The 121,018-nt window shown below is 56.7% G+C and overlaps 3 protein-coding genes across 4 annotated transcripts; 2 read left to right on the forward strand and 1 right to left on the reverse strand.

Moving 5' to 3' along the window:
• Positions 1-22,971: 22,971 nt before the first annotated feature.
• Positions 22,972-28,255, reverse strand: DLX3 (distal-less homeobox 3). The gene is made up of 3 exons (XM_044999924.1): positions 27,934-28,255; positions 26,119-26,309; positions 22,972-23,313 (listed from the first exon to the last, which is right to left on the reverse strand). Exons 1-3 carry the CDS (start codon positions 28,253-28,255, stop codon positions 22,972-22,974), a joined length of 855 nt encoding a protein of 284 aa, XP_044855859.1.
• A 23,747-nt stretch (positions 28,256-52,002) lies between these two features.
• On the forward strand, positions 52,003-95,185 carry ITGA3 (integrin subunit alpha 3). Of its 2 annotated transcripts, XM_044999617.1 has the most exons (26): positions 52,004-52,416; positions 70,595-70,722; positions 71,325-71,407; positions 76,431-76,674; positions 77,238-77,321; positions 78,321-78,528; positions 79,206-79,399; positions 80,132-80,220; positions 80,613-80,749; positions 81,537-81,623; positions 81,863-81,930; positions 82,538-82,674; positions 83,006-83,152; positions 83,719-83,816; positions 84,089-84,254; positions 84,940-85,008; positions 85,368-85,447; positions 86,071-86,148; positions 86,651-86,753; positions 86,828-87,004; positions 87,413-87,526; positions 88,097-88,210; positions 88,912-89,010; positions 89,449-89,574; positions 91,243-91,397; positions 92,651-92,788. In XM_044999617.1, exons 1-25 carry the CDS (start codon positions 52,196-52,198, stop codon positions 91,351-91,353), a joined length of 3,162 nt encoding a protein of 1,053 aa, XP_044855552.1. In that variant the 5' UTR covers positions 52,004-52,195; the 3' UTR covers positions 91,354-91,397; positions 92,651-92,788. The 2 variants fall into 2 exon arrangements, with proteins under 2 accessions (XP_044855551.1, XP_044855552.1); XM_044999616.1 differs by lacking the exon at positions 91,243-91,397 and having other exon boundaries at positions 52,003-52,416; positions 92,651-95,185.
• A 3,419-nt stretch (positions 95,186-98,604) lies between these two features.
• PDK2 (pyruvate dehydrogenase kinase 2) lies at positions 98,605-117,135 on the forward strand. Its single transcript, XM_044999491.1, has 11 exons — positions 98,605-98,759; positions 102,789-102,930; positions 106,371-106,442; positions 109,031-109,215; positions 109,983-110,072; positions 110,637-110,714; positions 111,239-111,315; positions 111,872-111,970; positions 112,530-112,637; positions 112,985-113,098; positions 115,541-117,135. The coding sequence occupies exons 1-11, from the start codon at positions 98,639-98,641 to the stop codon at positions 115,679-115,681; spliced, it is 1,227 nt and encodes a 408-aa protein (XP_044855426.1). The 5' UTR covers positions 98,605-98,638; the 3' UTR covers positions 115,682-117,135.
• Positions 117,136-121,018: the final 3,883 nt, after the last annotated feature.

Genomic DNA, 121,018 nt, shown 5'->3' on the forward strand with positions numbered 1-121,018 from the left:
ATGAGCTCAGTCATAAGGCTGGCGCGGAGGAAGAAATATCTGACGTCATTTCAGCGAGAGGAAAATCCGAATTACGTTGATTAATACCAATACGGATCATACCTACCGCGAGCGGCTCTTCAGAACGCCCGGAGCCGCATCCTGCCGCGTTATTAGGCGGGACCAGATTTCGCTCTGAGGCGTAAATCCGGAGTAACCCCACCGCAGTGGCTCCGGATTTACCGCGGTGGCACTCGGCGCAGCTGCGGGCCCCGGGCGCCCTTTCCGCTGGGAGAGGAGCCGGGGGAGGGGGGTTGTCTCCGCGCCGAGGGTCCTGCCGTGGAAAGGGGCGCGCGGTGGCGGCTGAAGCTGTCGGCGCGACCCCGCATCCCCTTGGAGGGAACCTCCCAGCAGAATAAGGGAGCAGGGGTGGAGCTGGGGGGTGGGGCGCGATTTTGCCAGCTGTCCTTGGAGGGGGAGGCTGACCTAGGTCTCTGCTCCCTTCCCCATTCAGGGGTCGGTGTAAACACCCCCAAATTATCGCCGGGGTGTAATTAGCGCCCATTAAATCGCGCCCTGGTCATTAGCACCCCTCCCCCTCTTTGTTATAGTCTCCGGGAATAAAAAGAACCTTTATCCACCCGGCTCGGTGTGGATTTCCCTTTCATTCCCCTCGGCCTCTGCAATTACCGAGTCGGTCCCATTCACAGGGAATCCAAGTCTTTATATTAAAGAAGGAGAAGCTTTGACTCGAGCAGCTCATAGACACGCACAAAGACACTGTCGATTTTATACATAGTTTGAAGGTATTATTTGTACTTTAGATAGATACGAGAGAGAGAGAGAGAGAGAGTGGATGTATGGGGGTGGATATATCGATAGATAGAGGGGTGGATGGGGATAGATAGATAGAGGGGATGGCTGGAGATAGGCAGGCAGGGCTACATGGGGATAGATAGATTAGATAGTGGGGTGTGTATGGAGATGGATAGATAGATAGAGTGGGTGTATGGGGATGGATATATCGATAGATAGAGGGGTGTGTATGGGCATAGATAGATAGATAGATAGATGTGTAAGGGGATGGATAGATAGATTAGATAGTGGGGTGTGTATGGGGATGGATAGATAGATAGATTAGATAGTGTGGTGTGTATGGGGATGGATATATCGATAGATAGAGGGGTGTGTATGGGCATAGATAGATAGATAGATGTGTAAGGGGATGGATAGATAGATTAGATAGTGGAGTGTGTATGGGGATGGATATATCGATAGATAGATGGGTGTGTATGGGCATAGATAGATGTGTAAGGGGATGGATAGATAGATAGATAGATAGATAGATAGATAGATAGATGTGTAAGGGGATGGATAGATAGATTAGATAGTGTGGTGTGTATGGGGATGGATATATCGATAGATAGATGGGTGTGTATGGGCATAGATAGATAGATAATGCCTTCACGACGCAGACAGATGCCAGGGGAGGGGGAGCTTCGGGTACCCCTCTTTTTTACTTTCACAGGCTCATGAAAAACGTCCTTGTTTTAAAACAGCCCAGGCCACCGACCCGTTGTCAGCCCCCTGTACAGCCCTTGGAGACAAGCTGAGAAACAAAAGCGCAGGTTAGAAATAGGGCTGTCTCTACCTGTGTTGCTGAGAACTTCGTAGGGAAAAGGAGAACCCGGGAAAAGGCCGGGGGCCCGATTCTCGTTGGTTCTGCACCTGGCGGGGTCATGGATACAGTTTCAGGCCAGAGGAGAGCATTGAATCTGGCCTCCTGCACGTGTACACACCGGCTCAAAACGGAGGTAAAATGCGACCCACGCCCATTTGGTAGCTTTTAAACCGCGCTGCACCGGGTGTAAATAATAGAGAATCCGACCCCTGTAGAACCGTTCGCTATTATGTATTATGACTACGAGCCCGAGACGTGGACCAGGGCCCATGGTGCTCGGTGCTGTACCAACCCGCACAGATTTTCATTCCTCACAGCGCGAACAGACGAGTCAATTTCACTGGACTCGAGAGTCATTGCTGGTTAGTTTCACACAGTAGTTCCCAGGCGCGGTTCGAGCTGCAAAGAGGGCAGGTGCGAGCTGGTTTTAACGCTGATGTCACTGACCTTTTTAATGGACCCATTTTATTGATTCTAAAATTTGCAAAATGCCTGGCCCTCTCCTCACCTCCCCCCCCCCCAACATTTTGAGGGTCTACTTAGAAGAATCAAACCCACGGAAGGAATTTGATTGTCAGCTGAATTCTAGCTTCTGTCAATGTCCGGATTGGTGCCAGCGGAGACAGGCTTATCGCTGGATTGTCCGTGGGGTCCCTGGAGGTGTAGGTGTGTGTGTGTGGGGGGGGGGGGGATGAAACACTGTCCTGGTAAAAGCAGCCCTCCTCCCGCAGCGGCACTGATGTATTTGTTCCTGTGCTGGGGAAGCCGCACAAGGATCCTGGAAGCCTCCGGCGACTGGTGGGTCCTCAGATTTGACTGCAAATGATCATGCAAAAATAGACAGAGGGAATGCATTCCTTGGTCGGGCTGCTAAGCGGTTAGAGCAAGGATTAGCTGCGTGGGGGGCGGGGGAGGATTTCGCTGGTTCTTCCACTCCCCGAAAAATAAAACCCAACACGTTCCCTAAGCTCGCGCCCAGCGCAGCGCCCGCAACAAAGAAGACGCGCCCAGGTGTAATATTGGAAGCGGTGTTCGGGTCCTGGGCCGATCTGCAGCGGGGCGCTTGGCAAATGCGTGAGGAAAGGCTGCCTGGAGGAAATGCGTGACAGGAGCAATGCTCCAGACCCTGGAGAGACAGAGGCAAATAGGGTCCAGCATATAGATACATTTGATTAACAGCCAAAAATCTCCCTATCCCAGCCCAGCGTCCTTTAGCAAACGCACCTGCGTCCCACCTGCGTGACAGTCCCACCTGCGTGGGGCTTCCAATTAGCGAGCCTCGCGTACTCCCACCGATTTCCCCTTTTCTCACATGTCAAGGCCTTTGCACGGCAACATCATTTACTCATTTAAAACACCGCAGGTAAAGCCAGAGCTGTGCACACGGGGAGAGACAATCTAGGCTGGGAATGTCTCCGGAGCGGAGATTAATTGGACATCCGAGCGCGAGTCAGTTCATTAAAACAACAGAGCGGGTTGTAAAGTTAAATAGCAAGTCGGTTGCAACCTCTGGGGTCGGGCTGGGCTTGTGTTTTTTTCATGTGGCGAAGTGGGTTTGTTAGGACAAGTTGATGGGTTTTTAGGATTTGATTCAAGAGATCTTGAACCCCGCGTTCGCTTAATGGGAAAGCCGAGAGATTAGCCGCGTTGTTTGTTTAAAGCGGTGTCTGCTTCTGTAGAAACGTTGATCCTTATCTCCTCGCCCCGGAAAAATCGGGTTCTGAAGCCACTTTCTCTCTTTCGCATTAGGAGGGGCGAGGACGTGAAAACACGTTCGTTTGGTCGCACGTTGTTTGAGAAGCAACAAAATCCAGACGTGACTTCCTCCCGATCCAACGATCGGCTGCAGGGAGAGGGAAATACACCGCGGCGCATTGCACCCTTGCGTAACTAAAGAGCAGCAAAATACACCGCGGCGCATTCGCACCTTTGCGTAATTAAGGAGCAACAAAATACACCGCAAAATACACCTCTGTGCCTTGCACCTTTGCGTAACTAAAGAGCAGCAAAAACAGCGTGTTACCAGGACCCAACAACGTGAACACCCAGATTTTATTTGTAGTTTTGTTTTTTTTTTGGTTCAGGAGAAACGTGGGGCGAAGGGGTCTAAATCTCCCAACCCCCTTAACATCTGCACAAACAAACCTCGCGGCTGTTTTAAGATACTCGACTGTTCGTATGAAATGGAGGAGCAATTATAGTAATTTTGGACAGAGGCTGCTAAATTAAGGCTTCCCCCCCCCTTCAATTGGGGGTAATTGCGAGCAATTTGCAGCCGTTGAAAATGTCTCGGTTAATAAGCGAAGAAAAAAGGGGGGTGGGGGTTAAAGAGGAGGGAGACGGAGGAGGGGAAAATCCATCTGAGGGGCAGATGCTTCCACTGAGGACCTGGAGCTGTGACCCGCCTGGCCATTTCGGTAAATGACTCGCAGGTGGCAGGAGAGTCCAACAGGGGGGGAAGCCAACGGCGGGGCTCAGAGATCGCGGAAAGTGGGTGAGGGGGGAAATATAAAAATACCCCCCCAGGGAGGGGGCTCTGCCCTGCCCCCAAGGCAGGGGAGAAACTCTCGGAGCCCAGCGAGGCGCCCGCAGAGGAGGCAGATTGTCTAAAGCGCTCAGCGCCCGTTGAGACGAGCCGGATTGGCAAATCCGGCTTCCTTTCGGTGCCTCCGTGGGAACTGAGCTCCCGTGTAAACCGAATCCCAAGGCCGGGTGCCGAGGATTTGAAAGCCGGCCCCTGGAAACGGAGGGAACTGGTTCTTTTTAAGCAGTGATCTTTAAGAAGGGTTCAGCTCTTAAATCGGTTCCCTTCTCCCCCGAAGGGCGGCTTCACGCGGGCAGCAGCTCAACACATGAAAAGAGTTTAGAAGGTTTTTTATTTTTATTTTATTTTTTTGCACTGACAAGGGCGCTTTAAAATCCCGTGGGTCTTTGTCACGATGTTGCTGTGATGTCTAATCGCTTCTCCGCTCCTTCTTCTGACCGGCTCCGCACTAAAGAGACGAACCGAGGTACTGGAAGGGGTGTCTCCACATAGACATCGCTTCGGAATCTCATTTAAAAAACGAATCGTAAGCCCCCACTTTTAAAGCCGGGGGGTTACTGGGGAACAAAGAGGATACGGCGTAGAATAAATACTTCTTGGCGCGGCTGGCTGTAAAGGACCCGTTTAAAATAGTGGCCGCCGACTCAAAATTACGAGAGCCTGAGGGATCGAATTTACAGCGCAGAGCTAAAGCGGGTTCCTCCTGCCCTCTCCCCCCCCCCGCAAAAAAACCTCCTGGCTATGTTACCCCCCCCCCCAGGAGTTCAAACCAGGCCAACTTAACCGGCTTTTCTTTTGAAGATGACGTGGGACTTTTTAAATATTACAGCGGCTTGGCTCGGATCACCCGCTCCGAGACGGCGGCTTGCGTGTGTAAACGCGAATCGATCCCGTTCCAACCAGACATCACAGCCCTCGCCCCGGCCCCTGGGGGTGTCCTGCGCCAGAGGGACTTTTCCCCAGAGCTCGTCCCAACAGCGTGGAAACGGAGCAACGCGTCGCTTTCGGTCGGCGCTCTGCTCTCAAGCGGGCAAAGTTTAACCCTCAAACTCCCGGCCCTTGCGCAAAGCGGTTCCGCTCTCCGTTTACATGCTAAAAGCCCGAGCCAGCTGGCAGAAGAACCTGACATGGGTCCCCCTCCCCTTCCAAGGAAGCAGCTCGCCTGTAACCATCCACGCTCGCCCCAAACGGGGCAAAGGTCCCCCCCCTTCCCTGCCCCCAGGCTGGCAGATCGCCTCCTGCCATCTTGCAAGAGATGTTTTAAAATCCGGCGCAGGGCAAATCATCAGTTTATGAAATGGTCTCCGGTCCTCCGGATTAGTAGCTACTAAACATCAGGAGGCAGCCGTGTTAGTCTGTATCCACAACAACAACCAGAAGGGGGTGGCACCTTAAAGACGAACAGATTTATTTGGGCATAAGCTTTCGTGGGTAAAAAAACCCTCATTTCTTCTGCATCTGAAGAAGTGAGGTTTTTTTTTTAACCCATGAAAGCTTATGCCCAAATAAATCTGTTCGTCTTTAAGGTGCCACCGGACTCCTCGTTGTTTTTATCTCACACACACACGACACGACACGCGTGGCTTTTTAGAGTGTCTCCTTCTGTCCGGCGATCGAAGGGTTAACAGGCCCAGGCTGCCCTGCCCAGCTGGGAAAGGGTTAAGGGAGAGGTTCTGCCTTCACTTACCTCCGGCAGCTTGGAGGCGTGGGGAGAGGGGAGAGAGCAAAGGGAGCGGGGAGGGGAACCGGCTTGACCCGGCGTCGTGTTTAGGTAGGGCCGCCGAAAAACAGAAGCGTGGCTGCGGGGCCGGCGGGTCTCCCACCAGGCGGCCCTAGCTCCGCGCCGCGGCCCGGGTTCACGCGCGGCGTTTGGCTGGAGAACGAGCTCGTCCTTAAGTGAACGGCGCGTAGTTTCGCAGCGCGGAGAAAGCGGCTCATGCTCATAGCCACCCAGTCTGGGCAGGCGACGTCCCTGTCGCCTAACGGCGTAATTCCCTGCGGGGGGGGGGGTGGGGTCTGACGAGTGGGAAAGGCGGGAGGGGGGGGCTCTGTTGCGCCTGTATTGAGGCAGCGCTTGCTGGGGGCGGGGGGGGGGCATTTTAAAATCGTGGGATCAGTTCCAAGCTGGGGTGTTTGTTCTAAGGAGCCCCCCCCCCAATCTCCGAGTACGAAACCCCCCCCCCCGGGTGTCTCAGTCTCTCCTCAGCTGGGCGGGGTGGGTGGAAATCCGACCCGGAGACAAGAGGTCCCTGCGCTGGTCCCTTCCTCTCCTTTGTTCGGGTATTAAGCGGCATCTCAAGGGGGGAGGGGGTGAAGGTGACGCAGAGCAGGGCGCGGGAGCTCCCTGGAAAACGCCCCCCCTTCCCCCAGCGTTAAGTTTCCTCGCGCCTGCCAAGCTTTAGGCAGGTGCTGAATTCTCCCTGGGGGCGGCTGATCCGACTGACGTTTAAAAACGTGTCAGTTCTCACGTGCCAGGTGAGAAACTTGCCTCGTGTCCCTAGTCTGGACAGGGCCGGCTGGAAAACGTGCTTCCGGCTAAACGGGTAGATCGGTCTTTGCCGGATCCGGGACTCCCTGAGAAAATCCACATGTCTCTTTTGGAATCATCCCCCCGGGGTTTTTCCTTATTTCCCCTTGGACATGCCCAGAGCTTTGATCTCTCGGGGGACTGGCCAAGAGAGCTGCTAAGAATAAAACAAAACGCAAACGGGTAAAACAAAGTCTATTGAAAATATTGCTTAACCTTTGTAATTGCCAAGGACTAGGTCAACGTGAACAGGGCTCGCTAGTCTGCCCTTAAGCCCAGGAGCCACTGGCTCTCTTTGCAAACAGGCCCAGGGGGACAATTAACCTGGGTCCCTCCCCTCCCCCTGTGACTCAGCGTGTTATTTGCTGACTATTTATCTGAGAGGTTTAGAGGGGGAGGGGAAATTTCTCAGCTAATTAATTTGATCTCTTTCCCCCCCCCTTGCTTGCTGGAAATTAATTTTCTCCCTGAGAAGGGGGTTGGGGAATTGTTTACTGGCCCCATCCTGAGATTAATTGGAAGTAAATCCCCAGGGTTTCTCTTTAACGTGGCAATTCAAAAGCCAACTTCAAGCACAAACTCGGGTTTTTACTGTGAGGAGAAAAGTGAAACCCCACATTTTCCTTCCCTTGGATCCCCCCCCCCTCCTTTTTTAACCCTTTCAAACTACCCTGATCCCAGGACATGTTGAGCTGCGAGTGGTTTTCTCGACACATCAAACAATCTCTTTATTTTGCCTTCTACATCCAGAAATCCCTGCAGTGGTCCCTGGCTCGAATTCTTTGCCAGTCAGAGGCTCCCCCTGCATAGAGCCCAACAACAACGTGGGAGCCTAAACCAGGGAGCAGGTTTCTTTTTTCATGATCCCCCAAATTCTTTCACGGCCCCCATGTACATTTCCCACGAACACTTCCCTGAGGCCTGGCCTGTACCCAGTTTCTGTACTGGTAGAACCACCTCAATCAGGGGTGTGAGGTTTTTAAAGTGAAAATAGCTGTACCCATATAATCCCAATTGGGGATGCACTTAACTCTGTATAAAGGTGCTTTAAGGCTTATTTACTTTTGAAAGTTAATTTGGATGAAGGGAAGGTGTGAATGTAAAGTGCAGGGCTAGTCCTGAAAAACTCCATGCATAGATCCTCTTACTCAGGAAGACGAATACCTTGTTCCCGATTGCATTAAGGCCTGGTTTACTGGCATTGCTGAATCAACCAGGGGTTTGAAAAAACCACACCCCCCCCAGTGGCATAGTTAGTCTGAAAGAAAACCCAGTGTAGACACAGCTATGTGGATGGAAGAGTGCTTCTGTCATTCCGGGGGGTAGAATCCTTACACCAACAAACACGTGTGTTGCTGCAGGGTGTGTCTATACTAGCAGGCAATGCCAGCATAGACTCTGTAGGCCTGATCTATACTTATACAATGGCTACGTTGCGGAGGGCAGTGAAAAAATTCACACCCTGGGCAATGGAGTTAGATGGACCTAAACAGAAGAATTCTTCCATCATAAGAACCTAAGAACGGCTATAAGGAGTCAGATCAAAGGTCCATCTAGCCCAGTATCCTGTCTTCTGACAGCGGCCAATGCCAGGTGCCCCAGAGGGAATGAACAGAACAGGTAACCATCAAGTGATCATTGACCTAAGCACCACCTTTCTGAGAGGTGGATTAACTATCTTGATGAAAAAGCTCCGTCTGTCCATGTAGTAAGTGTCTGTGCTATGGACTACACTGGCACAGCTGTGCGGCTGTCGTGTAGGCATAGCTAAACCGGAACAAGGCACTCTTCTGGAATAAGAGTGTCCACACATGGCGTTGTTCAGGAACAGCGCAGCACTGTAAATTGGGGCCAGATCCTGAAATCATAATCCTCCCATGAGTAAGATTAATCACTAGTCTAAATGTCTGTAAAATACAGGCCTCTGTTTCTGTGGGTCTTTCACCGGGCAACAGGGGAGAGGCAAATGGGAGTTTTTAAAACAGGAAAATGTAAAACCATAAATACTGGCAGAGGCACCGGGGGCAGCTGTCAAAACCTGAAACTACATTTAACTTAAGTTTAAAAACAAAAAACAACCCGACTAAATAGTTGTTCCTAGAATGCTCCTAGTGTTAAGGGGATCCAGTAGCTTCCTAGGGGTGAAAAAAATAAGGATCTCCTCACTCAGGTTCACCTCTCGCATTGTGTTTTCACAACCACAACCGTTCTGCAATTTGGCATCAGATTTTTCTTCTGTTTACAGGAGATACGGATCTGGCTCTAGATGTGTGTTACTGAGGCACATTCTCTCGCACACAAAGATGGATCTAATCATGGAGTTGAATATGATCTTATTTAAATGATGATATAGTGTTGTAAATGTACAGCACAAGATTTAGGCCCATGCCTTCAGTAGGATCTGTGGCAAATGTAAGCATGCGCCTCAGCCTGAATCTCTGTGGGATCAAAGTCATGGAGGAAGACTCATTTCCTGCCCCTGCTAAAAGCCTGTCTGAGGAAGAAAGCCAAAATCTGCCCTCTTACACCTAGGTATATCCAGAATATTTCTGCTAAGGGCAATGGCATTACTGCAGATTTACACTGATGTAAATGAGAATTTGTTCTACAGAGTCTCTAGCATAGAGCTTGGTAAGAATTTCTCCTCATCCCTGTGCAGAGGGCTTTTGAGGTTGTAAGTGGGGCTTCCCATCATGCCAGCTCTCCACATTATTTGGTGTTTGTCTTAAAGCCCCAGCTCCTGGAGTCCTGGGATTACATTGTTCATTTAAAAAAATAACGTCAGTTTCTCACCCTCGTGGGTTCAGAGAAAAGCTTGACAAGGTGACTTGAGTGCACCCTAAAGGATCAAGAATCCAGAAGACAAAGAAAAAGACCCTACAGTGTATTTTTAAAAACCTCATTCTTTTTAAAATAATCTCATGGGTTTTTTTGGGTGGGGTGGGAGGAATGGGGTCATAATTTTTGAACACTCAGCAACCCTCACTTCAGTACTGCGGAGCCCTCACACTGCCTGTCTGTTCACAGAGGTGAATTTTTCCCTCCTCGCTGTAAGGCTGCTAGTTTTCCTCCAGTTTCTGCTCTTCAGGAACATCATGACTGAAAGCAGAGAAAAGGGACACGGCCCAGGAACCATCTTTCTTGGCTTTAGGGATGGATCTGGTGCTAGGTGCCAGGGATCTGGTGCCAAGGCGCTAGCTGCCCGGTTGAAGGTCCCATCTTGCAGCCAGAGGAAGAAGTTATTTCTCCAAGGAGCTTGGATTCTGCACTGGTGGAAGTTCAAGGTAAGAAATCCTTCAATCTGGGGTGGGGCAAGGCGGGTTGGCTATTGAATTATATTTATGCAAAACACTTCCTGTCTTCGTCTTCCTGTCTCTTCCTCTGGCTTTGCAGAGTTTGGCAAACGGCTTTTGCGCACAGAAATCCTCAAATAAATTTCTGTTTAAATAGAGACCGGACCAAACTGAAACCCATTTGGATTCCAGTTTCAGGCACCACAGTGTTCAGGTCTGTCTAGATCCAGGGTTCTGGTTTGGTCCATATCTAGGATACACATGAGTGGGGTGTCTTGTATTTATAAGAGATTCTAACACCCTGTCTAGGGCCCTGATCCCAAACCCTCTGAATGCAGTCTGAGGCCACCCGTTGAACTCAATGGGCTTGAGAATCAGGCCCCAGAGCCCATAACCTCAATGGCAGGGCTTAATTTGTGCCAGAGTTTGCCAGCGCTGAGTCCTGGCACCTCTGGGCTTGGCAATTCACAGCCCCAGCACCTCTGGGTGTGCTGCCTCAGTTATTAATGTAAAAAAAAATTGCTTGAGTCCCGGCACCTTTTTCATTCCAAATTAAGCCCTGCTCAGAGATGCCTAAATACCTGTGAGGATTTGGGCCCAAGTCTCTAAACTCATCTTGGAAAACAACCCCACGCAGCACCCCAGGAAGCTGTTTTGATTAGTGCTTTAATATCTTTGCTGTCCACCCTCCCCCCAGTGCCCTTGGGTGTATGAATTTAGTACATGCAGAAGATGATGCCTGGATGCCTATAGAGACTCACAGACCAGACCCAGCATGGTCAGTGATTGGGCCAACTTGTGCCTGGAAAATGCCGCTTCTCATGCTGGGGATGGACCATCTCAGAGTGTCCATCTCTATGGCCCAGTTAGCCTCTGAGCTCTGTTGTGACTACCAGTAAGCTGCGCCGTTGGTTAGCTGCATTCGTACGAGCAGATGCTGATTCGTATTATGGTAGCGCCCGAAGGCTGCAGTCAGGGTTGGGGCTTCTGTACAAAAGTGCAGCCAGACACAGAAATCTCACCCCCGCCCGCCCGCCCCGCCTCACGGAGGTGCTTCCGCTCTGGCGCCGATAGCGCGTAAGTCGGGCTGTCTGGAAACCGTTGCATTTTGTTTTGCAAAAAGCAGTGCTGGGGTTTTGTTTTTGTTCCTTCTTGGAACAGAATAGCCTTGTGGAAGTAAAGGAAGAACTGACAGGAATTTGTAGCTCCTCCAAGGGATTTAGGCACCTACCTACATGTATCAAATCTAAATTATTTCAGTGGGTTAGACCAAGGGATTTAGGCGCCTAAGTGATTCACCCAGGGCCTCTGTGGCATTGCAGGGACTTGAAATGAGGCCTCCCAGTTTAGCCCCAGAACCACTGCCCCAGCCTCCCACCCCGGTGCAGTCGGGATTCCAAACGTCACTTGCTGCTCACTGCGGTTGAACTTTGCCACCCCATGAGGGGATTTAGACCCATCACTCCCCCGCACTTTAATGGGAACTGTCTGTCTCAGTCCCCCTCCACGGCTTTGGGAAAGCTCTGCCTTCAAGCCACAGCTTGGCTTTAACTCGCTAAACCCATGAATCTTCCCCTTAGCGACTTGCCTACACATTGTTCCCATTTGGATGAAATGCTGTGGTTTGAGGCCTGTAACATTGTCCCCGGCGCTGAACTCTGTAAGGCCTGAAGTGCTGCTTGTACGCTCCAGGCGAGGCTGGCGCTCCGGGCCGGCTGCGATGCTCTGCAGGTTCAGCTCACTCCGGAGGGTTTGAGACGCTCCGTTGCTTGTTCAGTTTGGTTGAACCCTGATGCTCCTCGGCCTGGAGCTGCCTGGTGCGCGTTACGGGATCCCTTCCAGGGGCCGGGCTACGGGTGCCTGGCAGAATCTTCGTTATTTGGTGCAACACAGATGAGTTTTCCCTGAAGGGGTGGGATCTATCTGCAGGGTTCCCCTTTATCTTCCGAAAACCTATCCAGCCGTCCGGAGCATGTTGCAAGGGGTTCGGCCTTGATGCTCCCCTCTGCCTGGAAAAACCCAGGGGAGGGGGAAACCAAGTTGGGGGAAGGCTGAAGATCGCCTTCTGGGGTTCTTGACTCACGTCTCCTCTCCCTTCTCCCCCCACGGCAGAAGGGTCTGTGGCCACAGTGAAGGGACCACGGCCTGGGAGATCTGCAGAGCTCAAGGAGTTACAGGTGTATTTGGTTTGCAGCTTAATGGATCACAGGGGGCCCATCCATAATGCCTCCCTCTGGGACTGGGGTGTCTGTCTGTCTGTCTCTCTCTCCGTCTCAGTGCCAGGGGATCGCTGCGGTCCATGCAGAGCAGATAGGATCTCAGGGGCGTGAGCTCATCTGCCAGAGGTGCAGAGAGCTGAATGGCCCCGGCGTTCTGTTAGTTGCCTTGAAAAGAGGCACCGGGGTGTTGACCCGAGCTGGGATCTGAATCGGGGGTGGGCGGGAGGCTGAGTGCTCTGGGATCGTTTAGGACACGTGTCCTCAGCCCGTTTGATCTTGCCGGAAGCACGTCTTTGTGGACACTGGTTCCACATTCATCCCATTACTCTTAGCTGTCCCCACTCAGCCCTGTGCGATTCCTTTCATGCTGCAAATCCCGCCGGGGTGGGGTAATGTCCATGCTCCGAAGCCGTCCCCGGATTTCCAGCATGGCGAGCAGCTGGGTCCCCGACAACCGTAGTAAACAGCTTGTTAGGCTGATTGAGACATTGCAATTAACTAGGAAAACACAGGGGATGGGTAGGCCACACACATTGCCCCTGGCAGCATGACACAAGCAGCTGGCTTTGGCGTGATCCGAGGGTGCAGGAAATGCACGGTCTCCGAGCAGAGTCACTCCTCGGAGGAATGTCGTATGATGTGACACACACGGGGCACCTGCTTCACTCCAAACAAACTGGAGCGTCCCCGCGTCCGTGGCTTTGGCCAGGCGTCACCTGCCTCCTGGTAACAGCAGGACCTCTGTCAATGGTAGGAGAGGGGCTCGGTTTCTCCCCTCTCTGGGTATGGGGGCATTGACCCAACTCGTGTCCAGCCAGGGCTCTGTGATGTATTGGAAGCAGCACAGGGAGCCGGAAGACCCCGGTTCTCTTCCTGGGCCTACCACTGAGCTCGGGCAAGTCACTTCCCCTCTGTGCCTCTTCCCTCCCTGGGTCTGTCTGGACAATATGCTCTGTGGGGGCCGGGCACAATAGGGCTCGGAGCCCGGCAGGAGCGCCCAGCAGCTATTCGAACACAAATCGGGATGAACACCTACCTCTTCTAATGAAAAGTGACCGAGTCGCTCTCAAAGGACTTTACAAGGAGATCACTCTCGCCCTTGTACAGATGGGGAAACTGAGGCACAGGGTGTGCTGTGACTTGTCCAACGTCACCCAGCAGAGCAGGAAATTGAACTCAGGTCTCCTGATTCCCAGCTCAGTGCCCTACCCACTAGACCATGCTGCCTGCAAGAACAAATAGGCAAGAGACCAAAGGCTGCCTTTAACCGGTATGACTTGGCGATCTTTATTTCTGAGCTGGGTCCCTTGAGACAGCAGGATAAGCAGCCCCAAAATACGGGGCTCCACTAGGCAGGTGGCGATTGCTGATGGAATAGTTATGGGGCAGTGCATGTCTTGCTGGCTGGAGGTGGGGTGAAACCAGGGACACAGAAAAGCCCCATCTCCTCTCAATACCACAGAGAGTCTGAGTTCTGCCATCAACGCGATTAGAAGAGGTGGAATCCAGGGTGGGCCCTATCTTGTCCCCGGTGCTAGAGATAACGGGTGTCCCCCAGCCTCTTGCTGATGAATAGCTTGGCTCAGATAAGGGGGGAGGGGTTTGTCCTGTCTTCTCACAAGTGTCTCTCTTGGGTTAAGAATGAAATAGCCCTGTGGCTGCAGGGCAGGCGTGAGGGGCCTGGGCAGAGCGGTGGTGGCGAGCCCAGGACTAGAACCGGTTCCATTGTGGATCAGGATTGCGGTGGATCATCTGGTTGGGAAATCTCATGCAGGCCCCGTCTGTACAGTCCGGTTTCTAGCCTTGCTGCTTTGCGGGGCTCCTTGCTCAATAGCCGACGCTCGCCCGGTCTGCCCGTATCTGTCACCATCCCTGGGATGTGCCCAAACTGCAACCACGAGGTCCTAGGAAGAGCTGAGAGCTCAGCGCTCCCGGTCAGCGGAGGTGCAGGCCATGTCCATCCGTCCTCCGCTCTCCCGCTTGTGTCAGAGGCCACGTTCCCATGCATGGCTCCTGGGTTTTTCTCCCCCTCTTCCGGCTTCTGCATGGGGAGCCCTCAGAGCCTTAGACACTCCCCCTGCCCCGTTGTGACCCACCTATGAAGAGGGCTGAACACAGAGCAGGGGTGGGGGAAGTAAGAAGCCAGGGGTGAGAGGCTGGAGGATCCGGAGGGAGGAGGCATTGGGTTGTGGTAGCAGATGGATGGGCTCCCACTTCTAGGCTTGAGGGAGGAGATCCGGCGTTGGCGAGCTGGGCCTTGGAGTGGCCTGAGATGAGAGCAGGGCAGGGCTGAGTAGGGGGCGGCGCTGACAGACCCCGGGGGACGTGGCTGGCGGTGGAGGCGAGTGTGAGCTGGAGGTGGTTATGGCCGTGTAGGCCGAACGGGCTTTCCAACCAATTCAAGGGCTTGTCAGATGACATCGTGTCCACCCGGGGATGGGGGGTGGGGAGAAAAAGGGGTGCAGCAGAGCTGAGAAGGGAGGAACCGTCCTGAAGAGCTGCTGGCCCCACCCTCTGGCTTGGGGACTCCAGGATCGCAGCCACCACCCTCTGCGGGACAGGCCCTGTGTCCGTCCTAGGCAGTGGAACCAGTTGGGGAGCTTTTCTTGACACGTGGCTGAGCTGAGCAACCAGCCGGGTTAGCTGGGACTCATTGGTGGCCCAGACACCCCGGAACAATCCCCAGCCCTGGGCTTGGCCGGAGCAGCAGGGGGTTGTGGGCGGGTGGGTGGCAGGAGTCACTTCGGCCCCATTCTGTTCAGGGTCCTGTCCCGTGCCCGTCCCCGTGACGTCTGGGCCCGTGGGCTGAGGCAGGAGCAGTGCGCTGAGAAGGGAAGCCGCCGAACCCCGGCGGCTCTGCAGAACTGTCAGCTAAGCAGGTCTGTGGCAGGAGCAGCCCTGCCCTTTCCACACGCCGCCCTGCACCCAGGGTTGTGGGGTTTTGCTGCTGTTGTGCGCTTGCGACATGCTTTTCACTCCAGGCAATGCTGCCTGGGCTCCCTCCTCGCTCGCCCCTCCCTCCCTGCCTCTCTCTCTTTTGCTGGCAGCCGAGCCCTAATAAAACGCAGTGTCTCCACTCTGTCTGCCCGCCTGCCAGTGCACGGATCCCATTTGCACGCAGCCCTCAAACCATGCTGCTCCAGAGAACCCAAGGGGCTAGCGTCTCGGCGTAACCCTTTGTAGCCCGCACCTCCCCGGGCCAGGGCAGGTGCTGGGCCTCTGCAGAAAGGCGGGAGGTTTGTTGTTTTTGGCACTGGAAAGACAGATCTAAGCTCATGTGGCTCTGCCATGAGAGGGCCAGGGTTTTTTTTTTGTTTTTTTTTTTTAAAGAAGTGGCTATTGCAGTGTCTGCATGTCCCATGTGCTTCTGATTTTCTTACTCCTAGAATAGGCTCCTTCTCTAGGTCAGATTGGCCTGTTTGCAGTAATGAAAGACGGCCTGGGAAATAGATGCGAGGCAGACACGCCATCTGAATGTCCCATCGGATCTCTGATCAGCCCCCAGTGGGTGTGGTTTTGAGTGGGGGGGGTGGGCCCTTTATTAAGGAAGTGGTGAGGCTTGTCCCAAATGCTGGGGAAATCCCCTTCATTATAATTCCAACAGGCACCAGGTTACTCATCGTCGTCTTCGCCATCATTTTGGATGGCAAAGGCAGCTGATGGTATCACACGCGCAGACAGTACGAGCATGAGTGAGCCCTAAACCCCATCAGAGGGACTCAGGCAAGGGGCTACAGGCCGCGGACTTGGGCAGACAAGTGTGCGTCAAAGCTGTGCGACGGCATGTATTGCAAACAGATCCTTGCCTATAAAGTCTGCAGCGCGCCAGAGGGGCTTGTCCGCCCGGCAGGGGTTCCCTCCCGGTTGTGTTTCCAGCTCCGGTGCAAGGCAGGGTCAGCAAGGCAGCGGCTGCAAGAGACGTCCAGCTTGCTGGGGAGAGATGGAGCAGGCCCGGACGCAGCACTCACCAGCGGGGGAGCGGTGCTCTGACTCAGACAGGTTCCCGGCAGATGCAGGTGGCTTGGGGGATGCACGAGGCTTTTCAGAAGCGCTGAGAATTTCCAGAAATGCCAAGGGAATGGGGAGCTGGCCTAAAACGAATGAGCCGGGGAGCAGTAGCGCAGCAAAGCAAACGGTGCTCTTACTCAAGCCAAGCAACGTGTCGGTCAGGAAGGGGCAAAAGCAGAGGGGTCGGCTCTGTCAGGGCCGGAAGGAAGCGCAAAGCCTGCGAGGCAGCGCGGCCTAGTGGGTCGGGAGGTGGCCTGGGAGCCCGAGTTACAGGACGCTCTTGAGCAAGTCACCCCCCCGTCTCTGTCCCCCTGCTTCCCTTCCCGCCCAACCCTAGCGAGCTTGCAAGCTCCCTGCTTCCCAGCACGAAGGGGCCCCGAGCTCCGGCCGGCCGCTGAACGATGAACGGGGAGGAGGTGACTGACACCCTAAGCACCGCGGTCGCCTGGCGATCTCTGTGTGTCTCTCGTTTTACAGGGCGTCTCCCCCCCCGCTGTGCCCCTCTCCTTGGTCTTCCCCTCCCTGAGCTGCTCCAGGGCCTGACTCTCTGCCAGGAGCGGCGGCAGGCTGGGGGGAGCGGCGCTCCGTCCCATGGGGCGAGGTGCTTGCCCCAGCCGTGAGTCATGGCCCCAGCCCTCCTCCGGCTTGGAGGACAAACACCAGGCCGTGTCCACCTCTAGACATTATGTAGCTTGTTTGTGTCACGTCAGTCACACGGCCATCAAGCTGCCTTGGCCTGGCGCGGCCTCAGAGGCAGAGAGGCCCGATCCTGCTCACAGGTGCTGGGCAAGCTCCCGCTGGCTTAAGCCGGAGCAGGCTGGGGCCTGAAATGGGCCCATAACTCAGCATTGCCGCTAAAGCAACGTGTGTGGCAATCTGGGGACACGGGAGAGAGGAGGCGGGGTCTGTCTTCCATGCAATTTAAAGAAAAAAGCAAAAAAGAAAAGCTTAATCGCATGCTCCAGGCACAATCAGCAGCTCATCAGGGGGATTTCGGAGCTCCCTGGCGTGCTGGCCCATAGCTGTACCATTGGCAAGTTCATTTAATGTCTGCACTGTACTAGTTCTGACTCCTGCTTGAGGTCTGCTGCTTTAAGAGGGGGTCGGAGTATGCCGGGAAACCAGTGGGAGTGGGGTTAGAGGGAGCCAGCATCAAGGATGCCTGCACCATTTGGGCGGATGAGGAGGTTAGAGCAGCACCTCCTCGGAAATCAAGCCCCACGGTAGGAGGCTCTGTGCAAACATGCCACAAAACACCTGGGTGTTCTTCAAAGCAGTGGGGCCGACTGGTTCAAGGGCTGGACTGGGACTCTGGGGACCTGGGTTCTGTTCCTGGCCGGCTGGGTGATGTTGCACAAGTGACTTCCCTGCTCCGTGCCTCAGTTTCCCCATTCGCAAAAGGCCTTTGGAAAGTGCTTTGCGATCCGCTGGTGAAAAGCGCTAGATTATAATGCTAATTATAAAGAGCTTAGTTGTTACAAACACCTTAGAGGGGAAGGGCGACGCATCACGGCTTTCCACTCTGCCAATGGCTCAGGCCACCTCTCGGTGGGACTCGTAGCATCTAATTTCAGGCACGCCCACCTCGGGAGATGAAACCCTCTTTGATCAGCAGAAGCTCCAGCCGCCTGCCCTGCACGCCAGCAACTCGTGCACCAGGCTAACGTCCAGAGCTGCCGGAGGTTTTGGCAGTACACTTGCGTGGCCCTAAAGGGACACAGCACGACAAGACTCCAAGCCACAAAATATGGCTAGTATGTGACACATGGGTTTGGGGGAAGAGACGCAAGCCAAACAGAATCTCTGCATTATGGCTGATTTCCCACCCCCCCAGGGAAGCTGGAGCCGTAGTCAAACCCAGACGTAACATTTTAATCAAGGAATATAACTTTTAAAATGTCTTTTGCTCGTTAAAAGGTGGCGGTGGAGGGAATAAAAACCCTTCTGATTGGCCAGAATGGCTGTGCATGTCCTCCAAGGCCTCAAGGAAACTCAAGATGTCCAGATCCCTCTGGGTAGAAGGACACCAATTAATCCCGCTAGTGTCCCATATGGATCAGCATTAGGTTTAACTCCCCAACGCAATGACTCTTAGCAATGCAGCCAGCTGGGAAAAGAAATCAAATAATGAAGCCGTACTGCCAACCGCAAACATTCAGAAATCACACGTTAGGTCTCCCAAATAGCATGAGATTTTAAAATTGAATGCGGGGGTGTGTGTTGTGTTTTCCTTTATTGGCCATCTGCTGTGGGAGTCTTCAGGGATCAGGGGGGGTCCCAGTTTTTCTCTGCCGCCATAAGGGCTAGAAACGTTGCCATTGTTATTTCATGAAAGTCGAGATTGTCATGTCATCACATGAATCCGGCAGCTGGGGCTTTAAGACAAACACTGAACAGTGTGCTAAAAATCACACGGTTTGGTGACACATTGCGGAAGGCTCTGGCCTTTCCAGATAGGCTGAGCAAAGCAGCCGGAGCACCCACTGACGTCAAGGGTGCTCAGCACTCTGAGAATCAGGCTGTAGGTGGCTTGGGGTGGGGACGTGAAAAGTGGAGTGCTTCCAAAACCGAAAACTGCTTTTGAATATTTGGACCTCCAGCTCTGCAAATCGGAGATCATCTCTTGCAAAGCGCTTCAGTGTCTTTGGAAGCAAGGCATTGTAGGTACAGCAGCGTAATAGTGAAAGCACAATGATGAAGTGTTATTTACTCCTTCTCATAACACAAGAACTAGGGGGCACCCAATGAAATGAATAAGCAGCAGGTTTAAAACAAACAAAAAGGAAGTATTTCTTCACACAACGCACAGTCAACCTGTGGAACTCCTTGCCAGAGGATGTTGTGAAGGCCAAGACTATAACAGGGTTGAAAAAAGAACTAGATAAGTTCCTGGAGGACAGGTCCATCAATGGCTGTTAGCCAGGATGGGCAGGGATGGTGTCCCTAGCCTCTGTTTGCCAGAAGCTGGGAATGAGCGACAGGGGATGGATCACTTGATGATTCCCTGTTCTGTTCATTCCTTCTTGGGCACCTGGCATTGGCCACTGTTGGAAGACAGGATACTGGGCTAGATGGACCTTTGGTCTGACCCAGTGTGGCCATTCTTATGACGCCCTTTTGTTTGCCTTTTGCTGGGGCTCTGCAGCTCGGTGCCGCTGACGGTATTATTAAATTGTTGGGGGCCTTTTTGAAATGCAGCTCTCTCTGCATGATACCGTCCCAGGTCCGTTAACCACTCTTTCTGGGCTTTACACCCTAAAGCCTTGATTCTGCAAACACTTCTGCGCCGTTAAACACATGAGCATCCCCACTGAACTCGTGGGACTTCTGACACGTCTGACGTTATGCACACGTGCAGGGTCCCAGGCGAATGTTCCCCGGTGTCGCCCACCTGCCCATTTTACAGATGTGAGGACTGATGCGCAGAGAGGTGTAATGCCTTACCCAAGGTCGCAGCGAGTCGATGTCAGAGCGGTGATTCCCAGACTCCTCGTCTAACCACTGGAACCACAGCTCCCGCCAGAGTTGTTGCTTGCCAGCCACAGATATTATCTACAACTTCCTTTAATGTGGCAGGATTTCTCCCTGCATGATTCCAGCCGTACGCACTGCTGCTGCTTAGGATCTACCGTCTCTCCTGGCTGGAATTAGTGAGAAGGAAATACAGGGTGAACCAAGCAATTCCGAGCACACGCGAATGTAGCTGCCTTTTGCAGAGTCTCTATTGAATGGAATCTGCTTTGGATTACTTTACAGGCGCCCCCGACCCCCCAAAAAAATGGTTTGAGAGAAACTTAAGGAGTTGCTGCCAGGACACAATGGGCCAAACTTTCAGAAGAGCTCAGGGCCATGTTTTCAAGGGCTCCTTCCCCACCGCCGGAGCCAGACTTTTAGAAGAGCTCCGCTCCCATTGGGACTCTTATTTGCCAGTTTCCCAAAGAGTCCAGCACGTCGGGGTGCTGAGGGCATGGGAAATCCACAGGTGCCGGAATCGTTTGAAACTCCTGGCCAGCACGAGCAGCAGAAGGTCCCAAATCACCCTGAGTTCATTTAGCGACCGATCGATCCTTCCCTTGGCCAAACGAGGCCGTGAGCTCCTCAGGGAAGAAGCAACTGAATTCAGGTTGGCTTGGAACAATCTGTGCAAGAAGTTCACCAAGGAAACACCCATCTCCGGCCTAGGGAGAGAGGGTTCTGGGCCTGATCCTTCACTGGTTTGCATCTTGTGCAGTCACGTACACCTGTGCGACGTGGGAGCTCGGATAACACACGTTGCAAGGCCAGGGAGTCTCAGGTTCATTGTCAGCCAGGCCAAATTCAGGCCTGGTGCAGCTCCATCAGCCTGCTCTCAGTTTGTTTACATATGATTATTCAGGCCTGGCTTTCACCCACTGTTACCAATGGGTGCTCAGATCTGCCTGCAGGGATAGCGAGAGAGTGTGTGTGTTCAATGACCATTCACTCCTGAACACTTTCCCGTTCTTGCTGACTTTTTGACTGATTGCATCCATGCCCTGAAGAGGTCACCTTCTCCAGGAGAGGGGCCGAGAGGGGACATCAGCTTCAGTTTTTTAGAACCCTGCTCCAACTTTGTTAAAGGTCCCGATCCGGCACAGATGCTTCACTTTAAACACAGGAGAAGCTCATCAAAGTCAATGAGGGGACCAGGCACACGTGTAAAGTTAAGCACATATTTCTGTGTTTGCAGGATCGGGGCCAAATTCAATAGATTTATAAGTTTTACAAGCCAGAAGGGGACCATTAAATCAGCTGGTCTGACCTCCTGTGTAACATGGGCCGTAGACGTCGCTCCTGTATTGAGCTTAATAACTGGTGATAGATTTTCAGCAGCACTTGGGCTGGACTCCTGACCTCATCCTCTTCCAAATCAAATTATATTACGGGTCCCCTAAGGAGCGTGTTATCCAAAACTAGACTTCTCAGCTATGAGAAGTCGTGTTTTTCTAGCTCCTTTTCACAGAGGTTAAAATAACCAAATCGGACCATCTTAAATTCAAAGTATTTTTATTAACACGATATATACAGTTTTGTCCACTAACAAAGCAGAAAGGACGTTGGAACAAAGCCCTGACTCTCGAGGGAGCTCTCGCCCCCCTCCCTCCCAGCCAGGTTAAAGAAAACTCGTTTTGGTCAACTTTATACATATGAACCTTCTGTACACGTTCTTTTCCTCTCATCTGCCTTTATATGAACAAGGCAACATAAATAGAAATCCTGGGACTGTACAACACATGAGAACGCTTCTTAAAACGGCAGCTTTTTAAAAAAAAAATACGATTATTTTTAAAAAAAATATCCAAGATTTTTTTTTTTCCTTTTTGGTGGTTGTTTTTGTCAAAAAAATAGGCATTCTACTTTGACGTTAGCTTAACTGACGTGTGAAGAGCACTGTTAGAAAACTTAAACCATTAACAGGATCAGTTTCTGTTTCAAAAATAACTTAGATCATTCGTGAAACACTTTAAATATTTTTTTTTAAATAACCTCTATTTATTTGCTGCAAATCCTCACAGAAGGTCAGATTCTCAACTCGCGTAAGTCAGTGTGACTTCCATTGAGACCAATGCAGATTTACACCGGTTGGGAATCTGACCCGGAGGGGCAAAATTCTCCTCTAACCTTGGAGTAACTCTGGATTTACACTGGTGTTACTGAGCTCAGAATCTGGCCCTCATCCAGTACCGAGAATTTGGAAAGCCAGTTTGCGCCAGCTGATGAGCTAACACAGAGAGCCAAACTGCTGCTCTGGAAACCTGGAGTAACACTGGAGTAAACCTGGAGTAGAGCTAGATTTACACTGATGTAAATGAGATCAGAATTTAGCCCTTCCCCACTGCTAGGCTTTTGGGCCTCTCTAACAATGGTCCCTTCAATAATGTTATTAAATGTTTATATAGTGTCCAGTTCTGTACAATAGACATAGCTAAGAATTGACTTTATTTATTTAGAATATAGAGAATTTTTTTTTAAAGACTATAAAGTGTGGCACCTCTTACTGCATTTTTTTTATTATTTTTTTTAGCTTAAATTGTGCTTTCATCTCCAGTCTGACCCTTGCAAGGGTGGATGAGAGGGAAGACGCAGAGACAATTATGTCTCCTTCTCTATCATCTGGGCATGTAGAAAAATCCAACCCTGATGTGGATGAAGCCAAGTGGTTTTTTTTGAAGTCCTGCCAGCTGAGATGTTCTTCCAGAGTCCTCAAGGAGACACCCCACAAACAGCTCGCCCGGGAAGGTAAAAAAACCAGTTGTGCTGTTCTTGGACGCTTGGAGATGAGTCGTGTCTCTTGGCCTCTGTCCAGACGGGAGGTGAGTCTCTGGCAGAGAGCTCCAGATGGAAGAATCTTCCCATTCACCGTGCCTGGCGGTGGTGGGTGGGATGGTGGTGCAGGGGGGCCGGGGACCCTGTGGAAAGTCAGGGTGGGGTGAAAAGGAATTGGCAATGCTGAAGCTTTCCCGAGAAATAAAAATCCAAAACCTCGTCCCCAAGCCTGCCCCACACCCGCTGCCACTCCTGCCTGGCTCGTGGGTCGTCCTCTGATCCTTTTAACCCTTTGCAGCTCTGCTGGTCCTGAGACGGGCTGGAATGTTTGTGTGTGTCTGTCTTTGTCCTGGAAACAAACCCACGGTTCAAGCAAGGTCTGGCCACGGCCGTGATGATTTCCTCTTGCTCCCCTGGTCCGAGGAGGCCGGAGGTTAGTACACGGCCCCCGGATTGGGAGGCCCGGAAGATGTATGATGCATGGTGTTAGTGGGCAAAGCTTGATGCGGTAAGTGAGGTCCGCTGAGGTTCTGGTGGTGGTACCAGGGGTTGTGCTGCTCCTCCAGGTAGCTTGGGGAAGAGCTGTAGGGGAGCTGCGGGGGGAGCTGGTTCCTGGTGGAGGGGTTGCTGTGAGAGTTACTGTCCCAGAGGGCAGGAGAAGGCGGAGAATTGCAGGCCATGGAGTCGCTGTTATTGGGGCTGTGTTCCGAGGGCACTTCCCCGTTTTTGTAGAGCTTCTTGAACTTGGATCTCCGGTTCTGGAACCAGATTTTCACCTAGAGACAGAAGGAAGGGAGGGAAGTGTGACTTTCTGGGTCCCTTTGACGTACACGGGCAATACACCACCGAAGGGAGGCGGGGGGGGGGACAAATGGAGTGGCGCGTGAACAGAAATGTCGCCGTGTGGGCGGATTGGCTTCTCTGTTTTGCCTAAGGGGCAGGGAGGGGTTTGTCCCCAAAACAGGTTGACGCTTTGACAGCTAATGACAAGTTCCTTCGGACATTTATAAGTGGCCCCGTTGCTACAGAAGTCACCAGGGCAGTGACGAAACTAGGACGGGGACAAACCTGCTGTGGTTCATTTCAAATACTTGAGTGGGTTCCTGTTCCACTTAACGAGCTGCTGGGGGAAGGAGGGGAGAGGAGGAGACAGAGAGAGAAATTGAGGGGGTGGCGAGGAAGAAGGCGGGTGAGATGGAGAAGGCAGATGTGTCCAATGTGACAGGGAGAACCAGGAAGGAGAAGATAGAACACCCTACAAAGAGCCAAACAAACATTCGGTGTTGCCAAATCCTCGCAATGGCGCGTGTTTTGCTAAAGCCCCAGCGCCTCGCATCCTGTGATTAAGTGAGAAGCTCCGCTCTCATTTCAAAATAAAGTTTCTAGCCCTCAAGGTGGCAGAGAAGAGCCTGCCAACACGGCCTGGCTGTTCCCGACAGGCTCAAAACACCCCAAAATAATAATGCTTACAAGAAATCTCGTGAGTTTTAAGAGGAGCTTGTGATTTTGGGGGGAGGCCTGACTCATGGTTTCTGAACACTTGGGGTTGGCACTACCGTAGTATTTATCTGTATATGGAGCACCCACACCTTATGCCATATATGGGGCACTCATCTTCCATTTAAGGGGATCTTTCACGCACGATACACACCCCACTAGAAAAGGACAGAAATCATAAATCCCCCCTGGTGACCCAAGGGAATACATGAGAGTGAAAACACAGGGTCGTAGTTTAACGCCCCTGAAAAGCACTGCTTTCCACGTCCAGAGACCCTCCAGCTCCCATCAGGGGCTCGGGCGTGCCTCGTTAAAGCTTTCCTGGCATGTCCTTTGTTTCCAGAGACAAAAAGCAGCGTGCAGTGCGGAATCCCTAACCACGTTCAAACAAACAAACCAACAACAACAACAAAACCCCCCTAACAAATCAACCCACTTTTAAAGAAGGGAGTCAAAAAGAAACAGCTCCCCATCATGTCGCAATCCCTCAGCGGGTGGAAGGCCCTTATGGTACAGAACATCTGCTCTTGGGCTAGCAGCCTATGGAAACACGCTGACCTGGAACTTTATTTAGATCTGGGCAATTAAAATCAGCCTCTTGTCACCGTCTCTGACCAGCCCCGCATTCCTAACGCCAGCGATGCTCCTGTTGACATGAGAGGAAGCCTGGCCCGTAAGGGACAGCAGAAGCAGCCCTTTACGTCACTTGTTATGGGCGGGGCTGGATGCGACCCTCCTCAGCGTTTGGAGGTGTTCCAATTTTCGGGTGAGGGATGAGGGGGGTTCACTCATCTCAGATCTGGAGGTGGAGGGAAGCTGTTCAGACCCCTTTCTACTGATCTTTCCCTTTACAAAGAGAAGTCACTAGTGTCACAAGAGCCACCCACCCACCCGTAGATACTGTAGCATTCTAATGTGACGCTCACGTATGGAGAGAGGAGTTGGGTATAATCTCTTTTGGACTCCACCATTTCAGGCTTTAACTTTCTATCAATGGAACTGAGGATCCGAAATACCTTTGAGGTTCTGGGCCTAACGTATTAAAAGACGCTTTAAAAAACACAGACACCTGTAAGAGCTTGAGCATATTCACAAGCGCAACACGCATACCGAGAAATGAGGTCTGGAACCCCTGACTCTGGGGTCTACACTAGATTACCCCTAACTAAAACCCCACTGACCCAAGCGCTGTTAGCATCTATGGATATGGTCCTACCCATTCCAGCCCAAAGGCTGCTCTGGTATAAATTAGTGGTTGAATTCTGATGAGACAATTAAAAAAAAAAATCCAGCCAGGACCCAAAGGTCCGTCACTGCCCAGAGAGAGGAAGGGATACTTCTTCCTGGTTTTCTAGGTCAACTAGACCAGGGCTTCTCAACCTGATGTCCGCAGATGTCTAGGGGGTCCACGGAAGGTTCTTGCTATGACCCCTGGGGAAATCTAAGATTTCCAAAGTGGGCCTGCACCTCCACTTGAAATTGTGTAGGGGTCTGCAAATGAAAAACGGTGGAGAACCGCTGAACTGGCCTCTTTGACCCACCAGAGCCAAACTGTGCCAGGAATCCAGTGAGTAGCCGCAAAGGGGAAAGAACTGCGAATTGAAGTTGGTTCAATGGACCTGATCCAAATCAGTGAGCTATAGATTGGGCCCTGAACCTTTGAGAACGGCTCATCTTGGGGGAGGGGGAGAGATCTCCCCCATCGGGGCGGGAAGAAGAAACAAAACCAATCTGTTTATCCACATTTATCTGGTCCCAATGGGGATGGCTGGCCTAAATCAGGAGTAACCCTAAAGTCAATGCATTGACACTGGGGAGCGTAAAGAGGATTGGGCCTCTCTTTTCCCTCCCCGTGGCTGAGCACGGCAGTAGGAAATGTGTCCAAAGGCCTACAGAAAACCCCCCTTTTTGTTCCCACTGTCTCAGACAGCCGGCTCGTCCACAATGGGTCCCTGTCTGATTATGGAAGTGCTTGAATCTAAGCCCACTAAACCCAGGGGCTGTTTGGAATTGGCAGCAGGTGCAGCTCCCTCGCTCCCCCGCGCGCACAGAGGGGAAAGGTTGGTGATTCTTTTTGAAGTTACCTGCGTCTGAGTCAGCCCCAGCTGAGCTGCCAGCTCGGCTCTCTCGGGCAGAGCCAGGTACTGAGCTTTCTGAAACCTCCTCTGCAGAGCCGCCAGCTGGTAGCTGGAGTAAATGGTTCTGGGCTTTCGGATCTTTTTGGGTTTCCCGTTGACCATCCTCACCTCCGGTTCCGGTTCTTCCTTCACTGAGACTGGAAGTGAAAAGGGAACACGTCAGAATCTCAGCAGCTGGACGACCCCCTCCCTCCCCCCGAATGTTGTAAAAAACAACCCAAGTCTACTGGGGAGAGAGAAGGGGGGGGGATTTAAGCCTCCATTTAGAAAACTTCACCTCCTAGATAAATAGGGTGACCGGATGTCCCGATTTTATAGGAACAGTCCCGATTTTGGGGTCTTTTTCTTATATATTCCTCCCCACATCCCGCTTTGTCACATTTGCTCTCCGGTCCCGCTCCACGCACACCCATGGAGCTAGAAGTGACAGGGCCGGGCCGGCCTGGGCGGAAGGACTCCAGAATCGTATGTCCCTTGTGGAGGAGTTAAGGGCCGATTACTTGGAGAAGTCGCTGAACAGACTCCAGGTATAAAAGATTTCAGGAACGCAGCAAGACCGGGGTGTTTGGGGGGTTGTTCTTTGGCACGTGAGGTCTTTCATTTCTCTCTCTCCCGCTCTGGGTTTCCTTCTCGCTCTCTCTGGTGTGTTTTTCTCTTCCTTTAGCTCTCTCTCTCTCCCTTTGGTACACTCCGGCTTGCCTTTTCCCTTGCCTGTCCCCGGCCACTTCTTCCTCTGGTCCATTTCGCTAACTCCCCGAACTCCCCTCTCCCCCCAGCCTGCCTGTTTCTCTGCCCAGGGGCTCCCCACCTGGTTCTGATCTGCTGAAAACCGACTGGTTCTCAGAGTCGGCCCCTCTCTCCCTCTCCCAGCCCGTAGGGTGGGTTGTGACAAGCCCGTCTCTGAAGCAGCCTCAGGTCCCAGCTGCCTGGGTGTTTCCCAGGCTTTATTTGGGGGGGAAGGGGCGGGAGAATTGTTCAGTAAGTGGAAATCAGAGGAGGATCGATTTCTCCCTCTCCCTGCATCCCTTTCTTTTAGGGCAGCAGATTCTAGGCTTCTCTGAGCTTCCTGCTTTCCTATAATCTCCCAGCACCTCAGACTCACTTTAAAAACCACAAGATTATTCACAAATAAAACACCGTCCCACCCCTATTTCCCTCCCCCAGAGCTGCAACCTAACCATCATCTTCCTGTCCAGTCATGACATGGGTCATTCTCGCTGCCCCAGAGAGACACCCTATTCCCCCCGCCCCCTCCATGGTTCTCCTTTTTTATCAACTAACCTGAGTTGTCCTGAAGTTTCTTAAGATTTCAGGGGCAAAAGTGAGTGGGAGAGAGCTGGGGGGGGGATTGGGAGGGGTAAATAGCCACCCTGACTGGTGGCACAGAAAATAAAGGTCAGGAATTTGCCAGAGACAAGAGGGAGAGTGTGTGGGTGGGTGAGAAAAGCAGTCGTTTAAATCGGAGCCGGAGTTCAGAAAGTTTTGTGTGGAAACCTAGATCTAGCAAACAAGCCCCCGCAACACCCTCAGCAACTCCCACCACCCCACTTTTGTGCGATCCAAGAGGCAGTCGTGTGTGTGTGTGTGTGTGTGTGTTATTGACAAGAACTTTCCTCTCATTCGAATACACGGGCATGGGGGAAGGAAGAACTGTGGCTGACTCCAAGAAGTGACTCCTTTCCACACCAGCCCCCCGCCATCTCCAGACATCCACCCCCCACCCCTGTCCCCCTGGATCACTAGGGTGGGAGGGCTCCTTACCTGCTTCCTGGGCCGGCAGCTGCTGCTCCCTGAAATGCCCATACTGCCTGTAGGAGGGGCTGTAGGGGTACTCGGCCTTGGGGGGGTAAGTCCCAGCCCCCGCGAGCCCGTTGAGGCCGAACTGGTGGTGGTAGGAGTAGTGGTTGACGGGCTGGCTGTAGGGCTGGCTGGGGTAGTAGTCGTGCTGGCTGTGGGGGGCGCTGTAGTAGCCCAGGTCGGTGACCGAGGACTCGGGCAAGGTGGGGGAATCCTTGGAGCAGCTCAGGGAGCTGGAGAGGTCGGTCAGGATGCTGGTGATCTTCTTGTCAAAAGAGCCACTCATGGTGCAGCAGGAGGCAGGGGCAGGTGGGATCCAGTCCTCTCCCCTGGCCGGAGCCTCTGGAAAAGCAAGCGAGCCGCTGGGGTGCACGTGTGGGTCTCTGTCACTCCCCAGAGGGGTCAGGCGAGCATTCCTCCTCCAGGCCAGCTGAGAGCTCCACGGGTGGTGGCTGCTACGAGGCGACTAAGCAAAACTCTCCAGCCCAGCCAGCCTGCTTCAAGCCTTTAATTAGGGTGCAGGGCAGGGTGGATGCTGCGTGCCGATTGGCTCCAGAAATATTGCCTGGGAGGCAAAACAGACTTTTTTTTTTCTTGTCTTTTCCTTTTTTTTTTTTTTTTGGAACAACAAAGAGTGGGTGAAAAAAAAAATTAAAGCTGCCAGCCGCCCTGTCTGCCGAACCCCTGCAGGGAGCCAGGGGGCAGCTGCTGGCCCACAGCCTCAGATCTTGGGCTATGGGGGTCCAGAGGATACATGGAGATGGGTGTGGGTGGGTGGGAGTCCTTTGGGTGTCCATAAGAGCCTGTGTGCGTAAGTGCCAATCTGGGGGGTGTTTTTAGGGGTGAGGGTGTTTGTGGCTAGGACTCAGGGTAGGTCTGTGGGGGGCAGGGGAGTATGTCTAAAACCATCTGGGTAAATCTATGGGGGGTGTCCACAGGGTGGGGGTGTCTGTCTGTGAAGGACTCTGGGGAGCATCTAGAGAGGTCTGTGTAGTCTGTGGGCTGTACATATGTCTATAGGGGTCTGTGTAGATTGGGGAGGTGTGTGTCTGTAGGGGGTCTGTGTAATTTTGTAGAGGCAGAGACTGTAGGGGTTTGTGTAGATCTGAGTATGTCTATAGGGGTCTGTGTAGGTCTGTGAGATGCCTGCATAGGTCAGTGCGGGGGTGTCTATAGGAGTCTGGGGGGTGTCTGCATAAGTCAATAGGGGTGTGTGTAGGTCTTTGGGGTGTCTGTGTAGATCTGTGGGGGTGTCTATAGGGGTCTGCGTAGGTCTGCGGGGGGTGACTGTGTAGGTCTGTTGGGATGTCTATAGGGGTCTGTGTAGATCTGTGGGGGTGTCTATAGGGGTCTGCGTAGGTCTGCGGGGGGGTGACTGTGTAGGTCTGTGGGGTGTCTGTGTAGGGCTGTGGGGGTGTCTATAGGGGTCTGTGTAGATCTGTGGGTGACTGTGTAGGTCTGTGGGGTGTCTGTGTAGGGCTGTGGGGGTGTCTATAGGGGTCTGTGTAGATCTGTGGGGGTGTCTATAGGGGTCTGTGTAGGTCTGTGGGGGGTGACTGTGTAGGTCTGTTGGGATATCTATAGGGGTTTGTGTAGATCTGTGGTGGTGTCTATATGGGTCTGTGTAGGTCTGTGGGGTGTCTGTGGGGGTGTCTATAGAGGTCTGTGGAGGTCTGTGGAGGTGAGATCCTATAGGAGACTGTGGGGGTGTCTACAGGGCTATGTATAGGTCTGGCGGGGGTTTTGTGGGAGGGTGTGTGCTGGGCTGGATGAGGGTAACCACGTCCATGGGGTGCTCATTAGTTAAAGCTCTAGGAGGCTTTGTCCCTACCCTTAACCCATACCCTCAAAACGCACCCGAGTTTCCAAAAGCAGCAACCCGGGCAGGTGGCCTCTTGCTGTCCTGGCCGCTGCGCTTCTGGGCCCGGCTATGGGTTTGCTCCTAGCTCCCGTTTGCGCCTCTCGTGAGATCATCTGCTGCCGGAGTCCTTTCGCCCGGGCCGGCCTGGCCCTGCCCCTGCCCCAAGCCCTGCAGCATCCTTCAAGGGCAAACCTCCTGTGCTGAGCTCCAGGGGCTGCCTCCCCTGTCCTGCCGCTCCCAGGACTGGGGGTCCTTTCACCTCTCCCCACCACCGTGGGGCCTAATCTGGCATCCGAACATTCATTTTCCCTCCAAAATCAGGTAAATGAGAGCTAGTGGGTTCACTCCAGCCTTCCATGTGCCCTGCTTTGAATGGGCCCTACTCCTCCTATAATGCCCTGGCCTGCCAGGGGCACATGCGTTTTGCAGTCAGAACTCTTGGGGAAATCCTCGCCTTCCCCCTTCTCTTCAAAAGGGGACGGGGCATAATTAATGTGTTGCCCTGTTAATTCACGACCTTGTTTCGTCATGTGCTTCTCCTCTCTGAATGGTCCGGGGGGAGGCCGGTTCGGAAAGTCACTCGTGGCCCATTTTATTCCTCTTTCCAGAGGGATCTCCCCGTTTTTCCTTCTCTCTTTTCCCATCGGGTCACACACAGACCTTCAGTCTCTACCTGTGTTTCCCTTCCCTAAACCTCAGATACAAACTCTTCTCTTGAGTGTTGGCCCTGCAAAATACAGCCTGCCTGGGATGCACAGGGCAAGTCCGCCGCCTGCTGGGAAGTCTGAGGCACTGCAGCACCTGTGTTCTCAACAGCTCGCATCCTCCTGGGGAGCAGGGCAGTATTTGAAAACTTTTATTAAAGCTAATGTTTAAAATCAAACTTTTACACAAGTTAAGAAGGAAGGTACTGGACATCTGGGGTCAGGCGTGAGTTAGGAGAGATTACAAGTATCGGTTACAAGATACAGACATAGTACAGAACCAGCACAGACCCAGACTGGGGTGCGGGAGTTTTTAAAGCATCAGTGAATATTACACTCGATTCAGAACCCATCCATGGCTTGGCCTGGCTTTTTAAAAACCAAATGTGTGGCCCAGGCTCCAGATGAGGAGCACACCCAGAAAAACCAGCAGCGGAAGAAGCTTGCCGGGAGGTAGGATTTTTGGTCTCTCTCATCACACAATAAATATTTATCATCCCAGTTGCAAGTCTGCACGTTGGTATTGAAGTAAACTGAGCGATGGGAATAAATAGGAGCTTCAAATGAGCATGGAAACCTGGGGTTGGCGTATTTAGTTGATCGAAGAGAAAGTTAAGAAGTGACGTGATTGTGGTCTATAGCGGGGGTCCTCAAACTTTTTCTCCCCCCCGCCACATGCTATAAAAATTCCATGGCCCACCTGTGCCACAACAACTGTTGTTCTGCGTATCCAGTAGATTAAAAGCCGCCGGCATTAGGGGGTAGCAGGCAGGGCAGTTGCCCAGGGCCCCATGCACAGGGGGCCCCACGAACCTACATTGCTCAGGCTTCAGCTTCAGCCCTGGGTGGCGGGACTCAGGTTTTGACTTTCTTCCCTGGGCCGCAGTGAGTCTAAGGCCGGCCCCTCTCTGGTTGGCGGACACCCCCCCCAAAACCTGCTCCTGGCCCCCCTGGGGGCCCCGGCAATGCATTGAGAACCCCTGATCTCCAGCTAACTCCCTGGGGAAGAGATTACAGAGAATAGCAGCAAAAGGCGTAAGGAGAGCCTATGGCTGGACGATGAAGCTAGACAAATGCCAGCTAGAAATAAAATGCCTGTTTTTAACGGCGTGATTAACCTTTGGAACAACATGGGGGATTCTCCATCTTTAACTAAAGCCGGGAGCTGTTTCTCAAGAATATGGAGGCTTGGCAGAACTCGATTTTTATTTTTGTATAACTTGGACGGCCAATACCAATGTTTATTTTTAAGCCCTTTTTAATTTTGATCTATTTACATTTTCGCAGCTGTGAGAAATTTAAGCATTTTTCTGGCCAATCTAAGTGTTCACAGTCGCAGGTAATTACCAAAGGGGGAGGAGATCAGACAGTGAGGGAGGGGACAATCATTATTTAGTAGCGGAGATTCAGAAAGTTAAAGCTTTGTAACCGTTAAAACAGCATCAAAATATACAAAGTCAATATCCTTTCATCCCTAATAACTTCTTAGGAAGCATTTTGCCTGTCTGTACTTTTAAATTATGACTGATGGGGAAAAAAATTCATCAGTTTGTGTGTGTGTACAAATCGAATCACCTCCAAGCCTAGCAACATGCTATCGGTCAAACGGAAGTTAGGGCCTTGATGCGGGAATTACTGGGTGAGATTCTCCGGCTTGTTATGCAGAAGGTGAGACTAGACAATGGCCCCATCGATAAATAGCTCTAGCTGGGATCAGAAGCACTTTCCCCTGCTTTGCAGTCCAGTTTTGACTATCCGTATGGCAGTAACACCCAGGAGCCCGAGTCATGGCCCAGGCGCTCCCTGCGCTTGGCGCTGTACAACCACAGAGCAAAGACGTGCTCCCTGCTCCAGCGCGCGAACGATCCAAGTATGAGACAAGAGACAGCAGGTGGATACAGACAGACGGGGGAGTACAAGGAGGGACAGTTCAGAAAGTCAGAAATTCTCAGGGGACAGCAGGAATTCTGTTTGCTAGCCCAGGGGCTGTCATGATGTGTGTGGCCAGTAGTTACAAGACTGCGGCATGTGTAGCCACATGTGTGCACAGCAAAAAAAACACCATCCAGCACATTACATCTTTTGACCAGCAAGGCAGTAAAAAAAAAAATCATCCAGCCAGGCCAGTTAAAAATTGGCCAAGTGGCAACCCTATAGGTAACAACAGGGGGTGGGATAGCTCAGTGGTTTGAGCATTGGTTTGCTAAACCCAGGGCTGTAAGTTCAATCCTTGAGGGGGCCAGTTAGGGATCTGGGGGAAAATCAGAACTTAGTCCTGCTAGTGAAGGCAGGAGGTTGGACTCAATGACTTTTCAGGGTCCCTTCCAGCTCTATGAGCTAGGTGTATCTCTCCATATATTTATTTATATGATATACAGATGCCAAGGGGGCAGCTCATTGTAATGCCAGACGCCAAGCTGGTGGGACTAAGACACAATCCATTCAAAGGGATCCACTCTCAGAACGAGGGGTCTGCTATAGGGAATGCTCAGTGCAGGGAACTGGCCTTCCCAGTTTGGTCTGGGGTTGGGGGAGGGGAGTAGGGCCCCACCCCCCAGCTAAACCACCTGACAGGGGTTCTGAAGCTGACCAGTGACGTCACATGACAGAGGGGAGTGAAACTTTATTTAAGGGCAGGTTCTGCTTCCCTGCCTCTCAATGACCAACCATCAGCCAAGGAGAGAAGCAGGACTGCAGGAAAGGCTTCCCGTGACCTGAACTCCTCTGCAGAAGGGGTGAGTAGTTTCTCCCTTAGGGGCCTTTGGTGTTTTACCTAAAGCTCTGTAACTCCTGGGTACGCTCTGAGGGGCAACGTGCCTGTGGGTTTAGGGACCTGGTGTTCCTTACCTGGCTTGCCGTGGGGTCACCAAAGAGTTCAGCTGTTACCCAGGGCAGCAATGCTGGGGGGAGCATGCAGAAGTGACTGGGGGGCTTGGGAAGTCAGAACACTGGTTTCAGGGCCTACGGCAGTCGGTCAAGGAAAGGGGGCAGACAGGTGATCTGCCCCCCAGAAATGTGCTGTAGAGGCCCCCAGTTACAATGTTTGGAGCTGCTCAGACCCAGCTGGCTTGGAGGCACCTGAGCTCCAAGGTGGATCCAATTTCAACAGGCTGGTGACTGTCCACTCGGGGAGCTCAGCCCGGTCTGTAACACACGGCCCGGGCGCACAGCGCCGAGAGGGGGTGGGGAGCTGAGAACGTGCATGGTCACTGCCTGGCACAGACCTGCAATGCAGAGACCGGGATGGGGAGCTGAGAACGGGCATGCTCGTTGCATGGCACAGACCTACAATGCGGATCAGAGTAAGGGGCTGGGAATGGGCATGATCACTGCCTGGCACAGACCTACAATGTAGAGACCGGGGTGGGGAGCTGAGAATGTACATGCTCATTGCCTGGCACAGACCTACAATGTAGAGACCGGGGTGGGGAGCTGAGAATGGGCATGCTCGTTGCATGGCACAGACCTACAATGCAGAGACCAGGGTGGGGAGCTGAGAACGGGCATGCTCGCTGCCTGGCACAGAGCTACAATGCAGAGACCGGGGTGGGGAGCTGAGAACGGGCATGCTCGTTGCATGGCACACACCTACAGTGCAGAGACCGGGGTGGGGAGCTGAGAACGGGCATGCTCACTGCCTGGCACACACCTACAATGCAGAGACCAGGGTGGGGAGCTGAGAACGGGCATGCTCATTGCCTGGCACAGACCTACAGTGCAGAGACCGGGGTGGGGAGCTGAGAACGGGCATGCTCACTGCCTGGCACACACCTACAATGCAAAGACCGGGGTGGGGAGTTGAGAACGGGCATGCTCGTTGCATGGCACACACCTACAGTGCAGAGACCAGGGTGGGGAGCTGAGAACGGGCATGCTCGTTGCATGGCACACACCTACAGTGCAGAGACCGGGGTGGAGCACAGTACACAGCACTCGGATCGTAGCTGGCAGCTGAGAACAGGTACGTTACCAGCATGCACCAAGCGCACGGTGGTGAGACAAGAGGAAGGAGAGGAGCCTGGGCAAACTCAGTGCATGGCACAAGCCCACAGGGGCTGTACTCATGGCTGGGGGAGGGGGGAACGAGTCCACCCCCTGAGACGGCCAGAGAGGTCCAAGCTTCTCGGAACTATCATCAGCCACACCAAGTGTCAGGGGACAATCTCTCCTGGAGATGAACGGGCCACTTCACGCCGTTGAGCCTCCAACCATGCGTAGAGTCTTTCCCCTGTGCAACAGGCACGGAGCTGGGATTGGGTCTCTGCATCTCCCCTCTCCTGCCACTGCCTGCTGCCGGTTGAGACCTGCCTCCTCTGCGCTGTGGCCGGGGGGAGCCCGGGAGGGGAGCAACCCAGGACCGGAACAGCAGTGGGGTTGCAGGTATTGTCCAGCATAGGCGTGAACTAAGACTGGCTTTCGCTGCTGCTTCCGCTTCCCCACTCGCGTGAGCTCCAACGTCAAGCCGGAGCTTAAAGGGAAATAAACTGGGGGTGGAGCCGCGAATCCATGTGCCGAGGCGTGTCCTGAAACCCCGGTTTGAAAGCAGCACAGGATGGATCCAGTGGCCCTGGAACACACGCCTGACTCCCCGTAGGGCAGAACGCGGGTACCTGTGTCGTTTATAAAACGGGACCATAATGCCGCTTACCCTGGTGTCGTGATTGGGGTGGTCAAAGCAAGAACAACCCTACCGGAGCCCTGTGCGAAGGACCAGCAGCCAGATCCTCAGCTAATGGAAACCAGCAGAGCTCTACGATGTCATTGGTAATATGGCTGATTTCTACCAGCTGGGCTCCAGCCCCATTGACTTCAATGGAGCGATGGTGATTTCACCAGCTGGGGATCTGGCCCAAGATTTCCCCCTGAATCCCTCTGTCCAAGCAGCTGCTGCTCTGTTTGTTTCTCTGTCCCTGCTGTGGAAAGGGATTTCTCAGCTCAGTAACTCTCCCACCAGCGACCCAGCTGCCAGACGCCCAGGAGCAAGTCCCCATGGGCCAGAGCGGACAGGATGCCAGCAGGAATCCCAGGCACTCAGCTGCTTTTCTTTGGGATCCTGCCTTCTGGCAAGTTTTGTGCCTGTGGCTCATGGGGAATCCCTGGAGGATGGGGCAGGCCCTGGCAGGTTCGGGGCCAGTGGGACTGCATCCCTCTGCCTGACTTTTGTGTGTTGCTTGAGGAACCAGCTCCATCTAGCGTCCTCTTTGGTGCCAAACAAGCCACGAGGCCAGGGGTGGCCAACCTGAGCCCGAGAAGGAGCCAGAATTTACCAATGTACCTTGCCAAAGAGCCACAGTAACACATCAGCAGCCCCCCCACCCCCGTTCCCAGCGCCTCCCGCCCACCGGCAGCCCCACCGATCAGCGCCTCCCCCTCCCTCCCCGCCGATCAGCTGTGCCGGGGGGAGGCCCAAGGACACGGAAGGCTCAGGAGGGGGCGGGAAGGGGTGGGGAGGGGGCCGGGCCTGTGGCAGAGCCAGGGGCTGAGCGGTGAGCACCCCCCGGCACATTGGAAAGTTGGCACCTGTAGCTCCGGAGTCGGTGCCTGTCCAAGGAGCCGCGTATTAACTTCTGAAGAGCCGCACGTGGCTCCGGAGCCACAGATTGGCCACCCCTGGACTAGACGAAAGGGACGGCTCAGCATCAGCCCCCTTCGCTGAGAGCTGCCCACTTGCGGGAGCGACGAGAGAGGCGGGGGGGGGGGGGTGCCTCTCGGGACTAGCAGGAAAATCAAACCAGAACCTCACCTCCTAGCTCTGGGGCTTGGGTCCATCCCTGCTCCGGGCCCCCGGGGCCTGCAAAATCAGCCCGGGATTGTCCCACAGGCAGGCTGTTCTCATGGTCTGCGGCATCCCCTGCTGGGGATGGGCTGGAAATAGCCTTTCTCGGCGTGTCTCGCTGCTCCAGACCTAGGGCGGGGGCTGGGGGCTCAGAAGCAGCTTGAGGAATTGATTGTCAAGAGGACGGGGGGGAGAGAGGGTGTTTTAAACCCATCAGGGCGCCCAGGGAGTTGAGTTTTTTCCTTTATGGCAGTCGTGCCCCAATGGCCCCAGCCGTTCTGTTCCCTCCTGCTCTAGGCACATTCTTACAGCTGCGCCCATCACTGTGGTATCCGAGTACCAGGATACTACCCTAATGGGTGTCGCTCCAAAAACCTGGATGAGAGAGACAGGGGCCCCATCGTGCTAGGCTGGGGAAAGAGGCAGCCCCTACCTCAAAGAGCTCCCGGTCTAAACAGACAAAGGGTGTGTGTGTGTGTGGCAGTTCCAGGCACCAGCGCACCAAGTGTGTGCCTGGGATGGCAAGCCGCTGGGGGAGGGGGGGCAGCCTGCCAGTCGCCGTGAGGGTGGCAGTCAGGCAGCCTTCGGCAGCGCGCCTGCGGGAGGTCCGCCGGTCCTGCGGTTTCGGCAGCAATTCGGCGGCGGGTACACTGAAGGCGCGGAACGGTGGGACCTCCCACAGGCGCGCCGCCGAAAGGCACCTGACTGCTGTGCTTGGGGCGGCAAAATACATAGAGCCGCCCTTGGGGGTGTGTGTGTGTGTGTGAGAGAGAATACAACATACAAGCAAAGGGCTGATCCTGCAGGGTGCTGAGTGCCCTCTAGGCGCATAGCGATCAGTGGAATAGAGGCTACTCGTGCATCATAGGCTAAGGCCCAAGGTAGTCAAGGGGCTGCCGGGCTGCCGACATGTTAGCCCCAGCTCCCGCTCTCTCTGGATTTGCTTTATCGAAATCGCAAACACTTCGTTTGAGGGGTTTTGTGTGTCTTTAGAGGGGCAGTTTGGGGTAAAGGAAAAAGGAAACCGACAGGGAAAGAGGCAGGAAAACAAGAGTGAGACACACTGGGTGACGGAAATGACTGATGCAAACAGACGAGGGAGAGAGTTCAGGGGTTGGAGGAATATAATGGGTAGAGCTCGTTTTAATTAAAAAAACCAATAGGATTTTTTTTGGAGGGGAGGCAGGAACTTTTAAAAAAAACCATGAAAAATAGTCCATTCACAAAACATCTTGTGATTTTTTTTTAAAAAAAGATAATTTTCCATTCCTTGTTTTTCTTTTCTCTTAGTCATTCTTATGCAATCATTTTTTCTTCTAAAATTAAAAGAGGAGTCGGGGGGGGGTGAAGCCCAAGAAAAGACGGGGAAAAAATAACTGAGAATTGTCTTGGAGGGAGACGAACTATCGGCCACTTTCAAACTCTACAAAAGGAACATGGCAACATCTCAAAACTTGCCCCAGAGTTTTTTTACCCATTTTCCCATGAGCTCTAAGAGTGGGACAGTGACAACTCAAAGTTCACATACCCCATCTGACGTCCCCACAGAGAGCTTCAGGCTGCCTGGGATTTCATTTGTTTGCCAGAAGCTGGGAATGAACAACAAGGGATGGATCACTCCATGGTTGCCTGTTCTGTTCATTCCCTCTGGGGCATCCGGCATTGGCCGCAGTCGGAAGACAGGATACTGGGCTAGATGGACCATTGGTCTGACCCAAGAGGGCCATTTTTATGTTCTTAAATTAATCCACTACTGTACTGTCCTTGGGAAGTTATGGTGTATTTATCTGTAGGAAGCCACAGCAGCCACTAGGTGACGGTAAGAAGAACGCTTTGCACTTCAATAAATCATCTAAGGATCTGAAAGACTGTATTGGAGACACAAATCCTCCAGCTGTCCCCAGGCAGTGAGTTAGGATTTTACAGATGGGGCCGCACAGAGAGAGGAAGTGGCTTGCTCAGGGTAGCACTGCAAGTTAGCAGCAAAGCAGGGATTAGAAGCCTGGAGTCCTGACTCCTGGTTCAGTGATTTAATCCCAAAATCAGTCTTCCTCAACTGCAGAGAGCAAAGGGGAGAGGATTAAAAAGGCGAGGAAGGATGGGGGCGATAACAAAGGGTCAAGAAAAGTCTCTTAGTGGCAGTGTTGGAGGGGAGAGAAAGTTAAAGGGAAATTGTCAGGTTGATGTGTTATTTAATCGAGGCAGCGTGGCCTAGTGAATAAAGCAGGAGACTGACCATCCGTGTTCTAATCCTGGCTCTGCCACTAGTCTACCGGGTGACCTTTGGCAAGTCACTTCACCTCCCTGTGCGTCAGTTTCCCCATCTGTAAACCTGGGATAAGGATACCGCCCACCTTCGTAAAGCACATTGATATCTACTGAGGCAAAGCACTCCATAAAAGGCAGGTGGTATTCTCGTTAATTACGTTTATTTGTATTGCAGTAGCACATCCTGGTCTTACAGGATCAGGGATCCCTTTGTATCAGGTGCAACACAAACACACAGGGAGACGCAGTCCCTACCTTGAGGATCACCCCATTTAATTTTAAGGGATGTTTGGTAAAAAACCATCCTTAAGAACAGCTCGAAATGTTTCCATTATTCTAGTAAAATCCGTTTGGATCTAAACATCCCCCTCCTTCCTCCACCCCCCACCCTTGACAGTGCAGGGAGACAGACCACCTTGAGTCCAAGCAGGAGAAGTGGGAAATGAAACTGACCAGAAATGGAAAGTGAAACTGATCATCCTGCTTTATATTCCTCAGGGCAACCAAGTGACAACCAGAAAACAAACAAGCCTCAATATTGTAACTGACGCTGAAACCCACCGCCAAGTGTCACTTGATAACTGTGCAACGAAGGGCCCTTCTGCTCAGACTAGATTTATATCTTGACTCGGTTTCTCCCTTTTCCACATTCATTCAGATCAGAGGCCCGGGTCACCTGTAAGAGCTACCAGGAGCCACTTCCAGGTGAGATTGGCCAAGCCAGTGGGAAACTTTCTGTGGTCCTGGTTGTCTTGGAGGAAATGACTCAAGCTGAGCCCGGCTCAGCGCTGCTCTGGATGGCTTGGCCAGAGTGGGGAAGAGCTCTATGGGGACCAGCTAACACCTTCCTCCTTGGCCAGGGGGCGGCTCCTTCCTGACTTGGCATGGGAGAGCTGCAAGGATCGGCTGTGGGAACACTTAGGACGAACGTGCCGTGTAGACCAGGTCAGGTTGCCTCTGCCAACTCTTTGATCTTCTTTGATCAACAGAGATCTCCGAGCCGGTGACTGTCCCAGTTGCTCACGCGGTTTGTCCCATGAAGTTATTGTCTCCAGCCGTGCCAAAAGGCTGCATTGTTGTAAATGCTTCTTGCTAAGACTTCCTGCCTCTGGGATGCAGCCTCCTTCGCTGAGGGACGCCTCGGCCAAGAGGTGACGTCAGTGGGGAAGGAGAGCAGGATGTGCTCTGGGGATTTGCTGTGCAGTTAATAGATCCTCAGCATGGACTGGGGCACAGAATGTCCCGCGTTGCGGGATAGGCTTCCTGGAGCCAGCTGGGGTCACAAGGAGGTAGAGGATGCTGTGAACAGCCAGTTCTCTAGCGACCCAGAGCAGGGAATCGGACCTGAAATCTTTGGGGCGAGGAGCTGTTTCAGCCTGGCTTGTGAGCCCTGCAGCTCGCAGGACATTGAGTTTATTCCAGGTATCTTCACAAAACCAGGATGCAAATATGATTGTGGTTGGGACTGGATCCCAGGCCAGGTCCCTTTCTAGTTGCAACATAACTTTGTCGCCTGGATCAGCTGCTGTGCAGAGCGATGGCAATTTTCAGCTTAGCCGACCCTCCCCCCTGGGAAGGGGCTGTCTCTGGGCTTCCCCTCTGCCCGTCACAGACCCCTCCTCTGCCCCTCCTGCCCCAGGATCCAGGATGCCCGGGGAACAATAGTGTATGTGTGGTGAGCCTGCCGTGTGCTGGGTCCCCGCGCTGCAGCTCTCAGTGTTCCGGAGCTGGTGGATGTACAAGGCTTTCCCGACGCTCGGTAGTTACAATAATGTAACTACCCCTGCAGGTGGGATCCCAGCCATTGTCTCTAGGCTTCTGCAGCCAGCCTCAGCCTCAGCCTTGGAGCTGCGAGTTCCTGGGCCAGGTGCCGCGCAGAAATCACAGCCTGGGAGGAGGGGGAAGGGTAAAGGTGGCTTTAAATCACCTGAGTGCCCCCTGGATGCTGAGCTGCTCCAAAGTTGGCCGTAGATTTGGAGGCCGGAAGAGACCACCAGATAGTCTAGTCTGACCTGCATCGCACAGGCCTAGGGTGACCAGACAGCAAGTGTGAAAAATCAGGACAGGGGGTGGGGGGCACTAGGGGCCTATAAAAGAAAAAGACCCCAAAATCAGGACTGTCCCTATAAAATCGGGACATCTGGTTACCCTACACAGGCCACCCCTGCATACCAAATCCAACAACCCTGGGTGTAAGTTAGACCCGCCCCAAGGCTGCTCTACTTTACAAAGGTCTTGGCCAGCTCTGCGGCCCAGGGCGCTCCTGCCATCCCCCCTCTCACCAAGGGCAGCAGTGCAGGGCTGAGTATCTGATGCCAGGGCTGCTCTGCACAGGGGAGTTCCCCTGAGAGCCGCTCCACCCCCGCGGTGCCCTCTGTCTGCCGCAGAAGCAGCACCCGCTCTCCGGCAGCCGGCAGGGAGCTCCTCTGGCAGCATTTGGGCCTGATCCTGCAGCCTTCACCCGTACGAGTAGCGTCACTGGATTTGATAGCTTCCGGGGGGTCGGGGCTGCAGGATTGGGTCTGCCCCAGCTTGTCACACCAGGCTCGTCAGTAAGAAGCCGGCAGCTACAGGGCATGGCTGGGTCTCTGCTTAAACAAAGCTGGGGCCAAACAGGCACGGAGAGGCTGGACATCGCAAAGGCAAGTGCCTTCAGGCCGGGCCTGGGTCCCTTTCTGCCCCTAGGGGGCTGAATGCCCCTTCCTCATCCCTGCCCTGTCCCTCGAGCTCCATCCCACCAGAGCTAAGAGGGGGGAGAGGGCATCATTACCTTGCCCCGTACCAGGTGGCATCAGGTGGGAGGGGCAGTTGCACGGCCTCCTACCGGGTGGGATGGGAGTGGGCCTTCTTATCAACCCATCGCATTCCTGACGGGCCTCCCTGGGCCGGGGAAGGGAGGCTCCAGCTTCGGGTGTTTTTTTAAAGGCACTTTAATATCCTGTGGTGTCTGGCGGTGGCTCCCCCGCCCCGTAAGGCCGTGCCCACAGCCCTCCCCAGGGCACAAGCGCCGCTCTGGAGGGCAAGCCCTGCGGCCAAGGCCTGTAATGATTTGGCCTGGGGGGAGGGGAGCTGGAGAGGGGTCTCGTCTTTGGGGGCTCGTAAAGGGGGCTGATGCTTAGAAAGCTCCAGCGACGAGGAGTCCTTGGGGCACCTCACAGACTAACAAATCTAAGTGGGTCTTAGCCCACGAAAGCTTATGCCCCAATAAACGGGTTAGTCTCTAAGGTGCCCCAAGGACTCCGCGTTGTTTCTGCTGAGACAGACGAACGCGGCTGCCCCTCTGGAACCCGTTAGAAAGCTCGGCGTGCCTGCTGCCCGAAAAGCAGGGCCCTCTGACGGCAGTGCCGGTTGGGCCCCCGGAGTCATTACTGGCCTCCGCCAGAGAGCCGGGTGTGAACAGCATCCTGGGTCTTATTTTGGGCAGCGTCAAAAGCTGGGAGCCTCGTCGGGCAGGCACTTAAACCCGGGGGCCTGGGGCAAAGCTATTTCGGGGGCCCCTTCCATTAAAAAAAGTTACAATCCTATAGAATACGATATTCTCGTGGGGGCCCCTGCGGGGCCCGGGGCAAATTGCCCCATTTGCCCCCCCCATCCCCGGGTGGCCCTGACTTAAACCCCCCTTCCCCTGCACTGGCTGGGGCTGCCTCTCTTCTGCCTTCCAGGCTGCTGGAAATGCCTCCCGAAGTGGAGTTAAAATCAGTGTTTATTCATTTGCACACTCAGTTAATATTTAGCATCCCGGGCCTTTGGGGGCTTTGCTGGCATCTCCGCCGCGTCGCTGGCTGGGAAGGGTGCGCGGAGCAGGGGACTCGGCGGCCGGACTCCGGGGTTTGATTTTCTTAGTTGCATCGTGGTGACGCCTCGAGGCCCCAGTCGGGGGTCAGGTGCCAGACGCTGTGCACAGGTGCAGCGAAAAGCCGGTCTCTCTGCTGTATGTCCTGCCCCGCACCGCCGACTGGGGTGACCAGATCTCCCGATTTTACAGGGACAGGCCCGATTTTGGGGTCTTTTTCTTCTATCAGCACCTATTCCCCCCCACACAACCCCTAGCCTGATTTTTCACACTTGCTGTCTGGCCACCCTACCGCTGACTTGCCATGCGGCCTTCAGGGCTCTGGGGCGTTGGCGGCGCTGGGCACGGGGCAGCTGGTGCAAGAAACCCAGGGCCGTGCCCCACTCTGAGCACTGCAGCCCGCCCTGGGCCGATCCCTCCAGCCCCCTTGTTGTTCTGCAGGACGGGGCCTGCCGGCTTGTTCTGCAGGACGGGGCCTGCCAGCTCCTCCCCTGCCCCGACGCGTCTGGAGTGGGGGAGAGAGGAGCTATTTCCCGGGGGGGTCGCAGAGGGAGGGGAGAACAAACTGCCAGTAACTAGCTGAGTCGGGCTGCGCGGGCCTGATTCTGCTCTCCCTGGGGTCGGTCTCCAGAGCTGGCTCCAAAGCCCATTGAAGCCAGTGCACAGATTCCCACGGAGTCCCGCGGGCTCGGGTCCCAAATCAGAGCAGCTGCAGGGGATGGCAGTGCCGTCACCTCAAACAGCATCGGGCCCGAGGCCTCTGTGTAAGGGACGGAAGCCAACCAGAGCCTCGGCTCCGAACCCCCCCAGCCTGGGGCCTGTGCATTTATACAAGGCCAGGGAGGGGCGTTTCTGGGCCCTGGCACAGAGGGATTTGTTTGATCCTTCAGCGCACAGGAAAGAAATCAAGCGAGCGGGTCAGAGCGGAGGTGGCTGGCTGCATCCTGGTTCTGATGGCTGCTGTTTCCCTTCCTGTCCTGGCTGAGAAATGCCCCCCGCCCCCCCCCCCAGCTCTGACTCACTTTGGGACTGGTCCCAGCCCTGGCAGCAGGTAAAAACAAAAGCAGCCTCTGGGTGACTCAATAGCCCAGGGTCGTTGGATGCCTTGTTGACACAGCCTCGGCCTAGCTAATCAGTAGCCAGGGCTCCGGTTCCTTCCTTGGGGGGGTAGGAGAGATGAGCCAGGCATCCCGCAGCACTGCAATCTCCCACTTCCACGCCAGCCTGGGGCTCCCCGGGCGAGCGGTCCCCCTCCCCGGGCGGTACCATCTCAGGGATCCCCTCCGTCCCCCCGGCTTTGCAGTCTCAAGGGCCTCCAGCCAATTGTTATTGGTGTGGTCGGTGGGGTTGGGGACAGGCCTCCACGGGCGTCGAAAGTGAAGACCAGCGCTGGAGAGGGGGGAGCCGGGGGGGGGGGGGGGATGCACAGAGGCGACGGGCTGGTTGATCTCTGCAGCACGCAAGGATGCTTTTGTCAAGACCGGGCCGGGGGCGGGGGGAGAGATGTGGCAGTAATCTGTCCCCGCTGTGCTGTTTTGGGGACCCTTGTGTCTCCCCATTTCAGAAGGGAGGACCCCCCCCCCCAAGCGCTCCCTTCTACCTCTTGCCTCCTCTCCCTGTGCCTCCTCCAGGTAACATCCATCCTCCTTCCCCCACCCCTGTGTGACATGTCCCAGCCCTGGTTTTCCAGGCGGCCCAGATGAATCAGGACAGGCTCAGCTCAGCTTGCTTTCTCGTGAGGTTGCGATGGAGGTAGGGTGACCAGACAGCAAATGTGAAAAATCAGGACGGGGTGGGGGGTAATAGGAGCCTATATAAGAAAAAGACCCCAAGATCAGGACTCTCTCTCTCTAAAATCAGGACACCTGGTCACCCTAGGTGGTGGCCCCCCCAGGCGAGCAGGGGCACAGGGGCTGTCTTCTAGCACAGGGCGTGAGCATGAGCACGTGGCATGGAGGTGACAGACAACCCGAGTTCGAGTTCTGCGGGCTCCCTTGCAGGCCTAACAAGCCCGACCAGTTCAGCAGCACGAAGCAGGTGAGAGGCTTTCATTGGCCTCTGGTGCCCGTCTCCCAGCCGGGGGCTCTGCGCTCTTTGAGTGGCGGGCGATCCGGAGGCTGGGGATGAGCTATTCCATCCCTGGGGTGGGGAGGAACAGGATCTGGTTTGAAATCACCCCCACCCCATTCTGTTCCTCTCAGCCCCTTTTCATGCACTCTGGCCGCACAACGCGGGGTTGAAGGGGACGGAGACGGCCCGCTGGGCCTGGGGCTCCCCAGGCTGGAGGGAGGGCTCTGCGTTGGCCCTGCTGGAAGCCAGGGGTGTGTCTGGGGTGCACTGAACGATGGCTGTTCTCTGCAGGGCCCTGACCTGCCTTGGAAGGCAGGGAGCACAACGTTGGCTGAAAGCCGCCTTCACCGCCCCTTCCAGCAGAGCGCAGGTGAGACTCTGGCCCAGGGCCGCCTGGGGGGGGGGCAAGTGGGGCAATTTGCCCCGGGCCCCACAGGGGCCCCAATGAGAGTTTTTCGGGGCCCCTGGAGCGGGGTCCTTCACTTGCTCCGGGGGCCCCGGAAAACTGTCGCTGGGCCCGGGCCCCTGGAGCTTCTTCCGCTCCGGGTCTTCGGTGGCGGGGGGTCCTTCCGTCCCGGGGCAGAAGGACCCCCCCGCCGCCGAAGTGTCGGGTCTCCAGGGCACTTTGGTGGCGGGTCCCGGAGCGGAAGGACCCCCCACTGCCGAATTACCGCCGAAGCAGGGGCCCCCCACTGCCGAAGACCCCAGACCCCCTGACTCCTCTGGGCGGCCCTGATCTGGCCCAGAATTTCAGCAAGCTCTCCCTTAGCTTACTCCAAATGTGCACGAACCGTCCCAGCCACCGCGGGATCCAGTCCTGGGAATTTCCCAGTGGGAGGGTCTTTCTTTCCTTTCCTCCCTCTCTGCTCTTACAGCAGGGATCAAAATCTGCCTCATGGCAGAATCTTGGTGCAACCTCAACTCTGCCGGGAATTATACGCCAGCGGAGCTGGGGCTCGAACCATTGTCCCTCCGCTCTGCAGCCCCAGGCCTCGCCCACTGAGCTAAAGGAGAACTGCCGCACGTGAGCATGGACACAACGCTCACAGGAGTGCATTTGGGCATTCCCTAAATGCAGGTCTGGCAGGTAGCTATTTAATGCTACAGCAACATTGTGGTGCTGGTTTCAATGCCTCGTCCCCTTGGTGTTTCCTACAGCCCCTCCCCGTCTTCCTCGCATCCGGCACCCCCACGGAAACAAGCTCATCTTTTCCATCGCCAGCCTGTCCCATGCCCTCCTGTCATTCTCAGTAACATTCAGGAACCCTCGATAAACACAGCCCGGAGAGACTGCTACTGTAAATATCCTCTGCAGATGAGCCCAGGATAAATAACAGGAGCTGGGAGCGATGCCAGGACCGGGCACTGGGCGATGCGTCCCAATAGGCTGGGAAGATCTGTCAACTCCCAGCTCCCGTGCCGTGGAAGTGAGTGGGTTCCAGGAAGCCTGGTTTATCCCGGTTGAATTGCAGCCTGGTTGCTGGCTATTCTGCGGTCCCACCGGGCTGCTGAAAAACTCTGTGCAAAGGTTGATCCCACCAGATATAAAGCTGCCCAGGGCGATGCATCTCTCTACCCCGCAGATGGGGCTTCTCCAGAGCTTTGGGGCAGATGAGATTCTGCTTCCAGGCTGCTTGGAGTTAGGGTGACCAGACAGCAAGTGTGAAAAATCAGGATGGGGGTGGGGGTAATAGGAGCCTATATAAGAAAAAGACCCCAAAATCGGGACTGTCCCTATAAAACCGGGACATCTGGTCACCCTAGCTGGAGTGGTGGGGTGGCTGGGGTCTCCACTAGCACCAGGTGGGTCTTGCTGAATAGCAGGACATTCGTGGTCCATGGACACAGGAGGGGGAGGGGAACTCAAAGGGTACAACCTGCTTTCTTTACCATTCACGGCCAAGAAGACAATGATGGTCCTAAAAGGCATTTCCGGGGCTGCTGGAGTTGGACGCTTGGGGTGCTAGCACAGGGGTGGGCAAATTTTTGGCCTGAGGGCCACATCAAGGTATGGAAATTGTATGGCGGGCCATGAATGCTCATGAAATTGGGGGTTGGGGTGTGTGAGGGGGTGAGGGCTCCGGCTAGGGGTGCAGGCCCTGGGGTGGGGCCAGAACAACATGGCAAATCCTGCAGGGTGTGGGCTGCGTTCACCCAAGGGAAACCAGGACTGTCCCTTCCCTCCCACGCCACTCGGGTCCCCATTGACTGCAGGACCAGGCCCCCACCCACCTGCTTCCACGGAGGTCCCCTTGTTCCCCGCCAGTCTCAGCACCCCACCGCAGCTGCACCCCTTTCCAGCCCCGGCCTTGGTGCACGGTGCTCATGCATCTCAGGAAGCGTGTCTCTTTCCTGGGGCATGCGGTCATCCAGGAGTTTGCTATGGGGGTGGAGGGGGAGGCACTGCCAGGCAATTCCAGGCCTGTCCTTTCCAAAGGGGGTGCGTAGATGGAGTGGTGCTGGATTCATCAGCGGGGGAAGTGAGTCACTTTGTTACAGGCCCGGGAATGCTGGGGATCGTCACTTTCCTTTTCTAGGCAGCCGGAGAGGAAATGGCTTCGTGGCCGGGATGAGGCGCAGGGTGGGGCACCGAGGTAGCTGGCAGGATATTAACGAGGCAGTGCACCTATTTGTATTGGCACGTCGCGGCATACCTGCCATAGCGGGCAAGCCGGCTTTGATTGGCTATTAAGCCTCCTGCTAGAGCCCTGGAAGGATCCCAAGTCCAAAGGCTTTATGAGGCATCTTTACCTGCCTGTGATTTTTTCGCTGTGTGGGGCTCGCGGGGGCCACTGTCTTGTTAACACGCTCTGCGGCCATTCCCACAGCGGCTGAGCTTGGGACGGCAGAGAGCTGCTGCATGCAGGCCGGAGCAGAGGCTGCCTTGCCCAGGTCCAGTTCAGAGTGAGTTCACGGCCAGGTGCGCTTGGCACAGGTGTAGATGACTGAGCCAGGCGCAGGGCGCTGGGGAATCATGCCAGGGACCTGCTGCCCAGCCGGGCCGAGTCCTAAGTCCAGCTGAGTTGCAGGAGCTTGGAGTCAGGCCACACCCCACTTCCTTGGGGCTCGACCGCCTTCCCCTTCACACATTTCCTTCCTTCTTTGCTCCCTCATTCAAGCAAGGGCAGTGCTCTAAATCCACAAAGGTGGCGCCGGCCAGCCAGCCCGCCACACCCAATGGCATGAACAAATATTGGGAAAAGCGTGGCAGAGATAATGCAGACATAGCCCTAAAGGGCCCTCGCAGGTGGGGCTGGCAATGCAAAGTCTCCATCCGTCCCTTAATGAGGAAACGTTCGGCGTTGGGCCAGGTGTGTGAAAACCATGAGGTGGCTAGAAAGCGAAGGAGGGATGAAAGAATGGGGCTTGGAGCCTGCAGCTCCTGAGTTCTGTACTACCTCTGTCACCAGTGGCGTCAGGCATGTTAGTTAACTTCCGTGCCTCCGTTTTCCCACCTGCAACACAGGACGTTGCAAAGTGTGACTGGGAGCTGCAAAATGCTTTAAAATCCCAGGATGAGATGGGCTAGAGAGGTTAGCCAAAGCCCTGGACATCTAAGACTTGACACATCACTGCACAACATTCTGAGCCCATTCAGAGCTATAGTGGAAGTAGAGCTCAGCTCCGAATCGCTGGAGCTAAAGGAGAATCTCCATCAACGCCTATCAGTATAGGGCATATGACACACAGTCAAGCAATTCTGATTCCATCCAGTGGAGGGCAGTGGAAGCATATACACCATAGCCAGTGTTACTGTTATTAGAGATTGGCCTTGATTGCAAAGTTCAGCTCCAAACTTGCCCAGTTTCTGTTTCAGGCCTAGCTTACTATTAAGGATCCACCAGCTGTGCCCATGTGGCTCCCTTTTCCTAGCAAAATATTCTTATGTATTATTTATATTAACATTGTGCTAGATGCGGTACAAACCCAATCTCAGGTCCTTCCAGGGCACAGCAAAGCTGCCTTGCAGCAGTGATTTGAGGGAGGCTGAGACTGAAATGGCCAGGGCAAAGGTCCAGGAAGGATTCTTGTGAGCACCAGCCCCTCCTAGGTCTCGTTCCATGCAGCTGCTGCTGTTGTGGTTATCTGATGCTTACAAGAGACAGGCCACAGGGCGAGGGCAGGAAGAAGAAGAGGGTGACAAACTTAACACGACTTACCCTTTTATCCCTCTCACTGAAACAATACGCATCGGCTTGTACAATCAAACTGCCCGCTTCGGTGGAGCCAGGTGCTCTGCCCGTGCTAGTCTGGAGCAGAGCAGAAGCAGTGCAATTGTACCTTAGCGCCAGATATTCAAGGATGCTGCACGCTAATGTACTAGAGGTAACGTAGTCATGTCTGAATGCCAGCGACTCAAAGAAGCTGTGTTGTAGCGGAGGAGCTGCTGTCACGGCTCAGAGCTAAAGAGGGTGCTGTGGTGATGCCTCCCATCGCAGTGTGCAGTTACAGTCTCTAGGCAAACACCCAAACACAATTTTTTCCCCGTGTGCTGCCCCTAACCTGGCAAAACTACACACCACCCTTTCCTCAGGGCTTGATGTTAAACACACTCTTGCCCTAAAGCAGCATGGTGAACCGTTCAAAAGCCAGGGCATGCTGCCTGTTTACCCTTAACTCTGCCCCTTGTGTGTGCAAGTTTCTAACTACATGCCGGACTGTTAGATTTCACCTCCCCTGGTGCTTTGAATGAGGCAGGGGTGTGAATGAGGTAGAGCAGCAGGGAGGAAGGCAGATGCCCGCAGTGTGATTGCTGTCTCGCTACCCACCATGTACGACAGAATCTCTTCTGTGGAAATAAAATTCCCTCCTGAGGACTTTTCATAAATAGAAATGATTGTTTGCGTATCGTTCTTTTGGTCCACGCTGGGCTATTCGTGCACCCGCGGTGACCGTTTGGGAATCTGTGCAACCTCAGAGGTCTGTGTGAGATGGTGAACTCTCTGTCTGTGTCTTTCTCAAGCTGCAAACTTCGTTTGCCTTCTCTGTCGTCCATGTGGCTGTGTTGGACTGGAATTCTGAAAGTGGGCGGCCAGGGGCTAACAAGAAAGGGTCGTTGTGTTTAAGTGCTCAACCATTGGAATGTAATCGCTTTCGAAAAAAGACGGGCCCCTGCTCAGAGGCACTTGTTGGTCATCTTACAACCACATCAGCTGGTAAAACTGTGGTCCCCCTGTTGAGGCTGACAGAGGAACTGGGAGACTAGAAAGGGCGGAAGCTGCTGCACCTCTCTTTTGGCCTTTTTTCGACAGCACAGAATGAGCTGCTGCAGGAGCTGGACTGGGGCAGGGAGGCAGCCCTACCCACCTGCCTGAACACAGAGGGTCCCCCAAGGACCGGGTGAGGTCGAGTGAAAGGCAACGCGTGTAGGGTTTATTATTTTTATTTGGATCTGTGTACTTCTTGTGTGATGAAATAAAGAGCCCCAATGTCAGAATTCGGTGTGCCACGTCCCAGTGTGTTACATGCTGTGCCTACCACATGCCGTGCGAGAAAGTTAAACAGTAACCCAGAACGCTCATGCCTTTGGGTGGTGGTCAAAGAGGGTGTATCTAAGTTACTGGGGCATCTTGGGGTTCAGTGCTGGTCCCGGGGGCCCAGGCAGATGGGCTGAGGAGGAGCTCCATTTCCACCTACCCTTTGCTTCATTCACTACACACCCTCCCACCCGGATACTGGAGGAGGCGGGGCTCCTGTGGAAATAATTATGTGTGATCATTTAATTAAAGACTGTAGTATAACACATACACACGGGGGGGGGGGGGGGCTGTTAAGGTTATGTGAGCAACCTTAGCTTTGGTGTTTTCTGGCTTTTTTGAGCAATTACCTTTGCACACTTAATGGTCTCCCAAAATCGGTGGACAGAGGTGCTACTTTTGTATGCAATTTTGCATGAATTTGCCTTGCTTAATATTTATTAATCATCTTTCAAGGCAGCACTGTAGATGTATAGGGTATATTGCAAACCTAGCTGCGTGGCTTGGCAGACTGGTCAAGGAACTCAGGGCCTGATTTTCAAAGATCTTCGCTGCCCGGGGAGATTTTCAAAAACGCCGAAGCTGTAGAATAGGTTGGGAATTGTTTGATGAGATGTTTCTCATCCAGAAACACGGATTCATTAGAACTGAGACTTTTTGCGGGAAAGTGTTGGGTTTGACACATTTTGCAACTAAGAAAAAAAGTGAAAATAAAAAACCCGTCAAAACGGCCCGTGGCTACATTTTCTGGTTTGAAATGTTTCTTTTTTTACTTAGAAATGGAAGCTAATTTTAGAACAATTTTTAAAAGGGGGTCAAAATCGAAATGAAATGTTTAGAAATTATCTGAATGAAACATTGATTGACACAAACCAACCCCCCCGCCCAAGATTTTTGGTTTGCAAATGGTTTTGAGATTTTTGACTTTTCATCTTGAGTTGGGATGGGAAACTTTTTCTGAAATCTTAAACTTTTTCCAGGACTGGAAAACTGCTTCCCACCCAGCTCAGCAGGGTAGGAGATGAACTTGGGGGGGCTTTCCCTGATAGGTTGCCAGTTTGAATTCAGCCCCAGGTCAGTACGGATGGAACATTATTAACATAAGAACGGCCAGACTGGGTCAGACCAAAGGTCCATCTGGCCCAGTATCCTGTCTTCCAACAGTGACCAGTGCCTCAGAGGGAATGAACAGAACAGGGAATCATCAAGTGATCCAGCCCCTGTCGCTCATTCCCAGCTTCCGGCAAACAGAGGTTAGGGACACCATCCGTGGCCACCCTGGCTAATAGCCACTGATGGACCTATCCTACATGAACTTATCTAGTTCTTTTTTTAAAAACTTTTTTTGCCATCTGAGGGCATGGTGTAGGGGAGAGGGACTTGGTGGGTTTCAGTTCAATCCTCAGCACAGCAGCGTCCTTCTCATGAAGACCAGTACATCTGGCTCTGATTCGCCCACCCCATAGCGGCCTGCACCAGGCCGAGGACTGAATGATACCAACCCCCCCTTCCTGCCCCAGGGGCTATCCTGTTAAGCCAGGCGTGGGTGCATGTTGTTGGAAATGGTGTGTGGATCGCTTGTTCTCTGAGCTCTCTTTATTCTGAGCCATCAGTGTCTCCAGGGCTGCGAACCTGACCCCAAGGTCGCCAGGGCGAGATAAAACTTCCCGCGTTCAAATAATTCTGCATCATCCGGCTCTCGCCACGTGCCACTCGCCACAAAGCCCAGCCACAGCAGAGCTGAACTAACCGCACGGGCGACTTCCTTTTTTCCGTGGCTGGTGGCCGAGGGCCGGATCCGGCGAGCCCTGACTCCGGCTGAGAGTTGGCACTGGCGCCTGAGGGCTCTGCTCCCTGGGCCAGGCGTCCCTCCAGGTGGTGGGATGGAGCTGGAGGCGCTCGCGAGGACCACCCAGGGCTGGAAGTTTGTGTCCAACTTCTTTAAACGCGGCAAATCCGCCTGCAAAGCATGGCCGGGTGGTGGGGGGGGGAGGACCAGCCCCCCCCGAATAGGAACCAGCGCCCCTCCCCCAAGTGACACGGCCCCTTTAAGAATGAAACTCTTTGCACGCTGCGATTGTTTCTGTTCCCCGGAAGAAAAGGGCCGAGCCGCCCCGCGCAAGGTGGGGAGGAGGCAGCTCGCTCGCTCGCTCCTCCCCCGCTCGTGCAGGCTGGAGCCCGGGGAAATCGCGCATCCCCCAGCGCAGCGCAGCGCAGCGCAGGGGCTTTGCTGGGGAGACCAGACCTTGCCCCGGGCCTGGCCGGGACCAGCCCATCATGGCTCCTGGGGGATTCCAGCTTCGCCGCAGCAACAGGGCCGGCCCCGGGCCCCGGCTGGTGCGGCTCTGCCTGCTCTGGGGCGCGCTCTGCAGCCCGGGCGGCGCCGGCTTCAACCTGGACACCAGATTCCTGGTCCTGAAGCGGGGTGGGACCGACGGCAGCTTCTTCGGCTTCTCGGTGGCGCTGCACCACCAGACGGACGGGCAGGAGCGATACCTGTGAGTGCCGGGGCGGCAAAGCGGCCCCGATCCCAGCTCCTGGGGGGACCCCCCCGCCCCGCGCAAAGCTGCGCTTAGGGGAGAGGCGGGAGGTTGGGGGGCGCCCCCCCCTTCGCCGCCAGGGATCAGTGCGGAGGGTTTGCATTCGAGCCGCTGCCGTGGTGGGTGCAGCCCAGCTCTGGCTTTGCTTTGGGGCGGGGGGGGGGAGGGGGGACTGTGAACTTGAAATCTCTGCTGAAAGGGGATCCGATGCTTTTCTGCGGGGGAGGGGGGAGAGTGAGGGGATGCCAACGTTGTAACTGGAGCAATAATCACACACACACACACACACACACACACGCCATTGACACCCCCCCCCCTTCTCCAGCCTGTGGTGCAAATCCTGCAAATAGGGATGGGAGGTGGGGGCTAACTGGACTCACTCCTCCTTGAAATCCCTGGGTCATCCTACATAAAGTTTTCACACCTGGGTAAGGTTTGCAGGATCAGCTGTAGCTAGCTGGCGAGGGGGGGGGGGGCTGCAGGGGCTCCCTGGCGACCAGCTGCAGATGCTGACTGTGTTCTTGTGGGGTGCAGTCAGTTCTGCCCCCCCAAAAGCTTTCCCAGGCATCAGGCAATGAGCGGGAGCGGAGGTTCAGCGTGCACCCAGAAGGGGGTGAATCAGAGCTCTCCGGCTAATCTTGGCACGTTACCCTTCTAAGCCAGGCTGCCATAGGAGCAGCCCTGGGCCTTTAGCGTCTTCATCCCTGATCCCTGGGAAGAGGGAGGGTGGATACAGCTTTTGAATGGTTTCCTCTGTGGTCCTTGCGCTGGAGTGCGACTGCGGAGCCAGGAACCCTGAAAGATCCCCGCCAGCGCCTCTGGAGATGTTTGAATGGGTGAGAGGCTGGTGGCGAGGGGAGGAAAATTCCCAGGGACCTGTTGAACATTCCTGCGATTCTTTACTAAACCCTTGCAAAAGAGCTTTTCAGTCAGTGGATTCTCTCTTGATTAACTAGCTTCCTCCCTCGCCCTGGACCCCCCAGCTCTCTCCGAGAGCTGTTTCATGCTCTCAAAGGCCCGATTCCCTTATCCACCCCTGTGTAAATCAGGGCTGGCGCCTTTAGAAGCTGAGAGCCGAGGGAGAATCCAACGGTGGTGTTTTTGTCCAGTCGTGGCAGCTTGATTGCCCTGCACCCATAGGTGCTGGAACTGGGGGTGCTAGTGATGTGGCTTCCGTTATATACAGGGTTTACAGTTTGGTTCCATGGCTCGAGGACACCCCCCCTCCCCCCGTACAAACTGTTCCAGCGCCCCGGCCTGCACCTTGGGGGTGGGTTTCACCTTCCTCTGCAGTGTGTGGGCGAGGGTCGCTTGGGGTAGACCTCACCTCATCAGTTCCCCGCCGTTGCGGGGGCCTCGGGCGCTGGTGCCCCTCGGACCTTCCTAATCTCTGCCTGTGGCACATACTGCTCTAGGCTCCTGTGTGCTGCAGTACTTTGGTCTAACTTCAGTTGTTGGGTTCGGGGCGTGGGTGCTGGGTGGTGGGGGCCTGTGATGGGTTAGGCTAGATGATCCGGTCAGGTCCCCTCTGCCCTTGAACTCTCCTGGTGGCCTTATGCTGTCATCGACACCGGTGCAAAACGCGCCCCTGATTCCGTAGCGTCGCCGGCTCATTTTGCACCAGTGTCGATGTCCGCAGGAGATGCGGGGCAGCGAGGCATCGGGTTCCCCCGGCTTTTGAAGTTGGGAGCCAGCTGAAGGGTCTCTTTTCCCTTGCACCGAGCGAGGATCGGGTGCCCCGCAGAGACCTCTCACTGCAACAGCTGCATGGGCTGCAGGCATCTGCTGCGCATTCCAAAGATTCATTGGAAATGCTCTTGATGAAGTGTGGGATTTTTTTTAAATTTTTTTAAAAGGGGGAGTGAAATGGTTCTGTCTCTCTCCAGAACAGCTGCTAGGGAGGAGGAGTGCAGGCACTGGGGGCTCTGTGCTGGGAAACAGTGACTGACAAAGTGTGTTGGGGAAGCCTGGTGATCGCTGGGATCTACCCCGCTTGGGAGGGGTTGTTAGAGAGGAAGGATGGCCCAGTGGTTAGGGCCCTCGCCTATGCCTTGGGAGAGGCGGATTCAATTCCCTGCTCCACCACAGACTTGTCCGGGTGGCGCTGGGTGAGTCAGTGTGGTCTAGATCCTCAAAGGTATTTAGTCACCTCGCGAAGGCCAAGATCCACAACAGAGCCTCTCTGTTCTCGGGACACTATCCCTGCCCTGCCTCACCAGGGTGCTGGGAGAAGAACTCCATTAAGGACTGTGAGGGGGGCCAGGTGAGTACGGATAAACAGCTAAAAGCCCAGGGGGATCGAGGCCGGAGCTAAAATAAAGACTCTCTCGCGAGGTTCTTCTCTGCCTCTGTCCTCCTAGGCGTCCATGTGCTGACCTCGATTCCAACACCCCACGCTTGAAAATCCTCAGCCACACCCAAACCTTGGCGACTCGGGCCTTTGGGAGGATAAAGTGATGCTCTGAAGCCGGCTTCGGAAGCAGCCCCCTTTACGTGTGAGGATTTGGAAGCCTTCTCCATGGTCTGCTCCTGGAAGGTCCCCCGGGAGTGGGTGCTGAGGGCTTTACAAGGACGGAGTTGTCGTAACTGGGGCTCTCCGGAGAAAGGCAGCAAAGAAAAGTCCGAAGGGCAACAACTGCTTTTGCAAGCCTGACCCTGGGGCTGAGCTTTTCTGTCTCACCTGTGTTAGCTTTGGGATAACAAGACTGAGCACGCTGAGGGCTAAAGGTCCTGCTGGGGCTGCAGAAGGGGCCAGGGGTGGCTCTTTGCACCCCATCTGCTGCACTGCACAACTGGCGAGGTGTTTGTGGGTTTGTGTGAGTGCAGGCTGCTTTCCTGTGGCGCATCCTGTGTCGACCACGCTCTACTGGCCTAGACGTGCTGGTTGTCTGACAGGAGCACGCTTCCCCTTTTATGTGAAGAAGAGAATTGACTACCTGGGTCCTCTTCCCTGGTGCTTGGATACAGACAGACCCTGGGGGTCTCTCTGGCTCCCAGCCTGCACTGCCCAGTGGCACCACAGAGGGTCTTCTGAAATCCTGGCTTGGATTCAGCGGTCATGGAAAGGACAGCTGGTTCTGCTGCTGTTGGTGCTGGGCTGCCAGGAGAGCAGCGTGACAAAGATGAGAGAGGATGGCTCAGTGGGGAGGGCGCACTGGCTATCTGAACCATTAAGGAGTTGGATTTTCAAGTCAGCTCATCATGTGCATACCAGGAATATGCAATCACTATGCCAGATCAGACCAGTGGTCCACCTAGTCCAGTAACCTGTCTCTGACCATGGTTAGCACCTGCTGCTTCAGAGGATGAAACAGTATAATGGATAATGATGGAACAACCTGTCCATAGGGGAAGTTTCTTCCTGACCCCTGTCAATTTGCAGCCAACTTATGCCTTGAAGCATGAGTATTATGGCTCTGATCCAGCAAAACACTTAAACACATGTATGCTTCTTAGCTCAATTCATGTCAACGAGACAACTCGCGTTACTTAACGTTTCACATGTGTTTTAAGTGGCTTGCTGGACTGGGGCCTATACCAAGATGTGCTTTCATCCACTTTCATTTTATCTTTTAAATTTCATCTGCTGTCCTCTTTTCCTTTTGTTGGGGAAGAGGGAAAGTAGAACTGACAGGCGTTATCTGCACCAGTCGTTATTTTCGACACTGCTGTCGTGTCTATTCTGTTCCCACATTAAATAGCTCTCAGGGAAAATTTTCCAAAGCACCCAAGTAGCTTGGGAGCTAATTTGAACAGTGGCATTGGTGTTTAGGAGTCTGATTTTCACTGACCGTGTAAATGCAGCAGTAAGCTCCCTTTTGAAAGGGACTTTCATAGGTTCCAAGGCCAGTACAGACCATTGTGATTATTGGCTGACCTCCTCTGTAGCGCAGGTCAGAGAACTTCCCAAAATAATTCCTACAGCAGGTCTTTGAGAAAAACATCCAATCTGGAGAATCTACCATGGCCGACCCTTGGTAAGTTGTTCCAATGGCTAATTGCTCTCACTTAAATTCAGACTGGAAAGAAGGCTACATTTTTATCTATTTCAGCTTCCAGCCACTGGGTGTGTGGTACCTTTCTCTGTGGGAGTGCAGAGCCCGTTATTAAACGTTTGTTCCCCAAGGGCCGAAGTCACTGCAGGCACTCTGGAAAATGTTACCTTTCACCTTGTCAGTCTTTTCTTTGATCAGTTCAGCTGCCCATCGCTGGACCTCTTTGGTTTCTAAGTGGTCTTGTGGTTAAAGCCCTGGGCTGGCATCCAGGACTCCTCGGCAGCTGGGTGACCCTAGGTAACTCCCTTCTGCCCGTGTTTTCAAGCGTGTTCACCAAGTCTGGTTGCGTCCACTTCTGGGCACCCGCTCTGAGGCATTTAAGGGCTCGATTTCCAGAGGTGCTGAGCAGTCCCCATTGCAGCTGAAGCCAACGGGAGCTCCAGGAGCTGAGCCGCTCTGGAGATCAGGCCTTAAGCATCCCAAGCTGAGTGCCCAGAGGTAAGAGGCCCTTGTTTCCCCAGCTGTGAGATGCGTCAAGTTTTAAACAAGAGGCAGTTCAGATAGAGTCGATGACAGGAGCATCAGAGGGAGCCCGGTGTCTCTGGCCCCGTGCCGGATTGCAACCTCGCCATCTGCCTTGAGGAAGGGGTGCCAGGTAGCTGCCCGCAGCAGAGAGCCCATTGGGACTCCAAGGGTGTCTCTAGGCTGCCCCAAAGGGGGCGTTCGGAACTTGGGTTAGTTAACTCGGGTTCACGTTGCCGTGAAGACGCAGCAGCTCGGGTTCAACCCCAGCCTCCCCTTGAGGCTTGAACTTGAGCCGCTAACCTGAGTTAAGAGCTGAGTTGCCCTGCCGTCTTCTCTGCTGTTTAAACCCCATTTAAGAACACGGTGCCAATGCAGCCTGAAAGTCTCCATCCCTCCCCGGCTCAGGATGGGCGGTAAATTCCTCTGCCCCTTTCTATACAGCTGCTTATGCCCACCAAGGGCCTGGCCAGCTACGCTGGCCAATGAGTAGAAGTGGGTGGCGCCTGGGCCCTTCCAACCCTTCCCCGGTGGATAGTCTTCTCCCACGGTTGAGGTCATGATCTGACCGGCGAGTTGGCGTCCTTGGGCTTTGCAGAGCTGATCTAGGCGTTCGGTATCAGGGAACTGCTGTGAGAGATTCCACTTTCTCCACAGCTGGACTGGAAATGCACATCTGGATCCCACCTCGAGAGCAGAGTGAGGACACCTCGTTTGCAGGTGCCCTCCCTGTGCCTGCCCAGAGCGGGGGGTGGCTCAGTGACCCTGAACACGCCTCAGGCCCTGCCCTGAAATACTAGATTGGGCGGCAGCCAGGGTAGGTCCCTCCCTGTGCCCAACTGCATCAGGCAGCGGGGGGGTTGCTCCTGTGAGAGCTAGAGGCCAGTAATGTGCTGGGGAGGGCCTGTCTCTCAGGGAATGCACATCTGGGAATGCTCTCTTGGCATTCCTGGTGCTCAAGGCAATGACAGCCTATGCAGGGGAGAGACTCCCTGTCTGTGGCGGACGCTTGGCTGGTATTCGGAAGGTGCATTGGCTCCGTTACTCCAAAGATGTGAGAAATTAGGCCTATGGATTTGGGGGAGGGGGGGAATCCAGGAATAGCCCAATTGATCCATCCCAGCCTCTCCAACACCGGAGGCTACACAGGAAGGTGCCCCAAAGAAACCACAAAGCCTAGCATGCCTGGCCTGTGCAAAGCTAGACAGTGCGTGGGGGTGGGGAATTCCTGCCTGACTCCATGCCCGGAAGCATGAGGATTGACACCCAATTTAATAGTAGCTGTGGAGTTCTTTGGTCCGGTCCGTCTAGAGAGACAATGTAGCCCAGTGGGTAAGAGGGTGGGGTGGAGGAGACCTGGCTCTGCTGAGAGACATGAGACAACCCATTTGTCCTCTCTGTGCCTCTGCCCTCCCCCCTCTGTCCTTGACCATGGGGTGTCTCAGAATGGCCACCCAGAAGTGGAAGCAACCAGGTGGTGAGCTCTTTGAGGCCATCTCGCTCTCTCTGGCTCTGTATGGCACCTGGTACGCTGGGGCCCCGCTGTCTGCTGGATACTGTCATGTAAATAATAAAAATGAGCACGGGGACGCAGTGTCTGGTCGTCGCAGAGATGTTCTTTTTTTGTATCTGCAGTAGCAGCAATTGTTTAATTTTTCCGGAACTGCCTCCCTCCCCCCCCCTCACTCCTCCAAAGAGACTTTTGCTAATTCAGGAAATGCTTTTACAAGCCTTTTGCAAATAGCCAGTATTCGTGCAGCTGTCAGTCAGGAACTGCCATTTCTCACTCTCCTTCTGCCCCCGCCCATCTGTTCTTGGGCTGGAGCCCTTCCTAAAATCACCAGGTGCTTAAAAAGCTGCCCAGCGCCTGCCTTCCAGCCATCTCCTGGCTCGCTGGCAGGCCAGTAATGCGTCCTTTCCAGTAATTACAAAGCCTATAAACTGATCCATTCTCTTTATCGTTGCTCTGGGATAGTGACAGGGGATTGTGAGCTTCAAGGAAGATGCTTTTCCTTTTAAAGGCGCGTGGATCCATTTGTTTCTTTAACGGGATCAATGGTAAAAAGCCCCACGTAAAGCTCTGCAATATAGGGACGGGTCTGCTCCAGCGTTCAGGGAGGAGGAAGAGAGTGCGTGTTGGGGATGAGGGGGTTGGTCTGGACTTACTATCTGGACAGTGGATAAGGGAGGAAAATAATTGAGGAGCTAAAATGCCAACTCTGAGTAACGCAGCCCTGGACTGCTCAGGGTGCTGTGATGACGGGGGTCAGAAGGGTGATAGCTACAGAGTCCTAATGCACACGGATGGTGAGACTAAGGCCCGGTCTACGCTAGGAAAATTAGGTGGTCTTAACTACAGCGCTCAGGGGTGTGAACAATCCACAGCCCTGAGCGGTGTAGTTAAGCCAACCTAAGTCGCTGTGTAGACATCGCTAGGTTAGAACATAGGAATGGCCCTACTGGGTCAGACTTCTGGCCCAATGTCCTGTCCTCCAACAGTGGCCAATGCCAGGTGCCCCAGAGGGAATGAACAGAACAGGGGATCATCAAGTGATCCATTCCCTGTCGCTCATTCCCAGCTACTGGCAAACAGAGGCTAGGGACACCATCCCTGCCCATCCTGGCTAATAGCCACTGATGGACCTGTCCTCCAGGAACTTCTCTACGTTGATGGAAGTGGGCCACTGTGGCATTTTTAAGTGTAGACAAGCCCTTAGAAAGTGACAGGAGGGCAGACGCGAAGCGGAGAAAACGAACCAGGATGCAGGTGAATCACGCAAGGTTCTGGCTGGGTTCCGCTAAGCAACATTCATCCCAGCCGTGGGGGTGGGGATCGTGGGAGAGCGGCCGGGATGGATCTGGAAGGACTGCGGCTGCTTGTAAATCCAAACGGAAGGAAAAACTTGTGTGCGCGCGTGAAGTTTTGTGTTGGTTTGGCAGCTCTGCGGGGCAGAGCCCCCCTGCATATTTGCTCAGCAAGGCCCCGATCCTGACGGGGTGCTGGGCCCAAGTCAAGACCCCTGGATCTGAACCCAGGCAAAATTTGGGGGACGTCTGTATCCAAGCTGATGTAGGGCCTTGTCACTCTCATTTTAGATAACCGCGTTTTCTCCCTCTCTCCCTCCTGTCCGTCACTCTCCTTCCCACTCCCTCTGGCCTTCGGCGCAAACTGGCAAGTGAGGCTCTCCCGGGTGACGGATGAGCTGCTGCTCTGGGGTCTGGCAGCCGCGGAGCAGCTGCTGCGTGGGAGCCTGGCTCTCCAGCCTGCCCCTTGGGGATACATGGCGCAGCCGACCCCTCTGCCTCCTGGCCCTGCGCGGGCAGGTCTGTCGCGTCCTGGGAGTCTAAGGGCAGCTGAGCGCCGTTTGATGGACAGGCACTAAAGATAAAGGAGCTCGGCGTGGGGCTGCCTCCCGTTCCTGCTCTGTGTCCTTGGCAAAGGGGAGCTGTTGAGACGCGCCGCGTGGGTCTGTCGTCGCCTGGACCCGGGAGGGCAGAGTCCAGAATAGCTGGAGGCCCCTTGGAATCAGGACTGAAAATAGCCCAGGTGGCTGCTAGGGCAGCGGCATCGGGGCCTCTTGCCTGGGGCTGGCAGGGATTCTTGGGCCCCCTGCCCCGTTGTGCACTCAGCCCCGTGGTTTCCTGCCGGTCGGCTTGCACGGAGCTGAGGCTGTGCGAGGTGCTTCCTGGCACCGGTCTGCCCAGGACACCAGGGTTTGCTTTGCTCTGGCTTGTGCGTGGAGGGTGACAGCGGCACAGTGCCGGGACTGTGTCACGGTCTCCACTTCCTCTTCCCCCGCCAGGCCTGGGCTCTTGGCAGGTGGGAAGATGCTGGGCTAGCACCCCAGAGGAGCTGGAGCCGATAAGGGGAGAGAGAGCAAGACCAGTTAAAGCACAGATCAGGCCAAATCCCAGCTGGGTCCCCAGTCATTCTGAGTGAATACAGCACTGGCCCCAAATGTAGTGCGGCATAGCACCATGCTGGCTAAAGAAGCTGCCAGGTCCCACCCCAGAGATGGCTGCATCTTGGTGGCGGGATTGCTGTTTGGGGTGAAAGGTGCTCTAGGGCTATAAGATCTGCGCATTAGCAGGGAGGGCTCGGTCCCTTGGGTGGAGGTGGCTTGCTTTGCTGAGAGCCCACAGCCGTCTGGCCGCGGAGAGCCGGGCCCCGTGTCCAGCCCATTGTCCGCTGGCACAGCCGGCACGATCCACCCCCCTTTGGCTTCTCCGATGCTCACGTGCTCCTGGCTCGTCTGGCGCTCCCGCCGCTGTCAGGTATTTGGGATTTTTTTTTTGTAGCCAGGAGCTATGGGGAACGTCAGCGGTTGAAGCGTGTGCTGGCCTGCCAGGCAGGCAGGGACAGCACCCAGCCCGTGCCTTGAGCGAGAGATGGGAGAGGATTCCAGGGGCTGGGGCCAGATGGGAGCCTCTCTGCCTGCTTCCCCTCCCCACCGGGCTCCCCTCCCCCAGCCAGGGCCCGTGGGGGAGTCACCGTACCAGCCGACACTGGATCCAGGGCAGGGAGTGGCAGGGGGGCTGGGGTGGGGGCCAACTTCTGGCATTCCTGCCTGCTCCCTTCCCCTTGCTTCCAGCCTGCTGAAGCCCTGCCTGCTTCAGGGTGTGGGCAACTCCCCATCTCCCCTCTCCACAGGTCGGCAAATCCTTCTGCAGCCTCCTCCAATGGGGGCCTTCCCCCTGGAGGATTATCCCCCGCCTGAGGGATCTGTGTTTACCCTGACAAAACCACCAGCTCCGTCTGCCCTGACGTCCCTGCGCCCCTCGGCGCTGGAGGGATTCCCAGCCGTGTCACTCCCCCGGGAAAGCAGCTCACGCAGGAATCCTGCCCGCTTTAGGTGGGCTGTTAATTCCTGGGGAGCAGGGATCCGGGGGCGGGGGTCCATAACCGAAACACACTTTCCTTCCCCTTCCCACCCCAAATATCGGAGGCTTTTTGGAACGGTTGGATCTGTCTCCAAACTCTTCAGTGAGTCCCGCACCTCACCGCCCTGGAATAGAACCCAGGCGTCCTGGCTCTGTCCCGACTGCTCCGGCCACTAGACCCCCCTCCCCTCCCACAGCCAGGAACAGAACCCAGCTCTCCTGGCTCGTAGTCAAACGAAACCCCGAACTCTGACCGTGGGGCCCAGAGGTTGAAGGGGGCTCTCTCCTCTCTCCTACATCAGGGCGCGTCACCTGCGTACGTTTCCCCACCGTCCCCTTCCTCTGCACCCCCGCGCTGCAGCTGAGGCGTCCCCGTTCCCGGAAGGAGACCTACAAACTTCTGGGGCCGGGGCAGGTGGGAAGGCAAAGCTTTAACCACCCGGCCTAAGGAAAGGCGGCTGGATTTTCCCCGAACGTCCTCACCAGCGACCCTGCCGGGGCCAGAGGGGAAGACCATCTCCAGGCCTCCCTTGGCAGGGAGCAGGCTGAGGCTGGAAGGGGTAGTGGGGGCGTACTGTCCGCCTCCACCCCCAAAGTGCGCTCTGAGGGGTGCGAGTGCGGCTGAGGAAACCTCCCCTTCCTCCCAACGCTGGTGAGCATCGCAGAACCCAGCCTCTGTCGTCCAGGGCTCAGCCCCTTGTCCTGCGTCTGGGCTGCAGCGCTGCGGCGGCAGGTGGCCTAGCAGGAGGGGAAGCCGGCCTCTGAGCGGCAAGGGGCTATTTCTCTCTCCTGAAGGCCGTGCAGCAGTGGCAAGGATCAGGCGGTTCCTCCCACTGCCAGCGTCCCGGTGGGCCGGGGGATGTGTTTATAATGGGGAGAGGAGTGAGCGATGGCCCTGCCGCGGGGAGGAATGTGCTCGCTCCACGCCGGGCGATTCACGTGGCTTTAATGCTAGATTCTCCCCCCCCCCCCGCCCGAGCCAGGACCACCCACTTCGGGGTACGAGGGGAAGTCAGTCCCTGCCTTTGCGCAGCCTGGAGATTCCTCCTCACTCGCTTCCCCCGCCCCCCCTTCTGTGGGGGGCGGGATTTGTTCTCTGTGACCTTTTGCGGTTTATGCGGGAGCCTCCGTCCTGGGCCAGGCCCCCCCCGTGCTAGGTGCTGTACAAAAAGCCAGCCTGTCCCCCGAGGAGCCAACGCCAGAGGTGGCTGAAGCCAGATCGAGGAGCACAAGGAAACAATGGGTCAGTTGCAGTCAGTGGTCTCGGATCACCCTGCTGCCTAGGTTACCTCTGCCTTGCTCCACGAATGGACCCCCCCAGCTCCACCCTGGCCCCCTGCTCCTGGGGCTGGGAGGCGGTCCGCGGGCATTCAGTTGCGTCTTCCTCTGGGAGAAGATGAAGAGGCTCTTCTGAGGTAGGGTGACCAGACAGCAAGTGTGAGAAATCGGGACGTGTGTGTGTGTGTGGGGTGGGGGTAATAGGCACCTATATAAGACAAAGCCCCAAATATCAGGGTTGTCCCTATAAAATTGGGACATGTGGTCACCCTATTCTGAGATATTTCTAGGGCCTCCATCAAATTATCCAGCTTTCCCAGAATATCAGGGTTGGAGGGGACCTCAGGAGTTCATCTAGTCCAACCCCCTGCTCAAAGCAGGACCAACCCCAACTAAATCAGGAGCAGGGCAGGGCAAAGCCGGTATCATCCCCCCATTTCACAGATGGGAGCTGAGGACAGAGAGACCGAGTAACTTGCCCAAGGTCAAACTGGGTGTCTGTGCACGAGCAGGGAATTGACGCCAGGCCTCCTGAGTCCCAGGCTAGTGCTCTAACCACTGGACCACCCTTCCCTCTTCAGTCGCTTTCGGTTGAGGGTTAGTTTAATCCCTATTTCTGCAGCTCACCTCATCCCCCCAACTCCACCCTTGCCACCTTCTCCTGGGCACGGGCTCAATTGGCATTGGATCTAGTCCCTGCTCTGGAGACCCTGTCTTCTCTGCTCCCCCCGCATCCTGGGGATCCTACACCACCTCCTTCTTGGTCTCAGCTGCCTGGGAGTCGTTGTTGTCCTTTGCCATGTGCGGGTGGATGAGCCCGGGGAGGAAGGGATTTGCTTTATCTTGCCCTGCCAGATGTGCGCCTGCAAGTTCCTGCACGGATGGTGCCCATCCCCTCTGACATCACGGCCGCTGCTTTCTAAGCCCTGCGGCTCCTCCTGCTGCTGAACGCCCCGCCATCTGCATGTGGTGATGATGTTAATGTCTTCGGTGCCCCGGCGTGGGGCTAGTGGTTAGGACCCTGCACTCTTGGGTTCTGCTTTTGCCTCTGGGAGGGGCCGTTGTCTAGTGGTTAGAGCGGGGGACTCCAGGACCCTGGGATCTAGTCCCAGCTCCGCCACTGACTGGTTGTGCGGCCTTGGGTGAGTCCTTTCCCCCTCTCTGTGCCTCTGTTTCCCTTTCGGTAAAATGAGGATAATAGTGGTTTACCTCCCACGGAGGAGGGGCGTGTGTGAAGCTGGCGGCAAAGGAGATCCTGGCCTGGAAGGAGCTGGAGATGGACAAAGGGCCCTGTCACCTCCCCTGCGTGCTCAGCTGCCACCTCCCATCTCGCCTCTTGCCCAGCGGCTGAGGGGCCGATCTCCAAGCAGATGTGCTGTTAACTAATGATGAGGCTGCGGCCCGGCTCCTCTCTCCGTGCCGAGGGCTTGGCCCGGCTCCAGGGCTTTATTTGAACCGCTCGCTCCTGGCTTAGCTGGCACCCGGCAGCCTCTTCGGCCCGGCTCCGCCGAGCAGCTGCCTCGGAGCCGGCAGGAGGGGCCCCCTGACTCCTGCAGGCTGAGTCCCGCTCTAGGGGGCAGCTGGCATGTGAGATGGCTCCCCCCAGGCCTCGGGGGATGAAGGTTCTGCCTGGGCCCCTGGCCCAGGTACTTTGGCCCAGTCACTTTCCAAGACTGCCGCCTGCCTTCCCGGAAACCCCACCCCTCCGCCTCCCACGGGCAAAGCCTCACGCAGGGCAGGGTCCAGGCTAGGGCGACCAGATGTCCCAATTTTGGGGTCTTTTTTTCTTATATAGGCTCCTATTACCCCCCCCCCCATCCCGATTTTTTTCACATTTGCTGTCTGGTCACCCTAGTCCAGGCTGGGGGGGCGGAGAAGAAGCAGAGGGACCTAGTTCAAACCAGTTAGACCTTGAGTATGCGGGTGAGACCCAACAGCCTGACCCCCGGGGACGAATTCGCGGTAGTAACTCAGAACCCGCCCCGTCGAGTCTTTCCAATGGCCAGTGATGGCACATTGGCTGCTAGCGGTCGTGGATGGCCTGGATACCATTGTAAGCAACTTCAGCACACCGTCCCCGCCGTAAACGTATCCAGCTCGGCCTCGAAACAAGTTAGGTTGTTTTTGCTCCCACGGTTCCCCTTGAAAGGCTGTTCCAGAGCTTCACTCCTCTGATCCTCAGAAACCTTGGTCTAATTTTAAGCCTAAACTTATTGATGGCCGGTTTGTATCCATTTGTTCTTGTGCCAGCCGTGGCCCTTAACTTAAATAACTCCTCTCTCTCCCTGGTGTTTATCCCTCTGATGTATTTATAGAGAGCGATCGGATCCCTTGCAGCCCGTGTGTTATGCCAAGCTCCGTAAGTCTCCTCTCGTAAGGCCGGTTCTCCGCTCCTCCAATGGCCCTAGTAGCCGTTCTCTGCAGCTGTTCACCTTTCGTGCCCGAGTGGTTTCTCGGGAAATCTGTCCTCAATGCTTGTTTCCCCAGCATGTCTCACCCCAACCCGCCTGTTCAGCCCTCTCCCCTGAGCCTGACTCCCCGGGAGCCATTAATCCCAGCTGCAGTGTGGGCGGGTTCATATGGACACTGGCCCAGCTCGGGTTGGACTGAGAACCCCCAAACTCCTCTCACCCAAGAGCCGTCTGACGGGAGCAGCCGGCAGTCGCTACCAATGCGGGCTCTGTGGGAAGTGGGGGCGGAGAGAGGTTCCAGGGGCCGCTCCCCTGGTCTGAAGCCCCCTGCCATGCCATCGCTAATGTTTCCATCTCTCGGTGCTCTCTCCCTGCTGTGGTGTTTGGCTGGGGCCAGGAAGCCACCAGGCCAGGTCGCTAGAAAGGTCTCTGATGACACACGCTGACTTGTCTTGCTCTCAAACCTGGGCGCCTCTGTGCTCTCAGCTGCTCGTAGGCGAGGCTCCCGGGCACGCGATGGCATCGGGCAGCAGCCCAGGCTGTGAGAGCGGCAGGAACACGGCTGGCTGGCATGTGGACGTGCATCTGCTGGGGGAAGCGATGGGTCGTTTAACCCTTTGTAGCTGGGGCTAGAGCTCTTCGCCCTGAATGGCTGCGTGTTTCCTGTAATCGCCAAGAGCATAGGGCATATGGACTCTTGTCCTGCCGGGAGGGATGATCTCTGCTTGCCCGCCGCTGGCCGGTGGCACGGTCCGCGTTCCCTGCCTGAGATAGATGCATCGTGGGCCTGCCTCATGGCTGTTGATTCAGAATCACCCTGCTCTGCCTGAGCTTGCAAAGTTTAGTTCTGGGTCTGAAATTCACCTTTGGCAGGGGTGGGTGATTCAGGCCCATCCCGAATTCCTCCCACGGTACCTCGCTCTCGTGGGGGAGCCACCTCAGCACCCTGCCAGCCCCTTCCCAGGCGCAGGTACTAAATATTTGCGCTAAAGTACCCGGCATGGGGAAAATCAAGCAAGATCCGCTCTAAGAGCCTGTGCCCAGGTGCATCTTGGAACAAATTTATTATGGACTCAGAACTGGTCAATTTCCCCTGCAGCTGGTGTGCTGGGCACATTCCTTAAATGGCTCTGTGCTGCTGAGCTGAAAAGATGCCGTTGCCCCTGCCCCCCCCTTGCCTTTGCACTCCGGTTGGCATGAGGCCCTGGCACAGGGAAGCTGACTCACTCCCCTCTGACCCTGGCATCCTGTGTGTGTGAAGCTGGAAGTGGAGTGACTTGTCAGGAAAGCATTTCCCCTCCTGAGCCGTGGGCACCTGAGTCACTCGATAAGCAGGCCGCTGCTATCTGCCTGCGCCTTCCGGCGAGTCCGCGGCCCCGTACATGCCGGGACTCGTGCAGGAGAGGGATCGGCAGGTGGGTGAGCAGGGGAAGATCTCACCTCTTCCATCTCAGGCGGCCGGCTCGGCTGCACCCCCTGCTGCTCCAGTGCAGAGTCCGACTCGGCCTGGCTGCTTTCCACCCTTGCCGTCCCAGCGCTCTGGGAAGGTTTAAATTTATCCCGCAGATGTGGGGGTCTAATCCGGACTCTGCCGCAGCCTCCCTGTGGGACCGTGGACAAGTCACTTAATCTCTCTGGCTTCTTTCCCATTCCTCCAGCAGGGTGGGTCTGAGACCCTTCTCGGCCGTGTCCCAATATCTCCCAGCCCCCTTGGCTCCCAGCCCCCTTCCTCTCTTGTGTTCCCCTCCCCCACCAGCAGCTCTTTCTCCGTCTGTCTCTCATTTGGCTCAGGCTGGTATGAGGTAGAGCTCGCCGGGTAGATGCTGGCGAAATCGCAGCTGTGGGGTAAGGAGAGACAGATCTACCTGGGGCAGCACCGGTGGTGCAGAGCCAGGGTGTAACTGAAAGACACACGCACACGTATCTGGGATATAAAGGGCCGTACGTCGCCAGCACCCGTGCAAATAGAACTGAACGGAGAGGAAGATCAGGGCCCTAGCCTAGGACTTGGGAGACCCACATTCCTGCTCCATCACAGACTTGGGCCCAGATCCTCAAAGGCATTTCAGCTCCTAACATCCGTTAGCCTCCCCAGGCCTCAGTTCTCACCTGAAAAACAACAGCGGTGCCCGGCCTCCCTGGAGTGTCATGAGGGTACATACAGAGACGATGGTGAAGTGCAGATGCTGTGGTACCGGGACCCATCTAAGTACCTTAGACAGACAGGTAGAATTTTAATAACTACCCTCCCTCCACCCCCAGGCTGCCATCCCTGGCATGGGGTTGGAGTAGATGAGTGTGCTGTGACAGGCGGGCGACGGGCGAGGCCTGTGGGCCACTTCCTTATAGCAGTACAATACTCGCCACCATGGTCCAGGGAGTTGTTCTTGGTTTACTGGTTGTGGGTTGACCAGGCCATGTGTGAACGGGGTCCCTACCACCGAAGTGTCAAGGTAGCGGCTTGTTGAGCTTCTTGAGGGCGGCTCCTGCTGTTTGATCCTAACAGCTGTTACGTCCCCAGATGCTACGGTGATGGGCACAGAGCACACATTTAAACACAATGGCGGCTCGACTCCCAAACGTTGCTGGCTGGAGACCCCTTCTCTGCTATGGCCAGGGCAGGGGGCACTGCTGTGTTCCCACAATCCTTATTCCCTGTCAACTGGAGTTTGCGATCAGAAGAGGAGTCTGTCCCCGTTTATACAGCAGACACGGGTTCTACTCCAGATTCTGCCACAGACTCCCGGGGAGACCGAAGGCAAGTCACTTAATCGCGCTGTGCCTCAGTTTCCCCATATCTGCGTCGGTCTAGTAATATTTCCCTACCTTGCAGAGGGGGCTGTGAGGATAGATCCATCTGGATTTGGGCAATGCTCCCATTCCACTGATATGGAGTTAGCTGGACAGAGAGAGAGAAATTCCCCTGGTCTTGGCTGGACCGGAGAAGATGGGAGTCGGATCTAATCCCCACTTGGTTTTGGGCTTGCAAACGCAGAGTGAGATTCTGCAGAAGCCAAGCCACCGTGGGATTCTTTGCATAGCCTTTTGCTCTCCATCCAGCTTCCGGGCCAGGCTGTGTGGTCTTCCCACCTTCCTCCGAGGTGGTGGAACGTTGCTGGACCCTCTGGAGAAGCGAACTGTAGAAGGAGCCTACTTCTGCGGAAGAATGTAAATAAAGCCGCAGCTGAAGTGGTTGAACATTGAGGGGTCTGTAAATTTCCTAGCAGTGCGGTCTCTCCCTGCCCTAAACGGGGCCAGATTAACCTTTTGTGGGCCCGGTGCCAAATATATTTGTGGGCCCCCATGGGGGCAATGGAGCATGGCGTGGGGGGGTCGGTCCCTGGAGCGAGGGGCCGGCCAGGGGCCTGGTATGGCAGGGGCGGCCCCGCTCCACCCAGCCCAGTGCGAGGGCACTGGTTTTTGCCAGACGGACAATGTGCTGCCCGCCCCTGTGCTGCCAGCATGCCCCTTCCTGTCAGGGTGGGCCTGTCCCGCACCACACAGCTGCCCCATCCAACACCCCCCCAACTCCCTATGGCCAGAGCCCCCCCAAACCCTCCCACACCTGCCCAGCGCCCCCCTGCCCACAGCCCCACATCCCAGCCTGGTGGGATGAGATGTGTGCTTTGGCTTCTGGTGGCTGGATGCCACCTGCCGTCTCACTCCTCGGGGGGGGGGGCAGGAATCCAAATGGGACCAAATCTCGGCATCTTCCCTCCCTGATGCCTCGTCCCTCTAAATCACATGCAGTCTCCTAATGGGGAGACATTGAGTGGTGGGGGGCAGATAATTTTGTAATGGTGACACCCAGCAGCCTCCCCTAGTGGAGCTGCTAGGAACCGCTTGCCCCGATCTGCTCCTTGAGGAGGAGGATGGTGCGAGGAAGGTTGGCGTTTTGGGGCGTAGCTCCCTGTCCTGCATGAAGACATCTCGGTGAGGCGACGAGGGGCCGGCCGAAGTGTTGTCAGGTGCACAGCCGGCGGGAAGGGAGGCATTAGCTGCAGTGAATTAATATTGAGATGGGCTCTTCAGCACCCTCCCCCCCACGCGCGCACACGTAAATAATATGTATCCATGGCAATATAGCTGCCTGCTGCTGCTCCCGCCGAAACAGGGAACGAGTGAAATTATGTAAACGGATCTCGAGTGTAATAGTAATCTCAGCGCTCAGTGACAGACAGTCCGACTGACACTGGAGCAGTGGGATTCGGGGGATGAACCCTCGGTGATAGACAGTCTGACACTAGAGCAATGTGGTCAAGGAACAAGCCCTCGGTGACATACAGTCTGACTGGCAATGAGGTTTGGGGAGCGAGACCTCGATGACGGACAGTCCGACTGACAGTGGGACAATCGGGCTCGGGGGGTGAACACTCAGTGGCAGACGGTCTGACTGACACAGAGATGAGCTGTTGACAGGAGAATGCCCAGCTGATCCTGGGGCAGAGCAGGCTGGTTGGCCCGTTGCCGCTCCGGCTGCATTCAGGAATAGCTCCTGCGGTGCTGGTCCCGGGGGGAAAGGCCAGCGCGGGCTTTGGCCTGGATTGCTTTGGGGCCTGCCTGCAGAGACTCCAGTCTGCCTGCTGCAGCCACTGCCAGCACGGCCTTGTGACAAACCGCTCTCCCGTTGGTGAGCAGCTGCGTTCCCTCCAGGCCTGTCTCTAGCTAGGTGTTTGTACAGGCCGCGCCCAATCTCGGTTAGGGCCTTCTGGCGCTACCGTAACAAGAGTGACAGGGGTCCGAGCCCCCTTGTAAGCTTCTTGCCCGTTATGCGGCATTGCTGTGTGCTGTTCAGCAGCAGCTACGTTCCACCCCAGAGGTGGCTGCATTTTGCTGATGAGTGAAGTTGATTCTCGTTTTGCTGCCTCTGTGTGTGTGTGGGGGGGGAGAGGGGTTGAAAGGAAGAATTTAATGCTTCCAAAGTACTGTGAGATCTCAGTGGGGGGGACGGCCGCTCCAGGGAGGGTGCAGAGCACCAGGCTCACAAGCGTAAATGCTGAGTAGATTCCCAGGCCCCTGAGCTCCTTTGCTGCCTTGTGTCTTTGGCAGGCTGCTGACCGGCGCGCCCCAGGACGTGGCGCCTGGGACGGAGAATGCCACGCGGACGGGGGCCGTGTACTCCTGCCCCCTGAGTGTCTCCACGAATGACTGCGAGCGAGTGGACATCGAGGAGAAGAGTATGCGAGCGCTTCTCAGCTCCCTGTGCCCCACCCAGGGAAACCCACCCCCAGCCGGCCTAGCAGCTTGGGAAGTGGGGGTTAAATACCACCCGTCTGGGGTGATGCTCCCGCTCCAGGGACGTTGCTGTCTTCAGACTTCTGTCTCTCTGCTGGCTGATGGGGGAGCCACAGGGTGCAGGGAGGGTCCTGTTAACCATCTAAGAGCTGAACCCAAGCTGGAAGGGAGGAAAGAACGACCCCTTTCTCACTGCATACATGCCCCCTTCTCCACCCCACTGCTCTGCCAGTGCTCCCCCAGCCCTGCCCCATGGTAGCATGCTCTCCTGGGCAGGCAGCCCCATCCTTTCCCAGTCCTGGGCTTCTCCTATGCACTGTCCCATGCTCTCTATGAAGTTCAGCCCCTGCGGTGACTCACTCATGGCAATGACATGCTGCAGAGGGCTGGGGGACTCCAGCCCTGCCCGGGAGGGTCTCTTGCTGGAGGGGTCCATGCCCTGGTTGCATTATTCGAGGGCTGGTGCATGAGCGGGGCAGGTGGCTACACATTCTCGTGTGGTCACTGCTCTTGCGTCATTGTCTCCTTTGCTTCGTGTGCCCAGGTGAACCACGGAAGAACATCATTGAGGACATGTGGCTGGGGGTGACCATCGCTAGCCAGAGACAGCCCTCGGGGAGAGTGCTGGTGAGTGCGGCCTGCTGGGATGCCTTGAGGGGTTTGGTGGGGAGAGCTTTCGAGAGCTTGAGCATCACACCTAGGACATGATTCACCATTGCACGTGCCTTGCACAGCCTTTACATCAATGCAGAGCAAATACAAAATGAGAGGGAGGGGAGCGTAGCCTAGTGTTTAGAGCAGGGGACCCCAGGCCTGTTTCTCCACTTCTGGCCTCGGTGTCAGACTTGACACCCATGCAAAGTGGGTGGGAAATGCCCCCAGGTCACTCCCTTGTGGTACTTTGCATGGGTGTGTAACCAGCAAGACGTGGTGCACAGCGGTGGGGAGTCCTGGATTCTATTCCTGACCCGATCTTGACTATGGGCAAATCATTTACCTCAGTTTGCCCATCTGTAAAATGGGACTAATGATACTGACTGCCCCTCACGGGTTGAATTAATGAATGGATGAGGAGGGGCTGCAGAAGAGCAATATAATGGAGCAGGTCACAGCTGCAATTAAACTTAGTATAGAGGTGCAGCCTGTGGAGACTACAAGTCCCAGCATGCAAGGCTCCAACTTGCTCTGGAGGGCCTTCTGCATGGAGCATTGCATGCTGGGATTTGTAGGCTCTGTGGGCAGCGCCCCTGAATTAAAGATGAAGGCAGTTACCCTTTAGTTGCAGAGGTGTAGCTCTCGCTAGGGTTTGAAACCATGCAACTGCTTCCCTTTCTCTGCACCACTCTGTCCACCCCTCCCTCGCCATCTCGTCGGCTTCACCCCGAAAAGACCCCGTCGTGGCGCATGGTCTCCAGTCGTTCCTTTTCGCTGGGCTTCCGCCGAGCGAGGGTCTGGTTTCCAGATTGCAGTGGCAGCCTGGAGAAAACCAAACCAGTGCAACAGCCTTGGTGCCAGCAGCTCAGCCCGTGGCCGCCGGCTGAGGCTGCGTGGGAAAGAACGTGAAACAATCCAGAACTGAAAGGGGAAGGCAGCCCCCGGGGGATTCAGCAGAGCCGAGCAGGGCTTAACCGTTGCCTGCTGCAGTTCTGCCGAGTTCTCTCTGGTCTGTCTCTGTGAGATCCATGGCCCATCACGGGGATAACTGGGCTCTGCGGGAATCTGTGGGTCTGGCTCTCCGTTGCCCAGTTGTTTATACCAGGCAGAGGGTTTCACAGTCCGATCTGTGGTAACATCTGCCCTGTGTAGTTAGCGTTTGAGGCGCAGGGCGATGGAGAATCAACCCCATAGGTGCCTATAGAGCCCAGTTACCTCGGCGATGGATCACTCACTTGCTCTCCGATGCCTTTGCTGGCAGGGGTCCCAGGCCGCTCCTGAGCTCGCGCTTCCGGTTCGAAACGCCATCTCAGTGGCTCAGGCAGGGGGGCCAGACCTGGAGAGGTCAGGGGAGGCTAGCGACCCCGCAATGGAAATATTGTGGGGGCTCCCCCTGACTCCTCCTATCCCTCTGCCCCTAGCCTATTTGCCGGAAGCTCCCCACCACCACCTCTGCGCCCCCTTTCCCCAGGGATTCTAGTTCCAGACCCATCTGCCTTTTCTAAAGCACATTTGCGGCTGGCGTCACCATCCTGGGGGCTGATGTCTGTGCCGTATCCACAGGGGGCCAAGTTCACCCCTGGCGTAATTCCGTGCGCTCCCCTGAAGGGAACTGAGCCTCGGGAGGGATCTGACCCAGAGCAGAGAGAGTGGAGCGTGGGCTTCACCCGCAGGCTCTGTGCCAACCCCTCCCTCGCCCCCCAGCAGGTGTGTAACTGGCAAGACATGGTGCACGACGGTGGGGAATCAGACCCCTGCAGTGGAGTGCATCAGGACTCCTGGGTTCTATTCCTGCCCTGATCTTGACGATGGTCAAATCACTTGCCTCAGTTTGCCCATCTGTAAAATAGGACTAATGATGTTCCGCATGTTCAGACTCCATGGTCCTTCCGTCCTTGGCTTTCCTGCTGCGGCTGCCATCCTCACAACTACACAGCCAATGCCCCCCCATGCTTGTCTTCATGCACATGAGCATGCCTAGGTACGCATGTACCCCAAGCTTTGCACGGTCATTAGCACCTATGCCATGCCCACTGGCATCCAACCCATTCCCCCTTGTACATGCACCCTTCGATACGCATGCATCCACTGGCATTGCTTCTAAGCAGTGGGCTGTCAGGGGCTATATGGACTGCTGCTCTGACCTGGAGTGGTAGGAGTGGGATATCGGGGGTATATGCACTGAGCACCCCAGCTTACATGCAAACACCCCTGCTCATGCCCACGTCTGTCCTTGCCCCCGGCGCCTCACCAGGCAGATCTTTGTCTGGTTCGTGGAGCTGCAGTTTCCATCTTCCCCCTCATCTGCAAATCCTAAAATTGGTTCAAAAGGCCTCAATTAAATTAGCTGGAAGGCAAGGCGGCACTTTGGGTAACAGGAGCTACATCCCCACAACTGTGATTGGGAGGGCCGGTCCCCGAGGGGCAGAACGGGGACGTCTGCGACTACTGGCGCTGAGCGAACAGCAGACAGTTCCACCCAGAATGTCCCCCAACCCCGCTGGCTCCTAGGGGGCTACGGCCAGGGAACAATCTCACGAGGTAGGAGAGGAAAGGAAGACTGGCCAGTGGTTAGGGCTTGGGAGACCAGGGGTCATGACCCTTCTCTGCCACAGACTGTTTGTGTGACCTTGGGCAAATCACTTAGCTTCTCAGGTCCTCATCTGGTTTGCTAATAGCGCTGCCCTAAGGATAAATAGACCAAAGGTGCTCAGATAACGCACTAATTGGGTCGTGTAAATAGGATCTCTGGAGACTGGTCCTGGCTGGATCTCTCACTCTGTGTAACAGTGCTTAGCTTAGCTCTGCCTTGAGTGCAGGGGACTGGACTAGAATCATAGAATCATAGAATTCAAGATCAGAAGGGACCATTATGATCATCTAGTCTTACCTCCTGCAAGATGCAGGCCACATAAGCCGATCCACCCACTCCTTAAGCAAGCGACCCCTGCCCCATGCTTCGGAGGAAGGCGAAAAACCTCCAGGGTCACTGCCAATCTACCCTGGAGGAAAATTCCTTCCCGACCCCAAATATGGCGGTCAGCTGAACCCCGAGCATGCGGGCAAGACTCTCCAGCCATACCCTCTGGAAAAAGGCTAACAATATCCTATCATTGACCCATTGTACTAATTACCAGTGTGGCACTTAATTGACCTATTGACTAAGCCCGTTATCCTATCATACCATCTCCTCCATAAACTTATCTAGCTTAATCTTAAAGTCATGGAGGTCCTTCGCCCCCACTGTTTCCTTCGGTAGGCTGTTCCAGAATTGCACTCCTCTGATGGTTAGAAACCTTCGTCTAATTTCAAGCCTAAATTTCCTGACTGACAATTTATATCCGTTTGTCCTCGTGTCCACATTAGCACTGAGCTGAAATAATTCCTCTCCTTCCCTGGTATTTATCCCTCTGATATATTTAAAGAGTGCAATCATATCTCCTCTTCTCCTTCTTTTGGTTAAGGAAAACAAACCGAGCTCCTCAAGTCTCCTTTCATACGACAGGCCTTCCATTCCTCGGATCATTCTAGTGGCCCTTCTTTGTACCCGTTCCAGTTTGAATTCATCCTTCTTAAACATGGGAGACCAAAACTGCACACAGTACTCCAAATGAGGTCTTACCAACGCCTTATATAACGGGACTAGCACCTCCTTATCTCTCCTAGAAATACCTCGCCTAATGCATCCCAAGACCGCATTAGCTTTTTTAACGGCCACATCACATTGCCTACTCATAGTCATCCTGCGATCAACCAGGACTCCGAGGTCCTTCTCCTCCTCCGTTACTTCCAACTGGTGCGTCCCCAGCTTATAACTAAAGTTCTTCTTAGTCATCCCTAAATGCATAACCTTACACTTCTCACTATTGAATTTCATCCTGTTACTAATACTCCAGTTTAGAAGACGGCTCAAGGTCCCTTCTGGGCCTACGAGTCTATGTCTTCGTCCGGCTGCGTGCAGGGCTTGAACCTGGAATCTAAACGGATGAGCCGGCACTGCTTGAGCACAACGGGCCACGCGGGGTTAGCACGGCTTCCCCTTCCCAGCCCAACGGAGAGGGGCAGAAGGGTAACGCAGCTTTTGCTTCTCCCCAGGATGCACTGGGCTGAATGAGGATAACGTCTGCCATTGCACTTCTTGTTCTGCTGCAGACCAGGCGCGACCGGGTCCCTGGCTGGGACCGTGGGAATACAAATAATAATAATAATAATACATTCATTAATTCCAAGGGCCTGGTGATTGCCATGCTCCAGGGCGCGTGCTGGTCGCCAGCGGGGATCAGGAAGGGATCCCACCTTGCCCCATGGTACAGCATTCCCGAGTCTCATGACTCAGGCCTTCTTCTGAGGTACTGGCCATTTGAAGAGATGGTGGCCTTGACCAGAGCGTCTGATTGGATATGGCAGGAGACAGGAGGAACCGTGGGTCTGATTTCTGGGGGCAGGACGCTGGAATAGGTGGGCCAGGGCTTTGGTTTGATTGGAGGCAGGGTATCAGGTTAGCCGTGCTGTTGGTTTGATCTGGTATAGTACAAAGTACGACACAGCAGAGGATGGACAAGTGCTCCAATCTGGTAGGGCAAGAGGTGGGGAACTGGAGAAGATGGACCTGGAGGGGCAAGAGGTGGGATATGGGGGTATATGGACTGCTGCTCTGACCAGGAGTGGCAGGACTGGGATACCGAGGTATATGGACTGCTGCTCTGCCGTGATCTGGTAGGAGGTGGGATATCAGGAGTATATGGACTGTCGCTCTCACCTGAAGTGGTTGGAAGTGGGATATCGGGAGTATACAGACCGGGAGTAGCAGGAATGGGATATCAGGGTACATGGACTGCTGCTCTCCCCTGATCTGGCAGGAGGTGGAATATCTGGGTATATGGACTAGTGTAGCTGGAGGTGGCTAGCTCTGGCCCATTGGCCTGACCCAGGATACCAAGCCCTGTGCGGGAGCCCCAGTGCTCGGCACTCACCCAGTTTGCTCCTGGCTCCCCAGGCCTGCGCTCACCGATACGCCAGGGTCCTGATGTCTGGCAACGAAGAGCAGCATCGCATGGTGGGGAAATGCTACGTCCGCGGCAATGACCTGCAGCTGGAGCTGGCTGATGACTGGCAGACCTACCACAACGAGATGTGCAACTCCAACACCGAGGAGACGGGCATGTGCCAGATGGGCACCAGCGGCGGCTTCACCGCCAACACCGTCTACTTTGGGGCGCCTGGCGCCTACAACTGGCAAGGTCCGTGCTGCCGCCGGCTGCTTTGGGTCCCCCGCCCCCACCCCGGCACTGCCCTTCCCCCAGCCCATCTGCCTGGACCAACACGGCCTCTCTGGGTACATCTACACCGCAAGGAAGACCCACGGCACGGCCGCGGCTGGCCCGGATCAACTGACTGGGGCCGCGGGGCTGTAAAATTGCAGTGGAGACGTGGACTCGGAGAGCCCGCAAGTGGGGAGGATCCCAGAGCCCTGGCTCCAGCCTGAGCTCAAACGTCTCCACTGCAGTTTCCCGCAGCCTGAGCCCGAGCTAGCTGATCCAGACTGAGACTCGGGTTTTTATCAGTGTAGACGTACCCTTGGTGTGGCCGCAGCTGCCCGAGGGATGCTCAGCTGGCCGCCCCACGAGTGTCGAGTGGCTCTGCTAGGGGCGGAGGGCTGGTGGGGAGGGAAAGGGGCAGGGATTGTGCCTGGGAGGCGGCACAGGTATACAGAGCGGGTGATGCTGGGGAGGGGGATGGAGAGAGATTCCTGCGCCACCTTCCTCTGGCTTGAACTATTCCGTGTTTCCCTCCCCGGCTGCAGGGACGAACTACGTGCTCCAGCGAGAAAGCTGGGACCTGGTCGACTTCTCCTACCCCAACCATAAGAACGGCAACATCTACATAGGTACCTTCCGCTGCGTCTGGAAGGGACGTTCCCCCCCTTGCCCTCCCCAAGTAACAACGCAGCGGGCGGGGATAGCGAAGGGCAGCCCTGCCACTGTCTCCCTACCGGACTCCATGGCAAGTCAGACAGCCGCTCTGTGCCTCAGTTTCCCCAGGTGTAAACTGGCTGTCTGGTTCCCTCCTTGTGCCTACGAGGGAGTTCCCATGCGTCTGTGAGTCACGCTGCTCAGGTCCAGCCTAGCGGGGTGCTTCGCCCATCGCTGTTAGCAGGTTGGGAGCCAAAGGGAATCCCAGTCCGATGCCCCTTTCCCCACAGACAGATGCTGAAATGGGAACTGGAACGGGGAAGGACCTTTAAAGCGTCCCTGACCCTCTGGGGCTGGCAGTGAAATCTCCCCCTGGGCCGGGAGGATGCTGGCGACGGTCTCTCTTGTGAGGGCATTTGCAGCCTCCGTGTCATGAGCTTGCTGGGCCTCAGTCCACTTCCCAGCATCCTCAGCGCCAAACCCACTGCTGCTAATTGTCCCCTTGGCTGTCAGCCTCAGGAGGGAGACCCAGGGCTGCCTGGACCAGAGACAGCTCATGCCTAGGGTGGGTCCCTCTGGGTCAGGGCTGGGGGGGCAGCTTGCCCTGCTGCTAAGCAGCTTACAAGTGCACTGGTGCATCAGCTGGCGGGGATCAGTCTGGTGCCTCTGACAAGCATGAAGAGCCTGATCTGAAGCCTGTTTAAGACTCAGGGGAATTTGGTGGCTCACACGACCGTGTCCCCACATGGCCCCATTCAGGTTTGGGGCCAGGGTTGGCATCAGTTCTTTGTCCATGCAAAGACTCACGCCCTGGGCAATGCAGCGGTCTGTAGCTGCTAGCTAGGGTCCGTCCCAGCTGTGCGTTTGCCTGGGATCCCCCCAACCCCCCCCACAGGTTGTGATTTCCCCCCTGCCCCCCAAGCGAGGGGCCCTGCAGCTCCCAAGGCCTGACGCCTGTCCCCACCACTCTCCAGGCTACACGGTCCAAGCCGCCAGCGCCGTCCTGCACCGGAACCAGGTGACCCTTGTCACTGGAGCTCCCCGCCACCAGCACGCGGGCGCCGTGTACCTGCTGACGAACGTCTCCCGCAACACCCTGGAGAGGAGCCTGGTGCTGCCTGGGGAGCAGGTGGGCTCCTACTTCGGGAGCGCCATCGCCCTGGCGGACCTCGATAACGATGGGTGAGCTCTGCAGGCCCGGGGAGAGGGGCGCCCCTGCGTGACGGAGACCTGCCTGGCGTTGAGATTCCATGGGCAGACCCTGGATCTCTGTAGCTTGGGGGGTGTCTCCATAGCTCATAGCTTGGGGGATCTCCATAGCTTTGAGGTGGGTCTCTGCAGCCCATAGCTGGGGGGGTTCTTCATAGCTTTGAGGGGGGCCCATAGCTTTGAGAAGGTCTCTGTAGCCCTTAGCTTGGGGGGGTGTCTCTGAAGCCTGTAGCTTTGAGGTGGGTCTCTGTAGCCCATAGCTGGTGGGGATCTCCATAGCTTTGAGGGGGGTGTCTGTAGCCCTTAGCTTTGAGGGATCTCCATAGCTTTGAGGTGGGTCTCTGTAGCCCTTAGCTTTGAGGTGGGTCTCTGTAGCCCTTAGCTTTGAAGGGGGCCCATAGCTTTGGGGGATCTCCATGGTCCATAGCTTTGAGGGGGTGTCTCTGAAGCCCATAGCTTTGAGGTGGGTCTCTGTAGCCCTTAGCTTGGGGGCATCTCCATAGCTTTGAGGAGGACCCATAGCTTTTGGGGGATCTCCATGGTCCATAGCTTTGTGGGAGGGTCTCCAGAGCACTGATCGGGTCTGACCCACCATCGTCGTTGTCCTTGGCCCCTGGCCCTGACCCTGCCCTTCCTGTCCCCGCCGGCAGGTGGCAGGACCTGGTGATTGGGGCCCCGTACTATTTTGAGCGGAAACATGAGGTGGGCGGCGCTGTCTACGTGTACATGAATGAGGCCGGCAGCTTCCAGATCCGGCCCAGCCTGGTTCTGAAGGGACCCAGCAACTCGGCCTTCGGCTTCGCCGTGGCCAGCATCGGGGACGTCAACCAGGACGGCTTCCAGGGTGCGTGGGGCTGCCCCTCCCACTCGGGGGGGCTTGTGATGGGAGACCTCGGGGCATACTGAGTATCCGGGGGGCACTGCAGTGCCATGGGGCCAGGGAGTTAAAAGGGTGGCCCTTGGAAGGGGTAGCTGGGAGGGTGTGTGTGTGGGGGAGGTGTGGTTGCGGGGCTTGGGGTGTGCTTGGGATATGGGGTGGCTCTGGGGTGGGATTGAGGGGCTCTGGTGTGTGTTGAGGAGGTTGTGTGGGTATGGGGGAGCTCAGGATGGTGTGAGGTTTGGGAGCTATGGGGTGGCTCGGGGTGGGGTGGGGTTTGGGGGATTGAGGAGGTGGTTTGGGGGTATGGGGTGGCTCTGGGGTGGGATCAGGGGGCTCTGGGGTTTAGTCTGGGTGTGGGGTGGGACTGGGAGGCTGTGGGGGCTGTGTAGGGTTTAGTCAGGGTATGGGGGGTGGGTGTGGGGGTTGCGGGAATGGGGTGGCTCAGGGGGTCGTGTGGGGTTTGGGGGACCCATGGGGGCGGTGTGGAGGTATGGGGCGGCACTGGGGCTGGTGTGGAGGTTGGGGGGCTGGGGTGGTGTGTGGGGTTGGGGGAATGGGTGGCTCTGGGGTGAACTGAGTTTGGGGGGGACTCATGAGTGGTGAGGATTTAGTGAGGGGGCTGGAGATGGCTTCTGTGGGGCTGGAGGAGCTGGGGTCTCTGGTGGAGCTTGTGTGACCCTTCGCCTCTCCCCACAGATATCGCCATCGGGGCTCCCTTCGAGGGCCCGGGCAAGGTCTACATCTACCACAGCAGCTCAGGGGGGCTGGTGGCCAAGCCCCGGCAGGTAAAGGCACCTTGCGCACCCCTTGCTCCCCCTAGGGGGCGCTGTGCAAAGGGAGAATTCCATTGGGCGGAGCCAAGTCCTGGCCAGGGAGAGAGATGCGGGGGGGGTCCCCTCCGGCATAGTCCCTCCCCCACCAGGGAAGCTTTAGCATCAGGAACAGGCTAGAAAATGCTCCCCTGCCTAATCTATGGGTCGATGATGGATATGGGATAATCCTAGAAGGGTGCGGAGGAGGGGGAGATCCATGGGGAAAAGGCAGTTGGGATTCCCAGGATCTTCCCAGGGTCCTGCCCCAAACCCCACTGAACTGCTGGCCCGGGGGACAGGAGGGAGGGATGATCCTGGAGCGGCCGTGGGTGACTCCCTTTCCTCCTCCATCCCCCGCCCTGCAGGTGATCAGCGGGGCAGAGCTGGGCCCATCCGGCATCCAGACCTTCGGGTACTCCCTGAGTGGGGGGCTGGACGTAGACGGAAATTCCTACCCCGATCTGCTGGTGGGGAGCTTGTCAGAGCAGATAGCTCTGCTCAGGTAAGGGGCTTTGGGGTTGGGACGGGGCATGCTGGCAGAGCAACCTTTCCCCGGCAGGGGCGGGTGCTATTCTGCGGCTGCTCTCTGGACCCACAAGTATAGGAGGATTGTGTGGGGCTCAGCACGGGGGGGAGGGGCTGTGGTGGCATCAGTGGGGATTGAACCTGGGAGCTTCAGCAGAGGCACCAGCTGCTCCGTTTGAACAGGAGCAGGTACGGGGTGGGATTGGGGGGCTCTGGGGGTGGCGAGAGAGGGAGACTCATGGTATTGCACGACTGCCCCCTACAGGCGCCAGTGGGGAGTTCGCTCTCCGTGGCCCATTCAGCCCTTGGCCAACCATCAGTCCTGACAGGGACAGGGCTGGTGCCCCAAATCCCTCCGTGCTCGTGTCACCCAGGCCCCCTGACCAGACAGGGGGCCTCTTGCAGCCACTCCTGTCTTGGGCTGCACTGAAACCAGGGGAAAGGCTCTGTATCCTGCTGCCAGCTCCCTGAGCTGTCTAGCCCTGTACCCCAAGATTTTGGGTCCCCTGAGCTGCAGAAGGAGCCATGAATGGTGTGATGAAAAAGGAGAATCCCAGCCTCTGTGGGACAGAAACTGCCCTCACCACCCCTCAAAACCCTCCACTGTGTCCCCCAAAGCCCACCCCCTGCTGGGGAGGTGGGAGCACTGACTCCTGCAGAGCAGGGTGGCGTCCGGCAGCTCCTGGCGCTGGTGGGCAGCGCTGGCGGCGGTTCCTGCTGGGAGGGAGGCTCGGCTGATCTCTTCCCTTTCTCTGCCTGCCCAGAGCTCGACCTGTGATCAACATCCTGAACAAAACCTTCACGGTGATCCCCAGCGTGGTGGACCCGGCCAAGTGCACCCCAAACTCCTGGTAAGGGTCCCCCCAAAAACATCATCCATGCCCCCTGATTGGCAGGGCCCCTGGATGGCGCCCCGGGGCTCATGGGGCTAGCTCTGTGTGGCAAGGAAGAGCCCTGCAGTCCCTGTGCCCGTAGCATCCGTGTGGACTGTGTCTGCGGCCAGAGCGAATGGGACGTGTCTGGGACCCTGCCAGCTGGCCCCGCCCCATCCTGCTGGCACTGACCAGGGCCTCCTCTCTCGCCCCTGCAGCATCCAGGTGCAGATCTGCTTCTCCTACAACCAGAGTGCTGGGGACCCCAAGTACAAGGAGCAAATCAGTGAGTGGGCTGGAGAGGGAGGGGGTGTGAGACGCACTGGTGGGTGTGCGCTGCAGAGTGAACAGCGGGTTGTGTGTGCACGTGCCCAGTGTGAGCAATGGTGTATGTGTGTGTGAACAGCAAGATGCACAGGGAAACGGCAATTGGGGGAGGGGTTCCTGGGATCCAGGGGGCTGCCCCTATAACCATTGAACTGTAGGCATGGGGGGAATGCAGCAGCAGTGGGTGTCTCCCCTGCATGCAATGGCAGGTGTGTTCATACAGGAGCACTAGTGTGTGGATGCATGCAGTGGTGTATATGTGTGTGCACACGGGCAGGTCATGCAAGGGTGAGTGGGTTTGCACATGGGCACTGGTGTGTGTGTTCAGTGGTGCATGTGCATGTTTGTGTACTCGTGTAATGGGTGTGCACTTGTAATGGTGCATGCAGTGGTGTGTGCATGTGCACGTGTAATGGTGCATGTACAATGGTGTGTTTATGTGTGCGCCCGTGTGCAATGTGAGCATCAGTGTGTGTGTGTGTGTGGCCAGCGTTTGCCCTATGTCTCCATGGGGTGTGGCTGCCCTGAATGAGCCCGTTCTCCCCCCCGCCCCCTGTTCTCACCAGACTTGCTGTACACCCTGGAGGCTGACAAAGACCGGCGCCCGGCCCGGGTGAGGTTTGCTGGGACGCACTCCGCTCTTTACAAGGGCGTCTTCGCCATGCCAGCCACCAAGTGCCATGACCTGCAGCTCCTCCTGCTGGTGAGCAGAGGGCAGCGCAGCCCGAGCTTAGCACAGGGCAGCGCGGGGAGGGTGTGACCCTGTGGCAGCAGGTGATAGACAGCTGGGGCTAGCTATCCCGTGGGGCTGGGGTGTGGAGGGGCCTTGCAGGATCTGGAAATAAAGAGCCAAGGGAGGGCAGGGTCTGGCAGCAGAAAAGCCAAGGACCCCCTGATTAAATCAGGACTCAGCGTGCATGGGGGGGCCTGGAGGATCCGGCCCCCAGGGAGCCCCAGTTGCTGGGTCTGATCTGCGCCGGCCGGGGCAGGATCGTCGTTATCGCCGGCAATGAAACCCGCCGTCCTTCCTGCAGGAGAACATCCGGGACAAGATGCATCCCATAGCGCTGCACATGAACTACGCCCTGGAGGAGAAGACCAGGCGCTTCCAGCTGGGGCCCCGCTCCCTCAACGCCTTCCCCGTCCTGAATGAGGATCAGCCCCGGGAGAACCACACCGAGGTGGGCCGGACCTGCCGAGCGACAGGGAAGGGAGGGAGCTGGGCCGGGCCGAGGGGAATGGCGCCTGTGCAGCGCCTGCTTTTAGGGCTTTGAACCTGTTTCTGCTGTAGGGTGTGGGGTGGAGAGGCTTGTGGGGATGGGGTCTGAGCAAAGGGGAGCCAGGACTCCTGGGTTCCATTCCCAGCTGTGGCCCTGCCTCTGTGTGGATGGGGTCTGAGCAGGGGACTGGGAGCCAGGACTCCTGGGTTCCATTCCTGGCTCTGACACTGGCTCCATGTGAATAGGAGGCAGGCGTCAGCTGCTTGGTTATAACCGGCCTGCCTCCAAGTCTCTGAGGCCCTGCCCTGCTGTAGGGCGGTTTCTAATGGAAACACGTTTCTATAATCCACACTAGCACTGGGGTGTGCCGCATCCCGGCTACAGGATAACAGCCTACTGCTGCCGCTGGGTGGTGGAGTGCCTCCCTCAGCTCAAGCGGCGGAGGCCCCGTGCTTTAATGCCGAGCGGGGTGGGTTGCCCTGTGCTGGTTCGGGGCAGCGCGAGTGAATGACCAATGCCGTTGTCAGATTAACTTCCAGAAAGAATGCGGCCTGGACAACAAGTGTAACAGCAACCTGCAGCTGCAGTGCGCCTTCGTCAACGAGCAGAACCAGCCGCTGCCCCGGTGAGAGAAGGGCAGAGCCTGCCCTGGCACCATGCCCCCTTCCCGGGCACACGGAGCCAGCTCAAGGGGGGAGCTGCCTCTGCCTAAACGGCCCCTTACCTGCGCACTGGGGGAAAGCATCCCTGCCTGGGCCCTGCCTGCTGCGGGTGGGGGGAGAGCCTCTCTTTCCAGGTGGGACCCAGAGAAGTTCCCCTCATGTAGGGGGATTGTCGCCCCCTGCCCGTTTGGCGGCCGGTGCCCCCGTGCTGAGCATGGTCCCTTCTCTGGCGCAGGCTGAACGGGACCCAGGTGCTGCAGTACAGCCGGGACGTCAGGAAGCTGCACCTGAGCGTCAACGTCACCAACGCCCCCTCGACGAGCACCAACGGCGAGGACGCCCACGAGGCCCTGCTCAACATCACCGTGCCCCCTGCCCTGCTGCCCTCCTCCGTCCGGCCCGTAAGGAACCCCCTTCCCCTGCTGCCCGCCCCGCCTGGTCCGCACTCTGAGGGACACTCCCTGGCCGCCATGGCATCCTCCATCCAGCCCCCGTCCTCTGTGCCAACCCCCCCCCCGCTTCCTTCTCCGCCCGTACCTCCCATTGGCAGCCGTCCACCCGGCCCTGCAGGTGGAGGAGCCTCTGTCTGTCCGGCTGAGCCCCGGGTCGCTAATCTCTCCTGGTTTAAAGCCCGTGGGGAGGGCAGGAGGGACGCGGCTTGTGCCCACCGCTGAGAGGTGCCATGCTCCATCAGGGCTGGCGAGGGGCACCCGGTCGACGTGCAGCCAGTTACTGCGGTGGGGGGGGCAGGCAGACAGCCTGGAGGCCAAAGCCCTGGCTATGGGCTGGGGGGTGGGATATGGGGCTGGCTGTCCCTTCTCTCAGTGCCCTGCTCCCAGGATGGGGAAGGGGGCACCCTCGGGGGTGGTGGGTATCAAGGTCCGGGGACGGCCCCCAGGTGCATCCTGCTCCCAGATGGGGCAGCTGCTTCTCAGGTAGAGGTGGGTGGCTGGGGGCGGGGGTGTCTTTCTGGGCTGGGGGGGAGTGGCAGGGGGCAGGAGGCGCTCGGATGGGGAGGTGTCTCTGTGGCGGGGCTGGGCTCATGGGCCGAGCTGATGGTGACGCCCCCTTCCCCCCCCCCCACAGAGTGGCGCCTGCACCTTTGAGGAGACGGTGCTGTGTGACCTGGGAAACCCCTTCAAGAAGAACCAGAGGGTGAGCGCCGTCCGGCCCCACACGCCCCGGCTCAGAGGGCAGGGTCCCGTGGGGGTGGGGAAGGGGCACCGCCCAGTGGGGCAGCCTATGGGGCTAGGACAAGAAGCCTCGGGGGGGGGGCATGGCAGCCTTTGGGCACCCACCACCTTGGGACTCTTGCAGCGTGGGTGGGGGTGGGTGCCAGGTGTCCACGGCCCCCATGGTGGGTGTTTCAATGAGATCTGAGCTTCCCCCACCCCAGGGGTCTGTGGCAGGGGGGTGGGGGTGCCCGCCGACGGGGCCAGCCTGGTTGGTAAAGCCTGTGCCAGGCACAGCTCCATGGGGACCTGGCCTTGAGCGCTGTGGCTCCTCTGTTGCAGGCAGAGCTGATCATCACCTTCGAAGCCATCAACATCACCCTGGACACCCGCGAGGTCATGGCCCAGCTCCAGCTCTCCACGTGAGTCCCCTGGAGGGGCGCGGAGGGTGGGGGTCCATCTGCAAGGGGGAGGGGTGCTGGATGAGTGAGTTGAAGCAGCTCGGCTGGCAGGAGAGAAAACAGGAAGCAAGGCCAGGCTTTTCCATAGTGCCCCCCCAACCCTGCAGCACTTTGCCATGGAAAGGCAGCCACCTCTGGGGGGGAACGGGGCAGCTAATTAACAGCGCGTAGCAACGTTACGCAGCAGTCTCGGAAAGGAAACGAACGCGAGTGCTGTAGCCAGGTGACACCGCGGGCCAGGTGGACTGCAGCTCCCTGAGTTATGCCGGGACACCGGGGCATCCAGAATGCCACGGGGCCTTTAATGAGCACCGGAAATCAGGACCAACTTGGAAAAATAGCCCCTGCTGCGCCCCCTATCCCTGTGCTGGGGAGTTGGAGTCACCCACACCATTCCCTGCACGGCCGCGCCCCCTAGCGCCGCTCTGGGGTCAGCATGGGCTCAGGGCAGAGAGCGCCCCCTACAGACTCTGAGGCTCATGGGGTCTGGCTGAAGAACCTCGTGTGTGTCTGGATCTCTGCTCCGGGGCAGGGAGCGAGGTACCGAGGGCCCCTGTAATGTTATTTCGGCCCTGTCTCGGCAGGCTGAGTTACCAGGAGGATCTGCAGCCAGTGTGGGCCGAGCTGCTCGTGGACTACACCGTCCAGGCGTCTCTCACCATGTGCGTATCTCGGGGGCTCACGCCGCCCTCGGTTCAGCGGGTTCCTGGGTCCCCGAATTCCAGCCCCCGGGAGGCGCCTCTGTCTCCAGCGAGAACTGGAGTGTGAATTGGGGTTCTGGGCCCCACAGCTCACCCTGCTCAGGGACTGGCGCCCCATAAGGAGGCTGGGCAGGGGTTGGCTGCATCCCACTGATGAAGAGACCCTGACTGCATGTGTCTCCCCAGACTGTGCTTCCATCTGCCCAGCCTGGGATGCTCCTGGGTCTAAGCCCTCCGTGCCCAGCTTGGGCCCACCCAGGGCCTCCCCCAAGCCCAGCCCTGGGCCCCCCAAGCCCAGCCCCGGGCCCCCCAAGCCCAGCCTGCCACTTCCAGCTCTGAGCCTAGTCCGTGCTGATCCCAGCAACTCCCCACTGCCCATCGTGTGCCCGTTTCTCCGGCCCGGTCTCCCCGTCTGCCCCACGGCCCCTGCCCCGCTGACCCCAGCCGCTCTCCTCCCTGGCAGGACGTCCCGGCCCCTCCAGACGTCCTTCAGCGGGAAGGTGATGGGGGAGTCGGCCATGAAGAGCGAGCTGGATGTGGGGAGCCCGGTCAGGTTCGATTTCCAGGTACGGAGGCTCCCGATGGGGCGGGGCCGGGGGTGACGGCGGCGGCCATGTCCCAACTGGGCTTTGCATTGCAGGTGAGCACCAAGGGGGAGTCTCTGGGCTCGCTGGGCACCATCGTCCTGGGCTTCGAGTGGCCCTACGAAATCCACAACGGCAAATGGCTGCTGTACCCCACGGAGATCCTCGTGAGCGGCAAGGGGAGCTGGCGCTGCCGGCCACCGGGGGGCGTCATCAACCCCCTCAACCTCACCGTGAGTCAGGCTCTGCAGCCCGGCGGCCCCTGCTCCCCGCCCGCCAGTGCGCCCTCTCCCTCGCCTGTCATTCCTCTTCTCTGGCTCGCCCTGCCCTGCCCTGCCTCTCCCCACCCCGCAGCTGCACTTGGCAGCACTGCGACGGCACCCACCGCCCCCCGGGGAGCAGCGCCATCCCAAAGCCCTGATTCTGCCCTGGAGACCTCTGGGGAGGGAGTCAGGCCGGTGGTTCCTGTGTCCTCTGCCCCGGAGAGGTGGGGGACCAGGTAGGTGGACTCTGAGCCCTGGCAAGGGGTCACCAGCCCATGCACCCTCTGCCCTGCCCTGCGTCCTCAGGTACGGGAGAGTGCTCAGCCCCCCATGAGGTGCAGACCCCGGAGGAGTGTAACCGGCTCGCTTCCTTTCCAGCTCCTGGATGGTGGCGCCTCCGCCCGGCAGAAGCGCGACCTGGAGGCGGCGCTGCAGACCCACCCCCCCGTCACCCTCGCTGCCTCCAAGAAAGCCAAGTCGGAAACGCTGCTGGTGAGTGCTGGTCTCGTGGCGGCTTCAGCCCGGCCCCGGAGGAGAGCCGGGGTCCCTGGTAGAGTCTCACTATTCACACACCCAGCGCGATCCGTATCCTGTCCTTCACGCACCCCAACTCCAGAGACAATGACTGTGGGATAGACCCCAACTGTGCCCGCTCAGGAGCCCAAGAGCTCAGGGGGAATCTCCGCTAGCTGGTGGCGGTGCGAGGCCTATGACACGTGGTTGAGGAGTTCTGATTGTGCCCACTAGAGGGCAGTTGTCTCCCACAGCCTGTTGCATGGGGTACAGCGGTGTGGTGTCCAAGAATGTCAGCTGATCAGGCCTGTAACTGACCGATGTTCTGCCTGTGGTGTTGGGGTGTAACCATCCAGCATTGATGATTCATTTCAGAAACTCTCCCACCCCGATGTCTCTTCACAAGCTCCTAGCCCAGCCTTGAGAGGGCGTTACTGGCTGGGTGGGCTGCTCTGGCACAGAGACGCTTCCCCTTGGGAAGACCCTCTTATGTACATCCACCTGGACCCGCCCACTAACACGCCAGCGTCTTTTGTTTCCTGCCCCCAGAGCTGCTCCAAGGGGACGTCCCACTGCATCTGGTTCCAGTGCCCCATCCGGGACGCCAGGCACGTAACGAACGTCAGCGTCCGAGCACGGGTGTGGAACAGCACCTTCATCGAGGTCAGCACCAAACTGCCCGGGGTGCTCTGGGAGGGTGGAGTTTATCAACGGGGGCAGGAATCGGTGATGAGATATTTAAAATTCATGACAGACGTAGTCACACTAACTAAGCACAATTAGTCGGCGGAACTCACTGCCCCAAGATAAAATTGGATCTTGCACTATCAGGATGAGACCATGGTGGCGGGCAGATGCCTCCACCTCTGCCCACTGCAGGGGTTTCTTGGTGCTGGCTGCTGTCAGAGACGGGGTGCTGGGATGGATGGTTGGTCCGGCACTGCCTGGGTTCCTGTGGAGCCAGACCCCTCTAGGCTGCTGGCCGGGATCTGATGGAGGGCAGGCAGTGACCAGACATTGCATGCAATGAGTTGGGAGGTCTCAGCTGGGTTCCCGGCAATGGCCACCCCTCCATCCCGTCCTCCAGCGGGCATCGCGCGTCCCCATTCCCAGCAATCTCTGCAGCGAGGCCAAGGGCCGTCTCGCCTGGGGTTGGCCCCTGGGGGAAGCTTGGCCAGGCAGTACCTGCTCCAAGGATGACGCTGGGCCTGCAGGGCCGTCGGGGTTATCGGCACCAAGGTGTGGGGGAGGGATGGGTGCGGGGGGGTGGCTGTGTTAAAGCGGAGATACACACTCCTGGCCCAGGTTACAAGCCGCCCCATTTCCCCCTCCCCCTCCCCCTCTTGTCTCCCCGGGCTGCGCAGGAGTTCAGTGACTTCGACCGTGTCAAGGTGACGGGGCTGGCGACGCTGTTCCTCAAGACGAACGTTCCCACCGTCAACATGAAGAACCACACGGTGCAGGTGAGTCAGCCCGGATTGCTCCCTTCTCTGGGGGCAGGGCGTGTGTTTGCCTGCTCTTCCCTCCGGCACCTCCGGCTGGACGTGGCTGGCACCGGAATACCTGGGAGCTCCCCCCTCTCCATAGCCAGGTCTCCTGCACCATCCTCCACAGTGCCTCCTGGTGGGAGAGGCTGGGACTGCAGTAGCTGGGAGCTTCCCCCGCCCATAGCCAGCGCTTCTGGGCCACCCCCCACAGTGCCTCCTGCTGGGAGAGGCTGGGACTGCAGTAGCTGGGAGTCCCCCCCGCCTCCATAGCCAGGTCTCCTGCACCATCCCCGACAGCGCCTCCTGCTGGGAGAGGCTGGGACTACAATAGTCGGGAGCTCCCGCGCCGCCAGCCCAGTGCACAGTTGTGCAGCTGCCGTCCCATCCTGTCTGTTCATTGCGTTTGGCCCCCAGTTCTTCGTGGACATCGACTCGGAGCTGGTCGAGGAGCAGCCGGCGGAGATCGAGCTGTGGCTGGTGCTTGTGGCGGTAGGGGCAGGGCTGCTGCTGCTGGGGCTGATCATCCTGCTGCTGTGGAAGGTGAGAGGGGCTGCGGTTCCCTTCGGAGCAGAGGGTGGGGGTGAGGGACTCCTGCTCTCCGTCTAGGCTGATACGGGAGCCGCTGGGAGTGAGTGATGGAGCTGTGGGAACCGTGCTGAGGCCTGGCATGCTCAAGACACTGGTGGACCGTGAGCCCTGCAACCCGGTGACTGCATCTGTAACGCATTCCAGTGCCCCCAATTGCAGCACCGCGCGGGTCCTTTAGAAAGCTGCTTCTCAAGAGATTCTCAGCCTAGAGACCGTCAGGCTGGGCTGGTGACCCCGCAGCCTTTCATCGTGAAGGGTCCCGAAGTCCTTTGCAGATGACACACCGAGATCTCTTCGCCCGCCACTGAGATGCAGCCACCTCTGGGGTGGAGCATGGCCGCTGTTTAACAGCACACGGCTAGGATGCGGAAGAGCATCAGAAGGGGATTTAGGGGAGACTGACTAACTGTAATTACCCCAGGTGGAATGGGGTTAACGCCCCACTTATCTGAGGCATCATGGAATGATTGATAGTCGGGAGCCTTGGGCTTATGCCTGGGCGTGGCTGAGTGAGAACAGCGCCCCCTATTGAATCATCAGCATCACTCCCTGCAGCAGCATCTGAGCTCTTCCTCGGAGCTGGCCGGGCCACCCCTGCTTAGCCTGACTGGGTTCTAGCAAATGGGGATAAACTGCCATTTTTGGGGGAGGGGCTGAGGAAGTTTTGGGCTGCTGTCTCTGGGGCTTGTCCATCAGTCGTTTGGAGCAGGGATCGACACGAGCCTCCCCTGGGACCTGGTGAGCTGTGTAAATACCCCCGTGGGATTGCACGTCTGGTGTTCCGGCTGTATTGTGTAAATACCGTTCCGCTCTGGAAAGTGACTTCTCCTCTCTCGGGGATCGCCGCTGACTGCTTCGCAAGATAGCAGCCCTGATTCTGGGCGGCAGAGAGGAGCTGGAAACCCCAGAGATCACCCCAACTTGGGGAATCCCCCAACACTGCTGCCCTGCGCTCCTCCCAGCACTAGAATATGCTAGGTACATGCTCCAGGAATGGTCGGGGTGTGGCTGCATTGCTCTGAGTTCCAGCTGTTCTCGACTACACGATGGTCCCTTGGGGTGTAAATTAGAGCTGTCCCCTAGGCGGCTGTACCTTATCCCACCAGCCCCAGAATCCTGGAGGTTAAAATGTGGTGTAAAGCCACCTTTGTTTCCATTCCCACCCCACTGGACTGCTCCACCTGGGGATCTGAGAGTCAAGCTGGTTTTTTTCTCTTCAGTTCCACAGTAGGGACTTAATTGATGATGCATGATCCGGAATAGACTCCGGATTGCTGCTTCCGCTCCACTAGGCTAGCAGGAGCGAACGGGTATTTCGGGCATTATGGGGGAGCGGATCAGGTGAGTCAGAAGGGGCCGTCTCTCAGAGCAGGGATCAGTTGAGCTTGGTCAGTAGGAAGCCGAAAAGACCCTGCTGATTAGGAATTACATCCATATCCCTAACCTGCCTCCCCCATCCGGCCCTGCTCCGCAGGGCTCCCAAAGCCCTTTATAAATCGATACCCACAGAGATCAGCCCGTCTGCCACTGAGAAGCAGCCACTTCTGGGCAGGAGCATTTCCTCCCAAGGGATTTCTCGCCGCCCGCTGCCCCTGACCGGTGTCACCTGCTTCCTCGTAGTGCGGCTTCTTCCGGAGGGCGAGCACCCGCGCCATGTACGAGGCCAAGGGCCAGAAAGCGGAGATGAAGATCCAGCCGTCTGAAACGGAGCGGCTGACTGACGACTACTAGCTCAGGGCTGCCCCTTTGCCCTGAGAGCCCACTCCATCCTCTTGGTAATGAGCGGGGGGCGGGGCAACATGCAAAGGGGAGGGGCCTATGGGATATTGACGTCTCACTTCCTCCCTGTCTGTCCTGCCTTCTCCTATTAACCCCCCTGTCTGGGATGTCTCATGTCTCCGTTGAGGGGCCCACTGACTTTCCACTGAGTCTCTGTGTGTGGTCTGGTCTGATACAGTCGCAGCCAGGGAGCAAATCGTCTGACTGCACTTTCGCTGGCACTCCCCCACCCCTAATCCCCCTCTGCTTTTCCGTGGCTCCCCTCCACCTGCAGCTGGGTTCTGCACAGGCTCCATAGGGGGTGTGTGTGTGTGTGTGTGTGTGTGTGTGTGTGTATGTGTGTGTGTGTGTAGGGGGAGAATACAGCACCAAACCTGGAGAGGGGAGGAGGGAGAGGATGCTGCCCCTTTGTGGCACCACGTGACCATTTGCACTCTTTGCACGGCTGGATTAGTGATGCCGAAAGGGCATCGCCACCCTCGTGCCTGACGCGTCACTATTCCTCACCTGCTCGGTGGCGCGGGCTGAGCCCTGTGCCTGGGACAGCTTCCCCAGTGGGCAGAGTCAGAAGAAACCCTAATAAAGAGAAGGGTAGAACAATGGCCCAGGATGCTGCTGTGAGGGGGCGCTGATGCAGAATGGGGGAGTCCGGATCTTCCCATGAAGGACCAAACGGCTGCAAACTGCCCAGGGGATAGAACTGCGGACAGGAAAGAGAACCAGCGATTCCACGCACGCCGTCCAGCTGTGTCCATCTGTCCAACTGTGCTGCGGTTTAACTAACGCTAATGTCTGTCTCCCCTGTTCCAGTGTCACTGTTTCTCAGAGCAGCCTCTGGATTCTGTTGTGTCTCCTGCCAGGGAAAGAGTCAAAATCTGTCTGTCTCCCTTTTCTCGTTTGCTGTTGTTTCTATTTTTCGGATCTTTTTCTTTCCCTCTTTTCTTTGGTCTTTTTCTCCCTTTCATCTCTCTGATTTCACGCTCATTTTTCTCTCTGATCTCACGTGCTCTATCTGATTTCTTTCTGATGTTTCTCTGATTTCTGTCCCTGATTTCTCTTTCTAGTTCTGATTTCTCTCTCCCACTCTGATTTTTGTCCCTGGTTTCTCTTCCCTCTCTGATTTCTGTCCCTGATTTCTCTCTCCACTGATTTCTGTCCCTGATTTCTCTTCCTCTTTCTGATTTCTCTCTTTCTCTACCCACTGAAGTTTGATGCTAACCTCCGTCCCCTTCCTCTCCCCTCTGTGCAGTGCGACTTCTTCAAGCGGACCCGCTATTACCGGGTCATGCCCAAGTACCACGCGGTGCGGATCCGCCAGGAGGAGCGCTACCGGCCTGCTGACGGCTTCCTGCCCCGGAAGCACAAGAAACACTGGGTAACAAACTGGCAGGAGTCGGAGAAGTACTACTGACCCCTCCCTCCCCGTCCCGCCACCCCGTCTGCTCGGCTTGCTCCTGTGACCACGTCGCTGCTGGGTGTAAATAGCCCAGGGACCAGCCCCCTGCCAGCGAGGGACATGTTATTTATGCTACGTTATACAACCGCATAGAACGGCAACCCCAACGCTTTCTCGAGGGGCTGGGAGAAAGCTACACATCCTGGGGAGCAGCCGTGCAACACGAGACCCGGCAGTGGGAACACGAGGGGCTTTTTGTTTTGCACAAATGGATTATTTCACACATATAGACACACTCTTCTACCTGGGCACAATTGCTGTGTGTTCTGTCTGGGCCCCAGCCCTCACCCAGCTCTCGCGCTCTCTGTCACGCTCACCTGTACGGCAAAGTGCCTCCTTACGCACAGACAGCGTGTGGTCTCGCACAACCCCGCTGCATCTCGGCTGTGCCCTTGTGCACGCACGGGTGGGTCTTACCCGATGCTCTTGGGTGCACAGAGCAATGTTTTGCCTGCCCTTTCCACACACCCCCCGTGCGCGCACACGTGCGGAGATGATCTCTTGTGCAATCAAGTCCCCGCACACACTTGGAAGCTTACGGCATTTTGCTGTGGGTTGTGCCAAGACCCCGAGCCGCCCACGAGCCACATGGCTTCCCCTCCACCCCCGTCCCACGCTTGCACGCAGATGACTAGTGTACGGTGCCCAGCCTCCCGCTTCAACTCTTTGCACACGGACGCTCCTCCTCCTCCTGGATCCGTCTGCACGCACGGCCACTCGTGCACGAACTCACTTGCACCGATTCACGCGTGTGGTGGCGGACGCAGCACACAGACGCTCACCCTGACCCGGGCGCTCCTTGGTGCACATTCATGGTCGCCGCTGCTTCCCGGCACACGCCCGCGCTCAGCCTCTGGCAGGTTGCTCCCTGTTAAGCCCTGACCCTGGCATTCTGCACCTGGACAGAAGAGGGGAAGTGGCTCCAATACTCGGAACCCCCTGCCCCTGCCAAGGCAACGCCTCTCAGCCTCATCACGGCCCCCTCTGTGCGCCGCACTGGACACTGGATGTTTTGCCACTGGAGTTTCTTCTGTGAGTGCTACTGGTACCTTTCCCTGCTTGTCCCCTGGCCGTTCTTTGGTGGAGCGGGGAGCAGCTGTTCTCCGGGGGAGCCGCTTGTTCCTGGGGTGCGGCTCACGGAGAGCCATGCTTTTGGTCTGGGAAGGGTGGACGTTGTGGGGGGAGGCAGGGGCAGGTTTTGTCATCGCCGCGGGATGGTCCCTCCCCATCGCCTTGCAAGCAGCAGGTCTCGGCTCCCCTTCAAGGATGGGACAGGTAAGGGCTCTTTTCGCCCGGGGCTTTGCTGTGTAACCAGCCTGATCCTTACTGAATCCTCTGAAGGAACAGACTCTGGGCCCCGTGAGCCCCAACTCTCACCCCCCACCCCCACCCCGAGGCTGCAGGCTGGGATCTCGCTTTGAGCCTTAAAACGCAGGGGCTGATTTGAATCTACCGCAGCCTTGATCCCTGTGGGGCGTTATGCCTCACCCGCTGCCCTACCCCTCCCGTTAGCCCTGCTGGAGCCGATGCAGCGACAGGAGAATCGGCTCGGAGTCCTGCTGAACCTGCCCGTGGCTAGGGAGGTGCTAAGTGGGGGGAGCCTCCCGGCTCTTTGTAGCTGCAGCACCAGCCTCCGCCCCTTCGTGCTCCCCACTTTCTGGTGGCTGGATCTGCTTAAGCCTAGAGCCGGTGGTCCCCTCTCCAGCTTCTCCTAGGGAGCAGCACAGGGCCTGACCCCAAGGGTCCTACAACAGGAAAGGCCTGGCCTGGGATGCTGTCCCAGAGTTAACGCTGATCCTGCCACTGCGTCGCTGTTTAGCTGCGAGACGCCACCTGGGTCCTGCCCCGGTCAGCGCGCTGCTGCCCCCACGTGGCACCCTCGGCTTGCTGCAGGCATCACCGGGCCTCCCTTTCCCATCCCAGCCGTGCAGCTGAGTTTTCGTGCTATAGCTCCGTCGGCTGGAACGTTCCATTCCCAGCACGCCCTAGCCGCTGGCCACGGTCCGCTGCCGCGCTCTTGCTGGGGGACATTCTTGCAGGCATCACACAATGCTTTAATGGGGGGGTGTCACCCTGGTTTACAATAATGGAGCCTGCAAGACTGACGGTTTCCTACGCTGACCACTCTCTGACACTCCCTCGGTGCCCTCGGCTGGGGGTATTAAATTATTAAGCGTGTATTTGGGGTTGGGTTGTTGTTTTTTTTGCTGTTGATCACTGGAGTTCGTTTCTTTTATGGTACTGGAGGTCTGGAGTCACTGCGCCTTGATGTGAATATGCTTGAGCAGTTATGATGGTGTCAAATAAAAATTGCTCCTTGATTTGTAACATGCAGTTTCCTACAGTTCCACCCAGGATTAAACCAGAGCTGCACACTCCGGGTATTAACCGTGCGTAGCGCTTTTCATTAGCAGCTCTCAAAGCGCTTTACAAAGGCGGTCAGTTTTTCTCCCCGTTTTACAGAAGGGGAAGGTGAGGTGCTAGGAGCAGGGCTGGGACTACAACCCACCACTGTGGAGAGCTTATTTGTGGTGCTCTCCATTAGGCCATGCTGCCCGTCCCTACCAAGCACCTTCTGGACTATAAATAGAGTGAGGGGGCTCAGGACACCAGGTCTGATACTTCTCTCACTTCTGCCCAGGGCCACCCGGGGGGGGGCAAGTGGGGCAATTTGCCCTGGGCCCCGCAGGGGCCCTCAAGAGAGTTTTTTGGGATCTCTGGAGCGGGGTCCTTCCCTTGCTCTGGAGGGCCTGGACCCCCGGAGCTTCTTCTGCTCTGGATCTTCGGCGGCAGGGGGTCCTTCTGCCCTGGGCTGGAAGGACCCCTGCCGCCGAATTACCGGCGAAGCGGGACCCACCGCCGAAGTGCCGGGTCTTTGGCGGCAACTCAGCAGCGGGGAGCCCCCGCCGCAGGTCTTTGGGGCACTTCAGCGGCAGGTCCTGGAGCGGAAGGACCCCCCCGCCACTGAATTATTGCCGAAGCAGGGGCCTCCCACGCGAAGACCCCAGGCCCCTTGAATCCTTTGGGCAGCCCTGCTTCTGCCAGCACAAAGCCAGAGCAACGGAGTCTAATGCACAGCTGCTTTTGAAACTGCGGGTTGGCCAGGGCCTACATGGTGACACGGGGCAGCAAAGGTGGGTTGTTGGTTAGCCTGGGAGCCAGGGCACGCCAGGGTCCGTCAGCGGCCAGCTGCCTCAGTAAGGAAACCTCCTTTGGATTCGTTACAGCCAAATTGTGGAAGACGCTTCGCCAGCATCCCGGGGAACGGAATCTGGCCCACTGGGTGCTGACACGAACCCATTTGCAAACTGCATCACCTAGAAAGGAAAGAAGGTTTTTTTTCCGTCGTGGTGCAGTGGGGGCTAATGATACAAAGCACAGGCTGGGCTACAGGAGGGCAGAAATCTAACTAATAATAAGCCACAGCCCTTTGGCCTTGCCCTGCATCTCTTCATTCTGTGTTTGTACAGCTCCTAGCACACGGGGTCTGGGTCCGTGAGGGGGCTGTTAGGTGCTCCCCCAGTACCAATGATGATAATCTGGGTTTGACCTCTGGAGAATCTGTGCAGGAGCTGTCATGTTTTCTGTGGCCACCAGATGTTGCTGCCGTAGTTCGGTATGGAAAGCCCATCCGGAGCTACAGCTGTGCGAGGTTATTGCTGCAGGCAGGGCTGTGATGTTGTGGGGGTGAGGTAGACTGGCTGGCCAAGAGGACATAGGAACAGCCACGGTGGGTCAGACCCAGGGTCCCTCTAGCCCTGAATCCTGTCTGCCAACAGTGGCCGGTACCACATGCTTCAGAGGGAACGAACAGAACAGACAACCATCCAGCAATCCATCCCCTGTCATCCACTCCCAGCTTCTGGCAAATAGAGGCTAGAGACACCCAGAGCATGGCGTTGCATCCCTGACCATCTTGGCTAGTAGCCATTGAGGGACCTGTCCTCCAGGAACGTATCTAGTTCTTTTTTGAATCCAGTTATAGTTTTGGCCTTCCCAACAGCACCTGGCAATGAGTTCCACAGGTTAACGGTGTTGCGTGAAGAAATTCTTCCTTTTGTTTGTTTAAAACCTGCTGCCTGTTCATTTCCTTGGGTGACCTCTGGTTCTTGCATTATGTGCAGGAGTATATAACACGTTCTCCATGCCATTCACGATTTTATTCCTTCAGAACGCTTGGGTGAATACCATCTGACCCTGGTGACTTATGGCTGTTTAGTTTATCAATTTATTCTAAAACGTCCTCTACTGCCACCTCAATCTGGGACAGTTCCTCAGATTCGTCACCTAAAAGAAATAGCTCAGGTCCTGGAATTTCCCTCACATCCTGTGCAGTGAAGACGGATGCAAAGAATGCATTTAGCTTCTCCTCAATAGCCTTGTCGCCCTTGGGTGCTCCTTTAGCACCTTGATCATCCAATCCCCGCTCCCCCGATTGTTTGGAAGGCTTCTTGCTTCTGATGTATTGAGGGGGAGCGGTTCCTGAGCTTGGGCTCTGAGTGCGGTCCAGATCCTCAAAGATATCTAGGTGTCTAATTGATTTCAGTGGGAGTTAGGTGTCTAAATACCTGCTGGGTTGGAGGGAGAACGTGTGGGTCACCGAGTGCAGTCCCTGCTACGTAGGGGTTGATAAATCTGTCCGGCTCACGTTTAAAAGAGTTATGTTGTTACCCTTCCCTTCCCCCCCTCCCCGCTGTTGGGAGACTGCTTCGGAGCCGCCCTCCTCTGGGGGTTAGAAACCTTTTCATCTGCAGCATCAATTTACTCATGGTGAGTTTATCCCCATTTGTTCTTGAGCCAACATTGTTCTTTAGCTTCACTGGGGCCACCTCATGTGCGTACAGCGAGCGCGCATCTCCCCGCTCAGCCTCTGCTGGGCTGAACAAGCCGAGTTCCTGTAACCTCCTGCAGTGAACTCCACTCTGCAGTCTCCCCTGATCGTGCTACCAGCCTGGCTCCGCACCTGATCCAGGCTGACTTCAGCTTTCAGAATTGGCCAGGGTGGTCCGGGGCCCACCAGGCCCTTGCACAAGGGCATCATTGCTTTGAGCGGGACTGGGGAAGGGGGTGGCAGGGCACTGAGCAGGGAAGGGAGTTAAATGGGGTTGGGATGGGCAGCAGGGCCTGGTCAGGTTAAGGGAATGGAGGGGGTCTAGGGTGGGCTGTAGGGCCCTGGTCAGGAAGGGGTTAAGGTAATGGGGGTGCCTAGGGTGGGCAGCAGGGCCTGGTCAGGTTAAGGGAATGGGGTTGCCTAGGGTGGGCTGCAGGGCCCTGGTCAGGAAGGGGTTAAGGGAATGGGAGGGGCTGGGGGGCTAGGGGGCCCTGGTCAGGAAGAGGTTAAGGAAATGGGGTTGTCTAGGGTGGGCTGTAGGGCCCTGGTCAGGAAGGGGTTAAGGGAATGGGGGGGTCTAGGGTGGGCTGTAGGGCCCTGGTCAGGAAGGGGTTAAGGGAATGGGAGGGGCTGGTGGGCTGTAGGGCCCTGGTCAGGAAGGGGTTAAGGGAATGGGGGTGCCCAGGTCGGGCTGCAGGGCCCTGCTCAGAAAGGGGTTAAGGGGATAGCGAGCGGGTGCACAGGCGGGCCCTGGGCAGGGAAGGGTTAATGGGCGTGTCCCAGGGTTCACGTGGGTCTGAGCGCTCCCCATTGGGCCGCGGGGGATGTTTTTGAACCGCGATTGGCTGCGGGCGGCGGGGGGCGGGGCCGGCGCGGGATTGGCCGGCCCCGCCGCAGGCCGCTGTCAGTGGCACGGAGGGTCCCGGCCGCGCGGGGCGGCCCCGGGCGCGATGCGGCTGCTGCGGGCCCTGCTGGAGAAGGCGGCGCGGGCCGCCGGGGCCCCGTCCTACATCGAGCACTTCAGCAAGTTCTCGCCCTCGCCGCTCTCCATGAAGCAGTTCCTGGACTTCGGTACCTGCCCCGGGCCCCTCCCCCCGCCGGGGCAAATACCCCCCCGGGGTCCCTCCCCCCGCCTGGGAAAATACCCCCCGGGGCCCCTCCCCTCCCCCCGCCTGGGAAAATACCCCCCCGGGGTCTCTCCCCCTCCCCCCGCCTGGGAAAATACCCCCCGGGGTCCCTCCCCCTCCCCCCGCCTGGGAAAATACCCCCCGGGGCCCCTCCCCCTCCCCGGGAAAATACCCCCCCCGCCCTCTCCCCCTCCCCCGCCGGGGCAAATACCCCGCCGGGCCCCTCCCCCACCTGGGAAAATACCCCCGGGCCCCTCCCCTGCTGCCACTCCCGCACCCGGGCAAATACCCCCTGGTCCTCCCCCCCCACCCGGCTCCTGCCCCCAACAAATGTCTTGGGTCCCTCCCCCACCCTTTGCCTTTTCTGTGGCGGTAAATACCGTCGGGTACGTACAGCCTCCATCTCCGAGTAAATAGCCTCCTCCCCAGGCTGGGTAAATACCCTCTGGTTATATCCATCCCCTCCCCCGTGTATACACTCCCCGGGGTCCGTCACGCCTCTGCCCCCTGCTGGGGTGCATCCCCCTCCACCGCCCATCCGGGTCCCTGCCGCGTACCCCCCAGGTAAGTACCCCGGGGGCTTGGGAGGGGCAGGCTCTCCCTCCACCCCTGTGAAGCAGTTCCTGGACTGTGGTAGTTCCCCCCGCCCCCCCCCACACATATTGCCCGGGTACCTACCCACCTGAGAACAGGGGCTGGGGGGGGGGGGCAGGAGGATGACGAACTCTTCCCATTTCCCCACTCCCAAGGAGCAATTCCTGGACTGGAATAAATGCCCCCCCCCGCTCCCTCCCTGGTGAAAAACCCCTGGGGAGGCAGGGGAGAGGATCCATGGGGCAGGTTGGAGGCAGGGCTGCCTTCTCCCTGCTCTGTTGGCAGTGTGGCCTTTCCCCTCCCCTTGGGGGCACGGGGCTGGGGGGATCAGGGGCTCCCTGCTGTCCATGTTCACTAACAACCCGCTGGGGCAGGGGGGTAGCAGTGGAATAGTCCCTGGGTTGATGCCCCCCGGGGACGGAAGGGAGGTCATTGGGGTGGGAGTGGGGAGCAGCTTTCTAGAGCAGTGCAGGGATTTTGGAGCGATCCCCTGCTCCCAGGGCTTAGGGGCAATCTGGCTATGGGGCAGTGGTGCTGTGGGGGGCGGTGATGGGGTTGGGGGGGGAAGGTGAGGTCCGTAATAGTGGCCTGACAAGGGATCTGAATTCCTGAGGGGCTCAGGCGGGGTGGCGTGGGCTTAACACAGTGGCTAAGTGGTTCCCTCTTGTGGCTGGGGGGCCGATTCGCCCCTCTGGCTCAGTGGGTCGGGGCTTGGGCTTCTGGTGCTGGAGAGCACTGGTTCTGGCCCCAGTGGCGACGCAATGTGGGGGAGTCATTACCAAGTCGGGGGGGGGCTAGGAAAGGGCTAGAAGGACTATAGGGCTGAGAGTGGGATATGTGGGGGCGGGGAGCAGCAGCTCCTGTTCTCTGGGGAGTGGAGGACGTAGGGGGAGACCCGTGGGTAGGGTGGTGCGTTAAATCAGTGCAGGGAGAGTAGAGAGCACTGGACCCCCCTCCCAGGCCGTAGCAGGAGCTATGGGGGAGGAGAAGATGGCTACTTTGTCCCTGGATTACTGCAAGATTTGTACTCTGCTCCTCTAAGGGACAGCGGGGGAGAGGATGAGAGGCTGGAATACACCCCGTCCCTCTGTCCACCCCCCCACCACGTATTCTGCCCTCCCTTCCCGCTCTGGGGAGTCTGACTCTGATACAACCAAACCCTCCAAGGATCCTTCCCCCCCCCCCGGAAAATCCTCTTTGAAAACAACAGGGTGCAGTCTTTCTTTGGGGTTCGGGATATAGCCCTTCCCTCTCCAGACCACTGCAGGCAGCCGCAGCCCCTCCCTGCTGCTTCCCAGCCCACTAGCTAGAGCAGGGGGCTCCTGGGTTCTGTTCCTGGCCCTGCTGCTGACTCCCTTCCTGGCTCTGTGCCTCAGTTTCCCCCTCAGTCGCACGGGGGTAGCGAGACCGAGCCACGTCCCTGGGGAGGCTGGGAAGATGGATTCACTGATGTACATGGAGACCTGTGGTCTGAAGGAGATAAGGAAAAGGCGAAGAGGTTTATTGCCGTAAACTATTTGAGATGCACCACAGCACCCCCTTCTCTTCTGGCTGTCCTTACACATGTGCTGAAAAGGGGAGGGTGCCTGCTCATAGCGGATCCGGTGTCCTCTGCCGCGTCCTAGAACCAGCTAGCCGTCCTCCGTGTCCATTTCGTGTGGCTTCTCTTTCCAGAACAAATGGAAACAAACGGTGCTTTCAAAACGCTAGATAAAGCCCCTGCCATACCTGGCTGGCTTGCGCAGCACGGCACCCTGCTGACATGCATGCCGCTGTGTGGGTGCGTGTGCAAACACCCGCGCGTGTGCTTTTCTCTCCCTTCCGCTAGCCACTTGCCTGGCAATAGCCCGTTGCCTTCCGAACAATCTGTGCCGTTGTTTAGATAGAAACTGCCGGGGATGTATGAACGTGCAGTAGCTCAGGTTACATCTACATTATGTGTGCGTGTGAGTTAAACACACGCTACTGCTCTCTCCAGAACTGTTCCCTTGTTTACCAGCCTCCCACATCTTCTCTTCTCCCTGCGGCTCCTTTATAGCCCTGCTGTGCTGTGAGCTTACTCTGATCATCACCTCCTATTTCTTTTCCCTTCTCCAGAACCTCCTTGAGCACCTTGGCCCGTGTCCCTGTCACCGGGGTGCTTTTGGGTGTGTTTGCTGGTTGGATTCCTTGCAGAACTTGGAGCTGCTGCCAATGAGGCTGTTCGTTTCCTTTCTGCTGGCCAGTGTTGGGAGTTCCCCGGTCATTAAGGCTCCTAGCATCTGTCTGTCCCTCGGTGGCAGGGCAGACCTCTCCTTAGGCAGCCCGCAGCCGTGCTGTGCTGTGCTTAGGGACACGTCAGAGCTCAGGACCAGGCAGTGATGCTTCGGGACTGTGTGCGCGCTGAATGCTGCGCCTACCATGTGTGCCAGGCTCTGGTCCCTGGGGCTACGAGGACTCAGCGCTGCAATTTCTGTGGTCCCTGGGGACCCCTGTGCTGAATTCTCTATTGCAGGCTTTGATTCCAGAGAGGGAGCCTGAGAAATGGCTCCTGGACCCGGGGAAGGCAGCCAGCGTGCAGATTACCCACTCCCAACCTGGGGAGGCAGTGATGAAAAATAACCGTACAGGACTCTTTGGAGGCCCTGTGATTGGAGTGATGTGTACGGATGGAGGGATCCGAGGCACAGAGAGGTTAGGTGACATGCCTGAGGTCACTCTGTGAATCAGTGGCAGAGGCAGGCAGAGACTCTTGTCCTTTGCTCAAACCACTAGATGACCCCACCTGCCTGGCCTTGTGGGTGCAGGCCTTCAAAGCGATGAGGGTATTCTTCCCATTTCCCAAGTTGGGCAGTAATGGGCTGCAGCCTGGGGTTAGCGTGCGACCTGGCCTGCCTTGTGAGTCTCCCAGCCAGGGTCCCCCGCTGGAGCTTGGCAGCTGGATGAGGTGACTGGTGGAGGGAGCAGCATGGAGGGGGTAAGCGGCAGCTGAGCAGGGCTGGTGTGTGATCGGGGGTGAAGTGATGGGGACAGCTTTCTTCCCCCTCCCCATCCTGAGAGCTGTGCTCAAGACCCTGATGGAGTTCAGCCAATTGCAAGGGAATGTGGCCTAGTGGTTAGATTAGCTAAAGCTGTACTCAGTGGGGATCTGAGGTGTAATGTTTATGGATCAGCATGAGATCTTCTGATGCAGGGGGCTGTGGTGGGGGAAGGGGCCGGAGGAACCAGGTAAATGCTCTGGGTGAGCGCCTGATCCCTGGGACTCCAACGGGTGGTCTGATGTACTCTCCTGAGCTGATATCGGGGGCAGGACAGGTGGGTGATAGGTGCCTACTTCCTCCTCATCCGGCTGGGAGTCACTGAGATCCTGCTCTTCTAATGGTGGGGCTTCTATCTCTAGGGTCCAGCAATGCCTGCGAGAAAACCTCCTTCGCCTTCCTCCGCCAGGAGCTGCCCGTCCGGCTGGCCAACATCATGAAGGAGATCAACCTGCTGCCAGACCGGGTCATCAGCACGCCCTCGGTGCAGCTGGTGCAAAGCTGGTGAGTAGGATGAACTGCCAGGCAAGGGGCTGGGGGTGGGCAGCATTGCTAATGTGTGTGTATGTGGGGGGCACGGCACGGCTAGCCTGGGCGGGAGCATGGCACTGCTAGCCTGTGTGTGTAGGGAGGCACTGCCAGCCTGTCAATATCCCACCGCACCCACCAAGTCTCCTTCTCAGCAAGCTCACCTGGTCTGGGTTTACATGTAACAGATGCAGGAGGAGAATGAGGATGGCAGCTCAAAGGCCCTGCCAGGCGAGGGGCTCTGGAATGGACATACTGAGTGTGTGGGTGTGAAGTGGCATGAGGGGGAGTCAAATTGCAGTGGTAACTGGGGAGGGCTAGGGGCTGAGACAGATCATACCCAAGAGATCACATCTAGACTAGGGGCTTGTCTGCACTTGAGATGCTACCGTGGCACAGCTTGCCACTGTCGCGCTTCGGTGTAGGGACTACCTGCGCCAACGGGAGGGTCTCCCCTCTGCGTAGGTGCTCCGTGTCCCATCGCCCTAGCGCTGTCTACACTGGGCCTTAGGTCGGCTTAACTACGCCGGCCAGGGGTGGGGCTTTTTCACAACCCTGAGGGATGTAGTTAAGCTGACTCAATTTTCTAGTGTAGACCAAGCCTAGTGTGTGTACACTCGTTAGCCACTGCATTTTGACCTCTAATGTAGACAGGGCTTAACCTCTCTAAAGAACAGCTCGCTGGCAGATCATGCTGAGAAACGTATCTCCCTAGACTAGACGTGGACCAGCTCGTTAAATCGCTCCAGGACAATGGAACCTCTAAGCAGGATCAGCCCAATACGTAACAGTTGGGGTTTTTCACTTAACGCTTCGCCCGGCCCTGGGCTTAACCCGTTTGGGTTTAGCGGAGGAGCAGGGAGATTTCCAAACCGCCCTTGGCTTTCTAGGAACAGGGGGAAGTGCGTGTTCCCTGTTACTCCAGCCGTTGTGGCGCCCCCGCCAGGTCACGCTGGGTACTGCAGGTTTTGGGGCAGCTGCTGTATTTAACCCTTGAAAGCCTGCCGGGCTGCAGCCCATGGTTGGATTTCTTCTTCCCCCTTGTACCGGTTTGTTGTCATTTCAAAGGCACCAGCTGCTCTGGTCAGGTTCTTATAGGTTTGCGTCTCTCTAGGCCAACAGGAGGGAGAAGAAATGGGAAATGTCCCTTTAAGATCCCCCCCAGTACCTGGCCCCTGACTACCAGACAGCAGCAGCCTGAACTTTGTCCTACATTGGGGCTTCGGGGATCACGTGATAGCTTGTTTGTGCAGCCAGCGATTTCCTCTTTCTCCCTCCATGTTCTTGGTTTCTGCCGCATCCGGCAGGGCCAGAGGCTGCCCAGACCAGCTGAATCCCACTCCCCGGGGAGGCTGAGTTAATAGTAACCTGGCCTGAGTTAATAGTAACCTGGCCCTTGCCTGCAGCTCGGCTGCTCCCTGGAATTTGCCCTCCTGGAAGGTGTATTCCTGCATCAGTGATCCCAAGGGGCTGCCTTTTGCTTTTGCTGCCTGCTCTAATGGTGGGGAGGGGGTGGGGGTGGGGGAGGTGGCTTTTAACCCTGTGCTGCTCTTTGACCCCTTTATTATTAATCTGCAAGGTCTGAGCACCCCAGCGGTTCGAGGGGCTGTGAAGTAAGGGGTGGCTGGTTAAGCTGCCACCCGTGATTGTCACCTGTGGGTTGGTGCGTCTTCAGCCCTCCCCTCTGTTCCTGCCTCCCCCACCCCATGTCTGTTTAAGCGGCCCCTCCTCAGAGGGGCCAGGGAGGTCCCCTGGTTGCACCCCTCTCCAGCATGGAGCTCTGTGGGATTTCACGTCTGCTGAGGTGGCTTGACCGGGAGCCCCCATCGCAGCGCCCCTTAGAGCGCTCAGTGGGGTTTGCTGTCGAGCAGCTTCTCCTGCCCCCCCCCGAGCCTCCGAACGCCAATGCCCTTGCAGCCCACCTGCTATTCCAGCCCTGGGCTCCCCACGTATGTCCATGCACCTCAGTCCTTCCTTGCACCACCCCCCAGCTAGTCCAGCCCTAACCTCCCCACACCCAGTTCTGCCAACATGCTTGAGTGCTCCAGTGATATCCAGACTGCTCCAGTACCCTGACCTTCCCACATCCCTTCCGTTCCAGACCAGCCAGGGCCCTGCTGCTACTCCACTCCTTGTTCTCTGGCGTAAGACCCGCACCATGCTGCGCTGCATGGTAGCTCTGGTCATGGGGCCCAAACGAGCACTCTCCTTCCACCCCTCGTCCCCTGGGGACTGGTGGCGGGATCTGCCCCGTCACCTCTAGTGGTGAACCACTCCTGCACTCATCCTCCTGCACCCTTGGGATCCCGTGAGCAAAACTTCCTGATCTTACAGGAACGGTGCCTTAGCAGCTGCTTCCCTGTAACCTAAATCCCCAAACAGATATAACACAGCCCTGGGAAACCATTCCACCCCCACGCTTACAACCAGCCTGCTTAGGAGTTTGCAGCTGTCATGGTGCTCTCTGGAAGGAGCTTTGTGTCCAGAGGGAAGCTGTGACCCAGGGGAGAGGACGGGCTGCTACTGTGCTGACTGGCTGCTTGCTCGGGGCTCGACTGGCAGACGTTCCTGATAAGCTGAGGCCGCCGAGGGCAAGGTGCGCTGCATGTCCCAAAGCCTCTGGCAAGGTGCAGGCCCGGGAAGTCACTGGCCCCCGGCTGCTGCTGCTCTGTGCTCCTCCTTCACCGGTTGTACTTCCTATCATGCAAGGCTCTAGGCTAGGCCGTCTCTCGTCCCTCTGTGGGAGGAGGGCTGGGTGACCGTGCTCTAGGGAGTGGTAGGCGGTGGGTGAGCAAGCAGCTCTGCCTAGGCTGGGCTCCCAGAGATGGACCCTTGGGAATCTGCAGTAGCGGGCGGGGAATGCCCTTCATTCAGTTAGCCCAAGCTGTGATGGCTGCAGGTTAAGATCCTGGCAGGTGAAGCTAAGCAGGGTTGGTCTGGGTTGGTGTTTGGATGGGAGACTTTTGCAGGAAGCCCAAGTGCTGCTGGAAGCTGTGGTGATGGCTCTGTAGGAGGCAGCCTTCCCTGTAATTCAGCACTATAGCACTGGCTGCTGCATTGCTGGGGGTGTCAAGCAGCGATCCTGCCTGTTAGAGATCCCCGAGCGTTCTCCACTTCCAGCCCTAAACTCTTCTGGGGGTGTGTGCGCGCTGCTGCTGTGTCCCGCTCCAGAGCTGGCTGCATTTCAGCACTGGATGAAGCAATTCCTGTTTGTAAAGTGCTGTGCCTAGACTCTGTGGATCCTCTTCCCCCATGGAGGTGGGTAGTGGGGCATTGCTGTCACACACAGTTTCTCCGGGGTGCCTGCCAGTTGAGGGATGGGGATCGGGGCCACTCTGCATTGATCTGTGCTCCCAACCTGTGGCTGTGGAATATAAATGGAGCCTGCATCGCTTTTCCTCCCCGCTCTCCCACAGGTATGTTCAGAGCCTGCTGGACATCATGGAGTTCCTGGACAAAGACCCCGAGAACCAAGGCACCCTGGGACAGTAAGTTGGGTGTGGGCTGACTGGGTTTATAGACTAAGCCCTGGAGGGACCCTTCAGTCATCTCGTCTGACCTCCTGTGTCCACAAGCCAAAGGCTTTTCCCCAGACCCTGGATTGAAGCGTATCTTTCAGACATCTGATCTCCGCTTGGCGACTCCCAGCAACTGGGAGTCCACCACTCTGGTGAGCTGCTCCCATGTTGAATTACCCTCCTGGCTAGCAAACTGCAGCATATTTCAAGGCTGAATTGGTTCTAGCCATTAAAAGGTAATAATTGGAGATACACCAATCTCCTAGAACTGGAAGGGACCTTGAAAGGTCATCAAGTCCAGCCCCCTGCCTTCACTAGCAGGACCAATTTTTTGCCCCAGATCCCTAAGTGGCCTCCTCAAGGATTGAACTCACAACCCTGGGTTTAGCAGGCTAATGCTCAAACCACTGAACTATCCCTATCTTGTTATCCCTGTGTCAGCAAGACCAACGCCCCATCCCCACCTAGCCAATACCTTTCCCGTGCGCAGGTGTCTATACACCATGATCCAAGTCTCCTCTTCACCTGCTCTTCCACAAACTGAGTGAGGCCTGGTCTACACGGGGGAGGGGAATCGAGCTAAGACACGCAACTTCAGCTACGAGAATAGCGTAGTTGAAGTCGACGTATCTTAGATCGACTTAGAATCACTCACTTCGCGTCCTCGCGGCGCGGGATCGACGGCCGCTGCTCCCTCGTCGACTTTGCTTCCGCCTCTCGCCGAGCTGGAGTTCAGCCGTTGACGGGAGAGCAATCGGGGATCGATTTATCACGTCTACCCTCCACGTGATAAATAGATCCCCGATAGATCGATCGCTACCCGCCGATTTGGTAAACATACCCTAAGTGGAGCTCCTTAAGCCTCTCGCTACCAGTCTTACTTGTGTGGCCTTCCTTTGAATTCTCTCCCGTCCATCCACATCCTCCTTTAAGCAGGGAGACCAGAAATGGACACAGTATTCTAGTAGCCGTCTTACCAATGCTGTGCACTTGTCTGTTTCTGCTTGAATTCCCTCTTTGTACACATCCCAGCATCACATTAGGCCCCTTAGCAACAGCATGACCCTGAAGTCCTCCTGTGAGTTCTTGCTTCCCAAGACCTAGTCTCCCCTCCTTTAGGTGTAATCTGCTTTCTTTCAGCCCAGAGGAGTAAACGTCCATTTGAGTGGATTAATTTGTGACCATTTGACCAGGTGACTACCTGCCCTCCTCATTATCCGTTACCCCGCACGGTTTTGTGTCATCGTGCAAACCTAACCAGCAAAAATTTTATACGACTTTTAGCGATCAGCTAGAAGATATCAAATAGCAGCAGACCAAGAACCAGCCCCTGGGGGACCCTGTGAGAAACCGCCCCACTCAGTGATATCTCCCCAGTAACAGCAACACTGTCATTGAGCCGGTTGTTAATCCATCTAATGAGCGCTTTGTTAATTCCCTAAAATACAGGGGTTTTAAAATCAGAATGTCATCTGGTACTAAATTGAGGGCCTTGGAGTAATCTAATGCACAGTCACCTTCATCAGCCAGCCCTGTAATCTTGTCAAAAAATAGATAACAGGTTTGTTTGATAAGACCTAGCTTCCATTAAGCCCTGCTGCCTGGCTTTGGTTGTATTGTTTGTCTCTAATTCTTTGCTAGAACAGTTAATCGGAGACTCTGTTATTTGCCTGGGAGTCACACCAGCCTAATGGATCTATAGTTCGCTGGGTCTTCCCTTTGCCCCTTTTTAAATATTGGCACTGCAGTGGCAGGCCTCCAATTTGGAATTTCTCTTGTTTTCCCAGATCGGTTAAAAATTAACGCTAGTGATTCAGCTGGTTCCTTTAAGGCCCTTGGATGTAAGTTATATGGGCCCTCACATTCTTCCTTTTTCCAAATGGTACATTTTTCTATTCCAGTGCGATGGGTACATCCTCCTGCTTCATTCCAGGTACACAGCAGGAATCCCTATTAACCATTTTTGCCTTTTCTGTGTTGCTATTTGTGATTTTTACCATCTGCATCTAGCAATGAACCGATACCTTAGCAAGGGTTCCTTTTGTATGGTCGCACTGAACCAGACAGTCATGCTTTCCTGCTTCCCCAGCCCCGGCTCCCAGCTCCTGGCAGGGACCTCCACTTGGGCTGGGGTTGGTCTTGAGTGTCACTGAAACGTTATCACAGATCCCAGCTCCCTCCGGGACCTCCACACGCCCCCAATCCAGAGCTGAAATTCCGGCTCTGGCACTTCAGCCATCTCTAATGTACATGCGTCCTGGAGATCCATGTCAGCTGTGCGGTGGAATCTGCTCCGGGATTTCCCAGGCAGCTGCGTGCTGTTGAAAGCCCGCATTAGGGTTAGAATGGGGGATAGCTCCTTCAGCCGTAGGGGAACCTGGACTGGATTGCTGTGCCTTCTTGGAATGGACTGGGGGTCTTGCTGTCCCCTGCCTCCTTGCTGTAGCCCTCTGGTTCCAGGTTCTGGGAAGCTGGCTCTATCCTCGCCTCGCTCTATGATGAGCTGCTCCCATCTCACATGGGCTAACCCCCCTGCTTTCCCTTCCTGCTCTTCCCAGGTTCACGGATGCCCTGATCACCATCCGTAACCGGCACAACGACGTGGTGCCGACCATGGCGCAGGGGGTGATCGAGTACAAGGAGGCCTACGGGGACGACCCCGTGTCCAACCAGAACATCCAGTACTTCCTGGACCGCTTCTACCTGAGCCGCATCTCCATCCGCATGCTGATCAACCAGCACAGTGAGTGGCAACCACCAAGCCAAGCCTGCTGTCTCCCGTGGAGGGGAAAGGAGAGAGGAAGGGATCGAGCGGGGGGGCGGGCTGCAGAGGAGAGGTGGAATGAGGCAGGGATCAGATGCTGCGGTGATGGGCAGAGTATTGAAAATGTACATCCAGTGTCTCTCAACCTTCCCAGACGACTGGACCCCTTTCAGGCATCTGATTTGTCTTGCGTACCCCAAGTTTCACCTCCCTTAAAAACTACTGGCTTACAAAATCAGACCTGAAAACACAAGAGTGTCGCTGGAGACTGTTACTGACAAATTGCCGACTTTCTCCTTTTTACCCTATAATTATAAAATAAATCCACTGGAATATTAATAGTGTCCTTACATCTAGAGCAGTATAAACAGGTCACTGTGTGAATGAAATTGTAGTTGGTACTGACTTCGCTAGTGCTTTTTACGTAGCCTGTTGTAAAACTAAGCAAATACCTAGATGAGTTGAGGTACCCCCGGAAGACCTCTGGGCTCGACTAGAGGGAATCAGGGACTAGACGCTATAAGCAGGGAGATTCCAGTAGGGGACTGGGGCCGAGGGGTGGAATTTGTGGGTGGGTGGGGAGTACTGGGACAGAGTGACAGGCTAGGAGAGATGGAAACTGACACACATGCTCTTGATCCTTCTGGGTTCCCCCTTGGACTCGTATGTTTCAGTCTGTGCTGAGGCCTTTCCTCCTTCTCCTCCCCCCCCTTGTCTCTCCTTCCCCTCCCTCTCTCTCCGCGCAGGCCTGCTCTTTGACGGCAGCACCAACCCGGCTCACCCCAAGCACATTGGCAGCATCGACCCCCACTGTGACGTGTCCGAGGTTGTGAGAGGTCTGTGCCCCGTAATGGCGGAGAGGCAGCATCCCCGCAAAAGGGTGGTGGGCCCTGCGTGGTGGAGCGCAGCAGGCTAAAGGGTTGCACTGGGGTCTCGGGGGACGCACCGGCTGGCTCGGGAGATCAGCAGGGGGAACCGGTTCTGATCCGTGCCAGGCCAGTGGGGGCTGAAGGCTGTTTGTTTGGAAGCCTCTCGGTGTGACGAGTTTGGTGGATCTCAGCCTAGGTGCTGCTGGACAAGCATTCACGTGCCAAACGTCAGACTGCCCCTGGGGGTACCCCAGAGACGCCAAGCACTGGTGGGCCACAGTGACTGGACTCCCCTTGTCCCTAAAAGGGGGTCCCTGTCGGGCACAGGGCAGCCTGGGGGAAGTTCACCCGGCTGAGGCCCAGCTTGTCCTTGTTGTGGGAGCAAATATCCTGCACCAGCGCAGTCCATGCTGAAATTCCTTGTCTCCCGTCCCCTCGCTAAGTCCTGAGCCTGTCCCAAGGGGAAGCAGGCGCTGAGCTCTGCTCTCTTGGGTAGAATCTGTGCCGATCCCACCTCCTCCTGTTCTCCAGATGCCTACAACATGGCCAAGCTGCTGTGCGACCAGTATTACATGACCTCGCCCGATCTGGAGATCCAGGAGGTCAGCGGTGAGTCTAGAGGGACCCGCAGCCCCTGGGGACAGGGGTGGGTGGGGATGCTCGTGGGGTGGCACTTGAGCCTGGTGGGAAGGTGAGTTGCTTGTGGGGTGCAGGGGTTGGTAGGGAGCAGCTGAGGACGAGGAGCTTTCTAAGGAAGCTGTCACAGGGTGGCTGGCCCTTTACGGGGAGCGGGGCCCAGCCTGGCCTGGGAGTGATGAGCGACCGCCCTGTTGAGGCTGCTGAAATGGCACCGTTGAAGATGGGAGCTGCAGGAAGCAAGGTGGCCCCCGTGGTTGGCCGTATAGCAGCGGGAGAGACGCAGAGGAAAGGCCTCTGGGCCGCTGCTGCCTGCTTTGCACAGCGGGTAGCTTTGCATGTGTTACTCTGAGAGTTCGGTATCTGAAGAATGAAACTGCGCCCTGACAGACGGGCCTGAGCCGTCCTTGGGCGTCAGTCCTTCCTGGGCTGGGGGAATCAGGCCAACAGCTTACAGGAGCATTTCCCTTACAGCCGCCGTGTTCTTTCCCTTGTAGCCAACAATTCCAAGCAGCCGATCCGCATTGTCTATGTCCCGTCTCACCTCTACCACATGCTCTTTGAGCTCTTCAAGGTAAGGCTCCTGTCTCTATGGTCCTTCGCCTGTAGCACTCCTTGCTCTGCAAGGAGCTGACCAAGCTGGAGAGAACCATGGTAGAACTTGTCATCCTGTCTGCCTGACCCACCGATGGCTCCCTATAGTAGGCACCGGTGTTTTGAGCTCCCGCCTCTGGCGGTGGGTGAGGTAGAGGCCGGGGAGTACATGTACGAGGAGAGTAAGTTAAGAGATGGGTAAAGGAAAACACGTTTTCAACTGCAGTGTTAACCCGTGGAACTCATTTCTGCAGGATTTTTGCCTAGGGAACTAGCTTTAGTAAACATTTTAAAGAAGGAATCGACTCATGGTAAATCCAGGACCACCAGGTCTCTGCTTCAGGGCATCTGCAGATGACCGGCTCGGGGTCAGGAAGGAACTTCCTACCTTTACAAATACTGCACAAATAGGTGCCTTGTGGGAATCTTTATACCTTCCTCAAGCATCAGGGCAGACGGGGGCCAGGCTAGAGAGGCTGACAGTCTGTCATTACAAAATCCCTGATGACCCGCTTCTTGTCTTTGTTCTCTTGTAGAACGCCATGCGAGCCACCGTGGAGAGTCACGAGTCCAGCCTCCGACTCCCAACCATCAGGGTGATGGTAGCGCTGGGTAAAGAAGATCTTTCTATCAAGGTAGGTGGCCTGGCTGAGGGTCCGAGGGATAGAAAGGGACCCTCAGCATCCGGCTCATTCCCCAGGGAGCTCACGTTTGTCCTGGGATTACTCTGCAGTGCGGCAGGTAGCCTGAGGGCACGTGGGCTAGTGGATAATAGAGGACTGGGCAAGAGGACCCTCCTGAGTTCTGTCTATCTGACTCGCTGTCCCCCTGGGCCCGAGACTTCGGGGAGCATGTGTGTGTGGGGGGTATTTAGCCCCCCCCCAAATGCTGGTAGCTTCTCTTCTCCAGCGCAGCTCATCTCTGCGGCTTCTGGGATGCCCGTAGCCAGCCCTTGCTTGGGATCCTCCAGCTTGAACCCTGAGGCTGTTTTCCCTGCTCCCCCAGCCGCACAGGCCCGTTTTCTCCAGTAAGGAGGGCTGGCCAGAGCGCCCTGTCGGGGCCTATTGATGCGTCTATATCAGGCGCTGCTGGGATTTCTCCCTGAGGGCGTGGGGGTGGGGCTGGCTAACGCGCCGCTGCTCTGGGCACGTGGGGGGTCGCCGGGGGCTGCTGACGCAATGTCCCGTCGCGCAGATGAGCGACCGAGGTGGCGGGGTTCCGCTGCGGAAGATCGAGCGGCTCTTCAGCTACATGTATTCCACCGCGCCCACCCCCCAGCTCGGCTCGGGCGGGACGCCCCTGGTACGTATCGGATCACGTCCGGCCCCCCCGGGTGTCCCTGCAGGTGATTTTGTGCGGGGGGGTGAGTGGATGGAATTCCCTAAGTCCTCCCAGGTAACCACCCTCCACCTCCAGAGCCGTGTGCAGGGGATTCCAGTAAGCAGCCTGCACCTACACTGATCTGCTTGGATGGCGTGGTGGTGATGGCGGAGGGCCTTCGTCTGGCAGCCAGGCCACCTGGGAGTGGGAGGAGGGTGTTCCTGATGTCTGGCTGGGGTGATGCTGGGGGAACTCGGGTCTGGTGGTCGGGCAGTTCGCAGAGACCTCTGCAACCATAACCTCCTGTTGTCTTCTCCCCGCCCCGCCAGGCTGGCTTCGGATACGGCCTGCCCATTTCCAGACTCTATGCCAAGTATTTCCAAGGGGACCTTCAGCTCTTCTCCATGGAGGGTTTTGGGACAGACGCAGTCATCTACCTGAAGGTGCGTAAATCACCCCCCTTCTCCAACCCGCTGGGTCAGGCAGCCGCTCCCCGGAGGCCTCCCAGTCCTGTCAGTGGCAGGGGAGGAGCTAGAAGGAAGGATGTCCCAGTGGTTAGGGGGCCCGCCTAGGACGTCGGGGGCCTGCATTCACATTCCCGCTCTCCTGCAAACTCCTTGCGTGACCTTGAGCAAGTCTCTTAGGGCTTGTCTACACAGGAAACTCTTACCGCTTGTGCCAGTAGAACTATACCGGTATAATTCCCCGTATGGATGCTCTTACACTGGAATAAGTGTGTCCCCATGGGGCGTTATACCAGTATAACTACATTGGTTTAAATTCAGACCGTGGCTTATTCCAGTAGAACTTTCCCGTGTAGCCAAGTCCTTAATTTCTCTGCGTCTCAGTTCATTGCCGTCTGTAGCGCGGGGCCGGCGGCACCACCCGACCTCGTGTGTGGGTTGTGAAGGTGAATGAAAGATCGTGAGGCGTGCGGATGCTACCGCAGTGGGGACCAGAGATAAGTGCTAACGTGGAAGGGTTTGCTGGCGGTCCCCAGCCCCTGGCTTTTCCTCTCCCTTTGTAACAGGGGAGAAAATGATCCCTGCCCCATGTCACTGACAGTGGGTGGAGTCTCCAGATCTTACAGCCTTGTCCCCATTGATGCTGTCCCTCCTTGGTGAAGCTTACCTGGGTCAGTTTCACTCTGTTCCTAGCCACTTCACTCCACCCCCAAAGGCTCAACCTGTCTCTCAGCTCAAGCGTGTCTCCATTCAGGATCGATACCCGAATAAGATCAGCGACGTAGCCAGGGTGACTCCGGTAGCCACCGGAGCAGGAGCTTGGGTCTGAGTCGGCCCTGCCCATGGCTATGGGAGCGGGTTCTCGGGATGTCATTTACATGCTGGGTCATGCTGAGAGGTGATGTGTAACTGACAGACTCCTCCTTAGACTCCCTTGTACTCCAGAGCTAGGAGTCTCAGGGCTTGTCTGCATCAGGGATTTTTTGCTCTTAGTGAGTAGCTGTTTTAAGTCACACTATTATTAAATCATTTAAATATCAATATTCACATTAAAATCAGGTTTCAATCGAATGGAGGCTTTGTAAAAGCTAATTTGAAAACGTGAGCTATTGCAACTGTGAATTTTAATTTTTTTTATCACAAACTAAATTTTAAACACTATTGTTTTCCTCCGGTGCCACTACAATTAGGACATTGTACATGAATTTTACAAAACGGCTATAAGCCAAAAAAAATTGAAAATGTAAGACCCTGATCCTGCAAACGCTTAAGCAAATACGTCACTTTACTCACATGCCTAATCTCATTGACTTCAGTGGGATTACAGTCAAGCACATGCCTAGGCATTTGCGGCATCCGGGCTAATATTGTATCTTTATTAAACTTTTATTTTATTGGCATAAAATTTTTGAGCGAGACGAGGTGGGGGAGGTAGTATCTTTTATTGGACCAGCTTTTGTCAATGGAAGGTAAGAGCTTTGGAGGCGCACAGAGCTCTTCTCGCCTGGGGAAGGAGATCAGAGAGTCTGAGCTAAATACAAGTTGGGACAGATTGTTAAACGTAAGGTGTTACCCATGTTGTAGAGGCCACTTCCTCAGTTGAGGGTTAGGCTATTATGTGTAAGGGCGTTGAAGTGGGCAGTTAAGGCTTGGAAGGCTCTTGTCAGTTTCACAGGTGAAATTGACTGAAGCCTTCTCTGAGGTCAGCTGGGAAAATTCCCTTTCAGGTGTCCCAAAATGGAATCTGTCTTTAAATCCTTCCCTGTGAAAAATGTTATGGACTTGACATTTCATCCAATGCACGATGAACTTTTTTCAGAAATGTGAAAATGTCCGTGGGAAAGGGATTCCCTTTCTCAGCCAGCTCCAGTTAAAAGCCCTGGGGAAACCAATGGAAGATCTGACCTGCAGAGACTGCTTCCCCCGTCTGCCCCTCTCTGAATGCAAATTGCACACACGCAAATTCCAGCACACACACTTCGTGGCCAGGAAATGGAAGCGAAGAATCATAGGGTTTCATTAGCAGAGTCTTTGCTATCAAACTCCTGTATTGAGAAGGGAGCGTACTGGTCAGAGCAGGGGTCTGGGAACCAGGACTCCTGGGTTCCTTGGATGGAAGGCTTCAGAAGAGGGCTGAACATTGCTGATGCCTTGTGTCCGGAAGGATTCCAAAGCACTTTACAGGCTAACACGTGGCATGAAATCTGTCTTGAGTAAGGACCAGGAGGGAAACAGCAGAGGTTGGTCTTGAACTGTTGTCCAGATTCTACCAGACGTCTCCTAGGGATTCTTCCTTTTGGCTGGCTGTGCCATTGGGAGGATGCTTGGAGGACGTGGGGGTTTGGGGGCAGGATTCACTGCAGAGAGAGCACGTCTCCTGTCCACTGACGTGCAGTTACCTGGCTGCCTTGCGTCCCACAGGCCTTGTCGACAGAGTCCGTGGAGAGGCTGCCCGTGTATAACAAGTCGGCCTGGCGCCACTACCAGACCATCCAGGAGGCAGACGACTGGTGCGTGCCCAGTACGGAACCAAAGAACACCTCCACCTACCGGGTGACCTAGGCCCCGGGGGTGGCTGGTGGCGCTTGGAGACGGAGATACCAACGGGCTTGGGGCGGGAGAATCTATCCACATCACAAAAACTGCATCAGGAGAACTCGAGCGCTGGACCCTTCCTATTGGACCAGTCTGGCTAACGCTCTGCCCAGGAGCGTGAATGATTTTCTTTTTATAGTATGTAGCGTGCAGTAGCCATGTCCACCACTGCCCCCCATCCTCACCCTAGAGAGAGCCGGGCAGGCTCCGGGCATTCCCCGTCGCTGGGGGGTTTTACCCATAATCCTTTTATTCTCCGCAGATCTGTTCTTTGCCTCCGCTCCCCACTGGGAGGGGGAGGACAGGAGTCAGGCTGGGGAGACGCTTTTTATGGTTACGGGAGAAACCAGCCCTCGGGCCGAAGAGTTTCAAATGTGGGGAGAGAGGAGGGGGCAGGTGGGGAAGCCTTGTAGGTTTAGGTGTGGGGTGGAGGGGGGCCCTGCAGAGAGAGCCAGGAGGGCCATGGGCTCCGACTTGGTCTGTTAGGCCGGGGGAGTTGGGAGTCAGGGCTGGAGCACCAGTGGGGAGTGCGGGGGGGTCCAGCTTGAGCACCAGAACAGCCAGTGGGTCCCTAGTGCCAGCCCCCAGGTGTGGGGAAAGTCAGGTGTGTTGTGAGTGGCGCTGGGAGCGAGGGGGCCTCCATGCTCAGGGGCGTGTGGCCCAGAGGGCTGCCGGGAGGTGCCAGGGTTGCTGTTTTCTCAGCTGGGACAGTGGAAGGGCATCAAAGGGAAAGGGAGGGGGCTGCCCTCAGCCCTACCCTGCTGGGGTGGGGGGGCAGGCATTAGAACAGCCACCGGGGGCAAGAACAGCTCCCCTTGTTGCCTGGGGGAGGAGATCGCTGTGGGGTCCCCCTGGATTCCCAGATGGGCTGCAGCAGCCATCTCTCTCTCTCTCTCTCGGCTGTGCTTCTACACGAGGCATTACGGTGCCTCTTCCCAGCTCAGCGCAGCTGTGCGGGCCCCTCAGCACTGGGGTCCCCTTCCCCCCACACCCGCTGTACGGCGCTGGCTGGAAGACGGGGCGGTCTGAGGCGAGCTGCATGAGTTTGCTCTGCAAGGCCAAGACAGGTGCTGCTCTGGTGAGGGTCTGAGGGATTGTAACTTCTTCAGTGTTGTCTGAGGCCTGGGCTCTGGGGGAGCCCTGTTCTCCCTGCCCCCCTCTCCCACCTTCCTGGCCCTTTAGCTGTCTCTGGCCTTGCTGGGGAGTTTCCCTCGGCACCGGCTGCTCCCTGTGTCTTCACCCCGCTGCCCTGCACGCCCCCCGTGTGACTGATTTCCATGGCATGGTTTTATGTACTCTGGAGAGGATCTGCACAGCTGGATTTTATGCTGTGGGCGGAACCCTGTTTCCGCCCAAGACACGGTGGGTTAAGTCGTGGCGTTCATCCCATTGTTGATCCGTAAAGATGACATTGACCAAAACCGGCCTGGCGGTGGTGGTGTTCTCTTTGCACTTTGCGGGGGCCCAGCGTGCAGAAAACAACCTCCCCCTCCCCTGGCAGTGGATTTCGCACCCTGCCTTCTGCATGGGCCCAAACCACTTAGTCAGTGCAGTGTTAAAACTGGATCCAATCACCTCTACAGCCAATTAACCCTTTCAGCCATCGGTAAGGTAAGTCTTTCATACTGGATGGAGCACTGAGCTGGGCAGCAGGAGCCCTGGGTTCTGTTCGCAGCTCTGCCCCTGCCCTGCTGGCTGAACTTGGGCAAATCATATTGCTGCCCCGTGCCTCAGTTTCCCCTCCCACCTTCTGTGTCTATTTAGAGTGTAAGCTCTTCAGAGCAGGGTCTGGCTTACTGTGTCCATGCAGCTCCCAGCCCAATGGGACCTCAACGCTGCTGTAGATTTATAGATTCTAGGACGGGGAGGGACCTCGAGATTCATAGTAATACTACCAGGGCCTCAGCTCGGCCACTGACTTGCTGTGTGACCACAGGTAAGTCGCTGCTTTAGTTTACCATCAATACAATGACACTCGGCTTCCCATAAAGCTCTGAGATCCCCGGGCCAAAGAGACCCTTTTCCTAGCAAGCATGGAATGATATTCCCCAGGGGGCACTGGGCGTCGCTGGCAGAGCTGGGCATGGAACCCAGGAGTCCTGCTTCCCAGCGTGGCACGAGGCAGGCTGTGGCCGTGTGCTGCTCTCTGCAGAGCACTGACCTGCCGGTCAGGTTTCCCTGTCCCTGGCCGTGGGCTCCTTGGCAGGGAGCTGTCTGGCTCTGCAGAGCGCTCCATGGCCCTGTTTGTCCTGCCGGGGCAGGGTCCCGCACCGCCACCTCTGCTTCTGGCAACACCTGGCTGAGCCCAACCAGCCGGCTGGGAGGGAACAGAGCCGAGGCCCGGCTCCAGAGCAGCAGAGAGCGCCTCACGCTCGCGTTCCCGCGCCCAGTGCCCAGCTGCTGTGTTGACGTAAAGCTCCGAGGAGCTGACTCTGCATTTCAAACCCTGGAAACCACCTCCCCTGTGCCCTTGAGAGGACTCCTGCCCAGCTGGGACAGCATGTCCTGTGTGAGCGGGGGGGGAGGGCTGGCAGGCTCTGCTCTGCGTCTGCAAACCTAGTGACGCCTGGGCCCCAGGGTGGGCTGCACGGGAGCAGGGCCGTGTTCAAGCTGCTCTGCATCCGCTCCCCAGCGGCCTCCCTGGACCCAGCTTCCTTGGGGAGAAGGGCTCTCCCCCGCCCCCCACCTGCCTGCTCCACCGATCACCCCTGCGGGCCACAGAGCAGTGTGTCCGGCCCCCGGCCGTGCCCTGGCCCCAGGTCGCCTGCTGCCTTTTCTGATTCCAAACCTGAGGCCACAGGCTCCCTGGTCAGGTTTCACCCAGGGCCCCTTCCGGGCAGCTGCCTGGTGTGGGGGGCTGAGCGTAGCCTCAGGGTGTGGGGGGAGCAAAGGCCAGCCCCTCCCTGGGCCCAGCTCCATTGGCTGTGTCGGGTTTCCCATCGCTCCTGTGGGGCCCGGCCCACGCCCCCCACCTCCTACCCCAAGCCCCAGCAGGGAGGCGCGGGAGGTTTTTACGACTAGGCTAGTTGTGCCAGCCAGCGCGTGCCCTGGGCCGGGTGCCGTTAGACCACCCTCCAGGTGCCTCGCTGCAGTAGTGTCCCTGCCATCTGCAGCAGGCGGAAGCACCTTTGCTGCCCTGGCTCAGCACCCCCCGGCGGGGCGGGGGGCACGTTGCTGTATCGGTAGAGCCACAGCTCGGGTGGAGCGCAGCCCTGCCCGACTGCCTTAGAGAGGGGTCGGATGTGGGGCTCTCCTGCGCCACTGCTCGTGCTGGGGGGAAGGGCGTTGCCACCTACCCGTGCCCTTATTTTAACTAAAAGACAAAAAATCCCTTTTAAAGCCCCGGCTGCGGGGGGTGGCCCCTGCTCCCCCTGGCAGAACGCAGCAGCTGAGTCTGGTGTGGGCCCCGCAGCCCTTGCCGCCCCCGCTGTTAGTGATGGAGGTTACAGCTGGGTGAGGCCGCAGCCGCCTTCTGCCCCTCGGCTGAGTCACCGTCCTAAGAAGGGAAAGAGCAGCTGCGGCGCGGGCCTGGAGCAGGGCCCACTAGGCCAAAGGCGGCTGCTTGCTACAGCTGGGCGTGGGCCCGGCTGGGATCTCCAGGCAGAGTTTCCTAAAATAAGTGGGGCCCTGTGCTCCTGAGCGGGGCGAGCCTGGCACCGGGCCCGGTGGGTTTCAAGGGCCTGCGGGCGGCGGGCGTCAAAGGATCTGTTCCAGCCTGGGGCGTGTGGCTTCGTGCAGCCGAGCTGCGGTACTAACGCCCAATCGTGGGGTTTCAGGAAAGCAGAACCACAGCTCCCCCGTTAGTAACACTGCCCCGGCCCCTGCCTAGGATTTGAGGACCGTGGTGGGTTTAATAAACATCACACACACCCCTTCCCCTGAAATGCTGCCAGAGGGTTAACAGCCAGAAGGCCTGTTACGGCTCCTCGAGGCGGCCCTGCTGCCAATCACAGGCGGGCGGCCCGGCTCCCCCACCCATCTTTGCTTTAAGCCAAAGGCTTCAGTTCGCCCAAAGCTTTTCACTGCTCAGGCGCTGAACACGCCCCTCTGTTATATATTGGCCCCAGTTGCCAGCCAGGGCCCCGCGTGCTCCGAAGAGGGTGCACGGCCAGGGGGGTCACGAAAAGAACCCAGGAGTCCTGATGGCTACAAACACCCCAGCCCCCTTTGCTCTGACCACTGGACCACACTCCTGCCCAGCACCAGGAATAGAACCCAGGCGTCCTGCCCCCCCGCCCCCGTTCTTACCAGGGCTCTTGTACCCTGGCACAAGGCTGCAATGTTGTTGGGGGGGAAGCGGGGGGGGGGGCGGGGAATCGCTGCTGCTGGCTTTCCCCACAGCCACGTTTATTTAATGGGCACTGACTGCCCCTTTGGGCTGTGGGTGTGCAGCGCCCAGCACAATGGGGGAGCAGGGCCCTGACTGGGGGGGGTACCTGGCTGCACCCCCCCACCCCCAGGCAGAGCAGAATCACGCTGCTTTAAACGTGCCTGTTTTCGCTCACAGTTGCTGCGTGCACCCCGCCCTCTCGTGGTGGGTGGGGGGTACGGCAGGTCGAGGGACCAGCCTCCCCCAAGTCACCGGCCCATGAGGCGTGGTTGGCCCGAGCGAGTGGGTTGCAGCCAGGCCACTGCAGGGCTGAGGCCACCTCCCCCATCCCTGGGCCTCGGCCTGGCCCGGCTTCCTCCTCACCTACCCGCCCCGGGATAACTGAGGCCGCTGAAATCCCCGGCTCCCCTCGCTCTGCCCACTCCAGCCCCGGGTGGGGGACGCAGCGGCCACACAAAGCAGGACCCACAGGGAGGAGGCGGCCGTGCAGGGGACAGGCCACAGGTGCCAACTCCAGGGGTGCTCGGGCAGGAGCACCCATGGGGGAACATTGGTGGGTGCCCCCAGCTCGCCTCTGCTCCGCCGCCTTCCCTGAGCACATCGCTTCTCCCCCAGCGTCAGTGCCTGCGGCCGCAAAACAGCTGTTTTGCAGCAGCAAGTGCTGGGGGGAGGAGGGGGACCGCGGGAAGAGGCAGGGCCGGGGTGGGGATTTGGGGAAGGGGTTGGAATGGGGGGGGGGCGGACGGGATGGGGGAAGGGTGGCATTGGGGCGGGGCAGGGGGTGGAGGGGCACGAGCACCCACTGGCGCCGGGGAAAGTTGGTGCCTATGGTCCAGGCGGTGGCTGGTTCCCGCAGCCCCCTCAGGGTGTGTGGGAGAGGGGCTCCGGCTCGTCCCCCTGGCCCATGTACCGCCAGATGTGCAGCAGGCATTGGAGGGACACCCCCTGGCCCAGCTCTTGGGACCCCGCCCCCG

The sequence above is a fragment of the Mauremys mutica genome, chromosome 25 (assembly GCF_020497125.1).
Source record: "Mauremys mutica isolate MM-2020 ecotype Southern chromosome 25, ASM2049712v1, whole genome shotgun sequence".
Lineage (NCBI taxonomy): Eukaryota > Metazoa > Chordata > Testudines > Geoemydidae > Mauremys > Mauremys mutica.

Bases quoted from the DNA above. Each gene is read 5' to 3' on its own strand.
- ITGA3 (XM_044999616.1), top strand. From the start codon at position 52,196: ATGGCTCCTGGGGGATTCCAGCTTCGCCGCAGCAACAGGGCCGGCCCC. The intron at 71,408-76,430 runs GTGAGTGCGGCC...CTGGCTCCCCAG, and splicing joins AGCCCTCGGGGAGAGTGCTG to GCCTGCGCTCACCGATACGC. The intron at 79,400-80,131 runs GTGCGTGGGGCT...CTCTCCCCACAG, and splicing joins CAACCAGGACGGCTTCCAGG to ATATCGCCATCGGGGCTCCC.
- DLX3 (XM_044999924.1), bottom strand. From the start codon at position 28,255: ATGAGTGGCTCTTTTGACAAGAAGATCACCAGCATCCTGACCGACCTC. The intron at 26,310-27,933 runs GTAAGGAGCCCT...TTTCACTTCCAG, and splicing joins GCTGCCGGCCCAGGAAGCAG to TCTCAGTGAAGGAAGAACCG. The intron at 23,314-26,118 runs GTAACTTCAAAA...TTCTGTCTCTAG, and splicing joins TGGGGCTGACTCAGACGCAG to GTGAAAATCTGGTTCCAGAA.
- PDK2 (XM_044999491.1), top strand. From the start codon at position 98,639: ATGCGGCTGCTGCGGGCCCTGCTGGAGAAGGCGGCGCGGGCCGCCGGG. The intron at 111,316-111,871 runs GTAAGGCTCCTG...GTTCTCTTGTAG, and splicing joins TGCTCTTTGAGCTCTTCAAG to AACGCCATGCGAGCCACCGT. The intron at 111,971-112,529 runs GTAGGTGGCCTG...CCCGTCGCGCAG, and splicing joins AAGAAGATCTTTCTATCAAG to ATGAGCGACCGAGGTGGCGG.